The 117,436-nt window shown below is 51.0% G+C and overlaps 3 protein-coding genes across 11 annotated transcripts; 1 reads left to right on the top strand and 2 right to left on the bottom strand.

Annotated features, from left to right (window-relative positions):
* Positions 1 to 13,277: 13,277 nt before the first annotated feature.
* On the bottom strand, positions 13,278 to 29,905 carry SLC17A9 (solute carrier family 17 member 9). Of its 4 annotated transcripts, none has more exons than XM_046677945.1 (14): positions 29,719 to 29,847; positions 27,100 to 27,242; positions 23,244 to 23,441; positions 22,651 to 22,790; positions 20,475 to 20,574; positions 19,068 to 19,198; positions 18,422 to 18,518; positions 18,105 to 18,201; positions 17,341 to 17,428; positions 16,442 to 16,476; positions 15,890 to 16,005; positions 15,186 to 15,241; positions 14,988 to 15,017; positions 13,278 to 14,390 (listed from the first exon to the last, which is right to left on the bottom strand). In XM_046677945.1, the coding sequence occupies exons 2-14, from the start codon at positions 27,210 to 27,212 to the stop codon at positions 14,227 to 14,229; spliced, it is 1,365 nt and encodes a 454-aa protein (XP_046533901.1). In that variant the 5' UTR covers positions 27,213 to 27,242; positions 29,719 to 29,847; the 3' UTR covers positions 13,278 to 14,226. The 4 variants fall into 4 exon arrangements, with proteins under 4 accessions (XP_046533901.1, XP_046533899.1, XP_046533902.1 ...); XM_046677943.1 differs by lacking the exon at positions 29,719 to 29,847 and adding an exon at positions 26,668 to 26,794 and having other exon boundaries at positions 18,075 to 18,201; positions 27,100 to 27,232; XM_046677946.1 differs by lacking the exon at positions 27,100 to 27,242 and having other exon boundaries at positions 18,075 to 18,201; positions 29,719 to 29,905.
* A 5,001-nt stretch (positions 29,906 to 34,906) lies between these two features.
* GID8 (GID complex subunit 8 homolog) lies at positions 34,907 to 44,302 on the bottom strand. Of its 2 annotated transcripts, none has more exons than XM_046678275.1 (5): positions 44,163 to 44,302; positions 41,274 to 41,403; positions 40,028 to 40,224; positions 39,329 to 39,526; positions 34,907 to 38,516 (listed from the first exon to the last, which is right to left on the bottom strand). In XM_046678275.1, the coding sequence occupies exons 2-5, from the start codon at positions 41,389 to 41,391 to the stop codon at positions 38,343 to 38,345; spliced, it is 687 nt and encodes a 228-aa protein (XP_046534231.1). In that variant the 5' UTR covers positions 41,392 to 41,403; positions 44,163 to 44,302; the 3' UTR covers positions 34,907 to 38,342. The 2 variants fall into 2 exon arrangements, with proteins under 2 accessions (XP_046534231.1, XP_046534232.1); XM_046678276.1 differs by lacking the exon at positions 44,163 to 44,302 and adding an exon at positions 43,819 to 44,056.
* A 164-nt stretch (positions 44,303 to 44,466) lies between these two features.
* Positions 44,467 to 102,093, top strand: DIDO1 (death inducer-obliterator 1). Of its 5 annotated transcripts, none has more exons than XM_046678270.1 (17): positions 44,467 to 44,617; positions 65,961 to 66,138; positions 66,688 to 66,783; positions 67,779 to 68,619; positions 69,384 to 69,705; positions 72,066 to 72,278; positions 73,429 to 73,642; positions 83,077 to 83,545; positions 83,679 to 83,838; positions 84,910 to 85,026; positions 85,141 to 85,245; positions 85,741 to 85,876; positions 86,137 to 86,668; positions 87,098 to 87,251; positions 87,930 to 88,019; positions 88,899 to 89,094; positions 97,294 to 102,093. In XM_046678270.1, the coding sequence occupies exons 4-17, from the start codon at positions 67,781 to 67,783 to the stop codon at positions 100,557 to 100,559; spliced, it is 6,813 nt and encodes a 2,270-aa protein (XP_046534226.1). In that variant the 5' UTR covers positions 44,467 to 44,617; positions 65,961 to 66,138; positions 66,688 to 66,783; positions 67,779 to 67,780; the 3' UTR covers positions 100,560 to 102,093. The 5 variants fall into 5 exon arrangements, with proteins under 5 accessions (XP_046534226.1, XP_046534228.1, XP_046534230.1 ...); XM_046678272.1 differs by having other exon boundaries at positions 44,467 to 44,637; XM_046678273.1 differs by lacking the exon at positions 44,467 to 44,617 and adding an exon at positions 51,807 to 53,831 and having other exon boundaries at positions 66,700 to 66,783.
* The last annotated feature ends 15,343 nt before the right edge of the window (positions 102,094 to 117,436 follow it).

The following is a 117,436-nucleotide window of genomic DNA, read 5'->3' as shown; positions in this document are numbered from 1 at the left end:
GCTGTGGCCTTTCTCACTGGCTGGGCTGTGGCCTTTCTCACTGGCTGAAAAGTACTGTTTCTCATTGGCTGGGGTGTGGCGTTTCTCATTGGCTGAGCTTCGGTGTTTCTCATTGGCTGGGCTGTTGCCGGGTCGGGAGAGAAATCTTCTGCAGCAGTGAGGTAGCTGTGCTTCTTGTCCAGGTGCAAGTCCGTCTCCTGTTTGGAGTGATAGGCGGTGTGTGATGGGCCAGGGCTCCCCGGCAGGCCCTCCACTCCAGTTTGCTCCACTTTGGTTTCTCTTACTCATTTCACACCTTGAAACGGGAGGCTCGCCATGCTCCCTCACTCGTTCCAGTTGAGGTCACCAAGGCTCAGAGAGGGTGGGTCACTGTAAAGATCAAGCAGCTTCCAGGCAGGGCCTGCAGCCTGAGTCTGGATGGAGAGCTCCCGTCTGGGCTTCAGGGACTCCCTCCAAGTGTCAGCTCCCATGAGGACCCGGGATGAAGACTCCTGAGAAGTTTGGAGAAATGGGCCCCAGGGCTGTGGTGCTGCATTCTGGCCTGGGAGGTCGGTGGCCTGCAGTACTGGGGCAAAGTTCTCCGTCCTTGGTGAGGAGGCGTCTCCATCCCAGATCCTCTCCTGGGCCACCTTAAGAGGCTACCCTGGGTCTCACAGCCCCCGTCTGCTTCTGGGAGCTGACCTGTGTGCAATGAGCAGCGGCCTTCTCCTGCCTGCTAGGGCTCTGTCTGCCCCCCTCCCCTGCTAGGACTCTGTGCCCCCTGCTCCACTGGGGCTCTGTCCCCACCCCTGGCAGGGTTCTGTCCCCCGGCTCCACTGGGGCTCTGTCCCCCTGCTAGGGCTCTGTCCTCCCCTCACTAGGGCTCTGTGTCCCCCCCCCCCCCCTAGGGCTCTGTTTCCCCCGCTCCACTGGGGCTCTGTCCCCCGGCCCCACTGGGGCTCTGTCCCCTCCCCGCCCAGGGCTCTGGAAGGCCAGGGAGACAGTCCTGGAAGCCAGCTCCAGGATGAAGGGGCCCTAAAATGGATTTGTCTTTGTCTGTCAAGGACACATTAAGGGGAACTCTGGAGGACAAGCGTTATAGCCAGTGAAAATGGTGCTGGGGGTTGTGACCTTGGACCACGGGGGCCAGGCAAGGAGGCTGGAGAGGACTTCACTCATTCTCTGGCCTAAACGTGTGACCTCCTCTGGGCTTGTCCCACTGCCCTCAGACTTGGACCAGAGCAGAGAACGTTCAGCCCCAGGACTCGATCTCAGATCAGAGATGGAGGGAGTGCTCCTCACCACACCCCCTGGGGCAGCCTCAACTCCTGGGCCCTTGGGCTCACAGCGTCCAGCCCCGGGCTGCACACAGTCTGAGGACCCCCTCCCCAAAGTCTGAGCACACAGGACAGCTCAGAGCAGAGAGCAGCGCCCTCAAGTCTGCTAGTGGCATGAAGAGTCCACCCCCAGGACCAGGAGACACCTCGAGAGACACGTGTGGAGGGGCATATCTTGGATGCCAAGGGGAAACTGAGCCTTCTTGGGCCTGGAGTGTCTGCCTGGGCTCCAGAAGGATACTCTTAGGAGGAGACAGAGAGAGTCTGTGCTGTTGGGCCCGTTCTGGGGAGACTGGAGTGGCTGCTGGTCATGCATTCCAGCCCCATAGAGGCTGGTAGTCAGACAGCAGTGCCCTGCACCCAGGCCCCGCCAGCATTGGGTGGGTCCACCCTGCTTTCATGGACCCCATTGCCTCTGCTCTCAGTCTGTCCTTTCTTATGAGGCCTGAGGCTGTCCCCTGCCCCATGTGGAGTCACTGCCTCCCAGCCTGCCCCAGCTCTGCTCATTGTCCTCCAGCCACCCCAGGCCCCTCCATCACTCTGCCTGCCCACTGACCCCAACCTCTCACCTGCACCTGCTGTCTGCAGGCTCTGGGTGGGAGAGGATGGAGACGGCCCCTGGGACCCCACGGCAGGCTGGCCAGGGCACCTGTGCATCCCTGGATCTGTCCCCAGCTTTTGTGCTGGGACTTTCTGGGGAGCCGGAGGAGTGAGGGTCAGGATGTTCTGGAGGCTCCCATGCAGCCAACTCACCCCAACGGTATCTCGGAGCAGTTCCCTGAGCCCACACAGCGAGGCATTAACCTGCAGCAGTCTGCACCCACCGGGCCCTGTTCCTGGAGCCTCGAATGACCTTTGCCTGACTCTCCCTGCCCCCTCAAGACCCCATCCAGATGTCGCCTCCTCAGGGAAGCCACCTTGACTTCCCTCGGCCCAGGCTGGCCCCACTTCCCGTCCCACAAGTGATCCAGGCCTGTTTCCTGAGCTGGGCAAGACCGAGTCTGAGTTGACACCTCAAGTCAGCACCCTGGACAGGGCCTGGGCCCAGGGAGCCCAGCAAGGACCCTGGAAGCAGTTCACACGGTTGTCACCTCAATTCCCAGAGGGGACAACAGCGAGATGCAACTTACCCATGTGGAGGAGGTGGCGGCAGGGCTGAACCCACACACCCGGGCCCAGAGGGAGAGGCAGCGGCCGGCGCCCCAAGGAGGGTGGAAGGAGGACGGGAGCCTGGGCCTCAGGGCTGGGCATGCCCACGCCGCCCACCCGATGCTGTGTTCTCATCAACTCCTTCAAAGGGAGCGTTTGTTCTCCTCTCAAGGAGACAGGCTCTTCTCCCCCGGCTCCTCAGGATGAGCTTTCATGTCCCCGCAAAGGCGCCGAGTCAACATGAAAAGCGCCCACCTGGCACCCGCCAGTCCCACTGTCCTGGGGCTGTGCGTCTCAGGCTGGCCTCCAGTCACTTGCATCCCTCCTGCACCTGTCACCCCGACCTCTGTGGCTGCGCCTCTGTCCCCAGGGACCCCCGGTGGGTCTGGGCCCCGAAGCCCCCTCTGCCAGCAACACCAGGACCCAAGCCAGCCGATTTGGATTCTGTTGTTCCTCTTACCTTTAGATGTTCAACAGCATGAATATTCTTATTTTTTATTTAAAACTAATTTGGAGTTCTTGCTCTCTAAGGGGCTTCTAATCACCAAAAAGTGCCTACGGCAAGAGCTGATTGACAGGCCGACGTGGCCACTTCTGAAGAACAAATTGGCCATTGGCAGCGCCACGTACAGAGGGAAGTGCCAAGTCCTTGTAATTTGTGAGCTATTAGGAGGATGCCATTAGCATCTGCTTCCCACATGGGCAAAAACACCTGTCAGACATCAGGAGACCGTAAACTGCACACGTTTAATAGTTACTTTGTTTAAAAAGTCATTAAAATGGAATGTCAGCTAAAACTTACGGAAACACTTATTTTTCAAGCCCCTTTGAACCTTGCTGGTGAGCCAAGAAGACAGGCCCGTTTCTGCCCGGGACAAAGACATGCGTTTGTCAGCAGGGAGGCGACTCCCCAGTGCGGCCACAGCGACAGAACAAAGCGAGAGGGGAAAAGCGTCCGTCAGGGCTGCGGACGAGGTGCCGGGGACGGGGCTGGAGGAGGTGACCCTCCCCGCCTCGTGGGGCAGCTGGACTGGACTGAGCTCTGGCAGACGCCTTCATTAGGGCCCTCTCTCTGCTCTTCGATTTTCTGCAAATAAACTGAGTGCTCTGGCTTAGTCTGTCCCACAGATTTGATCAGGGGCTGGGCCAGCCACCCTGACTGCCCCCACCCGCCCCCGGCGGTGTCCTCGCCCCATGCAGACCACAGAGGCCAGCCCTCCGCCCATGAGGAGGCGGCTGCAGGCCCCTCATTCCAGTCTCACTGAGAGCTGCTCCGAAGCTGCCAATTAGGGCCCATTCTGGAGACAGCTCCGTGACAGGAACCCATGGGCCCAGGCCCAGGGTGGGGGTCTGATCATCAGGTGGGGCTGGGGGAGTTGCTAATTAGGGAGCCAGAACAGGCCTGGCCAGCTCTGAGGGGTCTCCTCACAGGAAAGTTGCAACACCCGGCTGCCTGCTACCCAAGTCTCGTTGCTCCCAAACAGCAGATGGTCCCAGGACGGAAACTGGCCTGAGGCTACTTGCTGCCTACAGTCACGACTCAGTATGGACCGAATATTGAATATGAGCAAGGGCTTTGCATTGGGGGTGGCAGGGCAGGAAGCCCATTACAGGCAAGGCCCACCATCATCTCATCATCTCAGCCCCACAGGACAGAGGGGGAAGGAAGGACTGGGCGGGCCAGAGCCACATCCCTGGTCATCGTTGGATGGAGAGGAATGATGGGACTGGGGTGTCAAGCTGGGGTCAGGCACAGGCAGCCAAAGCAAGTAATCAGCTGGCACTGGGGACCCTGGTCCAGCTGTTTGGACGCCAAGGATGTTGTTCTTGCCCCAAATATTTGGCTGATCTTTGCCTGAGGCCTGCACAGTGCCACTGGGCTCAGCTCAGGGTTGCCTGTGGTGTTAACTAGAGGTTGATGGAAGAAAAAACTCTGCTTAGCAAAAATTAGGTCTTCAGACCCACCCAGGAGCAGTTGGACGAGGGGACCCAGATCCCAAGAGAGACCAGGCGCCACTGTTGGCCAGTTTTGACAGGGACCAAGTAGCCAAGCCCTGTCGTACATTCTTCACGTAAAAGAATTAACTCTGGTGAGAGTCATTTCGGCAAAGGAGACGTGGAGATGGGAATGTTGGAAAGGACCCATGTGTGTGGCCTCGTGGGGTGACAACCAGGCTCAGCCGGCCCGGCAAGGAACCAGGGAAGTTTCTCCAGGAAAGCCTGCCAGTTTGATGGAAACCATCCTGGAGTCAAGGGGGTCCCGGGTGGCCTGCAGCTCTGGTGCCCTCACGAGCTGGCTCCTTCAGATCCGTCTGTGCTCAGATCATCCATTTGGGGCAAAACTGCTGGGGGCGGGGGAGCAGAGAGGCGTCCTGCAGGCTGGGCCGGCTTTCCCTCCCTGAGAACTCATCAGCCTGGGGAGCAAATGTCAGGACACAGTGATCCTGAGGGCCCATCAGGAACACACCAGTCCTCCGCCTCTGAGCTCCCCCACCCATCACAGCAGCACCCCACCAAGCTGGTCCCCACAGGCCGACGGGAGGAAGTGCCGCCCATGCCCAGCTCAGGACAGGTCCCACGGAGGAGGGAGACCAGGGCTGCCTGGGGGCTTGGCCCCAACTTCCTCATGCTGGCTCAGCCATGGGGACTCAGGGGTGCCCGAGGGATAGAGGAGCCACCTGGGATCAGCCCCATGGAATGGGGACATGAGGGCTGATGAGGCACGTGGAGGGCTGGGGTTTCCTCTACCTGTCTCTCTGCTGAGGGGACCAGGGGAGGGGATGCCCCGGCCCCAAATGACCTTCAGAAGACTTTTGCACCTTATACTGTTGAACAAGCCTCTAATCTCAGTCCGGAAAACAGGACCACTGTCCTGGGGGGTGAGGGGAGGGAGGAGGACGCTGTCCTGGGGGGACAGAGGAAGGAGGACCATGGGCTGGAACCCTGAACTGGGACGGGATGGAGCGGCCCCTCGGTGAGCGTCCATGGGCAGCGAGCCAGGGAGGGAGGTGCCCGAGAGGGACTCCGGCAAACAGGGAGCAACACGGTCACTGCTCTGGACAAGGGGCTGCAAGGCTCCGGCGGGGGCTAAGTCTCCGAGCAGAGGGCACAGAGGACCCCGCCCGTGCAGCAGCACACCCTCACGACAATGGCCTAAGCACAGTCGCCGAACATTAGCCATCCACTCTTGGGGTCACTCATCCCCACTCGTAAGTTCTGCTTTCCCGGCAAAGATTGTGTCACTGGTGTGAAGTCTCTCAGGGTAACGTCTTCACACTGCGGGAGAGAAGCAGGTGCTGGTCCAGGAGGACGCTGGTGCCGCACGCACCCCTGCACTGCCCGGGAGCCACGTGACCCCTGGCAGGCCGCCACCTGCTCTGAGTCCCCCTCCTCCACCTCCCACAGGGACCCGCCTCCGGGGGGATCCTGGGATGGCAGTGGTGGATGGCACCTCACTCGGGGGTCTGGGCCCTCTTTCCCCACTCTCAAAGGAGCTTTGGCAGCTCTCGGACACAGACGGGCCCCAGGACCCTTCCATGGCCTCGAGGAGGGCTGACCCAAGGAGGGCCACTCGCGCCCCACACTTGCCCAACCACATGCCTGGGCACTGGGGTGGGAAGGAAAGGCCGCTCATGTACTGCTCCTCACCTGTGCACCCGACATTTGTAATTGAGGTGAAATTCACAGGACATAAAATTGGCCGTTTTACCGTGAACAGCTCAGCGGCGTTTAGCACTTTCACAATGTTGTTCAACCACCACATCTATCCAGTTCCAGAACATTTTCATCCCCTAAAAGGAGACCGCATGTCAGGTGGTGTCACTCCCGTTTTCCCTTTGCCCACCCCAGCCCCTGGCCACCAGCAGTCTGCGTTCTGTCTCTGTGGCCTTTCCTGTTCTGGACATTTCACATCAGTGGGATTGTGCGCCCTGGGCTTTCGTGTCTGGCTTCTTTGGCTGAACATCATGTTTTCAAGGTTCACCCACTGCATAGCTTGAGTCAGTGCCTCATTCCTTTTTATGAGTGATTAATATTCCCGAGTGTGGACGGACCACATTTGGTTTGTCCATTCACCCGCTGATGGACACCTGGGCTGATTGTGGACAGTGCTGCTGTGAACACTCACGTATGGGTGTTGTCTGAGCACATTTTCATTTCTCTTGGGTCTGTACCTAGGGGTGGAATTGCTGGGTCCTACAGTGACTCTGTATTTAACCTTGTGATGGTCTGCACCGTTTCACCCCCACCAGCCCTGTGTGAAGGTTCTGCTTTCTCCACAGCATGGCCAACGCCTGCTCCTGTCTGTCTGTCCTGGTGGGTGTGCGGTGGTCCCTCACAGTGGTTTGATTTGGACTTCCCTGAGGGGTAATGATGTTGTCCCTCTCTCCGTGGGCCGTCGTGTCCCTCAGGGTTTATAGGTCCCGTGGCTTCCTTGTGGTGAGAAGGACTGAGCTGCCTCATCATTTTTATGGAATACTGTTGGCTGGGGCGTTGTGAGCGTCTCATCTAAGCTGCCATCTCCTAACCCTGCTTTGGTGTGTCCTTCTCTTTTAACATATGAAGAGTCTCAAACAGGGAAGGCATGGGTCTGTCCCAAGCTCAGAGAGGCTGCGGGGAACCCCCTGAGCTGGAGTTTTGGGCCTTGCCTCAGGCTGGGCCCATGCAGATGACGCCAAGATGGAGATTTGCTGCAGGAAATCCTGGGGCTTCTTGGCACCAGGGAGGGCAAGACAGGGCAGGGGAGAAGTCGGGAGGTGATGCAGCCACAGCAGAGGCTCCGCCGCCCCACGGCGAGCTCTGGAGCCTGAGGGCCTTCAGGGTTGCCCCAACTGAGGCCAAAGGCAGGGCCTCTGCCACCATGCTGATAAGTCATTGGACTCAGGCTGACCCTGGGAGGTCAACCTTGGGAAAGGGACTCAGCTATGAGCACCAGTACCCCTCACCCCTGTCCCTAAGGGGGTGGACAGCCCGCAGCATCTGCTGTGCTCTCCGGGGCAGCCTCGGCTGGCTCCTGGGGGCTTGGATTCAGGACAGGTGGAAAGGACAGCGTAGCACTGTTAGGGACTGAACTGTGTACCCCCCAAATTCGTATGTCGAGGCCCCAACTCCCAGGACCTCAGAACGTGACTGCATTTGGAAATAAGGTCTTTGCAAAGGTAAGTAAGTTAAAAAGAGGTCATCTGGATGGGCTGTAATCCAGTCTGACTGAGGCCCTTATAAGAAGGAGATCAGGACACAGATATACACAGAAGGCAGACGTGAGCACACAGGCAGAAGATGACCTCTGTGCGCCAGGGAGAGAGGCCTCGGAGAATCCAGCCCTGCCCACACCTGGGTCTTGGACGTCCAGCCTCCAGGCTGCGAGGGAATCGGTTTCTGTTGTTTAAGCCCCAACGTCTGCAGCACTTTCCTCTGGCCGTCCCAGGATGCCAGGATGCCACCTCAGGCCTTCCAGACAGCACTGGGGAGGCGCCTGATTCTGCTAATAAAGCTGCTCATACAGGCAGGTGTAAAATAGACAACAGGAAGAAAAGGCAGCCAAAAAGTACAAACATCCCTGCTGGGCACGGGGCAGGGGCAGCACAGGCAGTGCAGGCTCAGCATGGGGAGCCCCCCGGCCTCCTTTTCACGGGAGCAGGAGAAAACGTGAGAATGCTCTCCCACCCGAGCGCTAACCGCAGGTGTCCAAGCTGAGGAAGGAGGGAAAAGAGGGCGACACACAGGTTTGCAGGATGACGATGCCAACGTGTTAAATAATTTAATTGGACAGAATGTATGCCACTCACATGTCCCAGGCACTTTTAGTGGCATGTCCATGGCCTGTCCTTGAAGCTGATGCTCTCCTGGTTCTTTCCTAAAGCAGCTCCTCGGTGCACCTCCCACCGTGGCAAAGGCAGGACGCTGCTTTTGGAGGGGGTAGAAAGTCGGCTTCGGTGAAATTCCCTCCCAGCAGCGACCGTGAGCAGAGACCGGACAGCCGCAGAGGGGACCCAGGCTCACCTCTCAAGGGAAAGAATTGGGGACCAAGATTTGAAACGGCCTCAGCATCCTATGCAGACGGGCTTCTCGGAGCAGGGCGGGTCTTCTCCCCTGTGTCTGCCTCCACTTGAGATGGGCACAGAAAGGTGCCCAATCAATGCTGAGACCAGCACACCCGGATTTCTGCCACCCAGTGTGGGGTGCAGGTGCCCTGTTCCCTTGATGCTGAGTATTTCTGCCAGGCAGAAAAGTGGGTGCTCCCTACGCCCAGGCCAGGTCTTCTGTGTTCCACTTAGGCGGCACCCTCCACGAGGAGCACCGGCAGGAGCCCTGTGCTGGGGGCTCTTGTCTAGAGGGGACCCCCCGCCACAAGCTCCGTGTGTGTGTACATGTACATGCTGGTATGTGAGTTGTACACACGTGTGTGCACATGTGTAGATGAAGTGTGTGTGGGGAGGTGATCCCGGCAGAGACAGAGGCCAGGGCCACAGTCTCGAGGAGGGAAAATAGGGGCAGGGCAGAGGACAGGTGCATCTGAGCAAGTGTGGGCACCAGGGCGGATGTGGAGCCTCGTGTCGCAGAGGCGGAAGCAGGAGCCTCTCGGCAGCAGGCCCCGCGCGGCAGCTGGATTTAGTCGTCTCTGGGACCTTTAAGCTAGAGCCATCTCAATAGATGGTGTGGGTGACGGGCACAGGACCCCTGTGGGGAGAGAGACAGAGACAGAGACACAGAGAGATGATACAGAGAGACACAGAGGCAGAAAGAGAAACAGAAAGACCGAGAGAGGAAGACAGAGACAGACAGAGAGCATGAAGCTGGAAAGGGACGTGGGACCCCAGATGGCTGTTTGCTCCTTTGTCTGGCAGGAGGCAGGGGTGGCAAGGAGGGGATCCTGAGGTGTCTGCAAGGGTCGGCATGGCTGTGGGTAGCATCCGGGGTCCGCCTGCTGAGCTTCGGTCACTTTCAAGTGTCCCTGGGCTGCTCACCCAGAAGGTGAGATGAGGAGAGGACCCACTCGCACACAGGGTGTTAGGAGCAGGCCAAGGGCCTCCCCACAATGCCAGGCGCAGTTCTGAACGAGCACTGTCTCTGGCCTCTCTGCTGCCCACTCAGAACAGCGGAGAGACCGGAGCCCCGAGGCGGGAGAGGGCGCAGGGACAGCGCCAGCCCCGTGGGACCTTCTGCCTGGCTTCCAGCCCTGCTTGCAGCACTTGGGGCCGGCAGGGCTCCTGGGGCATCACAGTGCTGGGTCAGGGCCAGCAACACTCCACTCTGGCAGGGGACCCTCCTATTCTGGCCTGTGACCCCACATGACCCCACGTGGCCACCACCTCTGGGCTCAGGGAGGCTGTCAGCTGGACTCCAAGGAGGAGAAGCCAGGGCCCACTGCCCGACAAGGGTCTGAAAGGTACGGCATCCCGAGGTGGGAGGCCACTGCCGGCCCAGCACGCCCTAGCCGCCCGGCTCCCCTGCTGCCTGAGCCAGGCTCCCACCATCTCCTTTGGAAGTTGGGAGCGTCTTTTGTATTCCAAAGGCCAAAGGGCCAGGCTTGCCTTTAATTAAAATGCGCGTCCTTTAATTAAAGGCCCCATAACACATGAAGGGCATCCACTGAAATACGACATGTGACACAGTCATTTCCCCGCTGTTAATTACTAATTAATGAAGCTATTTCAATTAATAGCTTCCCCACTTCGCTCCACTTTGACAGGCCCCGTGCTGGGGTGCGTCCTGCAATCAGACAGTGGCTCCCTCGCCAGCAGCCGCCCTGCTGAATATTCATACCGCGGCTTCAATGCTTTTCAATTAAACACAATAGAGTAAACCCCACGCCGTGCTGGCCGCCCTGCTTGCTCAGAGGGGACGGCGGCCCCACTGTGGACGGTCGGGACAGAAAGAGGCCAGTGGTCCCTGGAGGCATCCCAAGCAAGGGCAGCCCCCGGGGAGGCCTCTGCAAATCCCGGCCACAAGGGACAACCCACCAGGGGGACAGATGCACAGAATCCCTGAGGGGGCAAGTGGGGACCCCCAGGGCGCTGCAGTCCTACAGCTGAAGGACAAAGCAGAAATGGGGGGGCTAGGGAGAGCAGCCCAGAGAGGTGCAGGGGCCATTAACATGCTAATTACGAATATTAAGTGGTCATTAGAGACCCCACTTTGAAGAGAAGACAGGAAAGTGTCACTTAGGGTGACCATGAGGGGACGACGCTACACGTGAGTGGGAGATGGAGAAGGGCGCCCAGGGAGGCCTGTGTGGGGCTGTCAGGTTCTGGGGACAGGACCTCAGGGGAGCCTGGACCGGGCACAGCCCCCACGCAGGAGGGACATTGGCCGGAGGCACTGGGAGCAGCTCTCAGAACAGCTGGGAGCACAGCCACCCCATTCAGAGTCCAAACGCCCGCAGTGCCAGCTGCCCACCTGACCAAGTGGGGGGCAGCTCCACCCCCTGAAGACCCCTGTGCTCCTGAAGACCCGCGGTCTGGTCCCAGGGAGGGGATGGAGGGCACGGCCCCCGGAGCTCCACACTGTGGCCAGTGGTGACAAAGCCCTCGAACCTCGAACTCCTGGCTGCAGCCTTCTGTCTTCTCGTTGGGGGTGGAGACAGGAAGCCCCACGTGTGCAAGGCCCTGGGCCAGCAGGAGGGACTGTGGTGGTGACAGTCTGGGCAAGGGGCAGCCAGGAGAGGGTCCCTGCCCGTGAGAGTCGCCTTGACACGCACGCCCCCAGGCCCCCCGTCCCCGTGTACCGCTCCTCGCACAGTGTGCAGCCTCCCCCACCATTGCCCATGCGGTTCCCTGCGCCCGGAACGTCCTTCCAGCCTGTCCCCTTCTCTTGGAGCTGAGGGTGCGAACACTGACTGACAAGGGCTCTGAGTGGCCGGCCGCCACAGTGCCTCCCGCGGTGTCCCAGGGCGGCGTCTGGGGACAGCTGCTCTGGGGCCGGAGTGGACACAGCCCTGTCGGACGGCGCCCTCTGTCAGCCAGAGGAGGGGTGACAGCGGCCTGGGCTCCTGAGCCTCCTCCTGGCTGTGGGCCGTGCAGGTACATGCATGCACACGCATGTGCACACACACGTCCCAGGTGGCTGGGGCCCCTCCTTTCAGGAGGGAAGGTGACAAGCGCAGTCTGGTGTTGGGTGAACAAGGCAGGTGGAACCTCCAGACGTTGGATCCACGTTCTCGCCTCCTGCTTCATCTGATGTCCCTGCTCGACCTCAGGGTCCCTGTCCGCCGCTGGGATCTGCCAGGGCTGCCCCGGGTGTGGGGACGTGTCTGAGCCTGACTGTACCAGACAACACCCAGCCCAGGGCCGCCCTATACCCCCGCTAGAAACCCGCTGTTTGCTACTAGCGCCCTCTGCAGTAGCAAACATCCTCCCCCAGACTCTGGGGAGCCCCAACCCAGGGTCCATCATGGGCCTTGGGAAGGGTTAGGCAGACGGCACTCAACTCCAGGGTGACATTCCAGACCCGGTTCAGCAGTGATGGGAGGATGCTGGGCCCCTCTGCTGGCTCCTCCTTCCTCCGTTCTGCAAGGAAGGGACAGAAGTGTGGCCAGATGTGGAGTCCCGGAGGCCTGGGGCCACAGTGTGCACGCGAGCCCCAGGGGCCCCTTCTGAGCAGAGCCCACCATCACCTCCTGGGTCCTGCATCCCTCAGGGGCTCCAGGCACTGAGACCTGATGACTCTGGGTTCCCATGGGTAGGGCTGTCTCCTCTCTCAGACTCTCAAAGGGTTTACAGTTTGCTGTGGATTAAAAACAAAGGTGCTCATCACACACTCATGTTCACAGCAGCATTATTCACAACAGCCAAGAGGTGGAAACAACTCATGTCCATTCACGGATGAATGGGTAAACAGAACATGGTGTAAGTATATACACATATATATGTAAATATACACAATGGAATATTATTTAGCCTTAAAAAGGAAGGAAATTCTGACACTTGCTACAACATGGATGAACCTTGAGGACGTTATGCTCAGTGAAATAAGCCAGTCACAAAAGGAGAAATACTGTATGATTCCACTTACATGAGGTCTCTAGAGGAGTCAAATTCATAGAGACAGGAAGTAGAATGGTGGGGGCCAGGGGCTGGGGGAGGGGGTGGGGACTTGGTGTTTAATGGTGTTTGGTTTGGGGGGATGAGAAAGTTCTGGAGATGGATGGTGGGGATGGTGCACAACAATGAGTGTAGTTAATACCACTCAACTGTGCGCTTACAAGTGGCTACGACAATAGACCCCATGTGTGTGTCCCGAGGAGTTCACAGCGGTGCGTGGCTGCTGCACGACACCACGGTCCGCAGGGATTTCCTGGGCTGGGCTTCCAGCTCGAGTCCCCCTGAGGTTCCTCGTGAAAACCCCAAGGCGAGCAGACGTAAAGGCCTTTATGGCAAATCCATGTTCTTGCTGCACCTCTGTAAACCATCGGAGCAAACCCACCCAGGCCAGACTCACTTTGTCATCAAGAATCTTTCTCTCAGGTTCTTTCTGGTCAGGAGTGGGGAGACGGTCAGGGAAAGTTTGTGCTTAAATGGAAAACGACTCTGATTCTGATTCTGCGGGAGCCGCACGCACAGCTCCGTGGATAGCAACAATCCTCCTCTCCAGGCACACGGCGGGCCTGCCCAGCAGAGGAGCAGCCCAGCGCCAGCTCTACTCTACTGGCACTTTCATTTCAACATTCCCAATCCACAAACGTGTCCCTTGGATTCTCATTTGACCTGTTCGCAGCACTTTGCTGGTTTCCTCGTGAATGAGTTAAATAAATCTTTAACACGTTTACTCTTTTTTTAAAAAAGGATGTTAAATAAAACAACGGTCTTCCTTTTAAATAGTTTAATAGTCATTTAAATAAGGCTTTGGTGTGATTTTCCACATTTTTATAGTTTCTCTTCTCTACATATACACCTTGCAGAATCTATTATTAATTCATGAGCCGGCCAGCTCCTCTGTTATAACCTGGGAGGGTGAAAGACAATTCAGAAAGGGAGGTTCGCCTGATTCTGGGGAGCAGCTTGGGCAGGAGGGGCCCACCCCCCTCTCAGCTGGAGTCACTAGGCACCAGGGAAGCAGATCACATCGCTAGTGCCCAGGGATCCACGAGAGGGGCATACGGGGGGAGCCTAAAGACGGGCAAAGGCCTTGGGCCCACCGCCTACCCAGGGAACAGGGGTCTCAGCCTGGCTATTCGGAGAAGCCCCCCAACAGCCTTCACCTAGAGCCATGGTTCTCACTCGGGAGTTTCCCTGCGGACAGCTGGTGATGTCAGGGGACAGTTTTGGTTGTCATGACTGGGGGGTCATCTACTGTGTGGCAGCCAGGGATGCTGCTAGACACCCCACAGTGCACAGGGCGGCCCCCCACAGAGAATGATCCAGCCCCAAGAGCACAGAAACAAAGGGAAGCAGATTTCAGGGGAAGAGCCCGGGATGGCCACTGCACTGGCTTACGTGGGGGGCCGACTGTAGAGGGTGCCTGTGGGTCTACGTGGGACAGGCTGTGTCTGTTATGAAGCTGTTGCCACTAAAAACACACCCATGCACCCCTGGCAGCCTCGCCAACCCTGAGACGAGGGCACGATCACCCCACCAGCAGGTGGGGAAACTGAGGCCCAACCAGGGCTGCCTGGCTCTGGCATTCGCCCTGCCCGCCGGCCTGGCTGAGGCTGGCTCTCTCCCCTGCTCATAAATCTGGGGTCGAGAGCGAGTGTCCCTTCAGCTGAGTCCTTTGCCCCGAGGCTGATGGCGCTGGGTCCTCGGGGCTTGTGGGGTCTGGGCAGCTAGAGGTCCTCGTGGGCGGGGCTCAGGTCCACGCGCTTGGCCTGTCCGAACACCAGGAAGGTGCACAGCCCCAGGCTGCTGATGGCGGCCACCAGGTTGAACACGGATGTCCAGGAGCCAGTGGTCTCGATCAGGTAACCGCCCAGGCACACACCCACGACACCTGCACTCAGGAGAGGGGACCGAGGGGCTGAGTGACAGGCAGTCTCAAGGGCAGTGCCAGGATGAGAAGCTAGGGGGGTGGTGCCTGGAGGAGAGGCTGGGGTGGGGGCTGGAAGGAGAGAAGCCAAATTCAGGTGTCCATGCTGCCAGGCCGAGGGTCTCAGGGGGCAGAGACCTCAGGGGCCATCCAGGAAATCGCCCACCCAATGGGTCCCTCCACATCCTCCACAGGGGACGGGGGCACTGGGGAGGGGCTGGGCTGGGGAACGAGTCCCATCATCATCCTCCAGGCACTGGGCTCACGGGGACCCTGGACCACAGGAATTTGACTCACATCTGGGAGTCAAGTCAGGGGGCGAGTGGGGCTATGTGCTGTCGGAGAAGCGAACACTCTGTTCTCTCCCTAGGCCAGCTCTGGGGTCTGCACTCTCCCCACACTGGTCTGACACTGTGGGACCCTGCTAAAGGTGCCTGGCCCGAACCCGCAGGGCTGGAGCAGCCAGAGGGAGTGGGAGGACACAGGGGTGTAGCAGCCAGGAGGCACCTCAGGGCCTCTGGGCTTGAGCCCCAAAGGCAGGGACCCCAGGGCACCTCTCACCTGCCAAGGCCCCAGCTGTGTTGGCCACACCTGCGAACAGGGCAGAGAGAAGGAGGACTGGTCAGAGGAGACTGACTGTGACCCACCCCTGGCTCACCCGCCCGGGGGCAGCCCTGGGAGCTCAAGGAGGGACGAGGCTGGGTGAGCAATGCCTGGGCTGGAAGCAGTTGCTTCCTATCCAAACGGCAGGGTCCTCACCAAACAGAAAGCCAGCGCAGGACGGGGCCAGGTCCTGGATGTTCACAGAAATGCCACTGTGGGAAAAGGGAAGGGAGGCAGGCCAGTGACCACGGGCAGACCACCCTGCCAGGCCAGCAGCCAGTCCTCTGAGCGCCTGGAGCCTGCAGACCGTCAGGGAGCACTTGGGACCCACCCTGCCATGCCCGGGTGCTGGGCCATGCCAGGCCGTCTGAACCCGCCCCAGCTCTCCCATCTGGGCCTTGGCACAGCACAGGCACCCACTCCCGGGACAAAAAAAATGGGGAAGCAAGCTTGCTCAAATGCAGTTCACTAATTTGAAAGCGACATTGAATTGCCAATTCCCAAAACAACTCCCAGTGAAGTTTTCCTAATTAAAGGTTAGTACCACTGAGCAGATCGGGAGGGGCAGATGCAGACGCAGCTCACCCCTCACGTGTTGGGGACAAAAGATGCTACCTGGAGATGGCATCTCTTCTCCCAGCCCCTCCCCAGGTGAGGTTCTTGTTTTTCAAATGGCCCAGGTCCACACCAGCTCAGACAACCCTTTGCCTCCGTGGCTCACTCACGGGACCTGCCATGCAGCCGCCCTCCACGTGGCCCCTGAGCCAGGCGGCTTCTCCCTCACGCCCAGGACGAACGATGCTGGGGATGCTTGTGGGCAGCAGGGAGCGGCTCCAGCGGACAGGGCGCCCGGCCCTCACCTGTGGTTGAAGGTCTGAAGACCGATGGAGGCTGACGCAAAGACCACAGACTTACAGAAGCTCGAGGTGTGACCCAAACACAGGGCAAAAATGCTGGACAGGCCGAGGCCCATCACCTGCGGGAGAGACAACTGGTGACAGGGCAGGAGCCACGGCAGCCAACAAGTCCCCTCCCCAGGCGGCCTGGGGCACAACGAACAAGGGTCGGTGAGCAAACTCCTCCCAGGCTGGGGCCTGCCCAGGGGACATGTGGGAAGAGGCTCCATGATAAGCCAGCCCTGCTCCTCGGAGCTAAAGGGGAGAGGCCCCATCCTGCATGAGCAAACCCAGGCCCAAAAATGGGTGCCAGGGCTCCGAGGGGCAGAGAGCCCATGTACGCAGCTCAGGGAAGACCTCAGCTCAGCCAAAGTGGCCCCAGCACTGACCCGGAGCACCCCTAGCTGCCCTGCCACAACAGCTGCCTTCTGGGTCAGGTGATCTGGGGACAGAACCCCTCAGCTCCCAGGAGCAAAGCAGGGGTGCCCAGAGGAAGCCACGCGCCGACGGTCCTACCTGCATGAACTTCCGAACGGTGATGGTTCTGTAACCTGAACAGAGGGGAGACGGCAGATGTTCCCATCGGCCCATCTGCACTGATGCCCCTGGTACAGGTGGCGGGGGGTGGGGGTCCCACCCAGCACACTGAGGAGAGGCAGCAGGGGAGACGAGAGACGGGCCCTGGCTCAAGACGGGGTATCCTGTGTCGTGGTGAGATGTGTGCACATGCGTGTTGGTGCATGTGCGTGCATCTACTCTGCTGTGCGTGTGCATGGAGAGGGTTCCCACAGCAGAGGCCAGGCAGACGCATGGGAGGCAGGCCACTTGGACAGTTACAAATGTGCTTTCTTTGTGTTTCTGCAAAGTTTATAATTTTTCCACAACTGGTGTGCGGTACTTTTGTAACTAGGAAAAGACTAGCATTTAAGAAAGAGCGCAGTGTGCGGAGGGAGAGGGGAGCATGTGTGTGTGCGAGGGCGCTGTCCTCGGGGCGTGTGCACTCGGGTCCTGGGCGGGCACCTGACACGCACAGCCCGCCCCAGGTCTGTGACCTCTGACACCACCAGGTGCCCTTTCCTGCTCTGAAAAGGATTGGGGGCTGAATCTGGCCCCTCGAGGGGATCTCCACCATCACAGCGGGACTCAGGTCCTCTCACTGTGCCCCAATACCCCCTTAATTGGGAAACTGAGGCTGGGGGAGGCGACAGGCTTAAGGCAGTCATCAGCTGAGTCAGGCGGGGAGCTAGCTCCCACAGGCCCAAGAGCCGGGGGTCCCAGTCTCACAGCTTGGTCCTCAGGGGGGTGAAGCCCCCTCCCATCGCTGTACCTACACCTCCAGGAGGGGTGCCCCCCTGCCCCCGAAAAGTGAGGTAAGCCCGGTGTGGCTCTGGCCTGGCCCCTGCCCTAGCGCTCACCCTGACTGATGAGATGATCGGACAGAAATCCACTGAACAGACTGGCGGGAATCGCCACCAGCCAGGGCACCACGTTGAAGATCCAGCCCTGTTGGGGAAGGGGGGGAACAGGGCCTTAGAGGTGGCCAGAGCCGGCACGCAGCCACCAGGGAGAGCGGCTGCCCATGCCCACTACTGCCCAGTAAGGCTCTCCTGCCCGCAGGCTGGACCTTCTGGGGTTGGGGATCTCCCTCGCCCTAACCTCTCTGCCACCCTGGCCAAGCGCTGGGCCCACCAGGACTGTGCCCCTGCAGGCCGAGTCTCCCCCATGGCTCCCCATACTGTGATGGGGCAGAGCTAGGGGACGCACCCCGCCCTGAGAATGTGCGGCTCAGGGGTCCTGGTCACCAGAACTGGGAGGGTGGCCGGACAGCCTTGGTGGAGCGAGCTGAGTGGATGGGCAGGTGACAGCCCTGTCCACATCACAGCCCCTGCTTGGCCCTCATCAGGAACGACCATCCACAGATCGGCCGGCTGGGTTGTATGGTGGGGACTCTGCTGGGGCAGCTGGACACGGTCCCGGGTGTGAATGCATTAGCGGGATGGCACCGGGCCTTTCCAAGGCGCATCGACCCAGGGCGCCAGCCCCGAGAGTGGTGAAGCCACTAGCCCCTGTGGTGTCAGAACCATCACCGAGGCCGGTGGAACCAGGGGCCCATCTGCACACCACGTGCTGGCTTCGTGGCGCCACTTACCCTGCACGAGCTGCCAGGCGGCCAACCCACCTTGGAGCTGGGGAATGTCTCCTTAAAGAAGGTCGGCAGCCAGGAGAGGAGGATGAAGAAGGAGCACGCGGAGGAGAGCTGGGAGAAGATGACCGCCCTGCAGGGAAGCAGACGCCAGACTCAGGTCCACGCGCCCCCAGCCCCCTCCCCTCACCAGGGGCCAAGAGTGGCCCTACCCCAACGTGGGCCGATCTGACCCCCTGGCTGTACTCACCCTGTGGTCAGTTGGTGCCAGGGAGCACGTGAGGCCCGCCAGGCTCCAACCCCCATCCTGCCGCCCCTGCCCCACACTGCGACCCCGTGGCAGCCCAGCTCACCAGACAGAAGGCTTCCGGAAGAGCTGTCTCCAGGGCACTTTGGTGTGCTGGGACATTGGCAGGCCTTGTGCCAAAACGCCCAGGGCCAGGATAAGATCTAGAGGGAGCAAGGTGTTTCCACGCAAAAGCAGATCAGAATCTGGCAGGATGGTGCCTGCTCATGACAGACCACTCACGGGGATGGTTCCAGTGGGCCAGCAGGCCCCCACACCCCTGCATACCCTCCCTGGCTGGGCACCATCCTCTCTGCCAGTGCCTTGGGTTGGTAGCATTTGCCTTTGAGGGTCGACGTGTGTGTTGAGGCTTTCTTTCTCGATCCTTTCCTGTCCTCGAATCCCCCAGCCCCCTTCCTGCCACCTGAAGCCACGACCGCCCTGCAGACTGCCTGTGCCCACGGCAGCTCTCCCTAGGAGGCTGCTTCTGCCCAAGCGGAGCTCTGAGGACTGAGCCCAGCCACACCCGGGCCGAGAGCTCGGTGGCAGACATGTTTCCTGAGCCCCTAGTCTAGGGGACTCTTTTCACAGCCTGGGGCAGCCCTGGGTCCCCCTGATCTGGCATGCTCTGCAGAAGTTCCGTGGCTGCTCTGGGCCTGGCCCCTCCCCAGGCAGTGGTGTTGGCCGGCACTCGCCCACCCGGCTGTGGTTACCTTGTTCGCTCAGCAGGTACCTGTACACGTAACACACCCACAGCAGGGTGAGCCCGCCAGAGAAATAGAAGACGCTCTGCCAGCCGTACCAGTCCAGGAGCAGGGAGCCCACAGCCCCCGTCACCAGGGTCCTGGAACGACAGAGAGGAGCGTGGCCATGACCCTCGGCTTCACTCAGGCAAGCAGATAGAGAACCCCCACCCGGTGTGCACTGAGTCCCTAGTAAAGAAGGTGTTTCTGGTGCCTGTAAAGCAGCTGCTCAGAAGCCCCAGTCTCAGCGTATTTTGTTAAGGATTGCAACCTTTCAGGAGGGGCTTCAGATGCCAGGGGCCAGGGTGGACGTGGGCACAGCTGCGTGGGTGTGACATGGCACAGGGGTGGCTGCTGTGGGCCCTGCGCTGCTGCAATTTCTTGCTTCCAGGCACTCTGTTGGCCTACAATCGTGGTGTGGATACTTTTAAACAAAAAAAGGCAACAAGAAGAACAATTGCCAATGCTGAACTGAAACCTCCATGCTGTTCTCAGCTTCACAGGTCAGAGAGGACGGAACAGCAACCAAGCCCAACTCCCGCTATTGTCCCAAATAAGTCCTTGCCCACCCTCCCCCTTGCTGCCCCTCATCTGCTGAGCTTTGGCCAGGAGACAAAGGGGAATAAGAGAGAAGAAAAAAGCTCCTCTCCATTGAGGCCAGTGAGCCTGTTGGGGGTGGCCTTGCCCTCTGAGCCTCGCTCCCCCAACCATGGGGTGGACACAATCTCTCCCTGGGCCTTAGGGAAACGGGATTCTGGATGAACAAGGAATGTTTCTCTGTGGGAGCATGTCCCATGTCGCTTATCTGAAGTTGACATTTCACTGGCGCCCTGGGTTTTCATTTGGGCCCTTCTGGCCCAATCACAGGCACCCCCTGCCCCTCTGAATTCCTGCCTAGACCTCAGCAGCAATGAAGTCAGAACCCCGGGACAGGCAGCCCCATTAGGACAGCAGGACATCCTTCCACCCCTAGCGAGGTCTGGACATGAGGGCCTGGGGCTCGGGGGCGGCGTAGGGAGGAGGGACACAGGGTGTTCACACCTGGGCTGTGACAGGTGAGCACAGGCCACCTCCCCACCAGGTTCCTTCTGCACAGATGAAAGGGGACTTGATGAAGAAGTCACTGCCCCTGCCCTGCGCCAGAACCCCAGAGCCCACGCCACGTGCCACCGGCACTGGGGACAGAACACGCACAAAGAGAAGCGCTGTGCTCAGAGATGGGGAGTGACAGCCAGCGCCTCCTGGAGCACAGAACCCGCCAGGCCCATATAACCCTGAGCTGCAGATGTTCCCATGTGGCCTGTCCTGCCTGGACCTATGGCCGCTTTGCCAGGGGCACTGCCTCTGCCTCCCCTGCCCACCCAGGCTGGGACTTACCCGAACTGGGAGCCAGCCCCCACAGTGCTGTAGGTGAAGGCTCGCTCGCTCTCCCGCACCTTCTGCGACAGCAGGCTGGTCAGTGCAGGGAAGTAAACTCCTGGAAAAAGCAGAGAATGCAGAGGATCCGCAGCCACATCCCCGAGCTGAGGGGTGAGAGCCAGGCTGGGAAGCTCCCCGGAGCCCATCCTGGATTATTTGGGCTTGGGACGTTCTTCATGCCCACCTCACCCCCAAGGGACCAACAGGGCTGGGCTCCCAGTGACACTCGGCTAAGGAGACACTCAGCTTGGGTGAGAAGAGCATTCCAGGTTGCAACACAGAGTGGGCAGCAGGAAGACTCGGGTCCAAGCTGGCACTCCTGCCACTGTCACACTGGCTTCCGGAGCCATGCCAGCTCTGAGACCTGGCACTGATATGCACATGTGCGCACACACATATGAGTTGTACGTGCACAAACACACACACCATACACTGATCACATTAGCACACACGCCAACTCACACTAACACACAGTCACACACACTCGCACACACTGACTCACGTGGTCACGCACTCACATACACATTTGGACACAAGATGCATGTACAACCAGTGAGACCTGCACTGTGGAACCACAGTGCTGGGTCCTGGACACGACATTGCCCTGTAGCAACTCCAAATGTTACCACGGCAGGTGGGGGAGGGAGCACAGGATCTCTCTGTATGTTTCTTTGCAACTTCCTGAGAATCTACAATTATTTCAAAATCTAGTTAAAAAAAAACCCTGCCCTGAGCTCTGCAGCTCCTGCCTGTTACGCTGTGTTTTTCTGCAGAAACACCCAGGGAAGCTAAGAGGCCAGGGGCCCTGGACAGGACATGGCCCTTGCCTTCCCATTGGGTCCTGGGCCCCTGTCCACGCCAAGTGCCAGTCACCCAGGGTGACAGCTGCCCCTTGAGCCCTGTTTTGTCCCCCGTAATTGGCCACAGACCAGCTGTACAGAGGAGTCCTTTTGCCTCCCAGGATGATGGGGAGAAACAGCCCGAGCTAAGGGCCACCCAGCTGGGCACCCAGAGAGCCAGCCAGGTGTCCTGGGACCTTCCTCTGCAGGACAGAGAGCACCAGCCAGAGGCCACATGAGGAGCAAGCGGGGCGAATCTGCAGGAGCACAGGAGCCAGACCGCTCAGACCACTCAGACCAGTGGGACCAACCATGGGCCAGACTGGTGGGGTTGGTCAGGAAACAGGCAGGGGCCAATTCCAGGAGATCTGGGTTCCTGGGGGCACAGGCTAGAAGCAGGGTCATGCTCTGCCCCAGGCTCTAGGGGAGAGGGGAAGTGGAGGTCCCTTCCAGAGTGAGTGGGAGAGGTACTCAGGAAGGATCCCAGATCCCACCCACTCAGATTGCATCCAGGTGATGGAAGCTGTCGATGCCATGCTGGTACAGGGCAGGAGTTCAGAAGGCCACCCCGTTCCCTTGAAGGTGGGGTGTGCACCACCTGCCATCAGCTAGGCCACTGGGCGTCTTTGGGGGGTGCTCTCTCCAGAAGTCTAATGCCCCCAAACCATGGGAGACAGAAGTCTTAAGAAACCTGCATCTCCTCAGCCTGCTGGCCTGGCTAGTGGGGTCGTGGCCTCTGCCCAGCAACACGAAGAAACGCCACATGTCCCCACTGTGCTGCCCAGTGGGACTAATAAATATCACGTAGCAACCTGGCTGCCACCCAGGTCCCTAGAGTAGACTTTTTGGCAGAGGAGGACAACTGACATCAGAATGTGCCAGACTTTGAAGTGTTTATAGAAAATGGAAAGTGGTTCAGGTGCCAAGTCATTGTAGGGAAGTGCAGCCGGGACAGCACCCGCCAACAGGGACTGCCCTCCCGTGGCCCTGCGCAGGGCCGCGCTGCCGGCGAGGACAGCTGCTCACCCGCCAGGCTGAGGGCCCCAGGACCCTCTCAGCGATAGCCCTGAGGTGTGATACACCTGCTCTGATTTAAGGCAGAGCTGAAAGCACATCATACACAGGGGCACAGACGAGCACATGTATGCATGCACACGTTCACCCACCTGCGTGAACACACACATGCACTCATCCACAGGTGTGTAAGCACACATGCACACACTCCCCTGCTCTACCACGCCTGGCACGAGAGTTGAATGCCGGCAGCGTGAGGGAGCAGCCTGAGGCAGCCCTACCTTGGAGCAAGCCTGTGAGGATGCGAGAGAAGGTCATGAAGACAAGGTGGGTGCTGCCGAGGTGGGCGAGCATCGGGGTGGCAGCGGTGATGAAACCCCAGGCGGAGGCTGACAGCAGGATGACCTTCTCACCCCCGATCCTAGAGTGGGGACAGAAGGACGGTGATGGGAGAGCTGTGCGCCTGGGCTGATGGGCTGGTCCAGAAGATCCTGCTGTGGAGGAGCCTCGGGTGGAGGGCCTGCACCACGCCTCGCTCAGAGCAGCCCTTTGGGGTGGGCAGTGCTGCCATATCCCCCTCTGCAGAGGAGGCTGCGTGAGAGTGCAGGATCCAGCCTGGTTCGTCTGTCCCCACAGCCCCCAGAGCTGCCTCATGAGGATGCCGGGTGCTCCTTGGGGTGCCGAGCACCCCAAAGGGGAGCTGTGTGCTGGCCCCCCAACCACCTCCCACGTGGACCTCGGGTCTCCCAGCTCACATCTTCCTCTGTGTGAGGCCTCTCCCCACATTCATTTCCCAGGAGCTGCCTCACCCTGTGTGCCAGCAGGGCCCATCCTTCCCGAGAGAAGCCCCCACCCTGCAGGGAGAGGTGGTTACCTGTCCCCCAGGTGGCCGCCCACGATCTGAGTCAGGCAGTAGCCCCAGAAGAAGCTGCTGAGCACGATGCCGGCCTCCTTCTTGTTCCAGCCGAAGTCCTGGCTCATGGAGACGGAGCAGACGGGCATGCTGACACGGGCGCAGTATAGCAGGCACGTGCCCAGCAGCAGTGCCCCTGTCCATGCCTGACACTCGGGCCTGCAGGAGAGGAGGGCCTGGTCAGGCCCAGAAGAGGCGGAGCCCTCCTTCACGCACGTTGGAAGGAGGCGGCTCAGCCATGTCTCAAAGTCTAAATGCCCCTGTCTATTGACTCCTAGGAGAACACAGCAGATATTAGAAAGATGCACGACATCATTCAGAACGTCAGAGCTGGGGACAGCCCAAATGGCCAGCCATAGGGCAGGTTAAATAAGCCACTGCAGGGGTGCTCCTCTCCAGGACCGGCAGCCGGGACCAGGGCACCCACCTTCTCACGGACTGAGGGGGCCCAGGAAGCCCACCAGGCTGGAGCTGGCAGCTCATAACCCACTGAAGGAGCAGTGGGCTGGGCAAGAGGACCCCAGCTGAGGCAGAGGGAGGGTCTGATGACCGGGTGAGACCAGCACGGTGGGCCCCCCTACAGGGTCCCCAGGAAACCTGGGGGCAGGTGGCGCTGGGCAGCCAGCAGGGGACACAGTGCCATGGGGGCAGGTGGCCCCTTGGAGGAACCTGGGCAGGGGTGAGGCAGCCCTGGCAGCCTGGGAAGGCCTCCAGACAAATGTCCATAGAGGGACAGTCCACAAAACTCCTGGCCAGTGCTCCTCGATATTAGTCACCAAAACCAAAGGAAGTCAGAAACTGCCTCAGCAGGAGGAGCCCAGGAGATGCGACTCAGGGCCTGTGGGATCCTGCATGGGGTCCTGGGACCTCGGGGAAACTGCAGAAATCAGAACAATCCTGTGTCACTATCAGTCCACTGATGGTACAGACGCAGGGCACTAATCTGGGGAGGCTGGTGTGCTACCCTCACAGTGATTCTGTAAATCTAGAACTCTTCTAAACGACAACGTTTATTCTTAAGAAGAGAAAAAGAGAGAGAGGGAGCCTCAAGCACTGTCCGTGCGGGAGAGACCCCGTCGGGGAGGCACACGGGGGATGGCCCAGGGGAGGGGGCAGCTCTAGGGACTTTCGATGTCTGTGTGCAGTGAGGGTGGTGACGGGGGCAGCTGTCAGGAGAATGGAGAAGCCTAAAGCAGTCCCAGCAGACGGCTCGGGGTCCTGCTGCACCTGGACTCACCCCCCGGCTGGGGTGTGGGTACAGGGGGCTGGGTTCTCCCTGGGGCTGTGACACGCTGCAGGGAGAAAGCTTGGGCTGTGGGAAGGACACGGGCAGGGGTTCCAAGCCTGGGGATCTGAGGCCTGGCCAGGTTGGATGAAGGAGGACGAGGCATCGGTACTGCCAGGCCTTGAGGAGGTCACTAGGGAGGAGAAGGTCAAGGGTGAGAGGCCAGGGCGCCAGGTGGCCAGCTCATAGACATCAAAGTCACCCAGGAAAATGGCGGGATTCAGCCAGGAGAGGAAGGCAGGGACCACGAGCCAGGAACCAAAAGGAAGGAAGGGGTGTCCAGGAGGGGAGGCTGGCTAGAGCCTCAGAGGGCAGTTTGCAGAGCAGAGTGGGGAAGGACACCTCTTGCCTGGTGGATGAGGGGGACAATGGAGTCTCTCCCTTGCCCCCCAAACCCCCATTCAGACCTCTGTCTAGCCCTGGCGGGGGCTGCCCCTGGGCTGCCCTGGTGGGGATCTACCAGAGAACAGTGAGTGGCCAGGGGTGGTGGAAGTTTGGACTCGATCTGCGGTGGACACATGGGCATGTTTCCCACCCGCTGGCCCTCTCCATGCTCGGGCTGCCAGTCCGACTCAGGAGGACAGGCCAGGAGCACCCGTGGGAGGGCCGGAGTCCTCATCTGGTTGCCTCCTGGGGGGATAAGGCCCTAAGGGTAGCTTCATGCCTCAAGGTATTGCCAGCTGGCCCAGAGACAGTGGGCGGCACACACGCCAGGAGCCTGATAAACAGGCACAACAAAATGTGTCCGCTATCTCAAAGGCAGCACCCGACCTGGAACGGGGCCCACCTCACCGGGGCAGCAGCGGCCAGCAGCGAGCCGAGGCTACGCCCATGGTCCAGTGCCCTCCCACCAGCAGGGTGGACCACTAAGCACTGGAGCTGGGTGAAAATGCGGGACCAGAAGGCGCTGCTGGCCAGGAGCTTTTCAGGAGAAGGTGGTTTGTTTCAGGGCCTGCTGCCACCCTGGGGCAACTGCAGTAGCCATGGCCTGCCGTGCCTGGCTGTGGACAGGCCTGAGGCACGTGGGACAAGTTGCCTGGCTGCCCCGAGCCTCAGTTTCCTCAGTGGAGAAGGGTTGTGCCCATGCCTGCCTCCATCATGCTCAGTAAACAGCAGGGTGACCCACAAGTTCCTAGTGCCCCAACAAGGAGCCATTGTGACTGGCCACCTCCTCTGGCCGGCATCTCCACACGGTGCACTCCCCCTTTGCAAACCACAGTGTACTTTTCCAGTCGGGGAGCGAGATGGAGAGGCTGTAGCTCCCCTGCTGTCTCGGGCTGGCCAAGGGACCTCATCGTGGGGGCCCCAGGGTCACACTCCCCTCACCCCCAGCAGTGCCCTCCACAGCCAAGGAAGCCGGTGCGGAGTCAGCCGAGACAGATGATTCGAGGTTCAAGACCATCACTCGTGGGTTTGGAGTGAATGAGTCTGAGTTCCAAACAGTCTGGTCTATTGTCCCCAAACAGATCCACATTTGTAGGCCGGGGCCCCACCTAGAGTTTGGGAATTACATTTCCAAAGTGCTGTCAGCTCCCGACGAAGCGAGTGGTCTTCTGCGTTAAAGAACTCTCCAGGAGGAGACGTGGGTGCTGTTCGGGTCCCAGCATGACTCCAGAGCCCTGTCCCTTCCCTGGGCCTCAGTTTCCCCATGTGTACAGAAGAGGTTGCACTGCACCACGGATTTCAAGCTGGTCTCTGGGTGCTCAGAGGGGTGCATGGGTGTGGCTCCAGGGCATCCCTCTGCTGCTATGTGCTTTATATATTGAAACTTCCTAGAGGTGTCCAGTGGGAAACAGGATCCCATGCTAAAAATATCCACAGTGCTGCAATTCCAGGAGCCAGCCGCTTGGCTGTGCCTTGGCTGAGCCCAGGGGAGGGCGCTCCACTTGGAAACTGCCTAGTGACCCCTCAGCGACTGCTAGAGCAGGGACCCTGGCCATCATGCCCTGATCCCACTTCCCAGTTCTTAAAATGTTACTGGAACGACTCAGAAGCTGAGACAATGGGAACACCAGCACAGCGGCAGGCTGCACAGGTCTTGGTGGCCTCCCCTGCTTGGAGGCTGAGGTGGAGGGGGCAGAACCCCACGGGGCGGCTCACCAACTCTTGCTCTGGGCCTGGGGGCCCCAAACGCTGGTTTTCTTTGCAGAACCAAAGGCTGTGAGGCAGTTGGGGGGTCCAGGCATCCGCAAGCTGGCGCTGGCGCTGGCTCAATGCCCATCAGAATCTGCGACATGGACCCCAGGCGCTGAAGCCACTACAGGCTCAGGCACCCGTCTCCTCCAGGGCTCCAAACACGAGGACGATGCCCTGACTTCTCCCCAGAGCTCACCCCTGGGACTTGACGAAGCTCGCCCTGTGAGGGCACCAGTCTACCTCCCAGCCTGCTTCCGTCCCAAGTGCTACAGGCCTGTCAGGGACATTGTTCCCTCTGAGCAAACACTCCCACTGGGCTTCGTGGGAAGCACAGAGCAACGCAGTCCAAAGTGCCGTCAAAGTCAGCCCACCCGACGGGGCCGGCAGGGCACCCACCTGCAGGTGCGTCTGCTCCACAGCCCAGCCGCGGCCTCCAGACAGCTGTCCCGGGGACCACACAGGCCCACGGTTTCCCTGTGCCCCTGCAGGCGCGCTCTCTGTGAGCACATGTGTGCACGGCTCTGATTCTCACGCACAGCCTGAGTGACGGAGAGAGAGGTGGGGACGTGGGAGCAAGCCTTTCACCTTCCCACAAGCAGCCAGAGTCCAAAGGTGCCTTTGAAAGGGAGCGTGACTCTTTTATGTGGTCAAAGCAGTGAAGGGTCACCTGCGTCCAGATGGGACTGTGCCCCCGCAGCCTGCCCCTCCCTCAGGTGACCCTACTGGTGACCCTGAGAGCTGGGCTCTGTTTACTGTTGGGTGGGAAGTCCAGTGAGAAACAGCGGGAGGCCAGCTGACACTGACCTGCTCTGGAAGGCTGGGCGGCTACTGAGAATGTGGTGCTGCCCATTAGCCTCCTTATGGCCACAAGGGGTCAAAAAAGGCCCGTGAGGTCCAGGCAACCAGTCCACTCTGAGCTTAAGGCACTGGCCCGGGAGCTCCCTTGGGAGCTGCGTGGGGCAAGGTGCTGTCTGCTTTCTCCCTGGGCCCCAGAGGCCCCCACAGCCCCGTTCCTGAGCAGGAGGGCAGTGCCAGCCAGGTGGGCAGAGGGACTTCCTTCACAGCCGTTGGGGAAACAGAACAAGGAAGTTGGCTGGAGAGGGCGACCCAGATGTGGCCAGCTGCCTGAGGGCTGATTAGGATGCCAGAACCAGAATCCTTGATCCTGTGGATGGGCTGGTGGAACACCGGAGGCTCTGGCAGGATTGGTCAGGAAGGGCCTGAAAGGCTTCATCCCGCCCACTTTGATGGGCCCTGAGCCTCAGGTCAGTGTCCCCAGCTCATCAGGATGCTTCCTGTGAACCTTCTAGAACCTTGTGCTTCCTGCAAACAGCGCCTGTGCTGGAGAAGCATCCATGGCTGAGCAAATATGTGGTCACGTGTTCCCTCAATTCAGAAAAGGGAAATGTGCCCGTGCCACAGGCCAGGAGGGCAGAAAGCTGGAGGGAACATGCCCGGCCAAGGCTGCCCCCCACCCCCTGCACTGGGGTGTGGCTGAAGAGCAGCCCTGCCCATTGAGCAGACAGTGCTTCTCCACACAGAGCGCAGGCAGAGTCGGCAGCAATAAACAGTAGCACTTGTTATGATCATTATCACTGTTATCCACTCAGGGGTGTGAAAACCTTCTCCTAGCTGAGCCCAACTCCACTCAGGATCCCACAGGCCCCTCCAGAACGCCTGGCTGTTGCACGTGCTCCTCTCTAAACTGAGCAGGGAGGGGAGTAAAGGCAAAGCCAGCCAGAGCCATTAAAATATAACCTGAGAGGGAAGTTTGCAGAATGTTCTATAGCCCTGGGCCACAACCCTCTGCCTGGCTGGCCTGCCACACACGGGTTGGGCTCAGAGCAAGGCCGTGCCCCTCCATAACCAGCAGGGTAGGGAGGGAGGAAGTGAGTGAGAGGCAGGCTGCAAGGCCCCCCCCCATCTGTGCACCCGCGCAGGACAGCCCTCCCTGCTCTGGCGGGCACCTGCTGGGGAGACTAGGCCAGCGCTGACATTTGGGCTTTGTGGCTCGCACTCTCCTCCCTGCTCACCATGCCGGTCCCATGGGAGCCTCTGGCTTCCCTGCTAGCTTTACCTTCATCTGGGCCCCAACATCAGGGGACTTGCCGGGAGGCATGGCAGGAAGGTGCCATCATCCTGCAGGCAGCAGGGGCTGGCCCCAGAGAGCAGGTTTCTGGGACGCTGAGCTGGAGCTGCGCTAGCTCTGCAATCACAGGGCCTGACTTTGGGCCCAGGGCCCCGCAGGCTCGGCCGAGGAGCCACAGCCCATGGAACCAGATCGAGGGCTGAGCCACGGGCGGTCTAGGGGCTGCTCTGGGGTTCCCATCTCGTCCCTGGTTGCTGTGTGTGTCACATTCGTGAGCAGACCCCCTGCCCAGGAGTCTTCTGCACTTGACAGTAGACAGTGGAAACAGAACATGGAGAGGAGTGGATGGGGTGGTTGGGGAGGGAGCGGCGTGAGCCCTTCCTCCTGACCACTGACTCTCCCCAAGGGGACCCTGTCCACATCACACAACTGGAACTCAGCCATTCTGCCACAGGGTCCAGCGTGTGCCCCCCTGACCAGTCCCGACTGCCCTGTTGGGTGACCCTGCACTGCTACTCCTTGTCCTCTGGTGTGTGGTCACCAGTGGGGGTTCAGGCCTGTAAATGGGTGTGGTCTTACCTAGCAGGATCAGTTCCAGGATGCCGGACTCTGCCTGTGAGCCATCTCTCCTCACTGTCTGAGAGGATGCTCCCTGCCCCAGACAGGCCTCGGAGGATGCCCCCTGCCTACACCACCCCCAGGACCCCAGCTGGCCTGGAGAGGGCTACGGGGGTACTCGCGGGTCCTGGGACTGGATGGAAGGGAGGAGGGTCCCTGGCAGTAGGGGTACTTGTGTGCTCCTTCCTGCCCCTACCCAGGGGAGTGTTGGGCGTGCAGCCCTGCAGCCAGCAGAGCCCTAAGCGGAGACGTCTCCCACAGGACGCGCCGCTCCCTCCCCAACCACCCCACCCCCGCCGCGGCCCCACCTGGACCACTGGGCGTCCTGGGCCGCGTTCTTGCGTGCCTCGTCCGGGGGCGGCTGCATCGGGCGCAGACGGCCGCGGACGCAGCGTGTCAGGAGCCGGCTCCCGGCCGGGCCGACCCACGCGGGCAGCGCCGCCCAAGGCCACGTGTCAGTCCCAGCGGCGCTTCCGTCCGGCGCTCCCAGGACGTGTCGCCCCCGGACGGCCACCGCGGCGGGCGGGCGGGCGGGGCGGGGCGCGCCAATCAGGTCCCCGCCCCGCGGACGTCCGACGGGGAGGCCGGGCCTCGCGGGTCTGCGGCGCGATGGTCAGACCCCCGCTCAGGCCTCCCTGCTGTTCCTGGAGCAGGCAGACAGCCCGCCCCGTGTGGCGCCGCGCTGCCCCTGCGGTGGGCGGACGGGTGGGGCTTTGGCGGAGCTGAGCCGGTATGATCCTGGCCCCCGCGAGTGCCGAGTGATGGCACTGGCCTTGGACACGTTGCTGAGCCCGGGAGCCTGCGGGCCCGCCTATAAATCTGGGGGATGATGGTGGTCCCCACCTCACAGGGCTGTGTTCGCATCAAGTGAAAGTTAGGGATAATCTTAACTAAGTGCAATGACAGTAAGACTCCAGGGTCAACCAATTTTTAAGACAGCTCTTTGGAGGTGGGCTCCAGCCCTCTGACCCTGAACGAGCCTGCCAGCACCAGCGGCGCAGTGCAGTCAGTCTGCCCGCAGCAGATGCTTGCCGAAGGGCTGAGTTCTTCACACAGGTGTCTGAGCATGGATCCAGGCTGGGCCCCGAGCTGTGTCCCATGGGGCCCTCACTCTCAGGGGCTCCACGTGTGACTTGAGAAGCCTGCAGCACGTGGATCTTATGCCCACGTGAAGGACGCAGGCAACACACAAAGGCTGTGAACGTGGGGACACAATGATGACTGGATTTCTGGCCACATTCTGCTTCTACCAGCTGCTGCCTCCTTGCGTATCTTCCCCCCACCTCCACCCCGACCCACCTCCATCCACCTGCCACACAGCAGCCTAGCGAACTGGGCCATGTCACACCATGCCGAAGCCCTCCAAAGGCTTCTCACTGCACTTAGAAGAAAACCTAAAATGTCCCTGCACCACGGGGGCCGGCCTTCCCGGCTCCAGCCTCCTCTCTGGGCCTCAACAGCTGTGTCTACCTTAGGCCTTTGCACTGTGTTCCCAGGGGTTCACTTGCCCAGCTCCGTACACGCTTGCTGAACAGATCGCTATCCTTTCGTCAACATCTGACGCTCAACGGATCAGAAAGATGGTGTGGAGAGAGCTGTATGCCCTCAAATAGCCCCAGCCCACAGCCAAGGAAAGTCTGAGCGTTCTTGCTGAACTCTTTGCTACCAACAGTACTCCACTGTCATCCTGGTTGTTCGCTTCCCCCCACTGCATGAGGCTGATGATGATAATTTTAGACAAAGACCTAGAATCACAGCGTAGGGGACATTTGTCTCTTGACTACCCAAAGTCCCTTTCCTCCTGGAGCTGACTGACGTTCTGGGGCGTGCAGACAAAGCACAAAAAGGAGAATAAAAGGGTCGGGAATGGTTGTTTCTGCACATAGACCGGGCTGGAGTGTCCCTGAAAAGACACGTGAGTGAGGCCTGAGTGAAGTGAAGGAGCAAGCCACGCAGGTGGGGCGGGAGGGGCCCAGGCTCAGGTGCACAGGACCACAGGGGCCCAGAGGGGCTGGAGGGGGAGAAGGGAAACGAGGTCACAGTGGTGGGGGCAGTGCAGGCACCACAGGCCTTGGAGGCCAAGTAGAGGCCAGCCAGGGCTCTGAGGTTGGAAGCTACCAGTGTCACAGGACCACCCTGGCTGCTGTCTGGACAGCGTAGGGGGCCAGGGTGGAGGCAGGGAGGACAAGACCACTGCAATACTCCAGGCCCGAGGCGAGGGGGCTCTGGCCAGGGTGGGAGCAGTGAGGCCAAGAGGTGCCCAGTGCACAGGCTGTGCAAGAGGGGCCGGGAAACGGCTCCAGGGCAAGCAGCGGACACCTTCCCGAGACCCCTGAGCTCGGCAGGACTCCCAGTCCTCACTGAGGTGGAAGGTTTGGGTGGCAGCCAAAGCTGCTAGACCAACTGTCACATTCTAAGGGGAGGCTATGAACCTGGTGCTGGCAGTGGCCAGGGTGGACACATGCTGTCCAGGCTTCTAGTTGATTCCGTGAGCTACCCCACACCCAACCAACCAACCCTCCTTGAGTTTCAAGGTGGAAAATGACTGGGTGGGATGTGTACAGAGAGAATTGCCGCAGACAGTTTGACAGCTGGTTTTCAAGAGATGGAGGGCTGCTGTTGGTGACAGAGCTGTCACAGCCACACCCACTGGCTTAGGGCGTTGGTTCCCCCTTCTTGTTTGGGGCCTGCCCACCTAACGTCTGTTTACTTCCAGTGCTGCTGCACCGAGACAGGCCGTAAAGGTTCTTTTAAAGCTAATTCACGCCTCACTGCTTATGTTGTAACCTCTCCCTCCTTGGCCCCCAGAGCCGTCCCTCCTGCACAGCACGAGGCAGGCAAAGTACAGACCAGCCATCACACCTCACACAGCTTTTCATAAAATGCAGATGCCACCCCGCCACCTCTGCCCCCTCTCCTGTCACCTCTGCCCCCTGTCACCTCTGCCCCATTTGCAGCCAAACAGGCACAATTCCTTCTCCTGAAGAGATGAGTCCATGAAAGAGACTGACAAATGGCCCCTCTGCCATTACAGACAGGAGACTCAGAAACGAACTCCCAGCTCTGGACACAGTCTGCAGGGACTGGCTGACGGAAGGAGGCAGCCCCCTTTGGAGCAGAATTCATATTTTAAGAGGCAGAGGAAAACAAGGACGAAGAACTGTGTACAACTTCATTGGAACCAGAAAAGATGGACTTTATGATGGTATCAAATGGATTTGGTCAATATAGGCTCTACAAGTGGAATTCCTGAAGGTTCTGGAAGAGTTCACTCTTTTCAAGTTTTTTTTTATATACGTTTTTGGTGAGGAAGATTGGCCCTGAGCTAACATCTGTTGCCAATCTTCCTCTTTATTCTTTTTTTCTTCTCCCCGAAGCCCCAGCACATAGTTGTATATCCTAGTTGTAGGTCATTCTAGTTCTTCTACGTGGGACGCCCCCACAGCATGGCTTGATGAACGGTGCTAGGTCCACGCCCAGGATCTGAACTAGTGAACCCTGGGCAGAGCGCACGAACTTAACCACTCAGCCACGGGCCGGGCCCAGAGTTCACTCTTTTCAAAGTGCTGGTGAGCTCAGTATTTGAATCTTACCAACACTGCTCTCAACACTCCTGTTATACACTAAGAACACAACTAGAACGCCCAGGGATTAAGGGCTCTCCCGTCCACGAGTCTGTGGCCAAGCAGGGACCAACACCCTATCCCCTCACCTGGGCCAGTGTGGTCAACAGCCCTCCATGCTTCCAGCTGACTGCCCCCCACCTCCCTCCTTGGCCCCTCCAGGCCTGGCGTGGCAATCCTTGGTGACAGCTCAGTTTGCTTTCTAAAGCTAGTTGGGAAGATCATGATCGTCAGACACCATGATCTGTAGGAGAGAAAACCTCACTTGTGTGAGCAGAGCCTGCAGATGTGTCTACAGACGAGAAGTCACAGGCAGGCAGAGAACGTGTCAACTGGCAGCAGCTCCATCACTTCCCTCCGGTTACTAAGCTCAAACATCCCACCCCAAAACACACAGAGCACCTAGGAATCCGGGCAGACATGCGCAGTACAGCCAACAGCAGCATCCCCCATGTCTTCCTCCCCCAAGCTCTCAGTGCGAGTCAGACTATCACCACACAGTGTCACAGCCTGACCACACAGTACCCAGAGCCAGACAGGAGGGTAAAAATGCAGCCACTCGGAAGGGCCCACGTGGACAAATTCCACGCCCCTCCAGCTATTCCTTCACTGACTGTTTTGGATAGAGCTGGGTACAAATGAGTCTGACAGACCGTCTTCTGCACTGTGGTCAGACCGGACCTGTGAACCTGGCCTTCCAGCTGGGAGACCTCCACACACTGCAAACAACTCCAAGTCCCACATCCTTAACTCCACACCCTCTGCAGTGAGGAACTCACCTACCCTGCTGACACAGGGATGTTGTGAACCACGAACCCAGACTACCCCTCCCTGCCCCACCAAGGCCCTCGCCTCACTGGGGCTGGGGCTTGGCCTGGCTTCCAGGGAGCTGTGGCCAGCCTCCTGCAATGATAAATAGCTCAAGACACCACACCTCCAGGGTCACCCATCGCAGAAGAGTCTGCCAGGCTAGTTACACCAAAGGCCCGCCCAAACCCTGTGTCCACACGTAAGCAAATTCACCACGAGGAAGGGAAAAGGACTTCAATGGCATCTCAGAGTTATGGGAGGACATCCAAGACAGGTAGGTGCCACGTCCTGACACTGGGGTGCCTGCTGAACACCTCAGACTCTCATGAGTGCAACCCAAGTGCTCCCAGCACCGTGTCCCCAGCCCTCTGTGAGGGTGCATCATCAAGAGCCACCACATCCCTCCTGCAAGGTGGGGAGCGTGGGCATGAAGAATGGCATAAGGTGTCATTGCCATGTGGGGACAGTGATGGGAGAGGCTCCTTTTCCTGTTCTCTGACTTCTACACTCCACAGTACCACTGCCCTGGACTCCACTAGAAGGTACCGTCTGTGTCAAGTGCCCCACAACCGCCTTTCACACGTGAAGGCGCTCGTGGCCCTGAGAGTGGGACCCACGCCCAGACGGACACGGAACAAGCGCCACAGTGAGAAGGAACCTGGGGCTCACTGGAGCAGTCCCTCTACCTCAAATGTTTGGGAACTTTCATAAGCAAAAGGAAATTACTTAGGATATTCCAATTCAGCTTAAAATCATGTGGTGGGTAGCCCAAATAGTTCTATTTCCTTCACAAAAATGAAAGCTAAGTGTCACAACTCTAGAGGACAAACAGCAGGTTTCAAAGCAAAGGCACAGACATGAACAGACACACACCAACCAGACAAGACAAGGGGCTGGTGAGAGTGGGGACAAGGCAACAGCAAAGCCCAGAGTAATGAGACCAGTGTCCTTCTCCCATTCTCAGTCCCACAGGCCAACTTCCAATAAAAAGGCGTTACATTCAATTCCTTGTTCTTATTAGGCTATCTTTACGGAAGAAAAGAAGGAGCTTTTAGATGACCACTGAGACAAAAATGTGAGAACTTTTACTGTGAAATTAAGAACAAGCAGCAAAGGCAACCTATTCTGCATTCTTCAAGATGCTGGTGGGGGCAGCACATATCGGCCCACAACAATAAAGCGGGGTTACAGAATCAGAGGCGTACAAAAGGACTACAGCAGGGATGGTCCCATACAGGATTTCACAGGACTGACGCTGACAATACAATTTACTATAAATCCAAAAAAGCAGTACATGTTTCTGAAACAAAAACATACCCGTTGTAAAAAATGACACGCGTGGTGTCAGAGTATAACACGTCGAAAAGCCGGACTTACACAGGTTGATGAGGACATGCAGCAGGTGGCCGCGCCACATGACGCCCTACTATGTCCCACTCGATGTCTTCGGTCAGCAGAAAAGCAGACCATTGCATTCACCTGATGCTTTTAATCTAGTCTTCTGTTCACAAGACTTGACGACAACAACTCGGAGGGGAGTCCTGCTCCATTATCCCGAAGACGTCGCTGTCTTTAACAGAAAATGTGCACAATTCTTTCTGACACCCCTGGTTCTGCCACTCCCCAAAACTAATATTGTACAGAAAGAGGAAAATAAAGACATCACATCGCCTTAGAAAAACCATCCTCAACGTGTTTTCTCCTCACATCTTCAGAGCGCGTCTTGACTGGATGGAACGAAGGGCCTCGGTGTCCCCGGGGCCTCATTCACGGGGTCTTCAGTCACGTGCTGGGGAGACTCTCATCTCAAACACCAGTCCAAAAAACATCTGCCTTTTCTAGAACCTGGAAACCTTAATTCAAATGGCAAAAATATAGTTCTCATTTGCTTTGCAATAGTCCCAAGGCTTTGGAAAGATTCCAAACCAGGGGTTATTCCTCACATGACTTCATGATATCAGGAACATAGAGTACCAGAATATTCTCAGATTTTATTTATTTCAAGGCACTTTCCACAAAAAAGCATAAAAAGCAGAAGTAACTACCTCTGTAAAACATTACATTTTAATAAACATGATAGTAAAATCCAAATGAGACGAAGCTGAAAAATCAAATTATACTTAATGCTCATTATCTTGAAATGGCTTAATTTAGTTTGCTTGCTGAAAAAGCAGAAACTGCAAAAAGGTGGCAAACAGGCAAAGTCTGTAAAGCCGCTCCTTTCGGAGGAGATTTCTAGTCCACTAAGAGATCCCAGGAAAAGTAACTAAACCTCTTAAACCAAAGTAAAGAAAACAAGGATAACAGCTGAACCCTTCAAGTACCACCACCAAGGAGCTCACGCTGGTCTTCAGCACTAGCTTAGGAAGCTACTCAACGGCTGAACTGGGACAGAAACACCAACACTGAGTCTTACAGCCACTTCCTGACATTTCACGCGCGTGACAAAGCCCACCCAGGTCCAGGAGTCTGTGGATAACTCCTGAGAACAGGACTTCCCATTACTACACACCTCACACCTGCTAATCTGGAGAATACGTCCAACTGATTATATATTAATTAGGCAGGTAAACGGTCTTATATACACTCATCATAAAAGAGAAATAGGAACATGCTGAATTATCTGGTGCTTTTCAAAAAACGTACAGCTTTATCTCTACCTCTCTTCTAAGATTTTTCTTCCAGCTTCTGCTATATTTAACTACTAATTACCTGAATATTAAAACTCTCTTTCCCTCTAAATTATTTTTATCCTCAAAGCTCAGAGGAAATGATCCTAAAGAAAGTTTACACCTGAAGACGACTATGGAGACAGAGTTGACACACATCACTTCTGGGGTGAGGGGCACGCCCTCACCCTCCCCAAATGAACCAGGCAGCACAAGGGGACAGTCTGGAGCCCAAAGTGGTCTGCAGGGGCCGCAGGAGTTCTAACATGCTTCCGTGACTGAAGGACAGCCGCCACCTGGCAAAGGCAAATGCTGCCCACAGCTCCTGCCCTCAAAACAGCAGCACCCTCAGACCCCTCAGCGCAGGCAGAGAAGAGCTGTATCGCAGACACTGCGTGACGGAGCTTCAGGGTGCGCAGGGCCTGGACAAAGATGGCCCCAGCAATCAGAGGCAGGCCACCTGACCAACCCGAGTACCTGCAAGCTGCCTAACCTTGCTTGTCAAGGAAAGAAACTCCTCCAAATTCAGCTGCTAGTGGTCCTTCTCTCCACCAAGCCCTGGGTACCAGAACACCCTGTGCCAGTACAAGGAATCCACTGAGGGGGAACTTAGTCCCAGCCATTCCAGCAGCTGGCAGCCCACACCCAACGAAGTGCATGAGCTGTCAGAGGCAAGAGGAGCTCTGTGCTCTTGGTCACCGTCACTGCCACCTCCACAAGACTCGGCCTGAGGGATCAGTGGTTCTGTTATGCTCCACAAAACTGACTCCTAGCACCAATGCTCAGTGACACTCTGCAATGAATCCAAACACACGTGTTTCCACTCCAAGTTACATGGCACTCGCATCTCACTGGCTGCACTGGTTGCCACTTTCAAGCTCCCCACTGGGCACTCCCAGCCAAGGACTCCACCACACCAAGGCACACAGCCGTCAGCATTGGCACTCCCTCCCTCTGAGAAGTCCACTCCCAGCACACAGAGCAGGGGACTGGTCCTCCAGCTGCAGGCACCAGATGATGTCACTACCATCACCATGGGGAAGTCAGCCGCCAAAACAAAAGGTTTGTTTGAGATGACTAAAACTTTTTGGAGGCCGTTTTGGTCATTCTTGAAATCAAAGAGAAACCTTTATTTTCAACAAAACTGCCTAGAAGAGATGGTTCATTGATCCTCTAGGAAAGTTTCTCACCACATACAGCACCAAGATATATATTTAAAAAATTAGAAAACACACCACCCACCCCTCACACACACATCTCCCCAAAAGCCACACAACCCAGACCAAAAGGGAAAACAAATCAAACTCAACACCATCACACGGAAGAAGTGTTTGAATTAGGATTTACAAATTTATATAGTCTTTTCTATGAAAAAGCAAAAACCAAGGGGGAAGGAGAAACTTCCGCACGAGGCCTGAGGAGACTCAGGAGAAGTGAGAAATGCGCCATTGCCCACGTGCCCGCAGAGAGCAAAGCAGCCACCAGTGCTTCTCGTGTGCTCGGTGGAGTCCCAGTGTAGCCGGCAGTCCCCAGCAACAGCTCTCGAGGCAAAGGAACCCTTCAGCAGCCGACACACCGAGTGCCAGAGCGACAGCGCCAGCCGCCACCACCTCCAGGTTGCACCACAGGCGGATGCGGATCAGACTGCCAGAGACAGTGTCTTTCACTGCGAGTCTTCCCGGGCTTCAAAGGGCCATTTTTCCCTTCAAAAAAGATGCCGGGTCAAAAAAAAGTAAAAGGGGGAAAGAGTTCTCTACTGCAGTAAAAATGTTTCAGTCGCAGATGGGCCAACCAGTGTGCTGGGTGGGGCGTGGTACCGCTGCACAAGCCCTACTTAGGCTCCTCAATGGCGCCCTTGCTGAGGTCTGTCATTTTGGGATATTTCACTTTCTTCTGGTCCAGCTCATTCTGAGCCCAAAGGAGTAGTTTCAGTAATTTTGCCAGCTTGGGTGTTGACTCACGATTTTCGTAATCTAGGACAGCTTGGTTAACTTCACTCCACACCTAGAAAATAAATACATCCAATAAAAACAACCACACATGCAGAGCACCAGCAAGAGTCTGTGATAATATCATTTACACCTCTCGAAAACCATTTTTACATGAGAAGCTTACATCAGAAGGTTGTGATTTATTTAAACAAACAAGAAGCCCAGAACCATGCAGGACCCTGGAGGAGCTGAAACATATACTCCTTGCCCAGAGGGGGTTCATGTCTGGTCGGCAACACCACATCTGGCCTGGATAGCAGTTAAATGCCATAAGCCAGGCTCCAGGGGACAGGGAGAGGGGAAAGACCAGGGTGGGAGTGACAGGAGATCCATCCCAGCGAGCCTCAAGAGGACACCTGGTGTGGGCCTCGGGGCTACACTCCTTCAAGCACAGAGGAGAGCGGGGAGACAGGGAGCTGTGTCTGGGAGTGACGAGCCATCACGTGGGCTGGAATACAGAAGCAGCAGTGAGGAGAGCAAGGAGCAAGTCTAAGAAGCAAATATGGGAATTTAAATAAAAAACACTCAGGACACCTATCTCTAAAAGTCTCCAAATAAACAGGAAAGAGGTTAAGACAAATGAGAAAAATTGGCAAACAGGCTCGAATATGTGACAATAAAGTCACAACACTCTGCTGTTCCTCGTTTAACACAATGAACGATTAAAAACTAGGGCAGAATTGATGCTATCATACCACACATGCCCAGAAATGATCTGTCTCTCATTCTACACCATAAATTCACACACACTGTATTTTTCTGAAAATCCCATTCTCCATATCCATTAAAGGTGAGAAGGAAGACTTTCCTTTCACCAATCTTTACCTTTTGCCTCTGCATCATATTGAGGAGATCTCCAAAGGGTGACTCTTCAGGGTTATCGAAGGCCAGCAGGGCCAGTGTGCGCTCCATCTCCGTCAGGCACTCTCTGCTCTCTTCGCCTTGCTCTGCCAACTGGGTCTGAGCGAACTCCAGCGCTGCCTCTGTCTCGCGCTGGCGGATGAGCTCGATCAGGTGCTGTTGCTAGTCGTCGGCAAAGGCAGACAGGTTTACACACCACACACCCCGTCGTATGGCATTTCTTTCTAGTCAGAAGGACATCTTAAAGGACAGTTTCCTAGCATCTCTGAGTTATTAAATTTGTTGTTCTTGTTTCGCTGAGGAAGAGTTGCCCTAAGCTAACATCTGTACCAATCCTCCTCCACTTTATATGTGGAATGCCACCACAGCATGGCTGACAAGTGGTCTAGGTCTGTGCCCAGGATCTGAACCCGCCAACCCGGGCCACCGAAGCAGAGTGTGCCAAACTTAACCATTACATCACAGGGCCGGCCCCTAAATTGGCATTTTTAAAGCAAGAAACAGCTTCTGAAATATATGACAATAGCTACGTCAAACCCCTTCCCCATGTAAATTAAAACAATAGTCTATTGATGCAGATTAGCCTCATTACTTCTGAATCATTGCAAATAACCTTAATTTAACGAGTGTCCACAAACCAGACGCCTCTCAACAGAAACTCACTTGCAGGTGGAAGTACAGATACCGGTTTGTGTCCAGGAGCTCTGGATGGAGGCTGTTGATCAACGCAATAGCCTCCTGAATCTGGCCTTTCAGGATCATCTCACGGATTTTGATTCGCTCATCAAGTGTTTCTAGATCCACACTAGGTTCGATCCCGGATTCCATTCGAAACTTCTCTGCTGCTTCCTTAAAGCCCTCTGAAAATGAAAACCATCTTCATTGCTTGGAAAATCATTCCTGTTAAACCTTTTTATCTCTAGAAAGCCTGTTCACCTTGAGTAAATCCCCTCCGATGTGACCCACTCCTTCTTAGGGATTTGGTATCAACAGCTTTGTGATGAACTAGTCACGCCTGTGAGATACAGAAAAGGAGAAAACCATGCTCATTTCGCTCTACTCCACTCAAACAAACTCTAATCCACCAGCCAAAGGTGAGAAAGAATGCCAGGAAGCCCAAAGTGTTGGTGTGGGCTCCTTGAAGAAGGCTGCAATTCCACGTATGATGCAGAGAAGCTGCAGAGCTGGTCCAGGTGAGGCAAGGCACACTGGCTACGCTGTCACAGCCGGCAGTGACCTGGCCACTCCCACTTCTCAGTGAGTCTACAGTTCTCTTCAACATCAAAGCAGCCTGTGTCCCTCTCTCTCTCTACACACACACACACACACACACACACACACACACACACAGAGCTACAGGCTGGTATTTCTTCATCACCTTTCAAAAAAGGTCTTCACAGAGACTAATGTGGGGGGCCCAGTGCTGGGAACTGGTAGGAAGGAGACTTCCACCCTTTGGAAACATCTGGGTTTTCCTTCCAGGTACAGAACTGCCCCTTCCTCTCCCATGTCAAGGAGGACTGAGGGTCAGCTATAGAGCACGTTTCTTTCCTTCCTAGGCTTCTGCCCTTCCCCGTTTCCTCTTTTCAGTTGGGCACACCTTCTAGAAACAGTCCAGTATAATCTATCAGACTGGCCAAAAGCCCATTACTTGGGCTTTAAATGTACTTCAGAACATTCTTAATTATCTTGATTAACTGTAAAAACGTCAAAGGCCAAGAAAGAGGTTTTTGCCTTAGGTCTCAGAGACCTGGGAGAATCTTATCTTCAGAAGAGAATATCTTCAACATGATAATTTACAAGTTTATTAAGTTAGCACCGTGTTTGTATAATGCCTAAACACAACATATCTTTACCACGGAACTTCAGTACTAAAGTTCTGATTGTGTGTACAAAAGGGGAGAATTACCTGTGACCAGGTAGTTCATGATGAGACGGTTCATGTCTGCTCGCTGGACATGTAAGTTATTGAGTTTCTCCATCCACTCATCTTTCGTGATTTCATCGGGTTTTTCTGCATAACTCATTCTGATTTATTTCTACAGGAAAAAAAAATTTTAAGAAATTGGTAAAGAATTCTATGACAACTGTGCTCATTTCAGAAATAAACACAGTGATGTAGTAAGAAGTAAAAGGAAGAGAGTGGGAAGATAATTTAAATCTGCAAAACAGCAATTGCAATGGGCCTGAGACCCAAACGCAGGTTTCAGGAACAGAAAGAAGGCTGGGGTATTTAGAACTTAGGATGAATGCAGGTAAGAGCCAAGGGTCTTAGAACTAAGAGGTCAAGAGGTCAGCTGGGGTCAGAGTGAGTAAGGCCTCACAGGCTGCAGGAGGAGTGCAGACAGAGACTCCTCTCAGCACAAAGGGCACCTGTGAAAAGTATAAGCTAAAGAACTACATGCTCGACTTATGTGCTCAAAAGAAGCCCACAATCGCATACCCACCACACTGACAAAAATTTCCAAGTGTTAACAGAGACGTGGGGTTCTCTTGAACTCTTTACACTGCTGTCAGAACAGACTGGTGGTACAAAAACATTTGGCATTCCTCGTAAAGCTGAAAACGTGTGCTCCTCACAGCCTAGCAATTCTACTCCTGCTAGATTGAGACCCTCGAAAACTCACCATGCATCAAACACAGACAAGCCTGTTTAAAGAAACTGCTCAAAACAGCAAACTATGGAAGCCACCCACCCAGATGTTCATTTAAACAGCAGCATGGACAAACGAACTGTGGTTCACAGAACCAAAATCCCAAGCCCGAAATCCTTGGGCAGACATGTTTCAGAATTCAGAATTTTGCAGATTGTACAAATACTATATGGCACAGTTTACCACACAGTATATGACATCCTCACTGGGGTCTGGGACAGCACCTCATAAACAAGTATTTCTTCAGTGAAATGTATGTGTATTCATATTGAGTGGAACACAGGCTATTAAACAGCCTTCACGAGGTCAGGTTTTGTCATCACATACCTTTCATTTTCAGAGCTATTTGGATTTTGGCATTGCTGAGAAGGCATTGTGACCGTGTATTCACATAACAGAATTCACTACAGCGCTTAAAATAAAGGAACACAAGCACATGGATGACCCTTAAAAATGAGCTGGATCAATCAAGCAAGTTGCAGCAGAGGCCCAAGCGTGGCAGACAGTTTAGTAAAGAACAAAAACAAGACAACTACATAACGTGTACTTTGGCAATAAATACACACGTAGCAGAACTGTCTTGTATTAAGTAAGGGCATGAAACACGAAACTAAGGAGGTGGTTACCGTGGGAGGACAGGCAGATAGGTAGGTGCCCACCCTGGGAGCACCTGCTGGGCTCTTGAGACGAGTGGTGAGCCCACCACTGTCCACTTCATTTTAATCCTTCGTAACTGATATGTATATTATGGGTACTACTATACGTAGCTAAGCACATGCTAAACTACTTCAATAAACAAATAAATAAAAGATGGCAAATGTGGGGTAGTGAGAGCTGAGCAGGAAGACAGATAAGGAGCCAGCCAAACAAGAGAGGGCAGCGGCAGAAGAGCTGGAGACACAGCAGATCGACATTCTGTGGACATGAGCCAATGGGCCTTGCTGCTGGACTGAACATGGAGGGATAAAAGAGCGGGAAGACCCGAGGACAATCGACCAGAGGCTTCAAGCTTGAGGTCTAGGAGGGTGGGGCCACAAATGAGAGGGAAGGACCGGGAGAGAAACAGGTTTGAGGAGCAAGGCAAGTCTGAGCTATGAGACACGCAGGTGGAGAAGTCAAGCAGGCACCTGGATTACAGGTCGGGAGCTCAGAGCTGGAAACATTAATTAGGAAAACATCTGCCAAAAAATGATACCAGAAGCCAAGAGTTGGGCAAAGATCACCAAGGGAGATAGTGTGGGTAGGGAGGCAAAGGGGCACAAAACAAAGTCCTCAGGTGCTTGGAGGACGCGGCAACGTACAGATCAGCCCAGGGGGGAGGCGCAGCAGAAGAAAACTGGCCGGGCAGGCAAAACCAAGAGACGCTGTCCCGCACACAAATACCCATCTCCTGCTACGGCCAACTGCACGACTCACTCAGGCCCTCTTCTGATGTCTAGACAACAATTCAACATAACCGAGGACAAAGAAGGCACCCTCTGTCCGCTTCCACTGGGTAACCAGCAGTCACCCAGGCACCACTCCCTGGCGGGGAGAGCGACTTTTGAAAGCAACCACTTTGGAGGACTGGCCTTTCTGTTTCTTGTAAGAAGAACTCAGCTGTTAAATATTCAACGTTTGATTCAAATCAAAATCCCAATTCTGAAGACGTGCAAGCAGCCATGCACGTCCCGGGCAGCCCAGTTCCTGCTCTGAAGCGGTCCTGCGATAAAATCGTTCTCCTCGCAGAGACACATGTGCGACATCTCCAGGAACTACCGCCTTCTGACCGGCGGCCCTTGTGAACGCCGGAGCCCTCACCGGAACGCGCTCCAGGAACACGCCGAGCTAAGCTGCCCGCTCCACCGCGCCCGCCCCACCGCGGCCGAGAAGGACAGTCTGACTTGCAGGTCCGGAGGGCGCCGCCTCCCCCGAGAACTCGCCCGGTTCTGACACCTGCGGCGACCCGCAAACCGTAAGGCCCGAACGCGGGCCGGCGGCCTCGGACGGAAGCACCGGCGGCGCGGGGACCCGAGCCCGGCCCCTCCCGCGTCTCCTCGCCGGCCCCCGCCCCGGTCTCCTCCCGCCCCGGGCTCCTCCCCCGTCCGCCGCGCTCCCGCGGAGACGCCCGGCCCGGCCCCCTCGGCCCGCCGCGGCCATCTTACCGTGCAGATCCCGCCGCCCGCGCTTCGCGGTCCCCACGGCAGCTCGGGCGACCAGGCGGGCGGGGAGGGCGGCGGCGGCGCCGGGGAGGGGGAGGCGGAGGCGGGGGCCGCGGCGGAGGCGGGGGCGGGGGCGGGGAACCGGAGGCCAGACGCACCGGCGGCCGCCCCCCTCAGCCACTTCTCGCGAGATCGCGATCCGGTAGCCAATCAAGTGCTCCCGCGAGGGGGCGGGGCGCAGCAGTTTCCCGGAAGCGGGGGACCCCAGCTTCCGCCCTTGCGCAGAACTCCCCTCGCGGCGCCCTCGCTCTACGGGTTGGCGCGAGAGTCAAAAGGCGTCGGCCGCCTTTGGGCAAGATGGCCGCCGTTGAAGCGTTGTGTGGGGGAACTTCGCGCCGGGATGGCGACATCTAGACTGAGTCGGAGGCGAACGTCCCAGCGTCCCTTCCGTCGTTTGTGTGAGCCCGGAGGGCATGGGGTGAGGGCGGGAGACAGTCGCCGGTGTTTCGTGTCGCCCCGAGGCGGAGTGCCCCCGAACGGGCGCCCGCCTTCGCACAGGCCCGGGAGGAGCCGCCCGAGCGCGGCCGACGGGAGCGCTCCATTCCGTCTGCTGAGGCGGGTCCGGGGATTGCCCGGCCGTGGCGGGGAGCGCTTGCTCGCCCGCTGCCAGATGAATCAACAAACGGGCCGCCCTCTGGGAGCCTCCGCCCGGGGCCAGGCGCTCCCTCCCCCCGGGGCCCGGCCCGCCCTCCGCCGCGCTCAGGTTGGGCAGGGGCTGCAGGCGTGTGCGACAGGGCCCCGGGGTGCCGCGGCCGCTGCCCGGCGACCGGAGGGTCTCCCTGTGCCGCAGCCGGGTCTTGGGGGACGCGGAGACGCAGAAATACACGTTCGCGCGTTTGCTTATTGTTGGTCGTCTGCTCAGGAAGAAAGCAGACCGGCTCAGAGGAGGGTCTCGTCTTCCTATTGCCGGAGAGTAATGTTAAAGGACGTTAGAGCGCTTCGGGAAGGAAATTGAAGTGGCAGCCTCTTATTTCATCCGAGGAAATCCGACGTCTTCCCCATTTAGAAGTCAGGAGTTAGATGGTTTCATGTGATTGCTCAAAAGTGAACTGAATAACGCGAAAGTGTTCTCAGACTTCTCCCGGAAACCAAGTCCAATTTGGCAGATAGCTTTAAGAGCGATGACTAGTTATGGACATTTTCCATTAGTGGAACGAGCTAAATCTGCAGATCCAAAGCTTTGATACAAATCTAGTATTTAAAACGCAGGTGCAGCACGTGTCCATGATTACGTTCTTTGCAACTGCTTGACCCTATAAACAAATTTAAATGTCACCTTAATAGTGTGCGATAGGTTGCGGATTTTAAAAATTCTTTTCAATGGTACACAAGCAAAAAGCATGCATGGCAGTGTCCTAAGGAAATACAATATTCCTGTCCACAGAGGCTTCAGCCGCCCCTTCTCGGTGGGTCATAGGTTAACAGCCCCTACCCTCAGCAGCCAGCCAGTTACCAAGTCCTGCAGATTCTACCTCCTTGGTTAGGTCTAAAGACTGGCTGCTTTTTATTGTGCCAGCCTCTCCCTCAGAACATTGAGGCTGTCTTCTCTGTTCCTTGGATTGCCCTCCCAGAGGTCCTGCCAGCTCCTTTCTGAAACCCTCGGAGCAGGCAGGGTGATCTCTCCTTGTCCCCCTCACACCCTTCCTGGACTGTGCAGCTGCCTGTGCAAAGTGAGCACAGTTAAAAACAGCACGCTCCTGCCCTTTCCCTCTCTGCTCCAGCATCCCGACCTGTTTGAACTTCTCCCCACTCAACCAGGTTCTCTCACCTCTGGGCTCTCACATAAAACACTTGGCTAGGCTGACTTCTCAGAGTGGGAACCTTCCCTAATCAAAGTTGGATGTGCTGCTTCTCTTTTGTGCTCATGTGCTGTTCTGAATTATCCCTTTGTAACATTTGGCACACTGATCTGTATCACTGATGCCTGTAGGATGTCATGCTTCACAAACGTGAGCTTGACAGGAACTGAAGCATCTAGTACGTGGTAGGAGTTCACAGAGATTTGTTGAGAAGGTGAAGGAATAAGTGAGTGAGTGATGATGGAGACCTTCACTGGAAGCAGCCTCTGGAAATGGACCAAGGGAGACCTTCACTGAGGAGGGAAGACTGGCAGTCCCTGGTGACTGACAGTTTGTAGAGGTACGGGAGGGAAGAAGTCAAGAGTGACGCTTAGATGTGGATCCTGGTTGATGAGGTCAATGGTGGTGGTGCCAACTGAGAAAGAACCATCATGATGAGGAGTGAGATGGAAGGGAAGGGAAGATGATGAGTTCACTGTGGACCTTGTTTAGTTTGAGGTGCCTGTGGGACACTTTAAAGCTCAAGAGAAGGATGAGGGTTTTGTGTGTGAGGGCTGATAAACGTATTCAGAGAAACTCCATAGAGAGGAGGAGTGGATGAATCCAGGAGGACAGCAACATGTAGGCATTAGCGAAAGAAGTTGTCCATTGAGGCAACAGAGAAGAAACACCCGGAGAGGTTTGACAAGGACCAGGGCCTCAGCAGGCTCTCCCGAAGCTGTGGGGCATAGTTTCTAGATGTGATTAGCAGCGTCAGATGCAGCAGGGTGGGCAAGTACGGCATTCAGCAACAACTGTCCGACAGTTCCTGGTGACAGAGTAAGTTCACTGACAAGGTGGGGTGGCAGTTAGACTGCGGTGAGTTGAGAGGTGAATGGGGGTTAGGTGAAGTCAGCTCATGTGTTTACCACTTTCAGAAGTGATTCAGGCTGTGCGGCAGATGTGCAGAGAAGTGAGCAGGTGGAACTGATCACGTTAAACACTGAAGCAGCAGGATTTGGTGGCTGAGGGGGAGGGAGGCAGGCCTGTCAAGGAGAATCTCCAGGCTTCTGGCTTGTGCATTTAAGTTATGGGCTGGGACCATCGCTGAATAGAGACACCAAGAAAGGGCCTGGGTTAGTGAGGAGGCTCAGAAGTCATGAGCTCATTTTGCATGCTTTAGGTTTTGAGGTGCACTTGAGGCATCAAGTGGAGATGTTAGGGGAACAGGTGAGTAGATGCATCCAGATCAAGGTAAAGGCAAGCACAGCCAGGTGTGCTTGAGGTCCCCTGTGGAGAGTGTATGGAGTGAAGATGGAGGCGAGCCTGGCCGGAGCCCTGAAGACACCAGCCTGCAGCGAGGAGGCTGAGGGTGTGGGAGCAGGAAGGAGGTGGGTGGGTTCTAGGCCACTTTGGCCACCATCTGTAGCATTGACCAGGCTGACTAAGATTTCAGCCCAGTGGGATCATTAACTGGCTGCACTTCCTGGTAGGAAAGAGGGGCACCTTTGTGGGGGGGACAGCCAGGGGTCCAGTGTGTTCTCCAGGCTCAGGTGGAGAGTTTTGTTTTGACAAATTAGCAGTTCTTTAAAGACAGGAGTTAACGGTTTATTTCTTAAAAGAACATTAAAGAGTTCTTAAAAAGGGAAAAGTATTTTGAGAATAAAATACACGGTGCTTCCTTTACTCAAATCCTAGACTGTTCCACAACTAGGATATCAGCCATGTTTTAGAGAACCACAGTACTTCGGTGGGTATTTTTGTCTTACTCTAAAAACCCAAAAGCATAAAATCAAACCCCTGCATACTGGAGCCCCTGCTTTCAAAGAGATTTGGCAAAAACAAACCTGATTGTTCTGGATAATGAATAAACGAATTGGTTGTTGCTGCTCAGAATCATTGCCACAAGCAGGCAGTAAACACCAGGGAGTCAGTTTCCACAGGCTTAGCTGTTCAGTGTTCTAAGTTTCTTCATGGAGATGTTGAAAGGAGTAAGGAAGAATTTTATTACGATGTAGTTGCTGCACATACTCAGATGCCATGCGTCTTACTTGGACTAAGACCCCCGTGGAGCATGTCATGGGGTTGTTTGATATGGTCACCCTCCCTCTCCATCTCTTTCTACATCATACACTAAATCAGAAAGCCTGGCTATGTCAGACGTTTCTTTGGATGGGTAAAAGTAAGAGTAATGTTTTTATTGATCCTTTTCTTTTTAACCTTTAACTCCTGCTGAGGTTGTACCATAAACTGTGTCCAGCATCAAGCTCCTTGAAACAAATGAGTGGTGTGGGGGCTGCCAGCAGGAGGGCACGGGCAGACCGCTGGAGTGGCATTGTTTAATTTGCCCATTTGCAGACTGTTTGTGGACCATTCCTATTGAATTTGACTTTGCCCGTCAGACCTGACTGGTCAAGAGTTTGATATACACATCAGTTTGGGATTGGACCTTTCTTTCTTTTTATAAATTTAAACAAAAATTTATATAGATATACACATGTATATCCATATAAAAACACATATATAATAGATATGTGTATAGTTGTATCTATGTATGCTTTAAGGATTTTTTTTGTATGAGACCCGCTGTTAGGATCAGAAGTCTAACTGGAAGTTAGAAGCATTGAATGAAGATGAGACATTTTTTCTGTCCGTGTTCACATTTTCCTTTTTTAAAACACACTTGCAAAATTTTTGTTTTTTGCTTTTTTGACTTTAAAGTCCTCTTACATTTACTCTTTAAAAGCTTACTTTCTATTGGAGTGAGAGGAACTTTTGTACGTCTGACAGGCTCCTAAGATTTTTCATTTCTCTGCACAACCATAACAGAGAACATTCTTGGCCTCTCACCTTCTGTTGACAGATTTGGGGGAGATCTTGTTTTTCCTTGGATTTCTAAATTTTAGAAGCAGTTTGTTCAATCTGGAACTCAAACATATTCTGGTATCAGAAGGGTAATTTATGGGTATTGATTTTGTTGAAATTCAGAATAAAATCTTTTGGGTGTCCTTTTGAAAACCCTAAAGCTCAGCTTCTGTTATTCTTGTTGGTATTTCCTTCAAATACACTCTTTCTCACTTTCACCATTTTGTTTTTGTGAGCCAAGCAAGAGCAGGAATTTATACAGTATTTCTATTCTGGACAAATCCAGAAAGCCACTGTTAGACCTGACTTTTAAACAATCTTTTTCACTTTTTAAGTATTTTCATTTGCGGAAAAAAAATAATCTCTTAAAATGTAGCCTGTACGATTGTAGCTGCACCCTCCCTCTGAAGCCCGACACGCCAGCGGCCTGGTGCCCTGCCCCTGCCCTGGAACTTGGTTTAGGTTGACCATCCTCTCACCTTGGGGAGGTTCTGCAGCTTTCTTTTCATGCTCCCCCGTGGCTTTAGGAATTCAAGGAAGGTCTGTGGGCTTGGTTTCCCTTTTCTCTGTTACATACTTAGCAGCACGATTAGCCTAGAAGGCTAAAGGGCCCATTTAGGCACAATTGCTTTACTCTTAAATTGCTTTTCTGTCAAGATCTGTGAAAGGCATTGATTTTTTCTGGCTTCTTTATTTGGTGTATTCCTTTAGAGACTGTTAAGAGATGAAACCAACCAGAAAGGAAATATGATTTTTATGCCTTATACTTATTAAAATATTAATTTCTTTGAAGTTGACTTTATTTCCTTTCCTCAGTCAACTCACAGGGAAACTTAGACTCTCAGAGTAACAGGAACTGTCCTAGAAGGTAGGAGTAACAAGCACTGTTCTATTTGAATGTGTTCGCTCTAGTTTAGGTAACAAAGCTAGGGCTTTATTATAGAGGGAGAGAGAAAAATACTCGGACTTAATTTTTTCTAAGGATCTCTGGAAAAGGGTAGAAGACCCGAGAACACATCTAGATTCAGTGCCCTGTCTCCTCTGCACTTCTTTGTACCTAGTGTTAGATCATTGTCGTGAGGCCACAGCCACCTTGTCTGGAGCCACTTCCACAGGCTGAAGGGACCCAAGAGCCGTGGCTTGTTGCTTTTCTAATTAAGATAGTCATAGCGGTGGTTTATGGCATTCTTGTTCAAATGATGGGACACCATCCCAATGCCAGCTACAGACGTTTAGTGTAGAAAGATTACGTGGCACAGCATTAGTGGGCGCGATTCCCTCCTCCCACGTTATTCCCTTTCCTAGTCTTTCACCTTTGTTGATTCTTTTCCCTAAAAGACAGATTGGTATGATTCTCATTTGCTACTTTGAATGTTTAGCTCTATCACATTGCGCAGATGACTTTCTGTAAGTCTTCAGGATTGGACACAAAGTTTAACCCCTAATCCTAACTTTTTCCTCACCTTGTGTTTTGTCTCCTGGCCCTGTTCCATGCTGCCAGCCCCCTTGACTTACCTCCACCCTCGCCACCACAGCACTCTGCTTCTGAGACAGTTGGTCCCTTCAGAGCAGCATCTAGCCGAACTCTTGTAGTCAGTGAAGCGGGCTTTTCTGATGGTGACGCACAAATGCAGGATCTGCGCCTCTGCTAGACAAACCTGCTGTTTGCCCTACAGGAGAGCCAAAGGCTAGTGCTGGGTCTTGCTTTGGGAGAGTAGTAGCCAGTTTGATTGTGAGATGACAGGACCGTCCAAGTGAATTTATCTAAAATTAACTGTTAAAGTTAGCTGGCTTTATACAATGTAAAAGTAATGCAAATTCATCAGTTTCTCAAATAAAAAAAGAATACAGTGGTTAAAGCTTTTGTTAGCAATAAAAAAAAAAAAATACTAGATTTGTCTGTTCCTGGGAATCTACATTGTATCCCCGGGGAATGGCAGGGGTGTATTTTGTAATAAACTTTCCGTTCACCTATTTAATTCCACAAATAGTTAAGAGCACAGCCTCTGGGTGCCAGGCACCATGCACCAGGGACCAGAATAGGGTGAGAAGCAAAACAGAGAGAGATGCTGTTGTCACTGAGAGCACCAGGCCCAGCCTTGGGGCAGCCCCCAGAAGACTGGGGAATCTGCAAGTAATGCATAGTTCTCCACAGTGTGCCACATGCTGTCTGTCCAGCAAGCCTGGGGCCTGGGCAAGTGTGAGGTCTGAGCCCTGCAGTCCTTGACCTCTGCATCAAAGGGCACCGGCAGCGGTGGCCATTCTGGAAGAATCCTGCGGGTTTTCTCCAAACTGAGGCCAGGGAGGAGAAGAGCTGCTGACCTTGTCCCTTCCACCACCCCCTGCCCTCACCCCATTTCCCCTCCCCCACCCCGGGGCCACCCCCTCAGCCCGAGCCTCCCCTCTGCCCCAGGTCCATCTGAGTATGATGCAGGGCCACCTGGGACCCAGCCTGGGGTCCAATGGGGGTCACTGCTAGCTGAGGGGCTGCCCCTCACCTGTGACCCTGACCCTCAAGTCACTTCTCAGCGACCCGCCCATGGAGAGGGCCTCGGGCTGCTCTCTGTCTGAATTGCAAGTGAGAGTAACAATAAAAGTACTTGCTGCTGCCTCGCCTGGTTTTAAATTGTCCTTGGAAACAGCTGCCCTGAGGGTGCGCTTTGCCTGTGGTGATTGCATTTGACCCCAAGGAGAGGCGCACTTTACTTTAGGATTTTCATTTGGGATCAGGGTATTCTGCTGAGGACCCTGCTTTTCAACGGGCTTTAATTCAGGGGTGAGAAGAGTGGGCACCAAGAAGCAGTTTTTGTAAAGGATTGCTGAGTTTTCTATAAACTTCCTTGAACTTTCCATGGGGTGGGGGTGGCAGGACCTGGTGTATATAAGTGTTGGTGATGCGCCAATCATATTTTTTTATGGAGACTCTGAAACCTCCTTGAGGCATGGAAGCCTCTTAAGCTTCCTGCCCCCTTCCACCCTCTGAGCCACTCTTGTTGTCAGTCCACAGGACTTTGGGACTTTCGTTTGTGCATTGGGGATATTTAAGGGAAGAATTTGAGACAACCGGAGCCCCTTTCAAAAATTTGTTTCATCCTCTGGGTTTAGCTATTAAAGTACATTTGTTAGAAGGAAATATTCTTTAGCTAGTAGAGTTCAACCAAAAAATACCCAATGTACAATTCCAGAAAGGCCTTTTTCACCAGCGAAGAGCAGCTTCCATCAGGAGTGACAACAGGTGAACTGGAATTACGTGAAGAGGTCGCAGGGGGAGGGCCTGGCTCCTCACCAGGGTGGCAAGTGCCCCTTAGCCCACAAGCCAAAGTCAGAGCCAGCAATCAGAGTCAGGTCCTGCTGGGAGAGATTCGAAGGGGAGGCTCAGTTCCAGGGGCCTGAGTGGTTTCCTTTCCTGTTGCTTTGTGGGAGGCATCCTGAGGATCTTTGAGGACTGTAGTGACAACGAGTGGGGGCTTCCTGCTGTTGCTCTCTGGGTTTCCCCTTTGTCTGCTGGTTTTCCACTCTGAGCTTTCTCATGCTTCCTTCTCCTATTCCATTATCCGCCCACTCCTAAGGGCCTTTCATCCCTCTGAGCCCCCAGCCTGGAACTGCAGCCCAGTGTTAAAATCTCACCTTGCAGAAAGATGTGACTGCTGGTTTTGCTTTCTTTAAAGATCTTCATCTAAAGAGGCGGTGTGGAGTTTCCCGTCCAACTCCCGTTTAGGGAGCCCTTTGTAGGGAGGCCTCAAGTCATCTTCCCCGAGTTACAGTATGTGAGTCCCATTTTACAACTTGCCCAAGATCAAACTGCTTGTTCAAGCTGGTTTCAACTCCATCTGGCGGGTCTGTAAACTTCCCGCTACGCCTACCTGAGGGCAAACCTGAAGCCACATCGAGATGGAAGAGTATAGAGCCCATCCTTGCAAGATTCAATGAAGGTGGTCCTATGGGAACTGCGCCAGCAGAAACAAGCTGTGTTGTATTCCTTTGGAGAAAACTGACAGTCTCTCTCGGAAAGAAACTGGCGGGCCCTGTGATCTTTAGAGATGTTTATCAAAAAGCATGCCTACTCCCAGGCCCCTGGTTCTCGCACAAGGAAGCCTCTCTGCTTCACTGTGCGCAGGGCAGCTTTCCGCTTTTCGCTGGGCCTAAAACAAAGGCCAAGGGGTCCTGCTTCTAAGGAGCTCCGAAGAGGGCTGTGGAGGAAGTAATGGGGGCAAAGGCCCGGCCAAGGCTGCTGCTGGCAGGTCAAATGTCCAGTGTCCACGGTGCCCCGAGGCAAGCAGCTCTTTCCCTCCGAGGTCTGTCTGCTGAGTATCTGGGGAGGCCAGGTGCAGGGTGTCAGTAGTCAGCACTGGCAAGAAACTGCAGGTGGAGGGTTACGCATCTGCCAGCGCCCCTCTCCCTTTTCCGACAGTGACCGGCCTCCCCCCGCAGTCCCGTGGGCAGACGCTCGCTGTGGCCGCGTGTAGGGAGGCTGAGGCGGGTCGCTGCGCTGCTGGGCGCGTGGGTGCAGGTTGAGCGCGGGGGGGAACAGAACGAGTCGGTGGGAAAAGAGCGCTGCGCCCTGCTGCTTGATCCTCGTCCCCGCCCCCTCCGCCACAAGGGGACCCAGGCAACGGTGCACTCCCTGGGGTGGCTGGTCCTCAGGGCCCCACAGCCTGGGATCCCCGCCGCCTCCACCCCCAGCTTTGGCCCTTGGGCTCCGAGAACCGGGCGGCGCACGGGGCGCTTGCGCGCAAGGCGGGGGCGGAGCCTGACCTCCGTTCGCTCGCCACGCGGGGGCGCCGCTCGGGGCGCGGGCGGCCTCTCTAGCACCCGGTGGGTCTCGGTGGCTGTGGCTCCGCTTCCGCTCGGAGCGCGGGCGGCCCCTCTAGCCCCCATGTCTCGATGGCCGGCGCCGACCCCGCCCGCCTGTCCGCTCCGTGGCGCTCGGAGGAAATGGCTGCGAGACCCTAGAGGCCTGCGCCCCGCGGTGAGTGGGGCGCCGGGCGGAGGGGCCGACTGCCGCCGGCCGCATTCGGGGGGTAGGCGGGCGGGCGGGGACAGCTGCGGCGCCCGAGCCTGGCCCGCGCAGAGCCGCAGCGTCCGTGCTGGGCTGCGCTCCCGCCGGGAAGAGAAGATGGCGGCGGCCGCGGGGACAGACGGAGGGCGGGAGGGCAGGCCGGGGATGGGGGCTGCGGGGCGCCACGCCTGGGTGACGGGCGGCTAGGGGCCCGGCGATGGTCTCCATGCGTGGGCGCCGGCCTGGGGCCTGGTCAGCCCGCGAGGGGTGTTTAGTCGGTGGTTTGTTCACAGTGTGATCCGACTCGAAGGGATAATAGCAAATGTTGCCCAATCAGCAGCGTAGGGGGCGGAATAGGCCAAGAGGAGGGAAAATGCGCTTTCCTGGAAGTTCTCAGGCTCGCTGGGTTACACGAAGGAATGATTCTGTTTCAAGTAACTAGCTGGTAGGATTGGATCCTTTTGTTTTCAACCCCAGTTAGTTCCTCAAGACATTCTTGAAGGATCATGAAGTTTCATCCTAGGATCCTATTTTAAACTTTGGGTTCTGTTGCTTTTCGTTTAACTTGATGGTTTTGATTTCTGGCCGACTGCTCTTGTAGAGGGTACGTTACGATAGTTCTGTGATGTTTGGCACTATAGTAAGCAAAGAAGGCTTTCAGAGAATCGGTTTCACTTTCTTAAAGAGTGTATGCCTAGCCGTAAAATACTGATTTCTAGTGTCTTTTTTGTGGGACTTGCCAATTTGATGTATATTGTGTCACATATTACTCTCCCTTTGTCCTGAAAGTGAAAGGGGCAACTTTTGCTTTCCACGGGAGGCGTGCCTCTGGCCGTTCCCTTTCTCTCTTTTCACGCCTTTGACATTCGGCTTCCCCTTTGCTTCCCTGTATTTCTGTGTCTGTTGCTCCCTGGCCAGATTGTGAGACACTGGAGGTTAGGACTAGGTTTTCTGCTTTGAATCTAGCACCTCAGTAAATAAGCTTAGAGTTGGGATCATAGGTAACAACAGGGCACGAGTTAAATTGGAGGTACTCTTTAATTCTTACCTTAGCCATAGATAACAATATCCATATTATTTGCTCACTGATAGAATGAGATTTGAGCCTAATGTATCTGGGTGTTTTGCAGAAGGAAAAGGTGGATTTTAAGATCTTCTCAGTATATTGACATACTCTCAGTGTACTTGTAGATTGGTGCCAGGGGGAAGCTGCCTCCATTTGGCGCCAATAACAGCTCACGGTGGCTACTCCACCAAGGTGGACCCTGTTCTGAGCAGTTCATGAGTGCTAACTTGTTTAATGAGTCGAGTGCTTTTGTACGCATTCGAACCTCCAGGAAGGTGAAGCACGGGGAAGGAACTTGCCTGAAATCGTTGAGCTGGGTTCTAACTGGACTGTCGGGCCACCCCAGACAAATGTCCCATGGTTTCCCCAGAGCTACATAGACCCTAACTGAAATAATGCATCCAAGAAAGGTACTTTAGCTGTGCATTTCAAGGACATAAAATCCGTAACCTTTAGAACAGTTCCTTGATTTATTTGGCAAATATTTATCGCGTCTGTGTGCTGAAAACCCTGGCTGTAGCAGCGACCAGAAAGATGGTCTTTCCAGTCCTGGAGACAAGTGTAGCGGGGGCTTGTGAGGGCATCCCAGCTCTTTCACTGACACCCAGTGTTGCCATCCATGTGCCCTGGAGTCTAGAGCCCTTGTGGCACTTGGGGTTGGTGTATACATACATATGTGTCTGTGGCTAGTCCGCTAGTTTCCCATTTTAAACATGGCATAGACATCTCAGAAGTGTCACCTGGGAGACACAGACCCAGCCCTGTTGGAAACTTTACGCGTAAGGCATTTCTTAAGTGCTGTCTCTACCCTCCTTGCCTGTGTTTTTGAACACTTACTTTAACAGTGAGTTTAGGAATAACGTCTCTCTTTAATTTACTTTTAATTTTCTGCCTAGAGCTGTCCCTTATTAGCATTTGATTAAATTCAGGCTATTGCAAGCAAAGTGAGTTCTGTTCTGACAAGAAAAGGCACAGGGGCCGGCCCCGTGGCCGAGTGGTTAAGTTCGTGCGCTCTGCTTTGGCGGCCCAGGGTTTCGCCGGTTCAGATCCTAGGCTTGGACCTGGCACTGCTTGTCAGGCCATGCTGAGGCGGCGTCCCACATAGCACAACCAGAGGTTCTCACAACTAGAATATACAGCTATGTACTGGAGGACTTTGGGGAGAAGAGGATTGGCTCAGGTGCCAATCTTTAGGAAAAAGAAAACGCACAAATAAAAAGTTATGCAGGGGCAGGCCCGGTGGCACAGTGGTTAAGTTCACACATTCCGCTTCGGCGGCCCGGGGTTCTCCGGTTCAGATCCTGGATGCAGACATGGTACCACTTGACAAGCCATGCTGTGGTAGGCGTCCCACATATAAAGTAGAGGAAGATGGGTAGGGATGTTAGCTCAGGGCCAGTCTTCCTCAGCGAAAAGAGGAGGATTGTCAGCAGTTAGCTCAGGGCTAGTCTTCCTCCAAAAGAAAAAAAGTTGTGCAGTTGCTGCTCCCCTCAGCTCCTTCCTCTCTGCTAGTACCCATGGTTACCGGTTTCTTTCCTGGCAAACAGTGCTGTTCACGGTGTGTATGCGTGTGTGAACATCACAATGGCTTTTTGAGGAAATGCGTCATGGAGGCTTAGAGATGGGCACTCTCAGTGCTTCAGATGGGCTTTGGGGTGAGTTTCTTTTGTGGAGTTTCTTTTGTGGGGGCTTTGGCTCCCATTTTCTTTTGGCAGTGGAGTTTGGTCCTGCTGTTGACACTGTAAGTCTTTCTACGAACGTAGGGGTCTTAGTCACTGAGTGTGTGTTCCTGAGCAGCCCAGGAACTGGTTCTTTTTAGTTCTGTGTTTGTGACATGTTCCAGGTCCTGATTGTTTTATACTTCTATTAACATGGTACGTCGTTTTACCTTTTTTTATGCACTTTTCTCATGGTACCAAGTGACTTCCATTTGGCTCTTGCAAGAGCAAAGATTGGCTGTGTTTACGGGCCAGCTCACTGTTGTCCTCGGGTCCCTGCAGTGATAGGGTGTCCAGTGGAGGCCTGATTTTTCATATGCCTGGTGGACTGAAAGTCCATTAAGAAAGCTTTCCCTAAATGGAGTCTCCCCTTTGCATTTCTTGTTTAAATGATGAGGTCTGTTACAGTGGATATCTAATATTACTCTCTTTATGGCCATTATCACATGGTGTGTGTGAATGCCATTAGAAAGGCTCTATGATTAACACTTAATGGAAACGTACTAATCTACTAATAGAGGAAGAGGAGATCAGAAGCAGTCTGAAGCGAGCTCAGTTGGTCTGAGTGCCCACACTTCCTGGACAGTAGTCTCTTGCTTAGGCCTTATTTTATTTCTTCAGTAGTAATACTGAGGGTAAGTTGTTATCTGAAGCTGAATAGGTAATTGTACATATTTTAATAAGAATTCTTGTAGCAGTGACTTAATCAGTACTTAAATCAGTAGGCAGTGTTTATCTTGTGTGTAATTTGTGAAGCAGATATTTCTCTCTGGGAATCACACTTAGATGCTGTGGTTTTGTTTTCCTATGCTGATACAGATACTTTAAGTGGCATCTAATACACCTTTATAAGAAGGTACATGAGGGGTTTTTTCCCCAGTGTAAAGATAGCTTTACTGTGTTTGGGTTACAAAGTTAAATACATATATAGAAACTTAAAACAATATAAAAAATATAAAGAGGATAGCACAAACCCCAGAAATGGCGCCATCCCGAAGCTGACATTACAGTCTTCACGTGTTCGTGAACATGGGTGTGTGTATGGCAGGATGTGTTCAGGGAATGTAGCCACTGTGCAGGACTGAGTTGTGATCTGCCTCTTCACTCACGTGTGTGGGCCTCTTTCCATGCCAGTGGCCGTGGGGGTCATCATCCTTTAATTTCAGTCTTAAAGAATTCCATTATATGGATGTTTCTTAATTTTTCAAACCAGTCTCCTGAAAATGGACATCAGTTTGTGTTCCTTTGTGGAAAAAAAAGTGCCTGGGAGCCAGCCCTGATGGCCTAGTGGGTAGAAGTTTGGCGCACTCTGCTTTGGTGGCCCAGGTTCAATTCCTGGACTTGGAACCACACCAGTCTTCTCTGGGTTGCCATGCTGTGGTGGTGGCTCACAGAGAAGAACTAGAAGGTCCTACAATTATGTACTGGGGCTTTGCGGAGGGGAAGAGAGAGAAAGATTGGCAGCGGAAGTTAGCACAGGGTGAATCTTTCCCAGGAAAAAAAAATGCATGCCTGGGAGCACTCTTATAAATATGCCCCCCCTTTCCCAGTTATCTCGGCTGGGTCAGAGTGAATGAAGCATGCCCACCTGGTCCATGGAAACAGGGATGTTGCCTGCTCTGTCCCCATGCCCAGCACATAGGGGCTCTTGGTAAATATTTGTCAGACTCTCCTGAGAGGGCCTGTTTCCCCAAATGCTCACTGACATGGGCATTGTCATTTTAATAGATGACTTCCACCATGTATTGCATGCTTGCTGTGTGCAAGCACTGACTGGCACTTGACAAGATGTAGTTTCAGATGTCTTTTAGGAAATTGTGAGGTCACAATTGTCCCCATTTCCCAGGCAGGAAAGTACAGCCCAGAGAGAGGTGCTTTTGCCCAGCATGCCAAGCTGTTTTTGTTTGCAGCTGGGAAGGAAGACAGGGACGTCTGACATGGAGCCTGCATTCTTCCATGGTGCCACCCCTTGAGCCTCCTGACACCCAATCTGCTTATTAGAGGACTCACCCCACTTGTGAATGGTGGGGTGTCACGCTGTAGTCAGTCGGGGAGGGCACTGCTGGCTGCCTTGGTCAGGACAGAGACTCTTGAGCCTGCACAAAGAAGAGTGGTCCCTCCTGAAATGCCCCTGGCCACCCCATGTAGATACAGGGCTAGGTGGATGCAAGCCAGGGACTGTGGGTTGGTTAGATTGTCATTTAAACTGTTTTCCCTTTCACAGCATGTTTTTAGTAGTAAGACATCCTTCCTCTGCACTTCGTCCAACCCATGCAGCAGTGGTACAAGTCTGTCAAGTGACATTGTATACAGCCTGACTGTCACGTCAGCTCTGTATGGATCTGCAAAAATGGATACAGAAACTCCTGTATTAAACTCAGACCTTTTCCACTATCCCTAAAAACAAAACTAGACATTGGTGTCTGCTAATCTCAGGGAAAAAAAGGAAGATTTCAGCTGAAAAACCACAGTTCATTCTTGACTTTTGAGTTTCCGAGGTCCCCAAGCATTTTTGCCTCTTGGCCTGTGACTTGAGATCCTAATACCTTCATAAGATGCAGCTTCACTCAAGAAGCAGACGCCTGTAAGAGAAGGCCTTTGTTTTTTTCTCCTAGCACGTGCTCTTTGAACTTAGGTGGCAGTCACTCTGGGAGTGCTGCAGTCAGTTTCATAGTTGGAAATCAGCGCCTTCTCAGTTGTCATGTGGACCTGTGATTGAGGAAAGGCCAGGGGCGGGGGTGTGGCAGGGGAGGTTGGTCTGGAAGAGTCTAATACTGAAGCGGTACTGCCACTGTCTTTTAGTCTTCCTGACAGGCAAGGTCGTCAGAGTTGCTTTTGGCCCATCAGGAGCAGCCCTTCAAAGTTACCCTAAGTGTAAAGTCTGTGCCCATGTCAGCCGTTCTCAAACTGACCTGTTTACACAGCTAAACTCAAGACCTCTTGACACCTCAAATTACCAGGACCCCAAAGAGCTTTTGTTTATTTATATTATATATATATTGATATTTACCATGTTAGGCTCTAAAAGTGGGATATTTAAGTTTATATTCATTTTTAAATCATAATGATAGACATCTGCATATTAATGTGAATAGTGTTTTATGGAAACTGTTTTCCAAGACAAAGACAACTTAATGAGAAAGGTGGCATTGTTTTACATTTTTGCAAATCTCTTTAATGTCTGGCCTAACTGACAACAGCTGGATTCTCGCACCTGCTTTTGCATTCAAACTGTTGTGATATCACTGTCATTTAGCTCCCAGAAAACTCTGCCACATACTCCTGAGAGAGTGACCAGTGAAAATGACACGTAATGTCTTAGTGTTGTGCAAATAACTTGACCTTGGGGACCTCCTGAAAGAGACCGTGGACCGCACTTTGAGAACCTCTGCTCTAGATAATGATTAGAAATGCTCTTCTTGTAGAGAAATGAGAATTTTAAAAAACAGTTGACTCCAAGTTGTAACACCTGAGAAAATGGATTACTTTTGGGAAGATAGGCAATGTCTTTGAACTGTTGTGATTGGCTCAAATGTGTACCTTTTGGGAAAAACGTGGAATAAGGCTAGTTTGTCATCACAGGTGAGGGTGTTTCAGTGCACACCTTCTTCCTCCAAGTGGACCACCTGAAACCAGAGGCCCAGAGCGTGGCCAGGGTGCCTGCTGAGTGGGAAGGGCCCAAGACTTCTTTTGGCTTTAGGGCACGCAGCCTCTTGTTTCAGATGCCAGAAGAGGAGAGAAACGTTGAGTGGCACTTTGCGTTATCGTAGAATGTCCTTTCACTATACACAGCCTCTCACTGGGTCCTTAAAAGCAACTGTAGCCGTGGTGAAGACGGGAGAGAGTGACCTGTGTTGGGGGCTGTGGAATGATGCAGGCCCCTCATGGCATGACCCCAGGAGACCAAACTAGGATGCAGGGATCTTGCCACAGTGCCTTGTAGGTGCCGGCACAGATGCACTTGGGGCCCAAACAGACGAATTTGGATATCAAAGCAATAGAGTGGCTGGTTGGGGTAGGCAGGAGGGGGTGGTCCTCTGGGAGATCAGCTTCTTAATTAACAGCTACAGGATCTGCAGATTCCAAGGGGAAGGAGCCCCTGAAGTACTCAACAAGGATGACTCAGCACTTTACCTTGTACTGTCCTGGGAAGTGACAGCATCCTCTCTGTTTTTACAGGTCTCCTGTGAGTGTGCGTGAGAGCTCTCTCTCTCTCTCTGTCTTGGTTGGGGAAGGAGAGGGGAGGCTCCTGTCTGGGAACCCATCCCAGTGTTGTCCTTGGGCATTTAGCTGTAGCCAGACTTGTCCCATATGGCAGATTTTTTAATGAGGGGAACCTGTACAGTTCAGAGGAACCAGGTGGTGGCCTTGTCCTAAGAGTACCAATCCCTCAGGATGTAAGATTCAGACAGTCCCTTGCACAGTGTTTGAAACCATATTTTTTTGTTTACTGAGAGATGAGAGGGGAGCTGGCTCAGTCCCTTGGGCTGCTGTAACAAAAGACCACAGACCAGGGTGCCAGCATGGTCGGATCCTGGTGAGACGTCTTCTGGGTTGTGGGGGAACAAAGAATTTCTCTGGGGTCTCTTTTTAAGGGCACTGATCCCATTCATGAGGGCTCGGACCTCATGACCTAAGCACCTCCCAAAGGCCCATCTCCTAGTACCATCACTTTGGGCACTAAGTTTCAACATGAATTTTGGGGAGACACAAACGTGCAGACCACAGCAAAAACCCATCCGCAGAAGCTGTTTAGGGGACTGTGTCCACACGATTAAATAGAGCACAGTCGAAAGCCTCGTTTCCTTCTCCTTAACCTTGATGTATTCATGGCTGCTCTGGCGCCTGGCGCTGATTGAGAGTTGCCCACCAAGGTCACAAGCCTGTGTTGGACTGAGAGAAACCAGAGTACCGATTGCACACCTGGGACAAGGGAGCTGGAGGCCTGGCTTCACACCGGAGCCTGGCCCAAGGCATCAGTCCTCAGCAAGTTTTACATTTTGTCTCTGCATATTTGCAAAGCAAAAATACCTAAGAAATTTTAAACAGGAGGGTTGTTTCTAGATTTCTCTATTTACCTCTTGAGAAACTTATGCTGTTGTGGACGCCTTCACGTCATCAGAATAATTTTAATAATGACAGTGTTATATGGTAAGCAGCAAAACTTTGAATTCACCATCTGAAGGACTTCAATGTAATTTTATGGTTGAGTCAGGTTCTGTGTAGATATTGAAATAAACAAAAATTGGATTTCTTAGTTTACTTTGTGGGCCCAAACCGCTCTTCTCTCCCTGTTTAACGGGTAAGTGTGGTGTTTGCTGCTGCAGACCTGTGGGCTCACTGAGGAGAGGAGAGCGGGCCCGTGGGCCATCAAGTCAACGTAGACTGAAAGCAGCCATTGCTGATCGTAGGAGAACATTCGTGTTTTCGGGATGTATTGAGTTGTCTGGAATTTCTGGGCATATTATCATTAGTGACCGTTTCATTAATAAAAACTAAATTGTGAAAGAGTCTTTAATTGAGAAATCTATCTTTCTTAGTCATGGAAAGAACTTTTAGCTGGCATCGTCTCAGTCCCTCCACAGCCACGGCAAAGATTAGTGGTGAGAGGGAAGACCCTTAATACAGAACATATAAAATGTAAACTTAGCCTAGCCTGTCAGAATTAAAAATTCTGAGTTAGCAGAGTCCAGAATAATGAGGTTGTTTTGTAGCGTTGGATATAATTTCTGACTGCTGGTGAGAATTGTTTCAGAGCGAAAGTTGGTAGTTTTGGATCCTGCTTCAGGGGGACGTGAAGTTTGGAGAAACACTGTTTGGCCGCCAGGTGGGGCACGTGCGCTGGTGCGGTGTCCTGAGAAGCCCCAGCTGTCTTCCACGGCGGCGTGCTGCGGAAGCAGGAGCTTCACTGTGGTTGTCGTCGTACTTTGAAGTGTCTTAGAGAAGTTAGTCTCCTAAGTTTGTAGAACGAACAGCTGTCGACGGCTCTCTGCAGTCACTGCCTTGAGCACACTCGGGAGGTTGAGCCTTCAGATTGGCAGTGGTTGTGGAGTCCTGCGTCACTAACATTTATAGTAGTTTGGGTTTTTTTTTTTAAGTAATGTATAACATTTTGGGAGGGTATTTGTGGTTTTGTGTTTAACAAATTCTCTTTTGACAGTTTAACATTTTGAAGAGTTGGAGAATCTGAAGGGAAAATTTAGTTGCTTTAGAATTTTTGTAGAACAGTTTTGTCCGGAAGGAAATTTTAGTCTCTTCTGATAGGAAAAATAGGTAGGTATTATTGCTTTGCACATATCCAATGTGTTCTTAAACTAATAGAAATGGCATGTTACAGAAGTTCTCGTAGTGTGTTCCATGGACCCCTCGGGGTCCCCAAACCCCTCTTGGGGACAAAGAGGGCAGAACTCTTTCCACAGTAATAGTTGGCCCTGGTGGTGCAGAAGGAAGCAGATTAGGACAGTGGCATGAAGTGTGCGTGCGCCCCGTGCAGTCAGTGTTAGAATGTGCCGGCTTCCCTTAAGAATGTCCTTGCTGAGGCAGTAAAGATAATTGGTTTCGTTAAATCTCATCCCTCCAGCAGACCTCTTTTTAGCCTTTCCTGTGGTGAAATGGCAGGCACACATAAAACACTCCTGCTGCACCCCAGAGCTGGATGGCTGTCTCCAGGAGGAGCCCTCAGGAGTGGAGTCCAGCCCCCTTTTCATGGAGCACCATTTGTACGTGCAAGAACTGAGGGCTACAGTTTTCAGACTTGGTTTTTGGGAGGCGTTTTCTCGAAGATGAATGAGCTGAGTCTGGAGGAAAGCAACTGACAGTGTTTGTTGCTAATGATAAAATTTGAGCTTTCAATCAAAGAGTAGAATTTTGGAAAGCTTATATCTGCCATTGTGAGCTTAATGCCTTCCCAGTAATTAAAGATGTTTGGGGAGACGGGTGCTGACGTTACAGGCGTGTCGTCTGTACGTTAATGAAGTGTGTGGACACGTGGCTCTGCAGACGTCCGTGAACCCGGGTTTTCCAGGTGACCAGCACGTGCTGGGGTGAGAGATGCATTCACAGTGCAAGCAGGCCCGTGGATTATCATGTAAGAAAGTGTGGAAAGTTCCTTGATACGGTTCAGATTCCATGCTGCAACTAAGTTTTATGAAACTACTACTTGCCGAGGTTTGATGTGGTATCAAAGAACATCCCCAATTACCTGAAAATTTTTCTCAGTTTGAATTTTGGAAATTTTTATATATTCTACATAAACAAAAACTGTTTGAGGTCCTCGACTTTTTAGTGTAAACGGGCTCTGAGAGCTGCCTTCAAGAACTCGGGAGGGGCCGTGTGTCCTCTTCTTGATCACTTTTCAGCCATTTGGTTGTGCCCTGGGTCACCTCACAGACTGTTGTTAACAGAGCAGTTGTGAAATGTTGGCTTGTATTTATATTTTTAAACCTAAGATTTCATAGCATAGGAAATGGAGCAGGTTTTAGCTGAGAAAATATGTCCACTTACAGATGTAGAAAGATAATTAAATTATTTCAGTCCGCTTGCTGTTCACCTATGGTGTTGACTCTCCCAGCTTCAGAGATGCACACCTTCTTTTCTGGGAAAAATTGTTACTAATATGACGTGATCATGGTTTTATGACCATGTTCCTCATGTGAGGTGCTGTAGTGTAGAATTTACACGCCAAACCTGGGTTGTGTTAGAAACGTAACACAATTTTTCCTTTACTTTTGCGGTGATTATAAATAGTTGGTTTTGTTTTTTCTTTTGATATACATGTTTTTGTTTCAGCTGAAATTTTATATTAGAATTTCTGTGTTGAAGATAATTATGAAAAATCAGTTTTGCAAATAGAAAGTCAAGGTAAATGAACCAAATTATCTAAAATGATCTATTCTGAATATGTACTTTATCCCATTCCACTTAGCAGAAATAACTAGATTTTCCTTTTCTGATTAATTATTCAGAGCTAAAATAAAATCCAGAAGTATGTTTATTTTCGGATTAACATAAATTCAAAAAAATTTTTTCGGGGCTGGCCCTGGCCAAGTGGTTAAGTTCGCGCACTCCGCTGCAGGCGGCCCAGTGTTTCATTGGTTCGAATCCTGGGCGCAGACATGGCACTGCTCATCAAACCATGCTGAGGCAGTGTCCCACATGCCACAACTAGAAGGACCCACAACAAAGAATATACAACTGTATACCGGGGGGCTTTGGTGAGAAAAAGGAAAAAAATAAAATCTTTAAAAAAAAAAATTTTTCATTCCTGAAAGCATCTTAATTTCTTTGCTTAATTTATAAATGCTCAGTGTTGTGGAATATAGAAGTATGGTTTATTTACCATTTCTTCTGAGAAGTAAAGTTTCTGGACTGTGAAGCCTCATTTTCAGATAGGTTTACCACATTCAAGAGATGTGATGGCCGTGATTACAGATTTGGCTAATCAGGGTGAAGTGGCCACTGTCTCTTTAAAAGGAGGTGCCTCAGAATGTTTGTCTTTGTTCTGAGGTCACTAAGGAGACCTTGGTTACAGGGAAGGCAGTTGGAGTGAGGCGAGGAAGAGGTGAGGTGCCAGATTCATGCTCAGCTCAGGGGAGTGGGATTTGGGGCTAGAATGGAAATGTGTTAAGAGATTAAAATTGAGGACTTATCTGGGAACACAGGCTAAAGTGAGCCTGTAAACTAGGCGTGGCTGTTTGAAAGAGGATATAGGAGGGGACGTGTTTTTTAAATACACGTGGATGAACTGTACCATGTTGATATTCAGTAATCATAAACATTAGTCTTCTAAAATCTTTCTTAGGTTTTAATCTAAAGTGATGGCATAGCTACAATATTAAGGATTTTTAAGTAATTACATTCGTAATAATTTTGTTGTTCAGCCTTTTCACGTTTTGTTGGTGTTTCTTTCAAGCGTTGGGTTTTATTGAGCTGGGTCCATCTCAAAAGTAAAGGATCCTAATTGGAAAGCAGCTGATACCCGTTTGCTGACTTTGAGACCCTCCTCCCTACTGAGGCCTCTGCAGTCTGAGCACCAGCTCCCCCTGCCGCCCCAGGGTGCCAGCCAAGGCTTGCCGCTCCCTCCCAGGCCTGTTCTCCCATTTGTTCAGTGGTCATAGTATCTTCCCTTCTTTAGAAGTCCTTAAGGAAGGGGACCGTGTTTTGTGCTTTTTTTTTTTTTGACTCCCTGAATGTCTTTGTAGGTCACGTAATGTACCCTCAAATAATAGATTACTTGGGAAGTTTGGTGCCCTTTTTTTTTAAATGTAGTTTTGGTTGTACTTAAGATCTATAAACTGTTTTCTTATTTTATTTTAGGAGCCCACTCCCTGGGAACGTTCTCAAGATAATCTACATTGTTATTTGTGAGCAGTGACGGACCGCAGCAGTGTTTTGAGGCCTGGCTGTTTACTTGGACCAAGTGATTGTATTGGCCAGGTTTTTGTGGTATTTAGGACATCCAGAACAAGTGGCCAGGCTTTCAGTGTTGGGGCAGGTAAAGTATCAGTGGTGTTAAACATCAACAGAATTTTAACTTAGATTTGAAATCATGTGTTATTGCTAAAGTAGCATTATATGTAAAGAAACTGATACAATATAACATTCATATTTGTTTGAAATAATCCAAACTTTAGCCCTAAGGTTTTTAGATGAACGTTTAATCATGTGTTAAGAATTTGCTTTGGAGTGTCCCTTTATTTTTACACTGGTTATGTATTAGTGCATATACATTGACATTGTATATTCTCTCTTTGGTTAGAACTGTATTTTGTAGAGAAGAGTTCTTCCTGCAGAAAATCTCAGGTGACCAGAAAAGTGGTCTGGTCCTTGGTGGCACACCTGATGTCACAGCCACTCCCGCTAGGCTTCTGAGTGGCCTGTGAGCATGTGGGCCAAGTTAGAGAGTGAAGGATTCAGGATCTGCAGTGCTGGACCAGGGAAATGGGAAGTGACAACACTTAGTAGGAAGCAGAAAAAAGAATTAGGTTGTATGTGATTCCGATTTTGTGTATTTTATATTTTGAATGTTTTCATTCTATACCAGTCCTTCCCCTAGGATGGAACACGGCATAAAATCTGAGTCGTTATTAGCAGTTAAATGTGATTGAAGCCTGGACAGCTTGGAAAAAAATTTCTCAAGGTATATAGTAATTTTTTGAGGTTTTAAATAAGAGTAAAGTTTTCACAAACATGACCTTTTAATGATCTATTGGAAAGAAGTAGTACACATCAAAGCTGTTGCCTAGGTCGGTGTTTCCTGAGTGTCCCAGTTATCTGTTGCTGCATAACAACTACCCCAGAACCCAGCGGACTCCAGTAACGCCCATTTTGTATCCTTGGTCGAGGCTCAGGAAGCTGAGCAGGACTCAGCTGGGTGATCTTATCTCCACAAGGTGTCCACAGGGATCACCTGGCACTCAGCCCACAAGCAGGGCTGGATGCAGGGTCCAACATAACACCCACTCCCACGTGATCTCTCCAGCAGGGTGTTGGGCTTCTTACGTGGCAGCTCAGGGCTTCACAACCCAGGAGAGAAGCAGCCAGTCCTCTTACATGCTAAGCCGGGAACTGGCACAGCATTCTGTCCACTGTGCTCTGTGTGCACAGTGATCCCGACTCACAGGGAGGCAGATGGGCCCCGTGTCTCCACTTGAGAGGGCCAGAGAGCCCACAGCCACCTCTCATCCACTACGCTAACACTGTTCCAGTCAGTCCTTGCACCACTTATATTGTTACTCATTAATGTTTTCCCCACTACCTGTTTTATGAGACAGGTACCCTGTTCCAAGCAGTTAAATGACATAATTATAGATTTGATATGCTTACTGTCTTGTTCTATTAAACATTAGACATATAACTATTAAAATCTTCAAGAATCACTTTGAATCACCTTATATATCACATTTTAGGAAACACTGGTCAAAATAACTTGCTTTACCAGACATCTTCACTTTTTGTAGGTAGAAAATTGTTCCATTTCATCCGTGTTCATGAGCGTCCGTTCCTGTGGGTGGTGCTCCCTCTCATGTGCGATTAAAGGTTGTCTGCTCTTTGAGCTCAGGGGTTTAGTGGTCATTGGCTAAGAAATGTGACCTCATTAACACTGGTTGTGGTTTGGTTGCGTTTCACCATTAGGTATGGATGAGAAAGGTGACCCGAGCAATGAGGACGCACCCAAGGCCATCAAACCCACCAGTAAAGAGTTCAGGAAAACATGGGGTTTTCGAAGGACCACCATTGCTAAGCGGGAGGGCGCTGGGGACGCAGAGCTGGACTCTCTGGAGCAGCAGCCCCGGCAGCAACAACAAAGCCTTTCCCTGCGACGCAGTGGGAGACAGCCAAAGCGGACTGAGAGAGTGGAAGAATTTCTCACAACAGTCCGACGCAGAGGAAGGAAGAATGTTCCTGTCTCCCTTGAGGACTCCAGTGAGCCAACATCTTGTCCAGTTACAGATGTGGAAACAGCCTCTGAAGGGAGCGTAGAAAGCACCTCTGAAATGAAAAGTGGGTCCAAGTCTGGCTCCAGGGGTGTTAAGGAACGACCAGCCTCCTCTGCAAAGGCCAAAGGAGGTGATGATGAGGACGACACCTCTGATAGCGACAGTGATGGATTGACTTTGAAAGAACTTCAGAATCGCCTACGAAGAAAGCGAGAACAAGAGCCTGCCAGCAGGCCCCTGAAGGGTATCCAGAATCGCCTGAGGAAGAAGCGTCAGGAGGAGGATCCTGCGGAAATTGTGGACGTGGAGGCAGGCGATGCCGCGGGAAGCTCACTTTCTGGCACACAGGAGCCCGAGGCTGCCCAGGGGCCCGTGTCCCAGGGGGCGAAGGACGATAGAGAGAGTCAGTTGGAAGGGAAAGCAGCTCAGGGAATGAAAGATGAAGAACCTGGAGCCTCGGTCAGACACAAGCCCGAGTGTGAGGTTTACGACCCCAACGCCCTGTACTGCATGTGCCGTCAGCCCCACAACAACAGGTAGGTTGGGGAGAGGGGGTGTTGGCCACCCCACTTTGAGAGAGATACAAGTAATGGAAACAGCAGAGTTTTCCATTCATTTGATTTAAAGAGTTCTAAAGCTGTGCTGAATGAGTAACTTTTGTTGAAAAAAATGAGTAAGTCATTGTCAAAAGAGAAACAAAAGGAGTGGGTAAGGACTGCCTGGAGCCACACACTCTCCCTTGGTGGCCTCTGTCCACAGGGCCGTTCACTGCCTTATCGCACTAGCCACACGCAGCCAGTGGTGAGCATGCAAGGCTGAGCATGGGCATCAAGGTGAGCATGCAAGGCAGCTCAGACTAGGACATTGCTGCCGTCTCAGAGACGCGCTGCTCTAGACTGTCCTAGCGTAATGCCCACTTGCAGCTGTGATTGGACCATAGTTTGGACATTGAGGGCATCTCAAGAGCCTCTGGCTGTGATAAGGTATCAGGTAGTGTGAGGAATCACTGTTGGCTCCGTCAGGTGGGATAAAGGCCTTGTTCCCGTTTTGTGGAGGTGAGTGCTGAAGTGTCCAGGGAGCGATGCCATGAAGCCTACAGTTCACTAAGTCTCCACTCGCCAAAAAATATGAAGCAAATCTGGTTGAGGTTAATAAAATCAAGAGAAGACCTATGAGTGTTCTTTATTCTGTTCTCTCTACTTTAATACAGCATTGAAACCAGTTTGACTTGCTAGTATGTCTAAAATTGAGTGTTATCTCTGCTTTGCATTCATAGTATACCATGATTTTGTAATTTCAGGTTTATGATTTGCTGTGACCGATGTGAAGAATGGTTTCATGGTGACTGTGTGGGCATTTCTGAGGCTCGAGGGAGGCTCTTGGAAAGGAACGGGGAAGATTACATCTGCCCAAACTGCACCATTCTGCAAGTGCAGGATGAGACCAGCACAGAAACCGCAGGTCAGCAGGACACGAGAGTTAGACCTGCAGATGCTGATGGCACAGACTTTACCAGTATAGGAACAGTAGAGCAGAAATGTAGCGAAGACCAAGGAATAAAGGGTAGAATTGAGAAAGCTGCAAACCCAAGCGGCAAGAAAAAACTCAAGATATTCCAGCCTGTAAGTACTTGTCTGCCAAGGTCGGTGGTGGAGGGTGACCTTAGAGAGCTCAGACTCCTTATCAACAGAAACGTGAAGACTAGAAGATGTTTTCTCTTGTAGAACAAGTTAGGTGTTCCCTGCAGCTGGCGTGGTGTCTGCTGTGGGGCTGAGCCCTGGTGGAAAAACAGTCCTGTGCTCTGCTTCACGGGCCCTCCTGTGTGCCACCATCGGGGAACATATCTACCTCCTGTACTATTAATGCTGACTTAACTTTTTCCTTAAATGGACTCACTTTTTGAAAATTAGTCTTTCCTTAAGTTTGTTTGGTTTTTTTTAATATTTTATTTTTTGTTTTTGTCCCCAAAGCCCCCCGGTACATAGTTGTATATTTTTAGTTGTGGCGTGTGGGATGCCGCCTCAGCATGGCTTGATGAGCGGTGCCATGTCCACACTCAGGATCCGAACTGATGAAACCCTGGGCCGCCGAAGCAGAGCGCACGAACTTAACCACTCGGCCACAGGGCCGACACCTCCTTAAGTTTTCTTATTAATGGAATCTTGATCTTGATGTACAGTTATGAACAAAGTTATTTTTGAATTACTGAAGTAAATGTGCACATATATCACCTGACACCATGTTCTGAGAACTAGTGGTCCTGTGCCTGCCTCCCTGAGACACTGAGTGGTGGTGGAACAGCCTTGGCCAGGGAACTCTGCCCCGGCGTCTGAGGCTCCTCTCACATCTGCTACACTACCCTCTGGAATAGTCCCAGACACTCACTAGTGCTTGTCCCAGCTCTTTTTTCTCTTTTCCCAGCTCTTACTCATTTCTCCTTCCCAACTGGTTTTTAGGCCCCTTCAGGGCCGCAGTTCTTGGTCATGTTTTCCACGTGTCCTCAGCTTCTGTTGTTGAGGAGAACCGTCTCAGGCACTCATGATGGTCCTACCCAGACCATGTTTTCACTCTGGGCCTTCCCGAGGCCCTAGCCAGCCTTGAAGTGGGGTCCTGCCCCTATTGCCGTCAGCTGGGTTGGTGGAGAGGGCAGCTTCCTGGCCAGCCCGGCTGCCTGCCCTTTAGCAGCTATTGGGCCTGCAGAAGACTGAGGTGGCTGCGTCGGAAAGCAGCTGTGCCGTAGCACCCTGCACCGTCTGCTGCAAGGGGAAAGGGCCGTGAGGGCTGGGCCGTTTAAGTACGTCTATCATGGAGGTATTAGGAGTTACTAAGCGGAAATGTGATAGTAACTGTTAATGGCCCATTTAGTCATTAAGAAAAGTTAATGGAAATGTAAATTAATGTGAAAAGTCTTAATTTCATATCTTTATTGTCAATGTTTTTGAGATTACATAAGCTTAAATTTTATTCTGAGTAAAACTTGGATTCTATGGAGGAAAAACAATTATCTTAAATATTTAATTTGAGAAATAAGATTTTGCTCAGGTACATTTGAAGGATATGTTCTTGTATATTTTGTCTTGACCACCAAAACATACTTTAGTATTTGTAAACAAGAGCAGCCTAGACTTGTGGTATATAAATGATTCCTGTTGTTGTAGAGCAAATTACCATGAGCTTAGAAGCTTAAAACATCACACATTTACCAGCTCAGCTTCCATGGGTCAGAAACCTGGGCCTGGCTTAGCTGAGCCCTCTGCCCGGGCTCTTACAGACTGCACCCCAGGTGTCAGTGGGGGCTGAAGAGCTCATCAGAGGCTCAGCTGGGAAAGATCCACTTCCAAAAGCAAACTCTCACATGGCTTGGTATATAAATATGTCCCATGCAATTTTTGTGGCATACTTATACTAAAAAGTTACTTGTTGTTTATCTGAGAGTCACATTTAATTGAGTGTCCTGGATTTTACCTGGCAGCTGTACCTCAGAGCCTGGCTGCAGTGCCCTCTCATAGCAGGGCCACTTGTTTCTTCAAAACTAGCAATGGAGTCTCCTCTCCTCTGAAATGCCTGGGCCCTCTTAAGGGTTTACACCTGATTAACTCAGACCCTTTTGATTAACTAGCAATCATCTTGTTTGGGACCTTAATTACATCTCCAAAATCCCTGCCCATTTGCCGTATAACAACCTAATTGTGGATGTGAAATCCCATCGTGTGCGCCAGGGGCAGTGTCCTCGGGTCCTCTTAGAGTTCTGCCACCACAGATGGCGTGAAGGGCAGTTAAGAATGTGTGCGCCTTACACAGGGGAAATAGATTCCTGTACTTTGAATAAACAAAGACACATTTTTATTTATACTAAGAATATTGTTAGTGTCTCTTGATTAAAAACAGTGATCTCAGTATTATAAGTAGTGATTTTTACAAAGTGTTTTAACTGCTAGAATTGGTAAGTCCGTTGTTTGAAGTCACATGTTTTATTCTGCAGGTTGTAGAGGCTCCTGGTGCCTCAAAGTGTATTGGCCCTGGGTGTTCTAGCGTGGCGCAGCCTGACTCGGTTTACTGCAGCAATGACTGCATTCTAAAACATGCTGCAGCTACCATGAAATTTCTAAATTCAGGTAAAGAACAAAAACCAAAACCTAAAGAAAAGACCAAGACGAAGCCAGAAAAGCTCATTCTTCCAAAATGTAGTGTTCAGGTAAGTTGCACAAGACCAACTGTTTGAACAGTTGAAGCAAAAAGTGTGTAAATGTTACCGTCTCGGCTGATTGGTTTGTGGAGCGTGGGGACAGCAGGCACAGAAGTAACGCACAGTGTCCTCCACCTTTCCCACCAGCATTCTCGTCAGAATTACAGATGAGCATATATTCTGACGTTTTCTTTTCTCTGCCCTTTAGCTGAGGGATGAGTGACTGAATGCAGTGAAGCAGACCCAGGCGGCTCGCTGCTGCAGGGCTGCTAGCCTGCAGTCCATGCGCCTGCAGTCCTGTGAGGAGAGTTTGGTGTGGAAGTAGACTCGGGCAGGTGGGGGCCGGGAAGGGAGAGCGCTCCTAGGCAAGGCTGTGTGCTGCACTTCAAGACCTAGCTCTCAGAATTGTCTCATTTTTATACTACGTGTGATTTGGGAAGAATCCAGGTTGTTTTAGAAATCACAGGCACTGATACACTTGAAGACCCTTCATTGAGTTTTAGCTCAGGTTGATGCAGCTGCGTTCTGGTCCCTGTTAAATTCATGAGAAACAAAGCGTAACTAGTGCTATTCAGAGAGTTTTCTTAATATTTTTAAGGGCTTATTTAGCCTTCGATGGCTTAATTTTTAAGGCTGGTAATTTTGAATCATAGAACTGCCAGAGAAGCAGTTGCTGCTCTTTACCGTAAGAGCATGACAGCACTGGGAGCACCTGATGGAGAACATGGAAACGGCGTTTGTACTCCGTCTCTTCTCCAAGTGTCGCTCCTCGCGCCAAGCAGTGTTCGTAGGGCGCATTCTCGCACTGAGGCCCTTTCCACTTTGTTTTTGCTGTGTTTCACTGCCTCACTCAAGTGGTTCATTCTCTTACCCCAGCAGCCTTGTACCTCAACAGGGTTACAGGTTCCTCTGTGTCAGGGACCTTCACAGTGCTCAAGTGTTGAAGTCCTGGATATTACGTTGGAATGCTGAGGGTCTGCTGGATGTGCAGGTGTAGCCAAAGCCTGCTGCTGACCTGATGCAATGCACAAGCTCAGGGTGGTGAGGGGGCTTGAAATGACCTCAAGAATAGAGCGTATCGTGACCTCCATTGCAAAGTGAAATGAGCGAAGGTTAATTTCTGACCTCCTTAATGATTGGGGTTTTACTGATTATCCAGGCAGGCATTAAAATCTCTTCTGTGCACAAGAGACCAGCTCCAGACAAGAAAGAAAACACCGTGAAGAAGGCGATGGTGGCCCCTTCTAGGAGTGAGGTCCTTATTAAGGAAACAACTTGTGAAAGCAGCACGCCGTCCTGGGCAAGCGACCACAATTACAATGCAGTGAAGCCAGAACAGACTGCTGCCCCCTGGCCATCACTGTTGTATAAATGTATGTATCACCTAGGGGGTAGCCTCTGGACCCTCCCCAGTCTTTCTGGATGGCCGTCCACTTGGGCCGTCCAGACCTAGGAGTTTAGCCATGTGCAGTGCTGCACCTCCAAAGATCGAAGCAAATGCCTGAGTCCAAGATGCCTCTCGAGCCCCTGTACCCATCCTTAGTCTGTTGAGACTTCCTGTCAGTGTTTTCCAAAAAGCTGTACAAACCTCATTGCTGAATGTGTCACCTGACGATTGATGTCTTTAACCTCTGTTCTCATTGTCAGGCTCTGGTAAGTGTTTGTGTTCTCTCCAACAAGATCTGACTGAGTAGACACTCTGCCCAGCACTCAGGATGCCATGTCCCAGCCTCACTCGCAGTTTTCTGCCGCCCCACTCGCTTCAGGGCTTTTCCACATTATCACTTCCAGCACACGCAGTCATCACTTCTTCTGTATGTTGTGGAAGTCTGTTTCTGCAAACTTGTGTTGCATCTAATACTCTCCTTAAGTAGGATTTTCAGGAGTTAAATTATTTTTGACCAGACAGGAATTTTTTTTCATGTCCAATTCACATACTACACACCTACACAAACACATTGGTGTTTTGAAGGCCATTTCCTGCTGCCACCTCTGTTCCAAGGTAAGTGAGTGTGATGTGTATACACTTTGAGCAGTGCCCTCACTGGAGGGACATGGCCAAGGGTAACTGGCATCCCTCTTGGGGCTCTTGGCTCACACCGTGCCCCACAGTGCTAGTGAATGAAATCAAGACGTTTCAAACAGATCTTTGAAATCCCAGGTTAGATCATGCAGCTTGAGTCTCTTCTGTTTATTCTAATTTCTCACTCTAACTCCCCAGAATTAAATTTTGGAAATTTCAATTGATCCACAGGGCACTTCTTCTTCTATTATTATTTTTTATTCAGCTTTTATTTATACTGTCTTTTATACTGTTTTGTGCCTTTTTCAAAAGCACCGAAAGGTTGACCGGTCCTCACTCCCCGGATTACAGAGCTGTGCTGTGTTCTCCCTTCAGTCGCCTTCTGACCGGTCACCCGAGGGAGGGGGCTTGTGTAGGTGGGTTCTGGATCGAGTGTGGTTGGAAAAACGGGTAACTGAATACTCATTTTGGGAACGTAAACAGCCCAAGACCTAAGAAATGGAGTTGCAAGTAAATTGCAAAGCAATACTGGATTTTTTTATTTTTTAATTTTAGGAATGAGTTGTTAAATACAGAATTAAATGGTGTATTAAAATGAGTCTCGATACACCTTAGATGGTTTGAGCTAAGAATTTCATGCTAACAACGTGTCTCAAATTTTCAGGAAATTACAGCACCTCTACAAAGTAGCACTTTTATAGAGGTCATGAACATCTCTAAAATAAGCCTCACCCACGTGTGAACAGGTGGGGAGGAGTCGCATTGGAATACTTAGAGCTAAAGTGCTCTTACAGGCACATAACAGAAAAAGAAGGAAGGCCGGGGTATAACCACAAAACCCCTGGGTGATGGATTTCAGTCCAGTAATTTCCATCTCTATTAACCGGAACTGGAAAGCTGCCCTGAGACCCTGAGTGTGGAGCTGTGGGCGCATAAGGGGTGGAAGGTTGGTGGGAAGATGGGAAGAATGGCGCTCATCTTTGATTCTTAGTCCTCCTCACCCCAGTTTTGAGGGAGGAGAGGGAACTGCGGGGAGAGATCCTGAGAAGGCCCGTGTCTGCTCACAGGTTGGGGCTTCTCCTCTCCACCGCTTCCCTCTTTCTGCGCCTCAGCTCCTTGCTGAAGCTTGACGTGCTTCCGTGGGCAGAAGGTCGGAGCGGACTCATGACTGAGGACTCTTCCCAGCACGTTTGCATCTCAAAATCAAAACTGATGGGTGCCCCAGATTTGTAGCGTGTTTAAGGGACGTATTTTTGAGTGAGTTGCTTCTGATCATTTTTTGTTATCCAGAATGTCATCTTTCCAGAAGATGATTGGGAGAAGGGTAAAAGGCCATTGGTAGAATATCCGCTTTTGCCTTGGGGGTGGCAGCGTCTCCCCGCCTCTCCCACACCATCGCCTCAGGTGTGGGAACAGAGCACCACATCCACTCACCAGAGCTCTGCGTCCCCACGAGGACCCCCACCTGCTTCCCTGGCTGGCTGCCAGCATGCTTTTCCGCGTGGAGGGCGATGAGATTCAGGATGCAGCTGATGCTGGCACAGTTCTTAGGAGAGGGCGTTTTCCACGTTAACCTGGGTGTGTATCCAGTCTGGGCCTATCCCTTCAGCTCCTTGTGCCCCTTGTTTAAAGAGCCGACACGCTGCTCCTGGAGGCGCTCTTCCCTCTCCTTCCCAGGCCACTGGTGCTGACCTGGGGTAATGGGTAGAGGGACAACTTTTCAGTGAATGTCAGTGGTGGGGAGCTCCTGTTAAATGTTGGGCAAGACTTTGCTGGGTATGGAAGCTCCTCCCTGCTTCTCCCCATGAAAGTATGAGTAGATCTTTCTTGTTCTCAGGCTGATGCAAATAACATACAGTTGTTCCTCTGATTTGTTTTTAAAATTGTTTTTGAGGATATCTGTACAATTTTTTTAACTTATGGAAACAATTGCCATTTTATTTCTCTCCCAAAATCATGATATTTCTCTGTTTTTGTAGCCTGATTCTTATTTTTCTCTTCATTTCCACTGTTGGTTCACCTCTCATTATTGTCAAGGCATGAAGAAGGGTAAAAACTTTGTTCTAAAACATCCTGGTTTATTAGACAGAATTTAGAAGTCGAATTCTGGTATCCGTATTGATAGGCCCAGTTTCCTAGTATTGTGGACTCCCTAAATGGCTTGTTAGGTGATTTGAAACACTGGGGATTTGAACGAATTTTGACTAGAAAATGAGATTTCTCTAGTTTTCATCTAGCCATGAAAATTCAAATGGAAAACTCTGACAGAACCCATAATCCCAAGTCCAGGTGATTTTTTAAGCATCTTACTCAGATACAAAATTTGCCCTGTAGTTCATGTGCATGCCTCGCAGATAGTCCACGTGCTGTGGTGAAATGGATCAAAGAGAAGACAGATTCTCACAAGGATAACTGATGGTGTGGGCTCCCAAAGCACATTTCACAAATGATAAGAGGAAACAAGCTTCCCATAATAAAATTAAATATGTGGGGGATGCTAGAACCCAAGAATATTTGGGAGAAATTTAAAGCCTTGGAGGGCGAGTCATGTTTTTATCAGTTTCATGAGCCATTTTTATCTGTCTCTTCCAGAATTGTCATGGCAATAAAATGTGGTTGGGGACAAACCAGACTGTACATCCAAACCAGTTTTCTTCCCCCAGTTAGTGGAACAACCAAAACTTGTCCTGAAAAGGGATTTGGCTTGATAACTACTTTTAATGTTGTCCGTACAGCTGGAGTTTCCTGGGTTGGCAGTGGCAGTCTTTGGGTATTCTTAAGTGTTTTACTTTTTACAAGCTTGAAAAAAAGCCAGCAGTTCAGAAAACTAGGTCAGGGAAAGGTTTCCACGTGTACATAAACTTTAACATTGGAGACGAAACCCCTCAGCAGTTCTCTGGGCTGCCCCTTAGTTCTTGTGCTTCAGCCCCCCGGGAGGAAGGGTGGGCTGGAAATTTCTAGTAGGATGTCCCCCTTACTTCATCTGCTCTTCGGTGACCTTCACATGACCTTTTGGAGCTGTGGAACTACTCGATAATGTTTAATGACTAGTACTATAGGGAAGTCTCTGGTGGCATTATTGGTGTCAAAGATCCCAAGGTCCCCTCTGAAGAGGCTGCTGTAATTCTCCAATACCAGTGCACAAGTTTCAGGTATATTTGTATAAAGTTGTAAAATACTTAATATTCTTGATTTTTTGTGTGTTACACATCACCATGCACACAGTTACATTCTTCTGAAAATTAAAGAAGTAAACTTAGAAGACTGTTGAGAAGTTTTGCCACTTTCATTTATTTAAATGAAAGTTTGGGCAGCTTTCGTTCCTGGGAGCCTGGAGGAGTTCAGCGAGAAGGACACAAAGGTAACCGTGCTGCACAGCCCGGCCGTGTGGGCACAGTGCCCAGCCCGGGGCTCCTGCTGACAGCGACCCTTTGGGACTAGGGGCTCACGGGGGAGGGTAGAGGGACTCTTAACGTGCCCCTAGCGTGTTGGCTGGAGTAAGCAGTCGGGGCACCAACAAATGATGTAACCTTATTAAAGGGATGGGTGGGCCTGCAAACTGGTTTCGAGGTCTTGGGAAAGCAGCAGCTGCCCTCCCAGGTGGATCCGGTCTGGCAGCCAGGCTCGCGCACTGCACAGCTGACCGCTCGCCAGGGTTCCAGCCGGGCTCAGGGAGGGTAAAGTGCCCGTCTCCCCACAAGGCCTTGCTCACAGTTCCCTCTCATGGTTCATGTTGAAGGACAGTTTGAGCAGTGCTATTACATATTACCAATCCAATGTGAATCAGGCCTTGGGTTAACTTTCAAAATACTGCGTGTGATACTGTTAAAAGGAGGAAGGGCAACGGCCTCCAGATGTATCCTTGTTTCTGCCAATTTCTCACAGCGAGCTACATGCACCTCTCCGTTAGGTCACTCAAACTGGACATGAGTGAGAACAAAGTCTTCCTGGAAAAGCTTGACGTAGCCAAACTGTGACAGTTTGGTTATGGACGCATCTAAGGACATCCTAATGTCCTAGAGCATCAGGGAAATAGCTTATGCTTACTTGAGGTTATTTGGGAATTATCCATGTTTTCTGATGTAAAAGCAAATCAGTTCTTTATTGTACTTCTAGAGGAACAACTCAGAATATTTAAGAAAAGGCACAAAAGCAAAATGGTTTTCTCTGCTACTGTTAACTTGATTTTTCACACAGTTAAGAAAGTTGAGGTGGGAAGCCTCATTGTACACATGTCATGCGGAGTTGAAAATAGAGCTTCTGTCACTTCCACAGCTCCTCTACAGTGTCTTCCCTGCCCTCATTTTCAGTTCCTGTTACAGACGGTCCCTACAGCGATAGCTGCCTTCGCCTTCCTGCGGAGCATATTTGGGAGCCAGTGGGAGTGGGTGGTGCTTGGAGGTCACCGATGGTGTGAAGCAGGATGCTGGGTCCTGAGTCAGTGGGTAGTTCCAGGGAGGGGACACCTGTGCAAAGGCCTGCGGTCACTCTGGCCTGGGACCTGCAGGATACTTCCCTGCGCCATGTGGTGCACCTGCGGAAGAGGCCACTGTTTCTGACCCACTCATTGTCATGCCAGAAGCTCACTTTTTGATTTCCTTGGCTTTTACAGCCAGTCATTCTTAAGCAGTGGGCCCACCCCAGCCATCAGTATGACTGGAAGTCTTTTGTCTGGGGATGTTTAGGGTAAACTGGCACATAGTTTGGGCAAGACAAAAGGTATAAAGCAATTTGCAATTCCTCTGGTTTCTCACCAGTCACTGTACCTGTGAGGGGGCCGTCACTAGATGTGGGTATCTGGGACAGCCTGGGATGGTTCAGGCTTGATAAAGCGCCCCGTGTCTACACCCTGTCCTGCTGTAACTTCATTTGGGCAGCTGTGCAGCTTCTATCCAGATGAACACAGCACCACAATTCCTCTGGTGGAGACTTGTTTCCTCCCAGTTCTCCATGGAGGCCCTCCAGTGCCACCCAGTGGCCAGCGATGCTGTAACACCACAGCCCACATTGCAGTGTGACGAGGCACCCAGTCTTACGCTTGGGAAATTAGCCAATTAGAATGGCACTGATCCCTGTGCACGCTGGCCTGCTTAGTTCTCTGCCAGCCTTTACCCCAAACAACTCATTTCCATTACAGACAAATGGCCAGACTCTCAGAAACAACTATCTAGGACACTGGGCTGGCCCACTGGAGCAGCTCCTCCTGGAGATAGTTTCTCCCTAAGTCATCACCTGGCCTGGAAATGAGGCAGCGCTCCTCCTCCCCGACAAGCAGGCCCCCAGGATGTGGAAGCTCAAGAAAGCTTTGCTGCCAGAATGGCACAGACTTGGCACACGTTCCCGGTGGGCCGGCTCCATCCAGGACATAGGCAGATATGGGTGGGGTTTGGGCATTGTGCCTGTGTCCACACTGCAGTTAACTCTGCTTGGTGCTGCCAGCACAGTGCTGTTGCTGACCAGCAGAGGATCTGTAGCAGTGGAGGGAATCAGCTGTCTCCTGAAGCCACCCTGGAGTGCAAGCGTGCTTCTGCTTTTGAGGACGTTTTTTTCTGGTTGGTTACAAAGTTAGTCCTTGCCCTTCTGTAAATTTATACACAATATGATACAGTTAGAAATGAATTTAAATGAAGGATTTGCAAATTTGATTATGGTCTGCTCAAAAATGATAGTTTCTTTTACTGTCAGAGCGTTCCAGCACTGTATGGCCATCACTGTCATTCCAGCCAACCCAAGTCCAGCTTACAGTGGAACCAACTGGATCAGCATCTGTAACAGTTGCTGGATAGAACTTTTTACATGTTGTAAATATTTACCTTCAAAGTAGAAGAGGGCCATAGCCAAGTTGCTGTTTGAGAACATTTCACCAATAATTTGCTTAATTATACCTATTTATATAGTCTGATTTACCCATTTATAAATATATACCTGTTTCTATATGAGGCATAGGTAAGGGATAGCAGAAGTTGACTTTAAAAAAGCAGAAGTAATTGATTTTATAAAACAGCATAATGGTTAAGGAAAGCCATGCCCTGTTTGTTAATAGATTACATTCATTTACTCTTACCACTCTTGGATAATAGGTCATTTTAATCATGTGTATTAGGAATGTCCTAAAAATAATCTCTTGACTGGGTTTTCCCTGAATGAGTGAGAAAACACCCCTTAGAACAGTAGAAGTACTCATCTTAGGTTCTGATTGGGGACCTGGAGTGAGCAAACGTTTTTGAAGTTAATACGAATTTGTCACCTAACAGCGTAAATGTCAAAAGGTGAGATTTGTCTCAGGCTCTGTCACGCAAGTATCCTGTATGTTACAGTCCGGCATCTTAGGAGGTCTCTGGAAGCACTTTAAGTCAGCTTCTTAGAGTTACTTAAAAGTGTGCTACTAGGGTACTCAGCAAAGCTTGTATTTGTGAAAGGCCGCGGCTGAACTGGCTTTAGGTCTCGATTTTAATTCTGACCAGTTCATTCCTTCCTGACTGCTGATGGCTGGCTTCCCTGCGGACTCCTGGTGTCGGCTAGCGCTGGATTCTTGCTGTGCTACATCTTTGTTTCTTCCTCTCCCTCACTCCCGCCCCCTCCCCTAAGAAAAGGGCTTCCATCCATTTTATTTAACCTGAACTTGAGCAGTCCCACAGCTTCGATGCTGCGGACCTTGTTACCCAAATCTGAGTTGGCAAAAATAAATTTCCAAATGTCTAACTCCTTAAGGTTGTAAACTTGATCTGATGAAATAATACAGGTAGAAGTGTAGTTTTTATCTTTGTTCCTATTGTGTCCCTATTTTTTATCTTGTTAGACGTTGTCATTACTTTATAGTGTGCTTTATTTAGAAACCCAACTCCTAAAGGAATGAAGCCTTCAGAAGTGTGACTGTTGGAGACAGTGGACATGAGTAATGACAAGCAGGGCAGGCGTAGAGTACAAGCCGGCTGCTCACTGGGAGAGCACAGTGGTCTTTGGGAAGCGTGGAAATGTGGGGGAGCACTGGTGTCCGAGGGACAGGCCACCTTGGGCAGGGGTGGGCAGGGACATGAGGTTAGGAGGCTTTGTGAGATGAAAATATGAGGTTTAATGTCAGAGTTGATGCTTGATAATAACAAAGCACTTCTAACACTGTCATAAGTTTTGGATCCATGTAATGAAACTTCATAAAATTAGGTAATTTCAATTATACTATAAAGTGGAAAAAACTTGAGGTCCCCAGCCGTTTAGCGCCCGTTGCTGAACTGGCCTCGCTGGCTGCTGAAAGAGGGAGTTCCTTGAGGGTGACTGCTCCGACCCTCTGCCAAGATGGCCAAGGCTGGTGGTATTGGCTGAGCTGAGGCCCCTGGTGCTGTGAATGCCTCCGGAGGGCTGTTTGTTGGGGCAGGCGTTATTTGTAGATGGAGTCTCACCTCTTTTCCCAGATTTTTCAGACCTTCTCCCTGGTCATTGGGGACAGTTAAAAGGAGCACTGGTAGCTGACTGATGATTGATCAATTGGTTGGTTTTAATCCCTGGGTAAAATTGAAAGACTGTTGGAGTATCTGTTAAGTCCCCAACTTCAGTGTTTGGGAGTTTTGATGCTCCCTGCTGCGTGGGTAGTTTGAGAAAAGCCTGCACCTAGGGAGGCGATTTCTCTGTCTGTCCCTTGTATGACTTGACTGCCTGCCCTAGGTGGCACTCCACATAGTGTCCTCGCTCACTCACTGGGCTACCCTTTCCCAGCCATTTTACTTCTCTGGGTTCCTGCCATTCTGTGTGGCATGCCAGAGTGAGGACCATCTGTAAAGGTGCCACTTGCACTTGAGCACAGCTCCCCAGCGTGGCTCTGGTTGGCCACGTGTCACGGAGAGCAAGGGGCCGCGGTGCTGGTTTAGGATTGTCCTCCTTGTGCCGAAGCCCTTTGTTCCGATGGTCTGTGACAGGGTTGAACATAATCAGCCCTCTAGCCTGCTGTCTCTCTGTAAAGAAAGTACTAGCATCGTATAACGATTTTTGTATGAGTTGAGAGGTTTTGATATTGTTCTTGTTTTAGCTTTTGATTACAACCCTTGTTTGGATTACAAGCACTAACGTATCATCTTACCCATAATTTATTCTATCTAGAGGGTTGTAAGTGGGAACATTTATATAACAGCATATTGTATTCTTGTCATCTCTTAGTATAAAAGTGATTGAACTTCCCCATGTTGCAAATTTCTCTCAGCTTTCTGTCTTTTATTAATGTCGTCATGATCAGTTGACTTTTGTCCAAGAGAATGGTGAGCACCTTTGAGTGCCCTCCCTCCCCCCAAGAATGGACTTGGTAGTCCTTCCAAGGCCCTGGGGGGAGGGAAAGGATATGCATTTAAAGAGAATTTGTTTGATCCATCTTGAAAAGATTTTTTTTAACTCATGTTTACAAACACATTGCACTTGAATTCTTAATGAAAGGGCTCTTCCAAACACCTTTTTTCTGATGATTTGAAATTTGCCTTCAGTTTTCAAGCTTAGCTAATGATTTAAATCAAGCCTTTGATACCTAAAGTTTGTTGGTTGAAGTAAAAGGCTTAATCTAATAAAATAATAAAGCATTTCTTTCTGAAATAAAGTACCGTCACTATCATAAATATTGCTATCAGCCTTTATTCACATTCCATTTCTGAATTTAATAATTACTTTAAAAATCCTTTTCTCCAAATCTCATCCAGTAATGCTGTAAGCTTTTGCTAGTTTAAGGGGTGCGTGCTTTTCAAGGCAGCGGCAAAGCACACCTGTGTGTCCTCCCGCCTCACTAAGCCTGCTGCGTGTCTTTTGCAGCCATGAAGGAGGACAGACGCTTGGAGGAGCACACAGCCATGGCGGCTGCAGCACCCAAGAAAACGGCTCCTCCAGGGTCTTCGGTGGGCAGCCGACAGCCTTCGTCCAGGAATCTAGTACCAAAGAAGCCACCTCATTTTGCAAACATGGCGGCAGCCAAATCAGCTATCAAAAAGTTGCCCTCAGGCTTCAAGGGTACCATACCCAAGAGGCCGTGGCTCCCGGCCGCCAGCGGTGTTTCCGCTGCCAAGCAGGCAGGGCTGGCGCCTGTCACTACCACAGCAGCTTCTAAAAAGTTGCCGGGCTCTGCTGCTTTGGTGGGAGCCATCAGGAAGCCGGTGGCAAGCTCTGCTCCCTTGGCCTCTACAGCCCCAGGACGCCTGGGGACCTCAAGCCCTGCCCCATCACAGCCAAATTCGCAAATTCGGCAAAATATAAGACGCTCCCTGAAGGAGATTTTGTGGAAAAGGTGAGCTGTTTACTTGATTTGCTTATTAAAGTTTTCCACTTAAAGTGTGGTCATCCTGGACTGCCCCACCATGTAAGCGGTGTGATGTGTGCAGGTGCAGTGGTTTACCAAGTTCTGTTTGGATTCCGTATAGAGTCAGTGACAGTGACGACTTAATCATGACAGAAAACGAGGTCGGCAAGATCGCCCTCCACATCGAGAAGGAGATGTTCAACTTGTTCCGAGTTACAGACAATCGCTACAAGAGTAAATATCGCAGCATCATGTTCAACCTCAAGGATCCCAAAAACCAGGTGTGTGTCGATTGCTCAGAGGTACGACATTCCTGTCACGGAGGTGAACTTGCAGCTAGTTTCTTTTAGCTGAGCTTCACAATAATGGACCAAATACAGCATTTTGAACATTTATATCCTAGTGAAAGCTAACGGGTATTTTTGTCCTCTGCGACACTTGCTGCGGGCCCCATGTTCTTGGTGTGGAGAGTCTTTATCCTTCCCTTCCCTTCTCTTAACTGGCATCCTGGGGGTCTCTGGCTCCCTGAAGTCCACTTTTATTTCACCAGATTAGTCTCTTCTAAGCATGGCTGTAAAATTACATTGCTCTCATTTCATGGGCTCCAGAATAAAGTTCAAATTCTTAATCCTAGGAAATGGGTATCTCCATATTTGGGCTTCAGACAACCTTTTCTGCCTTATCAGCATTCCGCATCAGCTGAGCAAGCCTGCTACCTTGGGTTTCCTTAGGTTGATGATAAGTAATAGCAATCCCTGCCGGGCTCACCGCTTGGACAGGTGCTGTTCACACCTGGTGTGTGGGACACTTAGTCCTCACAGCAGCTGTGTGTGGGATCCAGCGGGAGTTAAGGCTGGAAAAGGGGTTAGTTGCTTTCCTAGTGTGGCTTCTGCACAGTGGGGTCACCATCTTCTGGCATCTTCTCCATCAGCCTCTTAAATTCTTACCTCTGTTAAGAAACAGGGTCAAGTACTCTGACTGTCCACCTCGCCATGTTGACCCCCTGGCACTTCCTAGCTTTGTACCTAACACTGCCTTTTTGGGTTGATTCTGTTTTCTCTGAGGAGGGCTTCCTCGCAGGCGGTGCAGGGTAGGCCTTGAGGTCAGCTCTCCAAACTTAGTGCCCATGCTTTTTGGGCTCATTTGCTCTTCAGTGGGGGCCCCCAGGCTGTACTCTGGGCTGCTGGGGAGCTGGATGAGGTCAGGCCCTGCTCCACCCGATCTGAAGCTTCAGGCCTTTGTCCTGCCGTCACAGGCCTCTGGGCAGGGACTTCTCATGCTCTCTTTTTTCCATGTCCTCTCTAGTGTCTTACAAACAGGCACATGAGTGAATGAAACATGTTTGTTTATAGGGACTCTTCCATCGTGTTCTACGTGAAGAAATCTCTTTGGCAAAACTTGTGAGAATGAAGCCAGAAGAACTTGTATCTAAAGAGCTTTCCGTGTGGAAAGAGAGGCCGACAAAACCTGTGAGTGCAGAGGGAGGTGGCTGCTTGGCTCTCCAGAAGTGAGTTAGCAGACTGCTGGCCTGAGTGAGTCGCAGAGAAGAAGGCTTAAGGCTTGTGTTTGTCTTTTCCTCTCAGGTGATGGAACCCCGCCCTAAACTGCACAATGAAAGTAAGAAGACTGCTGCAAAGCAGGAGGTGGTTCCCGACATGGAAGACTCGCCACCAGTGTCGGACTCAGACGTAAGCATCGGGCTCCCCATGGTCGCAGAAGCAGCTAGACTGAGCCCATTCCAAGTATTTTTAGGTGCCTGCGCTTATCACAATATGTGTGGTTGCATTATTTCTCAAGAACTTATATGCAGTGGCCTTTTTTTTTTTTTGAGGGCAATTAGCCCTGACCCAGCATCTGCCGCGAATCCTTCTCTTTTTGCTGAGGAAGACTGCCCCTGAGCTAACATCTGTGCCCATCTTCCTCTACTTTATATGCGGGACACCTGCCACAGCATGGCTTGACAAGCAGTGCATAGGTCCGCATCCTGGATCCAAACCGGCAAACCCCGGGACGGTGAAGTGGAACATACAAACTTAACCGCTGCACCACCGGGCCAGCCCCTCAGTGGTCCTTTTTTCCCCTCAGTGTTTCTTAATCACATGAGCTGTTTTTTCATACGTGCTGTGAATTTGGAGGTGGATTGGGAAAGAAATGACCTACTCTGTTGTTTCTTTTCCTTTTAGGAACAGCAAGAGTTAGTGCGAGCCGCCCCTGAGAAAAGCACAGCGCCCCTTCTCGACGTCTTCAGCAGTATGTTGAAGGACACAACGAGCCAGCACCGGGCACATCTGTTTGATCTGAACTGTAAAATTTGTACAGGTGAGCATAGTTTGGGGAGGAAACTTCAGAGATGAGACTTAACTAGCTTTTGTTTAAAGTCATTCATACTTCTAATGGCAATTGTATTTGGCCCAAGTTTAAGAAATTAGAAGGCTTGGGTGGTTTTCTGAAGTTGTTGAAGTTAGCTGTACTTTTACAGGGTTGATTTCTTTATTCTTGCAAGAAATTATCTACTTGTGGGCAAGCTGTGCCCTTGAATGTCTCGACTCTCTCACGAAGGCCTTCCTTAAATTTTTCAGGTCAGGTTCCATCATCAGAAGACGAACCAGCTCCGAAAAAACAAAAGTTGTCAGCTTCTGCTAAGAAGGAAGAGTCAAAATCCAAGTGTGACGCTTCTCCCTCCGACCTGGTTCTCAGCTCAGCTGATGAAGTGATGCCAGACACTCTGCCTGAAAATGCCTCTGAACCCGACCTGGAGAGTGCGTCTCATGCACACCTGGAGAGAAAGTATTGCCCTGTGCCTCCAGGAGATGGCCACCCTGAGCCCTCCACCCTGGAAGGCCACTCCTCCTGCCCAGCCTCCAGTGGGGGTGGGGTGCTCACCACGGTCACTGTGTCCGGTCGAGACCCCAGGACTGCACCAAGCGGGTCGTGCACAGTCGCAGTCCCCACAGCAGCCCACCTGGACAGCACCCACCCGGTGGAACCTCGACAAGACGTCCTGAAGCCTGCGGCAACCTCTGTGACGGTGCCCAAGTCCATACTAGCCAAGCCGTCCTCGTCCCCCGAGCCCAGATACCTCCTGTCGGTCCCACCCTCACCAGGCATCAGGTGCGGCTTCCACATGTGGTCTGAAGGAGCCCAGCACCTCTCCTTTCCTTTAGATTAACAGAAGGAGTAGTCATGAGTGATGGAATGGTGCAGCTCCAAAATCTATCCAGAAATACGACTTTACTCTATAATATTTTATAGGGCGTTTTCTAAAGGCCCAGTTTTAGGATGCCTAATTATCATTTTACAAGTACAAATCTTGAAACTGAAATTTACATTTATACTCATCTGCCTCGTTCCTGTTCAGTTTATTTTTCTTTGACCAGAATGTCTGTCTATATCATTATGATTAAAGAAGTTAACTTGGAAAAATAAGCTACCAAAATTGGCAGGAATTCACTTTTGCTTTTATAAATATATAGAATCTTCAAACTTTGGAAATTCTTTGTGCAGAGAGATTTACTTATTTTCTATGGTTTTGTTTTACAGCATCTCAGAGTCACGTTCCCCTCCAGAAGGAGATACAACCCTCTTTTTGTCTCGACTCAGCACCATTTGGAAAGGATTTATTAACATGCAGAGTGTAGCGAAATTTGTCACTAAGGCATATCCTGTCTCTGGATGTTTTGATTATCTCAGTGAGGTTAGAACCGAGAGAATGTAGTGTGTCTGTGTGTGTGCATGCGCATGTCTTTCACAGGAGTGCTCATCACATGCTGGAGTCAGATGTCTGACAGTCTTCCCGTTGAGCGTCTGGATGTGTAAGCATCTCTGACGGCAAAATAGAGATTGCTGCGATGAGTCAGCGGGTGAAGCAGTTTGGACAGTGGCGGAAATTTGAATGAGAAATCGGGCATTCCAGCTTTTATAAAAAAGCTGATTCATCCCCCCCTCCCCCTGTTCAGCTGGGGCATTCACCCAGAGTGTGCATGCACCCAGCCATGGGTGTGGAGTGACACACACGATAGTTCCTGTAGCTTTCAAAGTTAATGAAAGCAGCGCTAGCAAAGAGTAGTGAGTTGGGCATTTCTGACCAGCATTTGAGTTATTACTGTGCGTATGTGTTCATGAAAGGGAACGTAAACGTGTTTTCAAACGTAATTCTGTTTGGAGAAGGTTTTTGTCCTGCCCTCCTTGGGTTTGCTACTCATAACCCTGGTTGTGAGGGGACCCAGCAGCACACAACGCTGTTACTACCGTTTTCTTTGGAGTAGTTATGGTTTTCCTGAATCTCGAGTAGTTGGTGCTTTGAAATTACTATGTCAGTTTTTGTGAATGCTACGGTTTTACCAGTCATTTATGCAAGGTGCGTTTTGTTTAGGACCTGCCGGACACGATTCACATCGGTGGAAGGATTGCACCCAGGACAGTCTGGGATTATGTCGGCAAACTCAAGTCTTCCGTGTCTAAGGTACCTGCTCCCAGTCTCGTCTCTGCTCCTGTGGAAGAAGGTGTTTGTTTAAACACAGCTCTTTCTTTCACTTCTCATCTTGATGAGTTAATACTAGAAATGTCAGCCTGTAGTTAGATATTTCCAGGTGCATGTTTAAGTTATGGCTGGATAACTGGGAGAGTGTGTCTGGGTAATGCCGTGATGCAAGTTTTGTTCCTATTTTAATAATATATATGCAGTTCAGTGTTCGTAAGAAGTGTAGACACCTTGTTTCCTTAGTGTTTTGTGATTGAAGTAGGGGTGGGACCGGGAGCTGGTCTGGCTGGGGTGTGTGGCCTGGGCTTTTGCCGGGCTCGGTCTCTTTGAACCCTGAGGTGGAGCTGCGCTGTGTTTGGAGGCACTGTGCCCCTTGGGAAGGGGCTTTAAGTCTTTATTGAGCTCACAGAAGGGTGTGGACCTCTTGTCTGGGTTAGCCCTTCCGTTTCTGGCTTTGGTAGCTCACACAGCCAGTTGATTGTGACTGCAGTTGTCACAGGTAGTGAAAGCTTACTCTGTACCAGACACAGCACTAAGCTAGCATTGCACGTGGGTCACCTTGTCGGGACGAGGGCTCCGTGAGATGGGCACTGTTTTGAGGACACTGGGGCTGTGAGTAGAGAAGTATTAAAGAGTCCTTCTGAAACCAAGATCTGAATCCAGCAATCTGATACTTGAGCCTGATTCTCTTTCCCATGTCATTGATTTAACATGTTGGACCGTAAGACTGTGAAAATCAGAATCAGAGAATTGCTCGTTTCTCTCATTTCAGATTGCATTTGTGGTTTAAATACAAAATGACAGCAGATGCCTTCTAGAGTAGCCGCAGGTCAATGCTCTCTGTCCTGGTTTCTGTTGTAGGAGCTGTGTCTGATCCGCTTTCACCCCGCAACAGAGGAAGAGGAGGTGGCCTATATCTCTCTCTACTCCTATTTTAGCAGCCGTGGCCGCTTCGGCGTTGTAGCTAATAACAGCAGGCACGTCAAGGACCTCTATCTGATCCCACTGAGTGCGAAGGACCCCGTTCCATCCAAACTCTTGCCCTTTGAGGGACCAGGTAAGCGCCCACTTACTGGGTGGTACTGAGGTACGTCTGATCCCACACGTCCCCTTCCCACCAACGCTGAGTCCTGCTGAGTTTGTCACAGGCACATCTGCTTGGCCAACTTGTGACTTCTAGGACCAGGAATTAGCAGTCTGGATGAAGCAACATTTAGCTATAGAACTCAGCTTCTGGGATATTGGAGGGTGACACTAGGAGTACCCTTATCATTGACATAAATTGTCTTAGAAAAGTTTTATGAAGAGAGAAAAACCCAGCGTCCAACCAGCTTGTCACGGCCTCAGGTCAGTGGAATGTTCAAATGCCCAGGAACCCGGAGAAGAGCTGGAAGAAAAGGTAATACTGCCTATTGGCTTGTCGCTCACAGTCTTCACTCAGATGGGATTTTTATTCTTAATCCTCAGCTCAGGAATGAACAAAGATTAGTCAGAGGCTTCTTTCCTCTAACAGGGATTAATTTCTAGGAACTACAAAAGATAGTGTAAAATAGAAAAATATTTCTAGAAATAATTGCTTTCAGATCTACTGCTCAAATTTTATTAAGTTCTTTTATCTTTAGCAAACTGCTTTGTGTTTCCTCCTTCCTAGGAAGTGCTGCTTTTAAAGGATTACCTAAAATTAACCTAAAGAGAGAGTTCAGACTTGTCCAGGGTTTGAGGGGGATTGCGAGGGCAGTGGTCTGTGAGGCCCCTGCCCTTTCTTAGCCCCAGAGAAGAAGCTGATGTGACTTAAGTTACGCAGTTGGCGAAAGGTGCCTAGATGGAAGCCCCTCCTTGGCCATGCAGTCCCCACAGGATTGATCCTACCTGAAAGCTGTGGTGTCCAAGTGTGCTGAATGCTGAAGTGCCTTATTGTTCTAGAGGCAGTGGCTGAACGCCCTGAGCCGTCGCTGTGCTGCCTAGACCCTGACACCTACGTGTCCTTGGCTCCCGGCACCAGCCTTGGCAAATGCTCCTGCCACAGCCACGTGCTGACCCCCCACCACACCTAAACCAGCTAGGATCCTATAGGGCTTCTGCTCTCCCTGGCCCTGCTTAGGGCTAGAGCCCACCACCCACAAGCACGCTCTCACGTCCTGACTGGTGCACGTTTTTAGTACTTGAGGTGGGCTCAGCTTGTGCCAGTTTTTAGAATTGCACCCACAAAGGTATTGGTTGATGTCAATAATTGCAGGGTTAAATATATACTGGCTTGATACACTAAATTATCTTAATACCAGATACATTTGAAAAGCCAAGTACTTCAGGGTATCATCTCACACCCCTTGGGGTGAGGAAAGACCACCTGATGGGTGGCAGAAAGAGTCTCAGAGGTTCTTGGTGAGCAGCTGTGTGAAGCACATGGGCCAGCTCCCTGAACGACCGTGGAGGGAGACACGTCCTGTGTTCCTGAGGTGAAGATGAAGAAGCTGACTTCTCAGGTGCCCTTGAAGAACCTCCAGTCAGTCACACGTGTAGAAGCTTGTGAGCAGGATCTAGTGTAAGCACATGATTCCCACTAACACAGACATCTTCCTCTCAGTGCTAAAGCACTTTTTGATAACAGAAACGCAAGTTAGAAAATTCTGAGCCGCCTCTTTTAAACAGAATTAAAGCACTAGTTCATCCTTCTTTGAGCTCCTCTTGCCACTCCGTCTGCAAACTCAGCAGTGTGAGCTTCCCTGAGACCATCCCAGTTGGCATCTTGGCAGAGGAGCAGGGTCATAAGGTGTGTTGAACGGGCCCCGGGGTACCATGACAGGCCCTGCTGTGACGAGGATGGAAGGAGTTTAGGTTCACGATTAGGCAGGGACTGGTTCCCTGCATTGGACAGGCGGGGTCAGTCAAGGGAAGCCACCAGAGGAGACCCTTCATTGGAGCCGCAGCGGGAGTTGGGTCACGTGGGTACAGTCCTGGGTGACAGCTCAAGTGGCAGGAGGAGAGGAGAGGGCTGGTCTGGGCAGGGGTGCTTGCCTTATCTGCTAAGTCTGATGGGCGCTGACCACCCAGACACACTTGGTGACCACGACGTGGACCTCACACTCATCCACCCACATTCCTGAGGCTCTGACGCTGCCCGAAGGGGACACCCAAAAGACCCACAGATTTTCATCCACAGAAAAGAGCAAAAGTGTTTTGTTAAAATAGTAGAAAGGGTTTTAGAAATGTAGTAACGAATGAAATTTTGCCAGTAAGCTTTTAAAGATTTTTTTTTTAATTTAAGATCTTCTTCTAAATCTAAGCCTGTTTAATTAGTGTATTACCTTTTCTATCCTCCTGATACCATTGCTTGACATTAATATCTATGTATGTTTTATATACTCCACGTGAGCCAACAAACTTGATCCCAGGCAGGTTAATCCACCTACCCTGCCTCAAGTACTCATCGTGAGGCTTGGCGTTCTCTAGTTACAGATGCTTGTGTGTCCTGGTTTCATGGTGTGTGTGTGGAAGGCTGGGCGTGTGTCCTGGTTTTGTGATGTGTGTGTCGCTTGTGTATGTCACGTGTGTGTGCATGTGTTTGGAAGGCTGGGCATGGAAATGGTTTTCCCGTCTTGGTGGTGGTCCTTGTCCTCATGGAGTTAGTCTCTGCACAGCATCCTTCAAAGGCACAGACCCAATCTGAGGGTGGCAATGGTGTCCCTCAGCAGAGCGGCCAGCAGGACATGGCCAGTGCCCCACAGCCTGACAGGAGCGTCCATGGCTCCCACCGCAGTCCTGCAGGAGGGAGCATTTACCCCTGTTCTCCAAGGGAGTGACCTGCACTGCCCACTGCCGTCCCTCACCCGAGGTCACACATCCAGTAAGTGGCCAAGCCAGGGTTTGCACCTGGTCCTGTCTCCATTCCAACACCTTGCTCTCTGTCCCAAGGCCTTTTTGCCCGTCAGTTCTCTGTGTGGTGCACAAAGCACAGGCCTTGGGTGGGACATGGAGCTCCAGCTTTGGGGAGCTGCCAGTCTGTGTAAAGGGACTGATACGTGAGCAGATGGAGTCCTCTGCTGTGAGAGGGTATGTAGGAGGTTCTGTTGGAGGTCGAGCGGTTGTTACAGGCTAGAGTGACCATCTCGTACACGTAATCTCAGCTTGAAATCCATTTCATACCTATAGAAAATTACAGGTGTCCCTCAGCTTCTGACCTTAGGAACCAGGAGATTTTGATGACATAGTGTTCTCCTCCAGCTCTTGCTGTTCACACTTGAGAAGCAAGTGTGCTTAGACCACGTCCTCACCCGGTCAAGCCTGCAGTGGCCTGCCCCTGGGTCAGTGCCCTGTTGTTATCTCAGCTATGCTCTATCAACAGTAAACAGGGGAAATGGTTTCCACACACCGGGTTCCCACACAGCATTCAGAACATGTCCAGAGTGGGCTGTTTCTCGGGACGTTTTTGTCCTTGCATATTTTTATCATTTGTGCACAGAAATGCCAGGTTATCTTGTTCTGTCACACAGTGGCATTTTTTAATAACTTGGCAGCGTTATTTCAGAGGACAGCTGGAAAGCCTGAGTCTCGAGTCCAGCTGACCGTCTTTTCCACTTTGGATGTTAGCCCAGCTCGATGCTGCTTACACGGATGGGGCTTCACCGCTGGGGACTCGGGCTCAGATGGTCTACACGTCTTGGGGCCTTATTCATGGAAGGAAGACCAGTCAGACTGGACACTCATCTTCTGTGCTTCCCTGTGTGACCCCAACGGCACTGGACCTAGGCCCGGGCACCCGTCACTCCCGAGTCAGTCAGTAGGGCTCGGGTTTTCCATTCAGAAGGCCTGTGGAGTGACAGTGGGTTTCTAAGACAGGCACAGAATACGCAGAGGGCAGGAACTCTACCTTCTTAGGCGTTCTGATGGAGAGGGCCGTTTCTCAGAAAGTCTCTGAACTTTCACAGTTCAAATGGAAAGTCATCCATAGTCGTCTTTTCGGTATTCACTTTAACTGCTTTCTAAATTAGGTGAAAAATTCTGTGACTTGAAATATTGTCAGGTAAGCATTTCTTCAATTTTCATGTACATATGTATCAATAGCTGTGCGTAGATATTGTAATCAAAGTCGCATATAGTATCGAATGGAATGTACTGCTCTTCTTCAACATCAATAAAAATATTTCATGGAAACTGGTCATTGTTTGTTTGAATTTGAACCGTTTGGTAGCTCTTGGTACCTATCACAGATCCAGTGAGATGGAGGAGGAAAGTCTCCACCTTTGCTTTTCACGAGCCAACGTGACATACCTCTGGGAGTGCAGCCCAGCTGAGGGCGTGCAGGCTGGCACTGCTCTGGGGGCACCTGGATGAAGATGGACAACGCTCTCCTTTTACCTGAAACACGCGCTGGCGCCGGCTTCGCACAGGTCTTAGGGATTCAAAGTTGGAAAGAGGGAGAGTTGTGTGTGTCTGTGTGTGAGTGGGTGTGTGTGGTGGAGGGGGAGGACACTCTTTCCCCTGTGTTTGCCAAGGTTCTTTCTAGCCAAGTCATACTTAAGCACTACTGCCTGTTAACTCCCGCACAGTTTCTGTTCCAGCAGGTGTGAAAATTTTGGCGGACTCAGACCATAAGAGGGTCTGAGGGTTTTGATTTTAAATAATAACGGAGCATACCAGATAGATTTAGGGGTAGAAGCATCATTTTAATAGTTTTAGAGTTAAGGAGTCAGCTTTCAGATGGCTTATTTATTAGAACTAAACTTTATCCTGCAATATGCCAAGTTTGAGGTGCATCAGGGAGGCCCCAGAGGACTGCTTCCCGGCCACTTCACTGCCCTCACATCTCTGTTGCTGACACACCTGGATATACGGATCCTGACTTTGGTCTTGTCTCAGGAAACCAATTGGCACACATCTTTTCAGATGTCCCCTTGTCCCTGGGTTTGTCCACTTTTTCTCTATGGGTGGTCTCATTCTAACCACTGGGGCTGAGGCTAGACCCTTCTACTGTGAGAACTCAGAGGATGCCTGCATGCAGCTAGAAAGGCTTGTTCTCTTCCACACGATGCATTCTGAAGACAGACATTGGCTCTCGTGTTTTGGAGGCAGGGCAGACCAGTAGTGCCACCACCCTTCTTAGTCTGATGGACACTCCTTGTGTGGAAGTGGAGGGTGGCACATTTAGCTGCAGCTGGCATTTCCATATCCCACCTGTCTAGTTGCTTGTTTTCATCTGCTTTATGAGTTATAAACCTCACAACAACCCGCAGAAGGGAGGTGGGAAAGTAGGCATGCCTCCTTCTAATAATGGAAAAAAGCGATTTTGCAAAACCAGAGAAGCATCCCTGTGCCTAGGCTGGAGCCAGCATGGTCACTGCTGCTGCACCTTCTTAGGGCACCCGGTCCTCTCCCCAGGGTAAGGCTCCCAAGTGGGTGAGCCTGGAGAGCCCCAGGCCAGGAGTGGGAGCCTGGGAAGGAAAGGTGGCCCTCTGCTGCTCCCCAGATGTGAATACCTCATCATCTCCTGTCAGTGGTCGCCTTGTGAGACATCCACCTTACGCGGTGCAGAGCAGGATCCAATTTGGGGCGTATTCTCATCTCAGGAGAGATTGCTTCCAAGGCCCAAGATAGATCAGTGTGAATTTTATTGTTTCTTCCATGAATATAAGTTCTTTCCAAGATGCTAGTTACATTTCAAATGTTCATGCAACCATAACAAGAACATATAAATCAGATGATAAGGTTTGACTGCTTCAAGATAGGGGTACACATTTTGAGACAGCCCAATTTAAATTTAAAATCTTGGAGATTAGTGGGGAAATTTAGAACTAACACTGAGCTGGCTCTGGAGCTTGATTAGACACTTAGGAGTGTGTTCAGGTGAGGTGGGCGAGAATTGAAGCATTTAAAAATACCAGCTGCTTAATTAGATGCCAGTCTCCAGACAGCTTGCTGTTTTCAAAACAGACGTAAAGATTAAGTAATTTAAGCATGACCTTACCTGTGATGAGTATGACAACAAAGGTTAAAATCTGAAGGCTCTTGCCAAGGCTGGGATATACTGACGATTTCCTTTAGTAAGCACATTAAGCCATTGAAAGTGTTCATTGGAGTGGTGCACATCACAAGACCAGAGACCATGTTTTCCCGGGTCTGCCATGACGATTTACCCCTCACACACACGGTGTAGTGACCTGAAGCTTGGTTCGTGCCACAAGCTGTAGTGTTGGCACTTTAGAAGTGGAGCTTTTCCTTATGGGGTGGTATAGTCCCTCTGCATTGAGGACAAGACGTGGGTCCTGGCTGCTCGAGTGGGCTTCTCCATGCTATGGCCCCCCAGCCCTGGCTCACACCCACCACATGGCAAGCACATTCTTTTCCTCTGCTCCTGGTGTCAGGCGCTCAGGGAGAGGGAGGCTCAGAGCTGTCCCCCAGCTTCAGCTGTGGCTGTGTGCGCCGAGAGTGCTCAGCACGGAAACCTGTTCTGCAAGCTCTGGGACCACTGTCGACATACATTTGGTCCAGAAAGGCTGTAAGAGCCAATTCATCATACCCCAAAACTGGATTTGAATAGGTTATAAAGTACTCAGTAAATAGCTATTATAGTGAAGGAAGTACTGTTTTAAGTTAGAATATCCTTAATTCATGTTAATTAGAAAGTGAACCTGATAGATTACCCTTCACATCTGCTGAGCAGAGTCAGCTGGGTGGGATACTTAGTGTAGCCTGCCTAACTGTCCCGTCTCTGTTCCCTCCTCTCCCTGATACACAGCTGCGTATCACAAGGGCAGGGAGAGGATGTTGGAAGGCATTTCTCTAAGGAAGGTGGTGGTGAGGGTCTGGGATGGCTGTCTTCACTGGGCATCTCAGCTCTTGCCTACCAGCCTGTGAAGGACACAGTTGGGAGGGAGGGTAGCAGTCCCTGTCACCCAAGTGTGTGCTGGCTCACCCTAACTCAGTGCGTGCCTGGTCCTCCTCAGGGGCGGCTGGGATGTCCACCACCCTTGTGTGTCAGCCTGTTGACCCGTCTCCACTGGAATTTAGGAAGATTAACAGATGTTTTAGAATTAAATAATGATGTCCAAAAACAGCTTATTTGAAGTGACTTGTAATCATCTTTAAAATCACAAAAAGAATAGGAAAAAAAGTACTGATTTTCTTTTTTAGGAAGTAAAAGAATCATGCGGCTTGAATATCTTTACCATAGTAATGTTAAAAATATCTATAAATTGAATTTGCTTAATTTTAAATACCTCCTGCTATTGAGACAAAGTTTGTATATCATTTCTCCCTAAATTGCTGTTTTGTGACTTAGATTTTTTGCTTCCCTTTGGTATTCTGAATTTATTATGAGTGTGGGGGTGGGGGTCATTACTGAAGTGTTAGCATCCCTGATATCTTGTGCCACAGTGTAGCATGTTTGGAATAATCCTTTTGTAGTAAATCATTGCTTTTAAGAGCTCTGCTGTGCCCTGAGCTCCCAGGGTGTCTTCCACGGGGTCTGCTCTCTGCCGCCAGTTTTCTGATCACCTCTGCGCTTTATTTAAGCGCCGGGTCCCGTGTTTACAAAGACTTGAGCATTAGGTAGCTCCTGATAAGTTAATGCTCATTGAAGCTTTTTCTAAACTTAAAAGAACATTATTTTAGCCATTTCAGTCAGCTTCGTTTTTTTCATTAATTGTGATTTTGACACCAATCACTTGTGAATGTACCTAATGGTGTGTGCTGTATTGATCACTATAATTGAGTTATAGAATTGATTTCTAATTGAACTTTTAATATTAGTATATTTGGCTTAATTTATGTATTGCAACTCCTAAGTTAAGGACAGAAAGGTTGTGCCTCCTGATGTGTATGTAGCAAGAGGCGAATAGAGAGCGCAGCTGGAGATGTTGCTTAAAAAGCATCCTGGTCCACACGCCTCCGTTCCTGTGGGCTAGTGACATTAAGCATTCACATAAGGCCTTCCCCACCTCCTCCCACACTCCTGCTTTAGCATCGTATGTAATTTTTAAATCTGTAACATAAATGCCGGCAATTGGGATGAGTTTACTTGTGAACTGAGCCCTTGGTTCTGTGGTTTGGGACTCGGGTTAGCTGCTCCTGTCAGAAGGCCCATGTCGGGCTGGGTGGGCCTTTACAATAAGCTCTTCAAACATTTGGTTTTATTTTGCCTCAGAATTTCTTCCTTCTACCTATTAAAACATTCCCCACTACCACACTTAATAAAGTTTAACTCTGAAGGACAAAAGCTGAATTTAGATTCTAAAATTTGCACAAATACTTTGTTTTTCAGGTCTTGAGTCACCACGTCCAAACATAATCCTTGGGTTAGTAATCTGTCAAAAAATAAAACGTCCTTCAAATGCTGGAGAATTAGACAAGACAGAGGAGAAGCGGACCAGACTGCAGGCACAGGAAGAAATGGATGTTTCAGCCTATCCCAAAATGCCTCCAGCACCGCCGTCTGAGAAGAAGCCCCCCAAGTATCAGCTCTGCCCTGGGGAGACGGCTGTCAGCACCACACCCCCGGGCTCACCTCCACCCCCGCCCCCGCTGCCAGAACCACCAGTTGCACCAACTTCATCATCGGTGTTAAAAATACTGTCATCCCTCAAACCAGGAGCCACGAACACCGTCACGGTGTCACCCGCACCAGCGACGGTTACAGCAGCCGCTTCCTCTGTCACTTCCTCTGCTCCGAAAACAGCTTCGCCCCTAGAACATATCCTGCAGACTCTCTTTGGAAAGAAGAAATCATTTGACCCTCCCACCAAAGAGCCTGTGGAGCCCGCCTCAGCCTCCCACCACGACTCCAGGGCCAAGGCTGAGGGCGGGCTTCCGGCAGCGCCTTTACTAGATCCAATCGTCCAGCAGTTTGGTCAGTTCTCAAAGGAGAAAGCTCTGGAGGAAGAGGAAGATGACAGACCGTATGACCCTGAAGAGGAGTATGGACCTGAGCGAGCCTTTGACACTCAGGCCAGCCAGCGAGGGAGACGCCATGACGGGGAAAGGGCCCCTGAGGCCGCCGAGCGGGAGGAGGTGGCATACGACCCGGAGGACGAGACGATCTTAGAAGAAGCCAAAGTGACGATTGACGACCTGCCCAATAGAATGTGTGCAGACGTGAAAGGCAGCTCAACAGAGAGGCCTGCTGAGTATGCTGCCGACGTCTCAACTCCCTCCTTGGTTGAGCAACAAAAAATGATAGAAGAGCTGAATAAACAGATCGAGGAGCAGAAGAGACAAGTCGAAGAGCAAGAAGAAGCTCTTCGACAGCAAAGGGCCGCCGTCGGGGTCTCCATGGCTCACTTCTCCGTGTCAGACGCGCTGATGTCTCCGCCTCCAAAGTCCTCGCTGCCCAAGGCCGAGCTGTTCCCGCAGGAGCCGCAGGCTACAGGCAAGTCAGCTGTGCTCCCTGCCACCAGTCAGGGAGCGGGCCCAAGCTCTGACCCAAGACAGAGTCGCGACCCCCGGCAGGCCAGGCGATTAGCTGCCGAGAGCAGCGAGAGTGAGCCGGGCTCAAAGCCTCCAGCCAGCAGTGCACGCAGCGCCCCACCAATGAGAGACGCGCCCGGAGGGCCCGCTGCCGGCCAGGGTCCTGTGCCAGCTCAGGAAGAAAAGGAGTCGGCTGCTCCGCTGTGGCCTCCAGGTGAAGAGGCTCCCCTCCTGACCAAGCAGGACGGCCCCCAGCGTGAGTCCTCAGAAAGCCCAGGCCAGCAGCCCGTGGAGAGCACTCACCCCACGGCAGGTGGGGAGGGCATGTCCAGACCTGCCCGGAAGGTGCTGCTGCCCACGCCCCCGAGCACCTCCTTGCAGCCTAACCTCCCTGTGCAGAACGAGGGGCAGAATTTTAGTTCTCCTGGAGGAAGGGATCCTTTCTCAAGTGCAGTATTTACATCTCAGCAAAAATCCCTTGGTTCGTCCCCGTATGAGGATCCAAGAAATGCTCAGTTTCCTGAAAAAAGTGACCATCTGGCAGTTGAAACTGAAGGAGACAGAGAGCCACAGTCCAGACCTGGCGATGGGACCACCACATTCCCCACACCTGGACAGAAAGGAGGGGCCCCTCCGCCCCAGTTTCAGGGCCAGCGTGAGCCCACACCACGCACTTTTGGAATGTCAGGGCTTCATGGCCCAAATTTCCCAGGACCAAGGGGAGCAGTCCCTCCGTTTTCAGAAGAGAATATCATTTCTAACAGCGATGGGCCGCGAGGGCCACCGCCAGCCAGATTCGGGGCCCAGAAGGGGCCTATTCCTTCCCTATTCTCAGGGCCACATGGGCCACCTCCCTACGGGGACAGCAGGGGGCCCTCCCCCTCTCACCTTGGTGGGCCCAGAGGAGCAGCACCACCCCAATTCGAAGAACGCAAGGATCCCCATGGGGAAAAAAGGGAATTCCAAGATGCCCCGTACAATGAGATGGCTGGCCCTCCTGCGCAGTTTGAAGGACCAGAACAAGCCCAGTTCATGGGAAATAGAGGCCCAGCACCTTTCCAATTTGGAGGCCAAAGAAGGCCTCTGCTGTCTCAGTTTAAAGGACCCCGGGGAGGACCTCCTCCCTCTCAGTTTGGAAGTCAGAGAGGACCACCCCCTGGCCATTTTGTTGGCCCAAGGGGGCCACATCCTAGTCAGTTTGAAACTGCCCGGGGTCCTCATCCCAATCAGTTTGAAGGACCCAGAGGCCAAGCACCGAATTTCATGCCAGGGCCCAGGGGGATTCAGCCTCAGCAGTTTGAGGAACAAAGGGTCAATTCACCACCGAGATTTGCAAACCAAAGGGCGCCAGCACCCCTTCAGTTTAGTGGACCAAGGGGCTCTGCGCCTTTTCCTGAAAAAAATGACCCTGCACCCTCCCGCTTCCACTTCCAGGGCCAGTCTGCACAGGGGATGAAGCCTGCTCCCCGGCCCCTGCTGGAGCTCCCGAGCCACCCGCCACAGCACAGGAAGGACAGGTGGGACGAGGCCGGCCCACCCTCCTCCCTGCCCTCTGGTGGGCCTGGGCAGGGCCCCGAGGCTGATGCTCAGTGGGCGTCCTCTGACTTCCGAGAGGGCAAAGGCCTCGAATACAGAAACCAGACTTTTGAAGGGAGGCAGAGGGAGCGATTTGAAGCTGGGCCCAAAGACAAACCGCTGGATGAGCCTGAAGCTCAGCTGCCAGAGACTCGGCAGGGCCGGGCCTTCGAAGACCGCCGGCGGGAGCGGGAGCATGGGAAGCCCTGGGACCGAGAGCGCAGCCGGAACTGGAGCCGGGAACGCGAGTGGGAGAGGGGCCGCGAGTGGGACAGACACCGAGACAAGGACTGTGGCCGGGAGCGGAGTGCCAACAGGGACCGGGAGCGGGAGTCTGATCGCAGCCGGGAGCGCAGCAGGAACCGGGACCGGGAGCGGGACCGGAGACGGGACCGGGAGCGCGAGCGGTCTCGCAGCAGAGACCGGGACCGCGAAAAGGCCCGTGAGCGTGAGCGGGGCCGAGACCGCAAGGACCGCAGCAAAAGCAAGGAGAGCACTCGGGACCTGAAGGCCGAGGCCCCGCGGGCCGACCCCGCCGCCCAGACCTAGGCCGGTGAGGGGGCTGCGACAGGGGCCTGGGCTCCCTCGTCCTTGCCTGTGTGTCGCAGCAGGCAGCAGCCTCTGTAAAAGCCACGCTCATAAAATGTGTTCAACAAATCGTCTTTGAAATAGCTATAAACTTAGATGCAGAATAGAATATTCTGGACTTCAAAAATTACTGTAGTTTTGTGTATAATGGTTTCTTACAAAATTTCACATCTTTACAACTCTGATGCTTTTTTAAAAAAATTAAGAACTCATTTAATGTTTCCATTTAAAATTACTAAAATGGGAAAGTATCTACAAAAGCATATTGCTTTTTCAGATTATAGAGTTATCTTTTCCAATAACTTGACTAGTGTAAATTTTAGGAGAATTTCAGTGGAGCTCAGAGCCATATCTTTGCTGACGTCTCCTGTCTTTCTGTGCTCCAAAAGCTGTTGGTCCAGGTCTGACAGGCTCTCCCAGAGGGCAGTGTGCTGTGGCTGTGGGAGAACCATGTCAGCTCGTCCCTGGAATGGTGAGAAACACAAAACTTACAAATGCTTTTTTCTTTTGCCATAAATTTGAATGACAAATTTCATCCAGGAAACAAAACACATTTCTTAGTTTTGTTCCGTTTTTATTATCACCTCATACATTTTTTTCAAAAACATGATTAAAAGCAACATCTGCTAGAGTAGAAATTGTTGCATTTTAAATAACAATTTATTGAAAGAAGTTCAAATTTTACCAGCCTAAAGAAAGTGAGGAAATAAACCAATTAAGCGTACTTTAAAAGGCGGGGGTGGGTTTCTTTGATCTGAATATCAGGAACGTGTTCGTGGAACTCCACCATCTCAGCAGTTCTTCCTGTGTCCCGGGAAAGTGCACAGCTCCAGACCGTTCTGTGTGTCAGGTGGTAAATTTTAAAGTTTGTCATTGAAAATGGAACAATATTTGTATAAAATGAGATGAAAAATAGTGATATTAGTTCAAGAACTACAAACTAGAAAGCTTTTCACTGTGAAATGCAGTGCACTGCTTCTTGTCATGTATTTTTCAAGTACTTCTGAAGTGTGAAATAGAGAAAACCTTGCTAATTTATTTGACTGTACAAATACACTTTGATAATTTTTTTATATTTTCATAAACTTACTTTTACAAATGTAAAATTAGAGAATTTCATTTGTTGTTTGGAGTCTATTATTCCATTGTACATCACTACAGATTTTTCACTTCCTAGCACAAATGTTTAAGTTATGAAACGAGAACGTAGCAATTTGGGATGATCGGTTTATAAACCAAGTATCAGTAGGTTAAATTACATTAAGGTGGTGTCAAGTCCCAACATTTAATATGATGTGAAGGTTTTTTACATGTAAAACAAATTTTTCTAATTTAAATACACAAATGTAAAAATCAAGTGTGTTTCTTTAGTTTTACTTGATAGAAATTTCTGTAAATTGTATTTTATATTGCAAAGTATATCACTGTACATTAAAACGTGGAACTTCATAGGTTTTGTTACTTGAAGTAGAATAAACATCTACGGAAGGTTGTCTGCCTCGTGTCCTCACTGACCTCTTCTATGTTGGAAAGTTGGAGCTGGACAGCGATGTCTCAGCTACCCACTTCTTGCCAGTGGACATGGCATAAGCAGGGGGTGCCATCTGGCCCACAGACCCCTCCCTGAGCTGGGGATGAACCCGAGGTGGGTGGTGCACCTGCTTTAGGGGACGGTGTCAGTCACTGCCCCGTGCGGGTCTCCACGTCCTTCCCTTCACACAGCAGATGTTTCTCTTGCCTGCCCCGTGCAGCCGACCTCCTTGGGTTAGGTGACCCATACCCTACAGCTCTGTGTGCAGGTCTGGGGCTGTCAGAGCAGGAAGCCCAAGGCCACCACACAAAGAACCAAGAAGTGTGTGGTTAGAGGATGCCAAGTGGTGGGTGCATGGGGGTGGGCGGGCATGGGGTGGGGGAAGGCTTCATCAGGAGTTAACCCCGAAGTTCCAGCTGCTGACTCGTTTAAAGGAGCATCTGGCTGCCCAGCAGGCTGGTTAGGGAGCATGTGGTAAGGTGGGGTTGGTGGCATGGGTGCCGAAGGTGGGGGTTGGCGGTGGCCAAGCCAGCGGGCAGACACAGAGCTTTTGGGTTGAGGGGAGCAGCTTCTCCCGGACCTATGCCTGGCCACTTGAGAAGACAGGGTGAGCCTTGCCCCTGAACTCCAGCTTGTCAGTGGCTATGTGTGACTGACCTCAACCTGGGGAACCTCGTGCTGGAATTTAGCTTCTCAACAAGCACGTGCTTTCACGACTCCACTATGAGCAGAAACACAGAGAAAACGCTCCTCGGGCAGGACAGGCTTGACTCTTGTTGGGTCAGTTCAACACGAACTGACTGGTTTCCGGCCGAGTGTACAGCAAACCAGGGAAGAGCTCCTGAACCCAAGTGCAACAAAGCAGAGATCCACAAGGGGACCCCAGGGTGGGGCCGCCCTATGCAGACTACTGTCATCTCAGAAACGCGCCAGCTGAGCATGCACATGACCCACAAAGGCCCACAGAAGCGGGCCGCCTGTTTGCGGGTAACCCCAAGGGCTAGCCCTGACCTTGTGGAAGCCGCTCTACAGAGAGCTCCTGGTAGCTGAGGGTCCACCAGACAGTAAACCCCAAGTTTGGCAGGACATATGCTAAGGAGCACTGGGCATGGCACCTGGCTCCAAAGTGCGTGAGCCCTTCTTGCCTGCAGACTGCTGTCAGAGCAGTTTCTGCAAAACATAGGCGAAGTATGCCCCCATTGAAAACCCTCCGGCCTCCATGTGCTCTGCGAGTGTCTAGTCTCATTCGCATTCACCCTGAAGTCTGTTCTTTCCATGCTTCACGAAACCCTCCTGCAGCACCAGGCAGCTCTGTCCTCATCCTGCCCCACCCCCATCACCCCTATCGCCCCTGTCACCCCCGGCTTTCTTCCAGAACCAAGGCTGACAACTCCACCCATGACCCCATTTAGTCAATGTTATCCACCATACAGGGAGCACCGTGCTGTGCTCGGCTCTCTACAGACCTGCCTGGTGAGGAGACCAGCTTGAGGACACAGCCTGGCTCCCAGCAACTGGCTCGCCTCTCAGGGTGCGAGAGCCGCAGCACCCAGCGGGGGCTGCCACTCAGCTGTGACTTCAGTCCCTGCACTTCAGGCATCTCGGCTGTGGCTGCAGGGGCATTTCTAGGGAGAAGGAAAGGAGGCATTTCACCAGGGAGCTCGAAGGGGCTGGGACCTCCAATGGAGGGCAGCCCCCAAAGGGCTGGGCACTCTCCCTCTTCACCCCACACCAGTGAGTCCAGGGACAGGCCAATGACAGTGCCCCAAGGAGGTCACAGCAGCAGGGCCCATACTGTGGCCATGCCCTTGAAGGGGCCTGAGCACAAGGGGAGGAGAGGCAGGCGCCAGTGTGTACAGGTCAGGCAGCCAACTGGGCCTGAGTGGCAGGGACGGAGGCCGGAGCTGCTGGGGCTTGTGGCTGCAAATGGCTGAATCCATGCTCACTGCGGGACGGTTAGGAAAAGCGAAAACACCAAGGCCACCCATACCTCATATCCAGCAGGAATTGCTGCTAACATTTGTACATTTTCCCTTAAACTTTCTTTCCCAAAATCGGGATTCTATACATTCTTGTATCTTTTTTTCATTTGTTATATCCTAGGCAATTCCCAAAGGCATCAAATATTCATCAAAAGCATTATTTACATCTTCCCATTGTTCAAAACATGCACAGGCAGGTGCACAGTGCGTCTGCGGTATTAAAGCATCGTGGCAGAGGAGGACGGTTAAGAAAAATACGTCTAAAGAGGCTTCTCAAGGAGTAGTAATTTTAAAAAGGTTGAGAAACTGCCCTAAACAGATGAAGACTTGCTCACATAAAAATCTGTAAGGAAATATTTATAGTGATTTGTTTACAATTGCCCAAACCAGGAAACCACCTAAATGCCCTTCAATCAGTGTGTGGATAAACCATGGCCCCGCCATACAGCAGAGTACAGCCCAGCAGCAAGAAGGGAGCAAGCGCCATAGGGATGACGGCCCCCTGAGTCTCAGAGGCATCGTATGAGGGAAAGGCACCAGACCAAAGGCCGCCAGCCATGGGATCCCATCACATGACATGCTGGATAAGACAAAACTCGGGACAGAAAGCGGACGGGGTGTGGGGCCAGGGTGTGGGGAGGGCAGCATGTGGGAGTCACTGGGGCACATAGGGCAGTGCTGGCTGCACGGCTGCTTGCGTTTGTTAAAACTCACACGGTGATGCCCCCAAAAGGTGACTTTTACTATGTGAGTGACACCCCAGGAATCCAGACATGGAGGGGAGGCTGGGTGCTGGGTTGGCAGCTACCAGGTACCCCCCCATACATGCACACACAAGCACATGCAGCACATGTGAGCACACACACACACACACACACACCAATCAGGAACAGAAGGAAACAAGTTCAGCTCTGGAAGGTGAACACGTCGATCACGCTTTCTTCTGGAACACAGCAAGTTCTTTCATTCTGCAACGACAGGCTCATCTGTATTTTCAGAAAAGCCACAGTTAGCAATTACACATATTTGTAATTACCTAAGTAATAAATGAATATTTTCTTTTTGTTTAAAAAAAACAAAGAGAAGGGGGAGAGGTGGAGGGAGGGGAGAGAAACATGGCAGATGACCCACAGACCCTCCGGCCTAGATCTCAGATTCTCCTCCGCCCTTTGTTTCTGTCTTTCTCCACTACGTAGACGGCCAATCTTCGGACACCTCTGTTGTTACCAAACAGAAATGCAAGTTTGTTTACCCGACACACAGTGGGGCCAATCACTGAAATGTCGATCTTGAGACAAGGAAAGAGGTTTATTATCAAAAGGCAGCCAGACGAGGAGATGGGAGTCAGAACTCAGATCCGCCTCCTCGAAGGGAAAAAGGCAGGGGTTTCTATCTGGGGTTCTAGGTAGGGGAGGGGCATGGGGCCTGGCTGTTGGCGCCTTCCCACCCATGCATTTGGCCCCGTGAGGCTGTCTCCTTTCTTCTTGACGGTGTGGACGTTGGTTTCCTGGGAAAAACAGACAGAAAGATATGGTTGGTTTTAGCTGAGTATGCACAGCTGCAGTTAGCAAAGCTTGTCTTGATTTTCTTTTTCCTTTTTCTTTGCTCTAACTGAGGGAAATTTTAATTCCTTTGTTCTCAGTCTCATTGTCGGTCCCCCACTGCGGCATCCTACTTGGTTGCTCTGCCTTTCCCCAGGGCTGTTCTGGAATTTCTCCACCCTGGATTTTCTTCAGCATTAGGTCTACCACTTGCTGCTTGTAATGTGTTGTTGTAATTTTGCAGGTTTTGACTGAAGACTCAACTCTGTCCCTGCCTGTTACCTGCCCTTTATCACAGCGGTGTTGATCTTGTGCTTCTGTGAGCTCGTGCTCACTTTAATTGACTTGGAAGTTCAAAGCAGTTGCCTAAAACCTTTCTTTGGTTTGTCTTTCCTTGTGTGTGTGTGTGTATATAATATATATATTATTAATCAATTCTTTAATAGCTGAGGAACTCTACTTTTTTCAGTGTCCCATTTCTCAGTCCTATAAATCTATCAAATGATATTTCTTTAAATATTTAAACATTGCATATGAAACACTTAAACACCAAATTAAATATTTAACGAAGTTAAACTTTCTAAATATTTAGGTATCGATGAAAGGGTATTTAATCAAATTCTCCTAAGCAGCTAATTTAAATCACATATATAACAAAAGTTTATCAGATTTCATGTAGTACTTGTACACCTCAAAGGGCCAGTGAAACTCACAAATCACAGCCACAACAAGATGTGTAGCAAATGGAGTCCAGACTGCTGGTGCCATGGGCACGACTTGTTTCTTCATTCTCTCTCTTCTGTTTCGGGTCACTCAGGGTGCAGCTGAGAAGGAGGACCATCCAGGAGATCAGACAGATGAGAGAGAGGGAGAGAGGAGAGAGAGGCAGAGACAGAGAGACACAGCAGGAGAAACAGCAGGAAGAGAGATGCCTCCAGACTTTGTTTACAGGCATCTGCCCTGGGCATCATGGGAGCTGGCTGAACAATTGCTGCTGGGAGGCTACTGTCTTTGCCTCTGAGGCAGGAGCTTGAGGTCTGCAGGATGGGCAGAGGGAAGGGGTGAGTGGGAGGAAGAGCATACAGCCAGAAAACACCGGGATGGACGAGCACTCACGCATTCCTCTCCACCTCCAACCCTGATGAGACAGGTGTCCTGCCTGAGAAGTTGGTGCACTTTGTCAGAAAGGTAGACACACATCTGGCCCAAGTCCAGGAGGCTGGGCGGTTCCGGGAGTGGGGAGCTGTGCCAGCACCATGCGCATGACCCCAGCTCAACTCTCCAAGTATAAACAGCGATGTGGCTGCTGCTTCTCTTCTGGCCTCCAGATCTCATGCAGAAATGTCTCTGGTGATGCCCATAACCAGGAATATGCAGGAGAGGGGATTCTGAGAAAAGTGGTCCAGCCAAGCCACACAGCCATCCTGCCCTGTCACCGTGGCCTCCAGCACACCAGCCTTGCTTACAATGCTCTTTAAGCCATAATTTCCAAATGAAGACATAACACAGTCATTTTCCCTCCTAACACAACACAACCGTCCTGAAAACACTCAGCCCCTTCCCCCTTCTTTAGGCCGTGTTTAGTCTCCTCCACTGGCTCGCACTTCCCAGTGTTGCCTGGTCCTGCAGCCACTCTTCACACATCTTATGTTATATGAGAGCACACAAGAGAGGAGAAGAAAACAAAAGCGTGTGGTTAACAAACACACAAGCATGCTCATCTCAAAAGTAGAAGAGACACTTCTGCAGCTGGTCATGTGGTCGAGCTGGTATTTGTAATGACCTTCTTCCACTGTGCAGTCCACACTCCTCAGCTGGTCAAGATTCCCTGCCTGCTGGGAGACCCAAACCTTCACCCTGATGGGTCTGAGCTATCAGCAGTCCTGCCTGAACTGCATCATGAGGGTTTTGCCCTGACTTTAATCACAGGGCTGGGGAGGACTGAGAGGTGCCTGGGTTCTCCTGCATCCCACACATGCTCCTCCTTACCCTCGCTGGAAGCAGCAGCCCCACTTCCCCTCGATAGTCAGGCCCGCCCGGTCACCCCAGCCACAGCAGCCTCCCATCTTTGCCCGTTGACTCACTGGCATGAGGAGTCCAGAGTGGCCAGGCAACAGCCTCGACTGACAGCCTATGGAAGTCATCCCGTGTCCTCTGAAGGAAGCACTCTTGCCCTTGGGACTGAACCCTCTAGAAGAAAAAGTTTCAGGAGCAGGAAGCACCGATTTTGCAAGTGGCCAGTAGAGGTGACAGTGAGAGGAGCTGCATCCATTTCCACATCTTGATTCCCAGGTCCATGAATCCTGACTGTGGAGAAAGAGCACCATTGATTGGTTGCTCACTTAGAGCATGTACTGTATCCCGGAAGACATCGCACCAGCCCCACACGGTGTTATCACCCATCTGGCACTGCCATCAAGTACATCTATTAGAATGTCCAAAATCCAGGACACTGACCACTCAAATGTGGGCAAGGATGTGGAGCAACAGGAGCCCTCATTCTTTGCTGGTGGGAATACAAAATGGTGCAGCCACTTTGAAAGACAGTTTGGTGGTTTCTTCAAAACTAAACACACTCTTACCATATGATCCAGTAATCATGCTCCTTGGTATTTACCCAAAGGAGTTAAAAACTTATGTCCACACAAAACCTGCACATGGATGTTTATGGCAGCTTTATTCATAATTGGCAAAACTCAGAAGCAACTAAGATGCCCTTCAGTAGGTGAATGGATAAATAAACTGGGGTACATCCAGACAGTAGAATAATATTCAACACTAAAAAGAAATGAGTCAGCACTGGAGTTCCAGTGGTTAAGATTTGGTGTTCTCACCACTGTGGCCCAGGTTTGTTTCCCAGTTAGGGAACCACACCACTCCTCTGTCGGTTGCCATACTGTGGCAGCTTTGTGTTGCTGTGATGCTGAAAGCTCTGCCACCAGTATTTCAAATACCAGCAGGGCCACCCATGGTGGACAGGCTTCAGTAGAGCCTCCAGCCTAGATATACTAGGAAGAAGGACCTGGCCACACACTTCCAAAAAAAAATTGGCCATGAAAACACTGTGAATAACAGCAGAGCAATGCCTGATATAGTGCAGGAAGATATGAGGATGGTGCGAAAAGACCAGGCAGGGCTCCACTCAGCTGTCCATGGCAGCACCAGGAGTCAGAATTGACTTGACAGCACTGTTCCTGAGCAAGGGCTCATACCCAACACTCACAGAAGCCAATACTATGGCACTGACCTCTGAGAAAAGAAAGAGCTTTATTGCAAGGTTGACTGGCCAGGAGACAGGAGGCAAGCTCTCAAGTCTGTCTCCTGATCCAAGGTTTTGGGCAAAATGTTAGGAGTTAGAAGCTACCAAGCTTCTGCCAGGCCCATATAAGCCAGTTGGCTAGTGTCAAATCAGTCCATATATGGTATTCAAGCTTCTTGGGCTACTGGAAGCCAGATTTTTCTTATCGAAGGCCTGGGTCATCCTGGGGCTATGGGTTCCCACCTGGCACATGCACAGTGCCATCTCTATTATTGAGAAAGGTTTGATTACCCAATTACCTTTTTTAAGGAAGCAAAACTAGTTTGAGCTGGTCAATGTTTTATGTATTGTTTCAATTTCCTCCTTTGCTTTGTACATTCCTCAATCTTGAGGGAAATAGGGTGACAACCATTCCAGTTACTTCCTGGAACAGACCTGCTATCTTAATTCTTTTAGGGGGAAGTTCCTGAGCCTTTTGTTCTTAAAAGTAATCAAGCCAAAGAGACACATTTTGGGGTGTCAAATTCTGGTCCCCTACTTTGAAACTTCAAGAAGTTTCACAGTCCAGAAGCTGAATTGGTAGATTGTTCCATCTCACTGAATACACCAACCAGTCTCTTAGTCCTCACAATAGGTCCATCCAGTTAAATTCATTTCATGAGGTGGGGATGCAGGTGGGCTCCCAAAGTTAGTCCCGTGTCATGTAAGCAAGCAATCAGGTAAAACGTTAGTTTGGAGATTTGTAGACAGATATTTCAGGCAACTAGAAGAATTCAGGATCCAGTCCAGTTTACAGGTAGAAAACAAAAACCCCAAAGACAATTAGCAGAACTAGAATGTGTATTATAGTTTCTACTGAAACATAACTTTTCTCTCTAAAATCATCCTCATTTTTATCAAAGATAGCCAAATTAACACTCATTGGCTTGCAAAATAAGTCTAGTTTCAAGAGACCTGGACCAATTATTTACATAAGTACAGCAAGAATGGCAAGTGATCATACAGGCTCTTTTAAGTCTGCTTTGCTGGAACTTCTCATAAGGGATCTCAAATTGAACTTTAAAGCCCTCTCAAGGCCAGGAAAGCCAAGCCAAGGACTTGCCATCAGACTCCGCCAGCAATACCCATAGATTTGGGTGCACTCCTCTCTTCTCGAGGTCCCCCAAGTATCCTGAGGTTCTTGCACCTGCCCTGAAGTGACCTTCTTTACTCACCTGGTAAGGTTATTGGGAACCCTGTAAGCAAGGTACCAGGCCAATATTTCCAACTGGCTTTATTTGGTCCATAAAGTCAAACTTTGTTCCTTAAAGCTGTCTGATCATATCTGAGTCTATGAATGTCTTTCCCAAATATGACATTCCAGTCAAAGCCTTGGTAATATAACGTTTCCAATTGTGTCCTGTTATAAGGAGAACAAATTCCTATTGAACTTATGCAAATAACCATATTGCTACGAAAATGAGAATATTCAGTCATTCTCAATTCTGAAGAGAACAGGTAGGGAGAAAAAGATAAACGTTTTAATTTTGCCTTAAATCTGGAAAAACAAAACATTAAAAAATTCAGCAGGGGCCAGCCCGGTGGCCAAGTAGTTAAGTCCGTGCGTTCCGCTTCGGTGGCCCAGGGTTTCGCTGGTTTGGATCCTGGGCATGGACATGTCACTGCTCATCAGGCCATGCTGAGGCAGCATCCCACATGCCACAACTAGAAGGCCCCACAACTAAAATATATACAACTATGTACTCGGGGGATTTGGGGAGCAAAAGCAGAAAAAAGAAAAAATATTGGCAACAGTTGTTAGCTCAGGTGCCAATCTTTAACAATAAAAAAGAAAGAAAAAAGTCAGGGGCTGCCCCTGTGGCCTAGTGGTTAAGTTCGCGCACTCTGCTTCAGCGGCTCAGGGTTTTGCTGGTTCGGATCATGGGCACGGACATGATACTGCTTATCAGGCCACGCTAAGGAGGCATCCCACATGCCACAACTAGAAGGGCCCACGACTAAAAATATACAACTATGTACTGGGGGGCTTTGGGGAGAAAAAGAAAAAATAAAATCTTTAAAAAAAAAAGAAAGAAAAAAGTCAGCAATATTTCAAACAAAAAGTCATAAAAAAATTATAATCATCCTCATGAGTTCATTCAGCTCTGTGTAATCAACTATTGATCTTGCTCTTTTGTGAGCTATCAGTTTCTCCACTGGAGTTGTGTAATTTCTTACTCAGTTCAGTTTTATGATCTGAGAGTTTATCAGAAACCTGATTCTAGATTAAGGGTCAGAGTCCTTTCCATGAATCTCCCTGAAGATGAAACATACTTGAAAAAGCATCAGAGTGAAACAATAACTGTCTGTAAATAACAAAAGGTTTAAAAATGACAGTTGACAAAGAAATTTGGTTATTTCTCTGACATATAACATTTTATAATCAGGATAGATCAAAATTCTAGGAATGTTATATAATTTTTAAAGCAGTTATATTAATAACATTTACCCACACAATATAACCTAAGAAGGTTTATTATTATCTACTTGACGATGCTTCCAATGCAATTTTAACATCAGAAGCTTTTAAAACACTTGGTCAAATAGGAACATAAACGATGCTTAGTTATCCAGTTAACAAAGTGACAACAGGAGATGTTAAAGACAAACAGAGAGAGTTATTAAACAGCTTAAAAAAATTTAATAGAGAGATCTCAGCCTTTTTGAACATACGAAATTATTGTGACGAAACATAGAATCTTTGTCTTTTAGGTCGATTTATGCAAAGGTAAAGAAAGCTTTTATAATTATTTATCAAGAGCAGACTAAAAGTTCAAGAAAATTATCCTTTCAAGAGAGAGAAAAACAAATTCTAATTTTGCAGCAGCTTACTTTTCATATTAAAACTTACTTAATTAAATTCATTTTAATCTTAGCCAACCTGACCATGCACAAAACTCTTTTCTCAAGGTTCCTCTTCTACAAAACTTCTATAACTCTTTTTTTACATTCAGAATTTGTTCCATGTCTTCCCTCCTTCCTAGTACTTTAGGACAAATTTACCTTTCTTAACAAAACAAATATATCTCCATTCTTTATACCTTCTTTACTGAAAATGTACATCTTACTCTCCCTGAATACAAAGATATTTTCCTTATTAATTTGTAATAGCTTTAATCACATGTTATTAGAATTCTTAATCCTTAGAAACCTTAAATTTTAGTGAAAACTAAGAAGTAAGCAATTATGAACTGACTTTAACATTAGCCAAATTTAAAAATACTTTTTATAATTTCTAGAAATATGCTACTTCATATACAATCTTTTAATAAAATACAAGACGTGTTTCCTAATAGATCCAAACATAACATTTACTTTCTCTGTAATAAGAAGTCAGATATAGATAAATCTATTTTAGTAATCAATATCTAATATTTCACCCTATGTGGCAATGAGCTAGAGCATTTAATTTAGTATAAGGTTTCAAGTTACCAAAAGGTTTTGAACTTAAGTACATATTTATTGTTAAAAAGTTCACCCAGAACTTGCATCTTTTTCACATCTATTTAGTTTACTTGTTCTCAATAATTGTTTAGATTGCCTACAAAACTTCCTGAGACATTAGGCAAAATCGGCTATTATTTTAAGTTATTTTCTTTGCTGAGAAATTTTGTAATGGAGATAACATGTCTGTATCATTCCCAATGCCGATAACTCTGGAAACACTTACTTTAATCAAACCAACAAACTTAAACAAGTTTTCACTGACCAAAGATTGTTTTATTTCACATTAACTTGAAAGACATTTCAGTTAGTTATTATGACATTTACTTTAGAGATCTTTGAGAAATTATACCATCCAGGGGTAGAAAAATCTCACATTTACAAGACATACATATAGACATACATGAACACAGACAAATACAGACAGACACCTTACAACTCCTGTTACATTTTTGATTACTATGCTAGCTGTGGGGGCTAGGGCGCTTCTATAGCCATCCTTCCTTTACATAGTGCACCTAAGTGCAAGATGGCATTATAGTGCAAAGACCCCTTCTCAGGCCACACCTCATCTGTCCCTAGAGAGTACTGGGGCCAGGCCACATTTCCAAAGAAAATATACCATTTACACACAATACAATTCCACATATAACAGAAATCAGAATGCTAGCTAGACTACAGGAGTGCTTAGAACCAGACCACCAGGAGTGCTCAGGCCCAGATGACCAGGAGTAACCTGCGAGTGAACATCTTATCCTGTCTCTAATTAGCTCTGGTGGTCCAGTCCCAACATCCCAGACTCAGCCCACCAGGATTCCCTAGAATACACGGCAAACTTATATTCCAGGGGTCCAGACAAGAGAGACGATGTGAGGACAGTCGCTTTATAAGGTTACTAACCCAGCGCCCAGAGACATCTTGATCCAGAAGCAGTTTCATTTTGTAAAAGTGAAAGAAGCCCCAAGGAGCCTGGAGTGCCACAGCAGGGGAGCAGGAACCCAACCATGAGCCTCTAGGCAAATTCAATCTAGGTGGCCACTTAGGGTCAGTGGTGAGGGCCCTCATCCCACTGGGGGCCACAGTGCCTCAGGCAGGCGGTCACAAGACGTTGGTCCCTTAATGGTCACCAGAAATTGTTACCAAGTAAGGGCTTGTTACCCAACATACAGAGAGCCAATACTATGGCATTGGCTTTTGAGAAAAGAGTTTTTTTGTGAGGTTGACTGGTAAGGAGACAGAAGCAAACCTATCTCCTTTATCCAAGGTTTAGGGTAAAATGTAAGGAAATAGGGGCTACTAAGCTGCAGCTGGGCCCGTGTGAGCTGACAGGCTAACCTCAAATCAGCCCATCTATGGTGATCAAGCTGCTTGGGCTGCTGGAAGCCAGATTTTCCTCATTGAAGGTGAGGGTCATCCTGGGACTATGGGTTCCCGCCTGGCACATGGGCAGTCCCCCCTCTGTCATTGAGCATGGTTTGATTACTCAATTACCTGTTTTAAGGAAGCAAAACCAGTTTAAGGTGGTCAATTTTTAATGTGCTGTTTCTACACTAACAACAACAACAAAGAAATGAGCTGTCAACCTATGAAGACACAGAGGAAACTTCAATGCATGTTACTAAGTGAAAGAAGCCATTGAAAGGCTACATACTGCGTGATTCCAACTGTGTGACATGCTGGAAAGGGCAAAACTTGGAGAGCATGAAAAATCAGTTGCATCTGGGGGTGGAGGGAGGGGCGACTGAACAGGCAGAGCACAGAGGATTCTTAGGGCAGTGAAAGTACTTGTATGATATCCCACATATATGTCCTACACACGTTTTGTTAAATCTATGCCTAAGCATATTTTTTGAGTGGTTGTAAATGGTATTATGTTTAAATTTTTTCTGCTTTTTATCCCCCAATACCCCCAGTACATAGTTATATATTTCAGTTGTAGGTCCTTCTAGTTTTGGCATGTGGGACGCCACCTCAGCATGGCCTGATGAGCGGTGCCATGTCCACGCCCAGGATCCGAACCCGGGAAACCCTGGGCTGCCGAAGTGGAGCACGTGAACCCAACCACTTGGCCATGGGGCCGGCCTATATTTTAATTTTAATGTACATGCGCTCATTGCTCGTACATAGGAATACAATTGACATTTGTATGCTGTTCTTATATTCTGTGACCTTGCTGAATTCACTTATTATTTTTTATGGATTCCATAGAATTTCCTACATAAATCATCATGCTGTCTGCAAGAGAGTTCTACTTCCTTTTTTCCGATCTGAAAGCCTTTTCTTTTTCTTGCTTTGTTACACTGAGTAGAACCTGCAGTACAATGTGGAAGACAAGTGGTGATGGTGGATATCTTCGCTTTTTTCCTAATCTGGGAGAAAACATTCAGTCTTTTACCATCACATGTGATGTTGGCGGTCGTTATTTCATAGATGCCCTTTATCAGGTTGGGGAAGTTCCCTTCCAGTCCTGCTTTGCAGAGTTTTTACCAGGAATGGATGTTGGATTTGTCAAACACTTTTTTATCTTTGCATTTTTGAGGTAATTGTAGGATTCCTCTTTTTCGTCTGTTAATATAGTAATTTACATTGGTTGATTTTCAAATGTGAACAAAACAATTCACTGGAATGAACTCCAGTTGGTCACAATGTATAATTCTTTTTTTAAAGTCTTGTCGGATTCAATGTACTAGATTTTGTTAAAAACTTTTGCATATCTGTTCATGTCATATTGTTCTGTAGCTTTATTTTCCTGTGATATCTAATTTTGACCTCGAGTCTTGGGGCTTCACAGAATGCACAGCTCTGTACGAGTTTCCTCAACCCTCATCCTCGTTCCACATGATTCACACGATGGTGTGCTTTGTGGTCCAGAGCCACTAAACCAACTGTGCCACCCGCTCTGGGTCTTCCCCTAGAAAACGACCCTGTCCCTGTCCCTGTCCACAGTGCTGCCCCTTCTGTCCTTGAAAGCCCATCCTTCCTTCGTGGTGCCTGTCGAATTTGGCATGGGTCTGTGGTTGCTATCTACCGCTTTTTCTTTTTCTTCTGCATGTTTGGAGCAGGGCCTGCTATTTGCTCAAGGGAGCCATGGCAGAAGCCTTTCTCTCTCGCAAACTGCTCACTAGAGCTCCACCTGACTCCTCGTCAGCATTCTCAACTAAGGAGGGCTGCCTCCTGAGGGGCAGACCAGAACCTCTGGGAGCCACGTTGAGAGTTTGGAAAAGCATGTTCAGTTCTCCTCGTATTTTATTTATTTATAATGCAAGCCCCAGCAAAGCCAGGTCATGATCATGTTTCATGTTTAAATAAAAGAAGGCTCAAAAACTGCTATCCACCAGAACTCTACCCAAAACAAGAAACAATGTCAGTTTCTGATAAATGAGAAGCCAAATTGGATATAATCTTGATTTTATTTTTTCTTTTTAAACGTTGTAAATTTCCTTGTACTCTGTGCTTTTGCTATTCAAAGTAGGGTCCACAGGCCAGCAGCACACACATCAGTGGGGGGCTCCTTTGAAAGGCAGGGTTCCTGGTCCCACCCTAGGCCTGCTAAACTTGAATCTGTGTTTTAACAAGATCCCTAGGGTGATTCTGTGCACAAATGGTCTGTGTTGGTGCCATGCTTAGACTCCTCTCAGTCAAATAATTTACCCATATAATTCTATACAATTTTGCTTATTTTTTAGGAAGATTAGCCCTGAGCTAACTGCTGCCAATCCTCCTTTTTTTGCTGAGGAAGACTGGCCCCGAGCTAACATCCGTGCCCATCTTCCTCTACTTTATCTGTGGGATGCCTACCACAGCATGGCTTGCCAAGCGGTGCCATGTCTGCACCTGGGATCTGAACCAGAGAACCCTGGGCCGCTGAGAAGCGGAACATGCGAACTTAACCGCTGCACCACCGGGCCGGCCCCAGAATTTTGCTTTTTAAATGTAGGTATTTCAATTATCTGGAACTAATTTTTATGTTAGGTGTGAAAAAAAGTGCTCTAACTTAATTTTTTCCTAAATAATTAATAAACTGTCCTGATATCTTTTATTGAGTATCCATTAAGTCCCTATTGGGGACATATTAAGCGGGGAAAAAGAAAAGCAAATTATAAAATCACATACATAGTATGATCTTACATTTGTTCAAAAAAAAGATAATACAAAAGAAATGAATAGCACTCCAAAGATAAATGTTGTCTGAGCTGTGATAGAATAAGCCAAAGATTCAGAGCCGTTGGGAAAAAAACTGTGCCTAAGTCACAGCCCTTCAAACGTCCCACTTCCTACACGAAAACAACCAACCTCTGGTTGAGATGAGGTAGAGATGAGAGGTGGGCACAGCAATTATCTTGAGCCTGCAAAAATAATTCTCTTAAAGACCACATGTCCTGTGATACCATTTATGTGAAATGCCTGGAATAGGCAAACCCAGAGACAGAAAGGAGATTAGTGGTTGCCTGCGTCGGGGATGGGGTATGGGGATTTTCTTTTGGGGTGATGAAAATATTCTAAGATTGACCCGTGGTGATGGATCGGCAGCACCACGAATACACTCACAACCACCGAATCGCACACTTAAAATGGATGAATGTATGGCATGTGCATTATATCTCAATAAAGCTGTTTAAAAGAATCTCTTAATCCTTGGCCAGCATTTGCTAAGCGCATTAATTATACGCGCCCTGCGCTCTTCTAGGATAAACTCTAAAACACGAGATGCATTCATCCGACTTTTCCCCTAGCCTGCAGGCTGCCTCGGCACACCGGCCTTCGGGGCAGTTTCAGCCGTCCACTGCAGGGCGCACCAGACGGCGCGTCCCCGCACGCTGCGGGGGGCCCACAGCACCCCTCGTGGGGGAGCGTTACCTCCACCACGTGGACGGGCGCCTCTGGCGTGCGACCCGCCATCCGGGGCGGGGTCTGACCCCGCGGACACTCGGCCCCGGGTTTTCCGGCCCCCGCGCGCCGCCCTGCGCCCGGTACCCCGGCCCCCGACCTGCGCGCGCAGCCCCCGCGGGGGCGGCCGGGGCCGGGGCGGGGGCGGGCGGTTG

Source organism: Equus quagga, chromosome 12, assembly GCF_021613505.1.
Source record: "Equus quagga isolate Etosha38 chromosome 12, UCLA_HA_Equagga_1.0, whole genome shotgun sequence".
Classification (NCBI taxonomy): Eukaryota; Metazoa; Chordata; class Mammalia; order Perissodactyla; family Equidae; genus Equus; species Equus quagga.
This window is presented reverse-complemented; position numbering and strand designations above follow the sequence as displayed.

Coding starts and splice junctions, on each gene's coding strand:
- SLC17A9 (XM_046677943.1), bottom strand. CDS start 26,753: ATGCCTGGACCCCCCAACTGCCTCACAGCCTTTGGTTCTGCAAAGAAA. Junction 18,519..19,067: donor GTACCTGCTGAGCGAACAAG/GTAACCACAGCC, acceptor TGCTCCCTCTAG/ATCTTATCCTGGCCCTGGGC. Junction 15,018..15,185: donor CTGCGCTGGCTTTCTGTTTG/GTGAGGACCCTG, acceptor CCCTGTTCGCAG/GTGTGGCCAACACAGCTGGG.
- GID8 (XM_046678275.1), bottom strand. CDS start 41,391: ATGAGTTATGCAGAAAAACCCGATGAAATCACGAAAGATGAGTGGATG. Junction 39,527..40,027: donor ATCTGTACTTCCACCTGCAA/GTGAGTTTCTGT, acceptor GCCGACGACTAG/CAACAGCACCTGATCGAGCT. Junction 38,517..39,328: donor ATATGATGCAGAGGCAAAAG/GTAAAGATTGGT, acceptor TTTATTTTCTAG/GTGTGGAGTGAAGTTAACCA.
- DIDO1 (XM_046678270.1), top strand. CDS start 67,781: ATGGATGAGAAAGGTGACCCGAGCAATGAGGACGCACCCAAGGCCATC. Junction 72,279..73,428: donor TTCCAAAATGTAGTGTTCAG/GTAAGTTGCACA, acceptor CTGATTATCCAG/GCAGGCATTAAAATCTCTTC. Junction 83,839..84,909: donor TCAAGGATCCCAAAAACCAG/GTGTGTGTCGAT, acceptor GTTTGTTTATAG/GGACTCTTCCATCGTGTTCT.